The 144179-nt window shown below is 40.8% G+C and overlaps 1 protein-coding gene and 1 long non-coding RNA gene across 2 annotated transcripts; both read right to left on the reverse strand.

The window, feature by feature from the left end:
* Positions 1-14996: 14996 nt before the first annotated feature.
* LOC131480435 (cTAGE family member 6-like) lies at positions 14997-68217 on the reverse strand. Its single transcript, XM_058665266.1, has 8 exons — positions 68165-68217; positions 65945-66005; positions 65138-65173; positions 62992-63059; positions 35880-35981; positions 34924-34984; positions 17101-17136; positions 14997-15110 (listed from the first exon to the last, which is right to left on the reverse strand). Exons 1-8 carry the CDS (start codon positions 68215-68217, stop codon positions 14997-14999), a joined length of 531 nt encoding a protein of 176 aa, XP_058521249.1.
* A 3053-nt stretch (positions 68218-71270) lies between these two features.
* On the reverse strand, positions 71271-76302 carry LOC131480446 (uncharacterized). The gene is made up of 3 exons (XR_009245532.1): positions 76258-76302; positions 74479-74563; positions 71271-71403 (listed from the first exon to the last, which is right to left on the reverse strand). It is a non-coding gene; the product is annotated as an uncharacterized LOC131480446 (long non-coding RNA).
* Between the last annotated feature and the right edge of the window lie 67877 nt (positions 76303-144179).

The raw sequence follows: 144179 nt of genomic DNA on the forward strand, positions 1-144179 counted from the left end.
ACACCGTGCTAAGCCTACATCAATCTGGGGCTCACACATCACTTCACCTACACCTGAGCCACTTGGACAGCCAGAAGAGATGGAAAACTAAGAGCCCTCAAACTCCCCGCCCTGGGAAAACACACTCACTCACTCACTCACAACAGCCCACATCGATGACAACTGGAACCTGAACATTTCAACCTGATCATCTCCTTCAACATACTGCCAGCTTCGTAGTGCCTGGCCTTCCATCTGTTGACATGGAAGCAAGGTTCCTCCTCAACAACTGACAACATCCATCCTCCTGAAACGCACCTACACTCGCTATGTGGCCACTGAATGGTGAAGAGTGTGAGATGGCACATTTTGAATGCACAACGTGTCAGATGCTTCATAGCCATTAAGTACAGACTTCACCAACATACTAATGGCCACCATGGGGAGCACTGGCTGCTGCTCTCTTTTCTAATCCCGCTTCCTGCTTCCAAACCAGGAAAACCAGCAGAGCCGGGCCCAAGGCCATCGGACCCTGCAAACACATGGCAAACTCGGAACACACTCCTGGTTCCCACCATCACAACGGCCTCGATTTGGCTGTGGTTTGTGTGGAGTCGGGCAGAGAATGCAAGCTCTCTTGGCACTTCTTTTCTCTGTGTGACTCTGCTACCTCTCCCCTAAACAGCAGCTACTCTCTAAAACACAAACACACACAAGAATCAGAAACCCAACACGCAGCCCACACACCCCTGCCGCCTCTCCCCTGTAGCCCTGCTTTTCAGGGAAAGAAGAATGAGCCTTACCGAATCCCCGATTTCCTAAACAAATATGCCATGGCTTGTCCAACGATACAGTGTGTGAACGTGCCCACTGCGATGCCATCACCTCTTACGCCATGCCATCGCAGCCATGGCCACACTGATCCAAGGGTCCAAGATCACCTCTGACCCTCACACTCACTCTCATAATGCTTGTCCGTTAAATCGTACAACCGACAACAACACAACAGAAACCCAATATGGCCACCGGATCTCCGCATGCTTCCCACGCCAATAGACAGCCTTTCCCGAGGGAATCTCTTATCAATGTCTTCCTTGTCTTTCAAAAGTTCTTCCTCTTGTCCACTCACCACGGATACCCACATACCTAGATTGACCAACTTCAGACAGTGCCATGAGGCTGTTGAAGGAAATGAGTGACGGGAAAACAGTAGTTTGGCTCGGGACATCTTAGCCAAATGCAAGTAGGACTGGCTGAAAGGTGGGCAAACACTTGGCTGCATCCAAAAGTGTATCTGAAAAAATCCCCCAGCCCCTTCCACAAAACTCATTTTCCTTGGCCTTCCATTTCCAAAGCACGGGCAGAAATGACATCAGACAAGACAGTTCACGGGCCGTGGCCCAGCATTTGTCACACGACCGTTCATGCTCCAGTCACTTGGTTCTTTGTGAATGGTAGGTGAGAAGAGTCAAGCAATCAATTTCCCCCAGCGCCACCCACCCCACAGCTTTCTCTTTGTTTGTTGCTTATCTCAAGTTACCCACAAAAGCCAAAAGAGTCAGGAATAATGAGGCCAAACAGGATCGAAGCAGCCTTACACTCACTAGGTAGTAAATAGACTAGGACTGTACAGCAGCTGCTCACGAAAGACCATTTCACCGAGTCCTTTTGTGGACAAGGGAAATCAGGATCATCTTCAGTAGCAGCCAGCATAACTGGTTTCTATCAACTAATAGAGAGTGAAATAATGCCCGTGTTAGTGTAAGAGGGAAAAAGGAAGCAAGTGGTTTTCTCAAGTATTACAATCTGTATGCAACTGCCCCTCATTCAGGTGATTCACGTTAAGGCTGTCTATGGCTGGCTGGCTCCCTTCCCAATCTGAAAAGTCACGCTTCATTCCCATGGCATTAGAGCCAAAATCTTTGGCTCTTGCTTACCCTCTTGTGACTAGATGAGCCAGGGTCAGGTGAGCATCTCCTTCACGTACAAAACTAGTGTTTCAACTTCGGAGCTTTCAAGGAAGAGGGGGAGAAAAAGCCCTGACAAACCAAATCACATACCTCCTACACGCGGTGGTAGTGGCCCTATGTCAGGAGCACCCATAGGCAAAACTGTGGAAGCACGGGTGGCTGGCCACGTTCCTGCAGGGGGGTGAGCGTGAGGAGGCCCTACCCTCCGGAATGGATTCGCAGGACCGGTTGGCCCTTGGGGTGGATGAGCCGAAGTTGTTGCTGCTTGGCCAGCACCTGGTTCTTTCCCCTCGCAGGGAACTGCTGATGCACTTACGGTGCTGCTCTGTAACAAAATCACATAAATCTGACATCACTAACAAGAAAAAAATGCAAAATTCATACACAAATAGTTAGGGACAGAATGCAAAGAAATCCATGATATACAGAGAAAGTGCTCCAGAGAAACATCAGATGGGTTTTAGCGATCGCAACTGTGTGGTGAAAGAACAGAAAGCAGGTTTCATCAACACAGCAATATTCTGGCTAAGGAGAATGCACAGACACAGGCCAGGAGAACCCCGATGTAGACTACCTAGCACGCTTATCCCGAGAAGGCAAAGAACAAGTGGGCAGCTTACTCCAGATGTGGCTGAGGAACAAACTGAGAAACTCAGGAAAGTAGATTCTCAAAACATTACGCCCAATGATTCCAATGTACATCCGAAGGGGGGAACCAAATGCCCTGCTACACTGGTGTACTCCCTGAGAGGTGTTGACTCAGAAAAGAAACAGATTTCTAGAGAAAACAAATGACCCCCTGGTCATTTGTTCTGTCTGTTCTGCAAAAAAAGGAGGGATCACAAAGCTCCCGCACACACACGGGTAAAATTACACTGTCAGGACTTACCTCCAGTTTGTCTTGGTTAGCTGCTTGGTTGGAGTCTTGCTCGGAAAATAGGTTTGGACCTACACATTATTAAAAAGAAAGAAAGAGAAAAAGGAAACCATGAACATCGTGGGTCTTAGCATTTTGTTCTTGGGACGTTTCTGGATCGCAAGGGACACTGTGATATCTCCCACATCCAGGTCGGTGCATAAGCCAGCTTGACACCTGCCTCCTTATCCATGGCCACAAGAATACCCTGAGGCCGCTGGAACTCCTGCTATGCCAAATGCTCTACAGCCAAATGAAGTTGAGGTCTCTGCAGCTGGCACTTGGCAACCCACCTGCTGCAGCAGCACTGAGAAGCTGTCGAGAGAGTAGCACCTCTCTTCTTCCTGCCATTCTGCTCCTGCTTCCTGATTCTTCCTTCAATGAATACTGGCCAACACGAGACCCCACTGGGCAATACGTGTTCCTGGACTCTATGATCGGGAACTGCTCAGCGTCCGAGGACATCCATTCACACATCCCTCCTGGGAATACAACTCTTTGACCCTTCCCCTGCTTTCTCGGCTACTCACTCACACTGCAGCTCACTTGGTGCTCGCACCAAAGTGCTAGTTCTCCGACCTCTCAGCGTCCTCACTTGCTCAATCCTCTCCCGATTCACCAGACTCCACAATCCGTCAGTTCAGCCAGTTGCCAACAGCCTTGTCCTACAAGTCATGTTCATTTTGTACTTGACTGACACCGTGCTAAGCCTACATCAATCTGGGGCTCACACATCACTTTACCTACACCTGAGCCACTTGGACAGCCAGAAGAGATGGAAAACTAAGAGCCCTCAAACTCCCCGCCCTGGGAAAACACACTCACTCACTCACTCACAACAGCCCACATCGATGACAACTGGAACCTGAACATTTCAACCTGATCATCTCCTTCAACATACTGCCAGCTTCGTAGTGCCTGGCCTTCCATCTGTTGACATGGAAGCAAGGTTCCTCCTCAACAACTGACAACATCCATCCTCCTGAAACGCACCTACACTCGCTATGTGGCCACTGAATGGTGAAGAGTGTGAGATGGCACATTTTGAATGCACAACGTGTCAGATGCTTCATAGCCATTAAGTACAGACTTCACCAACATACTAATGGCCACCATGGGGAGCACTGGCTGCTGCTCTCTTTTCTAATCCCGCTTCCTGCTTCCAAACCAGGAAAACCAGCAGAGCCGGGCCCAAGGCCATCGGACCCTGCAAACACACGGCAAACTCGGAACACACTCCTGGTTCCCACCATCACAACGGCCTCGATTTGGCTGTGGTTTGTGTGGAGTCGGGCAGAGGATGCAAGCTCTCTTGGCACTTCTTTTCTCTGTGTGACTCTGCTACCTCTCCCCTAAACAGCAGCTACTCTCTAAAACACAAACACAAGTATCCAGAAACCCAACACGCAGCCCACACACCCCTGCCGCCTCTTCCCTGTAGCCCTGCTTTTCAGGGAAAGAAAAATGAGCCTTACTGAATCCCCGATTTCCTAAACAAATATGCCATGGCTTGTCCAACAATACAGAGAGTGAAGACGCCCTAGACATGGCAGCATCGCTCTTTTTGAAATTTCGTGTTTCATGTGGTGCAACTAACACCCCCTCCCTGTTCAAGCACTTGGAAATTAGTGGAAATTGGCTCAAGTCCACAAGCCCTGGATATTCCTGTGGAAAACACCAGATTCTCCTTGCTCCTGGCTTCATCCTTCCACACGCCATGGCATCGCAGCCATGAGCGGACTGACCTACGGGATCTAAGATCAATTCTGTCTCTCATGCTCACTCTAATACTGCCTTTCAGTTAAATCCAAAACCAACGACATATAATACAAAAGAAATATTGCCACCCGATATAACCATGCATCACTCACCAACATTTTCATTGACTTTTGAATGTTCTACCTGCTGTTGATACCCTGTGAATAAGTACAACCATAGATTGCCTAACTTCAGACAGTGGTAATATGTTTGTTGAAAGAATTGTGTGACATGAAAGCAGTAGGTTTTTTCAGAAAATCTTATTTTAATGCAGTTAGGACTGGGTCAATCATTAGTGGACACTGGGTATATTTTGATTTTTATATTTTAAGTACTGTTATTAATTTAATCAGTTCAACTATTTTCAATGTATCACTTGAGAAAATCCTTCAACTATCAGACTGTATTGCATTTGGAGTGGTTTTTTTCTCCTTATTTTCATCTTCGAATTTGTCTGGTTGTCCAGTAAAGCCTGGTCCTTTCCTTTTTATATACACCTCTTTGCTAAACTACGAGATGCTTCTTTCTCCTAACTTCACAGTGGATATGGCTGTTGCTGCTAATTTTAGGGAGAAACAATTTTTTTTCTGTTATATTACCTAGCTTTGTACAAAAGTTATAAATCTTTTCTTCAAAGGTAAAGTAAGAATTAATTACATATGAACACTTTAAACCTCATGTCACATCTTTATTTATTCCTGTTACATAAAAATGAATAAAATACTTTCTTTTTTCGTGATACTATCCCTGCTGGTAGTTTGATTAAATAATAAGGTACCTTTGTTGCATATGCATGTGTATATTCATCTGTGAAAATGTATTTAACTCTGAATTACATAAATACATTTGGATAATCAATATATATTCAATACTTACATTCGATGTCTACTCTCACAGGTTGGAAGCAATAAGTGCAAGTTACCGATTAATTCAGTAGCTAACAAGGATAGTAATAATAGCCTAAGTTGAACTTTTTGGTAATACTGCATACCTGGTTGAGCAATCTCCATTCTCTGTTCCTTTTCCAAACAATTTTTTTCTTGCTACATTTTTTTTTAAATTACATTGCACTATGTGACACAATTTCAAAGGCTCTGGAATTCCCCCAACACCTCCTCCCTGTACCCTCCCCCCAATGGTGGATTCCTCCACCTTGTTGCAGTATTACAGAACAATCCAGTCATGATTCTTTCATTGCAAGCATATACCAAGCATACAGTCCAGCATCTTACTGTCCAGATAAATGCAACAATTTCTTGGGGAGACCATCTCTCATCTGAAGGTAGAGCTGGCAGAATATCATCCCAACCAATTAAAAGCCACAACATAACATCAACAACAATTTACAACATTACTGAATTAATTGGCAATTAATATGTTAGAAAATGCAAGTTCTTAATCACATCCTGTGACTTCTTCATTGACATTTCTATTTTAGTTTATACACAACCGGCTGCCATACACCTTTAAATGGCTATAGGGTACTATTCAGCTGTCTCGTGTCTATTTTAGTATTTAGTAGTTTATAGTGTTGAAGCATAATTTTGCTGAATGTGGCAGATTTTAGGATAGTCTTAACTGGCTTATAATTCTAATAAGGCATATGTCAACAGTTGAGGCACAGAACCATTTTAGGAGGGGTGTGCAGAGAAATCTTCAATACCTTAGTTAGGAGTAACTAATCTTTGTGTCCTACCTAGTAAGGTATATGTGAATCCACGCTGTTTCCTGTCTGGTTCGAAGCTTTCCTTGTTGTTCTTTATCTATTCTAATTTTCTTGTATGTTTGTTTTGGGGGGCTCCAGAGTGAACCTGATGGTCATTGCAAGAGAGGGTGGGGATCCAAAGCTGTAATTAAGTAAGGACCAGAGAAAGCTCTTCTCCCTAGTCCCGAAGGAAGTTTACTGTTCTTCTGTTTCTGAGGTCTGCTCAGGGCTCCTGCCTGTTGTTCTGATGACTCTGGATCCTGTGAGGAAGGATCTGGGCATCTTCCATCCCATGTGTGAGAGACAAATGGGGGTGGATGACCTTAGAGTTCTTGGTCTCCAAAGGCACTCTAATTCCCCGTGGTCTCCTTGGCAGTTGCGATGTAGTCCTTGATGAGCATACTGATAACCCTTAGTGAGGATCCAGGAGTCTCCAGGGTTGGGATACAAGCCTCCTAATGTCTACCTGCTCCACTCTTGGGTCCACCCTGCTCTGTGCATATGACCGCCTGTTAAGAGGTTATCAGGATCGCTGCCAATTCTCCCTATATGTCTTTGTACACAAAAAACCACGAATAGCTAGAAACATCCTGAAGAATAAAAGTTAACAGGGGGAATCACAGTTCCGGACCTTTGGATATATTATAGGGTGGTGGTTATCAAAACAGCCTGGCACTAGCACAAATATATAGAGGAGGAACAATGTAACAGAATACAAGCAACAGAAGGGAACCCACACAGATACAGCCAAATAATCTTTGACAAAAAGACAACAATCCAGGCAAATGGGAAGTTTTCTTCAATAAATGCTGCTGGAACAACTGGTTAATAGTCTGCAGTAACAAGAAGATAGACCCACATCTCTCACCATACACTAAGACCAAATCTAAATGGATAAAAGACCTAAATCTACATTCAGAAACCTTCAAACTTTGGGAAGAAAATGTTGAAAACACCCTGCAAGATCTAGGTGTAGGCCCTGACATTCTAAAAAGGACACCAAAAACAATAGCAATCAAGACCAAAATAAACAAATGGGACTTCATCAAACTAACAAGCTTCTGTGCAGCAAGGGAAACAATCAACAAAGTAAAAAAGCAACCCACAAAACGGGAGAAGACCTTTGCACACTACATAGGTGATAGGGGGCTAATCTCCAGAATATCCAAAGAACTCCAGAACAACCAAAACACCAAAACAAACAAACTACTCAAGAAATAGGCACGGGAAATAGGCAGACATTTCACAAAGGAACAAACTCAGATGCCAACAATTTAACAGCAGTCAATATCAGAAAATTTTCTGTCAAAATTAGGGGATTTATCATAGTTTGATTCTCCTCTCTCAATTGAAATCATAGGGTCCAAAGTATGATCTCAGTTTCTTGAGCCTTAATAAAGGAAAAGACAATAATAGTGTGTGTATATATATATATATATATATATACATATATACATATATATATATAAACATATATGTATTTTTAAAAAATTTATGTGGAGAAAAAATATTTATAATTATGGGAATAATTTTGGCATTGTTTTTATGACCACAGAAAATATTGTATTTTAATTTCAATCACATATTCAAAAATAAAAGCAACATGATAAATCCATGCTTGAATAAGATATAAAGATTAATAATATATTTTCATTTAGACAAAATAATGTAGCTTATTTATCTATCAAATTGTATTATCCTGAATATCTTTGTCTCCTAAAATGAAAGCTTACTCTTCAAGAGTAGCTTAAGTTTTTTTTTTTTTACAATGGAAGCCTGACATTAAAATGTTCATCTATTTTAGCACCTTTTAAGAAATCAAAATTAATTTGACCATTTCTTTATTAACTTCTACAAAACAATGTAAGTGTTCTTTATGTAATTTATATTAATCTGTTTGAAACAATGTATGGTTCCTATTATAAAGTTAGGTCAATTGACTTGCATGTCAGACCAACTATTCCTCATGGATGTGCTGTATTAAATGGACCACATCATTTTTTATAAGCCATTCATTTTTCTAATTTGCTTATTAGAAGATGAAACCTGAGAAAGTAGAAAATGTGCAGAAATCTGGAGTGAGGCATAGTTCCAAATAAGGACAGATTCAAAGGATTTCTCCCTAATGTGTCTACTCAGAGGACTAAAGCTGCAAATCAACTAGCTACTAAGTAAAAATTACAACTTCAAAGATCCTGAAAGATTAAGTTTGTTATTCAGACCAAAAACCTTACACACAAAAGATTCATAGCTCCTTCCAAGCTGATCATTCATTGTGCTCCCAATGTGCAAGAGGACTGTAAAGTGGGAAGAATTAATAGGAGTAAACTGAAGATGGAGAAAGATGAAACAGGTAATAAGCAAAAAGATAAAAAATGTACTATAGTATAACCTCTAAGAAAAATGTATATATGTACAAATATGTGTACATATTTGATGTCATACAGCTCTTTTTCCAAAGGTAACTAACTCACAGTAAGTGTAAGGAATCTGTGGTTTCCAGATGTATATTTCAAATATTATTTTAAGAATGGGATGAAAAGACAAAGGAAAGTGTTCCAGCATGATGGCTCAATTGGCTCCAACCTCCCCTTTCATGTGCTGGGATTCCACAAAAGCACTAGTTCTTTCATAGCTTCATTTAGCTATACTACAAAGTTGGAATCCCATTTCCACAATTACCATTGAGTTATGCTATTGCCATTTTAAAGGTGAAGGTATGTTCTGACCATTAACTAACTTTATTTATGTTGCTACCAGACAGAACTGAATCAAACTTTGTTCAAAAAATAATTATTATACTTAAGTTAATATAGAGGTTAAGGAAAAATGTGCTGGATATAGTTCAGAGTGGTAGAAAGTTTTAGGGCACAGGCAGTTTGGTTTTGTTTAGTTTTTAATGACAGCATGCTTTTATATGTTTCAGTTGATAAAGGTTGCAAGACAGAAGCACACCTGCGCCATTTATGAAGTGCTTCTGATTTGCAAAATAGAAAACACAAAATATACTCTAAGGCAACAGAAACTACTTTTGACTCATCAGTGAATAGTCAATTTATACATACTAATTAAGTAATTTTTCTGTAAACAACCAAAAGGTCTACCATTTTGCAAACTACTCTAAAATAATGGTTATCCTTCCAAAGTAAAATTCAATGATAAAAATCAAAATTAAACACTACAAAAATAACAATTCTTAAGCATGCAATATTTCATTCAGTGTGACTGACATAAGTCCTTTACAACATATTGAAACATTATTTACCCTCCCCAGGACTTATTCATTAGCTTCAGATAAAAATTTATTCTATGTGGTTTCCCCTTTCCAATCTTGTTGCTGCTTCAAATTTGTAATAATTTGATATTTTTAAAATACAGAAAAAGACTAATTTTAATGACGCTTGACTCCCCAAAATGAATTTTGTAACTTTTTAAGGTTATTAAAATGTGATTCTATATAATTATAAATTTATTTTCAATGCCACAGAAATTGAGTTAAGCCCCATATTTTAATTACTTACTAAAATAGTTTTATTGCAGCCAGACTCAGATTAAGCTTTTCTACCTTTTAAATTAAAAGCCAACTATTTTAATTCTCATGTTTAGGATAATTACTTTATGAAAATTCAAGCATTTAATTCAATATGCATGAAAATTTAATATGCATCTAGTATATAAACAATCTAATGCTTTTCCACTTAAGGACTCTTTAACTCATATTCAAAAGCTAGTAATAACTAACATGTCAAGAATTTGGCTTTTAAAGGTCAAAGCACTGATCATTTATCATCCTCCGAAGCCCCACTGAGAAAGGAAGACAGAAATACTTTCCATTAGTGCTATGGAAATAAAACCTCAAACCTTGTAGTTCAAAGGAGAGCTTAGAACAGAGCTTTCATAGTTCCCGAATGTAAAATATTTCTAAATAATCAAACTAGTTTATAGTAACATAAATTAACAATCAGAAATATAAAGATTTAACATGTATTTTATATCAGGGGTTGAACAGATCTTTCATAGTTCCAGAATCTAAAATATTTCTAAACAACCATATTAATTTCCAGTAAGATAAATTAACTATCAGAATATATAAAGACTTAACATGTATTTTATAACAGGGGTTATAGTGTGCAGAGAAAAATACTGTACCTCTGTTAAAGGTTTTAGCTGGAATTTCAAGCACATAAGGGTCTTTTTGTAAAGTTTCCAACTCACTTTCAGATAAACTGCAAATAGGAAAAAGCAGCTCTAAGTTACTTTTCCAAGAGAAACCACCCATACTTCAAGAAAATTACCACTGCCATAAATTAGCTACTCTAAATAACACAGTATCTTTGTAAAAGCAGATCTTCTAGGATTATTCTGATCAAAACACTCTTTCATATCTCCCAGTATTTATCTTGGGAAAACCAGTATTTGTTACTGAAGGATAGTGTGTTCTACTGAAGCTTGGAATTGATTTTATTCCACTTCAAAATAAGACTACCATGAATACTGTGACACAGAGCTAAATTACTGAAATGGAAGAGCTTATCAAAGTCAGCCGATCCCACTCCATCATTTTGCAACTGAGCAAGTTGTTTAAATGAAGTATAAGAAATGACAAGTGCCAGGATTAAAACACAAACTTCATGGGTCTGAGAAACGTAAGCTTTTCATTGTAATGTGACCCATTGGATCACAATGGTAATTTATTTTTTAAATCAGCAATTCTGTAAAATCTTCCTACTACTTTATTACTTAAACATCTTATATTACAAATGTAACTTCTAAAAGAATCTTCTTAGTTCTTGATCATCAGAGCTGAAACAAACATTAAAAATTCAATTGCTGAGAGTAGAAAAACAAGCAAGAATGCTGAATACTCAGCACACTATGGTAAGAAATCAATTCTGGGAAAACAAAGGATTCTCACAGTACACTTATTTTCCCCCTTGTATTGTACATCACATGTTTATTCTCCCATCCAGCTTAATATTGCAAAACAATGTCAATTTATGCAGAAAAATGAGGACCTGAGATAATACGATTGCTCTTCACAAATTTATCAAAAGATGTTGATATTTGGAGCATAACTGTGTCGAGCTTCACCCTTTACGTTTCATCCTTCTGACTCCAGCATCTCTGGCTTGAAAACCTACTTTTTTTTTCTATACGTGTCTGTGCTGCATCTCCTGCAAGACAGTGTGAGTTTCTCTTCAACATGGGCTCCAGTGGGGGCTTGGAGGAGAGTGGTACGTGCAACTTCAAGTTCCATGTGCAGAGAGGCATCTCTACAAGCGAGTCACTTGACTGACAGGTGAACAGATCTAACCACATCCGTGGGGAAAAATGTGGTTTCCAAATCAGTAACCCAACACAAGCTGCTGATTCAGGACCACATCAATATGAAAATGTGAAAAACAAGATTTTATACAGATATATCACATAAGTTTAATCCAAGTAATAGTTCAGGAACCTAAGTATTTCAGCTGGAAAAACACTAGTAGATACTTCACAATCAAACATGCCAGATTCACTGGAAAACTTGCTGCATGTCCTTATGACAGAATTACCTAATTAATAAAATAACAAGCAATAAACTTTTTCAATGTTAATACTAAAATACTCACATTTGCATATCAGCGGTCATTTCTTTCTTTAGGTCACTGATGTTTCTTTTAGCAGTAAAAGCTTCCCACTTAAAGACAACAAAATATTATTAAAATATCTATGCAAAAAATAAGCAAATATCACAGAGCAGAAATGTATCAGCCAATGCACATATAATTTTAACCAATTCTAAGTAAAATACATTGTATTTAAGAAATTATTGAAAAAATAAATGAGTTTCAGGTAAGCAAATGACCTGCCAACAAATGGTGCTCTCTTATGTAAGATCAAGAATTGTTTGGCCAAGTAATAAGCTAAGGGCTATGTAAAAGGTTGCAAGCTACAAGCAAAGGAAAAAGACTTAGAGTCGTAGAGCTTGGAAAGTTTAGTCAGTTACCTCAAGGCAATCATCTCTAGAGAAAACAAACTGCAATTCTGTGAAACCATAAAGCTCTAAGACACTTTTACAGCTTGCTGGTAAAAAACACACCTTTTAATATAGCTGATCTGATCAATGTCTGTTGGACTTCAATGAAGCCCACAGAATTCTATACATCATATTACATTTGTATTGATAAAAAGCTAAAATTCAAAGTATGTTATTCTTAGAAAACTTAGATTACATGCATTTTCGTGGAAGGCAGCAATGTCCAAAAAAAAAAAAAAAAAAAAAAAGATTTACTAGCTTATTCATATAAATGTAAGTACTGTCACTTGGTCTATAATGTTTTAATCAATTTTAACCTAGTTTATTGGAAAAAATGAGGAAACAGAAATTCCTGCACCTGATATAGCAGGCAAGTGTCTCAGCAAAGGGCCGACAGTGCGGTCTGCATTCAGACTGCCCTTTTAATGGATGTGAGCATGAGTCCCTGCTTCTCCCCTGATTTCCTCGTGTGGGAAAGTGTTGGTGGGGGTTGGGGGAGGAGTTTCTGATGTGAAATTCTCCCAAGCAAATCCCTCTGGACAAAACTGTTGGTCTATAATTTTCTACAAGTTAAAAGAACACATAGTATGCAGCTTTTCACAAATAAAAAGAAATATAATATCAAAATATAATATCAAATTTATATTTGCCTAAAATTTAAGTACATGCTAAAAAGAGCAATGGCCAAAGAATAGGTCACATAAATATTTACAAAAATGATACCTTACTTCTTTGTAGGCCTTGCTTTCAAAAAATAGTGCATGTGTAAAATCTTTTCCAGTATGTAATGATGTCATCAATTTTTACTAAAAAATTATACCAAAACAGATTAAGAAAATACATAACATATTAAACTGTTAACAATGTGGAAACACATTGTTTCAAAATGCTTTTCTGTACTTTAACACATTTGCTTGTTAAGTAGAAGAAAAAATTGAATCACTGGTAATCTAGTAACATTAAGGCTATATATGAAAAAAAAATCTATACAAACTAATGGCAAATTCTTGAGACTGTTTATTTTATTATGAAAGACAAGGAATCAGATTTTTTTCCCATAAATTTATTCACTCCTCATTTGCCACACAGCCAGAGACAGGCCGGACTAAAGAAGAACCCAGGATTCAATCTGGGTCTCCCACATGGGTGTCAGGGACCAAGTTCTTCAACCATCAGCTGCTCTAGCCTAAGGTGCACATTAGCAGGAAGCTGGATAAGAAGCAGAGGAGCCTGGACTTAAATCAGGCAGCCCAACAGAGGACCAGGTATCATAAGCAGCATCTTTGCTGCCACATGAACTGAACACCTAGTTCTGAGTCTACAGCTTATTTTCAAAGGTTAAGACAGATTTCAGCCAATGACTATATTATACTCCAAATCACTGTGTTCAAACACTGAGCACTCACATCTACAAAGCCTTCTAAGAGGTTTGCTGACGAAAAAGTGACATTCACTCATTCATGGAACTTGAAACTATCTCAGGGTAAAGACACAAAGAATGATCACAGTAAGGGCTGTTGTTGGGCCTTGAAGGCAAGCTGCCACTAAAGATAGTCATGTCCCACTTTAGAGTACTTGGGTTCAATTTATGGCTCCATCTCCTTGTTCTGGATTCCTGATCATGCACTCTGAAGCAGTGGTAATGGATTAAGCATCTGGATTCCTGGCCATCTACATGAGAGATATGGACTGAGTTCCAAGCTCTCAGCTTCAGCTACAGCCCAGCCACAATCATTGTGGGTTCTCAGGACAAAAGCAGTTATGTGCAGGATTTTTGTCTCTTCCTCCTTTTTCTTCTCTCCCTGGCAATTCTTACACAAATAACGTTTTTTAAGATTCATTTATCTTTTTTAAAAAGATTTATTTATTTTTATTGTGGAGTTACATATACAAAGAGAAAGAGACAGAGAGGAAGATCTTCCATCCAATGATTCACTCGCTGAGAGACCACAATGGCTGGTGCTGTGCCAGTGTGAAGCCAGGAGCCAGGAACTTTCTCCAGGTTCCCACGTGGGTGCAGGAAGGCAAGGCTTTGGGTCATCCTAGACTTCCTTCCCAGGCCACAAGCAATGAGCTTCATGGGAAGCAGAACTGCAGGGATTAGAACTGGTGCACATATGGGATCCTGGCACGTTCAAAGCAATGACTTTAGCCACTAGGCCACTGTGCCAGACCCAAGATTAATTTATCTTTATTGGAAGGAGTGAATGAGTAGACAGAAGAGAGAAAGTTCTTCTGACCACTCATTCGGTCCCCAACTGTCCCCAATTGCCTAAGCTGAGCTCATCCAAAGTCAGGAGCCAGGAGTCTCCTTCAGCTCTCCCACATGGGTGTATAATCCTAAGGGTTTTGGATTTACTCCTTTGTTACCCCTGGCCACAGCAGGAAGCTAGATAGGAAGTATAACAAGCAGGTCATTAGCTGTTACAGTTATGGAATCCTGGTGCATGCAAGATGAGAATTTACTCAATGTTTATATCCCTGGGCCCTCAAATACTTTACAACATTTTCTTTCTCTCTCTCTCACATACACACATACACACACACACACACAGAGACATACACGTACACGAATTAAACATCTTTCACAACAAAATGCATGCAAATGCAGAACATTCAGTTTTAATAATGTTTCCAAAAGACATGTTTTCACTTTATGGGGTAACTAATCTCGGGGATGAGGTCACAGGGATCCTCTGCAGCAGAAACAATGGAGACAAACTGATAGTAGGGGATGTCGGTATATTTGAAAGAAGTCACACGCTTATAAAGAGTAGGAAAACGGGCAGGCAGAAAGGTGGTCCTGACAATACTTCCACCCAACCACGATACTGTGACAGGCTGCTAGATATGCCTGTCTCTTTGATCCCTCCAATAAAGTTGAAGGTCAGGAAGCACAGAAAGCTGGCTGTGTCTCAGGGCAAATTCCTTACCTGCTGAAAAGCAGGATGAATGTAACATTTGACTTCCTAGAGTTGTTTATAAAGGAAGTCCTAGCACAGTTCATTAAAGGGGCAGAGAAGAGAGACTGGGATGCAGCTCATCATTCTTGCTGCATGTCCAGTGAATAGGCCAGCTTGAGGTCTCCACCAAGGATATGGTGTGTCACGTACCTGTGGCCTCCAGCATGGCCTTAGCAGGCAGAGATCCAGGGGCAACATCCCACAAATATACATAATAACAAAAATAATAATATATTTTTGAACAAATACTTATTGCCTTTGTCTAAACTCCTCGTGAACAGCAATTTTTCTACTTAACATATATTCAAATATTTATTTAAGGAAAGGGAAATCTTGCACATTTAAAGAAAATGAAAAGATTGAAACAAAAATAAGAAAGGATGAACAATGCAGGAAAGGTAAAGGGGAACTTTATCATGTTCTTAAAACCATATATTTGAAAACTATGAAATACGTAAACAATGTGGAAGATAAAATTTTTAAAAACATTTTAAAAAGATCACAGCACTTCTGCCCACTCATTCAGTCCCCAACTGTCCACAATTGCCTAAGATGAGCTCATCCAAAAAATAAAAATAAATAAATCCTTAAAAAAAGGGTACCATCTGATGGAAGGTTAATTGTGTCTATCCCTCCCTCCACCTGTCAATTCAATACATAAACATTACAAAGTTTTCAAAAAGTGCATGTGCATGTATATATGTATGTATGCTCATGTGTTGCTATATGTGTGCATATATGTCTAAGAGTGCTAAAAAAAGTTTATCCAATGACAGTGATATTGAGGATGACTTTATGGCACCTTTCTGCATCATCTGAACACTGGTTGTTATCGTTATTTAGGTGAAGACATTAACAAATGAGCTCAAGACCTTTGCTTTATCTCCAAAATCTAACAACCGGTGTAGCTGAGTCAGGACAATGTAAATATATACCACTCTCATGCTATGCTCCACTCAGACTTGCCTAACATCTACAAGTCTTCAGGTAACAACAATGCTAACACGTATGCCTAATCATGTCAAGCACTTGACAAACATCCATATATTTCTTAATCGTCACAATAAGCCAAGAAATGAGTACTATTAGTATCTCTACTTTATAGGTAAGAAAAACAGGGAATTGTCATAAAGAGAGCATACAACCAAGACAGACTGATTTCAGATGCAACACATTTAACTACAGGGCATGATGCCCCTACCTCCCTGTGACAGGCACGCCCCAGCAGACAGCTACTGTCAACAGCTCTATCTCTGCTCTTCCTTCTAAATGCTCAAAGTTTACAGCCACTTCACTTCCTCATCATGCAGTTCCTCTGCAGCACAGACAACGAGTTCTCCAGATGATCCTTTTCTTAATTTGTACCAACACTCAGAATCACTTAATAGAACCCTCAGTTTTAGAACTAGAAAGGGCTTTAGCTAGCTCTTTTTCTAATCCCATTTGTTTTACAAATGAATAAAATGATCCACAGAGTTTTCTGGTTCTTCTAGATAACAAGGGGCAATCCAATGTTCCAAAATGTACATGCATAAACAGGAACATATACGCCAAGTTCCTCTAAACCCCTAGCAGAATACAAGTTCTTTCTGAAGTAGCATTGTGCTGAAAGTAGACTGAATGAATACCCATAATGTAACAATGCATTATTTATCAGAGGCACATAATTTTACTACCTTTTTTTTTTTTAACATAGCGCTTTTTCCACCAATTGCCATGCCTAGGTTCTTGACAGAAAACCAAAATTTAATTAAACACAGACAAAACATTTAAGGCAGTGTGAAACTTACCCAATTGATTTGTGCTTCTTTGTTATAAGAAAGTATCTAAAAAACAAAAAATTCAATGTTTTTTATAACATAAGAAGTACATTTATCATAAACACTGGAAATAACTGACAAATTGAAAAAAATACTTCAAGCAACTCCAAAGTCACAAACACCTCTAATGTAAACTTCAACGGCCATATTATCTATTGTGTTTTACATGTAAAGGTAATTAACGATTTTAAATGGTACACTTCTACTTTATGTTCTCCTGGAATAATTGTCCACAAAACAGATGTCTTTTTCACAGATAACTATCCTGCTTTAATATGAGACCCCACTGATGTTCTAAAATCTTTCCTTTGTTGAGTGCAATGTGTTTCATTTTCCAAGCAGATATAATTCTAAGATTTTTTTATCTCACATTATTTGAAATCCTGAAAATGTGAAAATATCTCTAAACACAAAAGAAATGCATACAACTGGTCAATGTATTCCATTTCTCTTTCAATCCATATAAACACACTGATATTAAAAAACTATATGAATGAATGAATGTACACACACACACACATACATACCAATCTTTGGGAATTACGAATGGTTCTATCCATTTCTTGTTCAAGATCTTCAACTCTTTTTCTATGAACAAAAAGTAATTATTCAACTATTAATATGAAATTACGGGAATATACTATTTCAAAATATTAATTGAAACACCAAGAGAACTGCCTGATAAAATTGACTTCATAAAAGCACACTATAAGAATTAAATGAGAGATCTGATTTTTTCTTCTTTCACTAATGTTAATATTGCTATCATTTAGGCAATCCTTTAAAAATAAAAATGAGTTTTAGACATGTTACAGCCACAAAACAAAAGGCATTTAATACCTATAGATCAAGATTTCTTTTTTTGTATAGTTGCAGACTTCATCCACAAGTGACACATCAGCCCTTTGAGCCATCAGGTACCTTAAAGCAAAAGTGAAAATTCATAATATATTCAAGGCATGTCATAAAAAAAGACTTATATGCTTTTACCTGTACCAAAACTGGAGCCTCCCAAAAAAATATCCATAATTATCACTGCAAACACAACATGAAACTAATATGCAAGCATTTCTGATATAGAAATAAATTACAAACTCAAATTTCAAAGCAACACCTCTTAAAATAATCTTGCTATCACGAAAGTCTCCAGAATTGTGTATGAATTTGGCACAGGAGTAAGATTTAAAAGGTTAAAAAAAAAGAAATTACACGTACACATAATATTTATCCAGACTCCTATATAAAGCAGCATTATATTTGTTACACTGGAGTAAGCCGCAATAAACTGTGTTCCAGTCATTTTAGATTGGTGGTTAATGATGTGGGAATCCCACATGCAGTGCCTCAGCCAGGCACAGCCCTGGCTGTTGTAGCTATCTGAAGAAATCAACCAGCAGGTATACAAGGTCTCTCTCTCTCTCTCTTTCTCTCCAATGCTTTCAAATAAGTAAATGAATAAATCATTTTCAAACCAGTTTTTAAAATCTTGACGAGGCTTCCAGGTCAGACCAGAAAGCAACAAAATTATATTACACCTAAAGTAAATTTTGCCTTACAAAATTATATTACACCCAAAGTATAATCAGTGCTGCCTATTTCTATTAGTGTGCATACTGCTTGCAGTGATAAGTACTTATGGAGCCCTTAGACTGCACCAGAAAATGTCTTAAAGCCTGATCTTAAGGACTGAACAGGAATACAGAGGGTTCTCAAATTCCTGTTGAATAAAAATGCAAATGAAACAGAGAAACGAAGTCAAGCCTTGTGTCACCGAAAAACAAGGACAAATTCTGAAAATATACTTGAACTAGTATACTTATCGCGTCACCAGGTAACACAAATGTTTGGGACCACCATCACATACACTGTCTGACCCAAACAACAGTATGCAATATGTGACTGTGATTTGATCCGGCTGCAGGGCTCACGGATAGTGGTTCTTTGATACTACACTATCCATCTTGATTGACATAATATTTGAAATCCCAAACAGATGACTCTGGACCTTTATGACCTCTAGTGAATTAACTATGGAACTCAGGGGCTCAGTAAATGTTTTATATTCCACATACTATATTAAATGTCACTTAGGAAGCATTTCACCATATCAGGTGTTGTGCAAGCATTAAGCGATGGTAGAAGTCACCACATTTGGAAGTACATGAAACTATGATGACCATGGATATGGGAGAGAAGAATGTTTTTAAAGGCAGCATAAGGTGCAGACAGTCAGAAATCCTTTGACACCTGTCCCTCTAGAGATGAGGCCTTTGTACACTCTCCTTGGTTTTGAAAGGGCCTACTAAAGTATCAATGCAAAAGAAACCCTGATGATATGACCAATACATGATTGTTTCTTACTTCAAATATTTAAAGCAGCACACCTGACTATTACGTTCTTTCATTTCATTTTCTCCAGTATTAAATTTGGAAATGTGTTACTAAAGCACCAAACTGGTAATGAGAAATAGATAGCCAGCATACAGAAAATCAATGAAGCTAAAATACACCATATGTTTTCAAGAATTTAAAATTAACATTTTACCTATACTATTGATTGTATTTGCACACTAAAGAATTACTAGCAGCAACATCCATTGAATCCCATTAGGAAACAGTTTATGGGCAAGAATGACACCATTAGTATTAGTATCAATTCACAACAATCCAATTTGGGGGGTGTGAAATCACTGAAGGAACACACATAGTCATGATCACCTTTTTAAAACAACAAAAAGTAACATTTCCTCGAGATTGCATAACACCAGGATTAAACTCAATAACTTACAAAATGCTTTTGTGTTCTCTTCCAATGATACATTCAGAAGAATGTAGTGGGGAAACAAGACTGAGGAATGGATTACGGATACATTATATGAGAGGGAGAATCATTAACCTGGGTGAGGCATAGACTTGGATCCCAGGAAATAGGAGAGGCCAGACCAATAGTACAAACACATCTGCAGACTTTTGGATATGGGAAAGCAGAGGAGAGATTGTGGAGCAGTGGTGCAGTGACCAAGTACCCTGGTGGCAGTTAGTGTTCAGCAATCACAGATTCACCAACAGCCTTGTTGGAAGGGAAGTTCACCTCAAGTTCAAGAGTTGAATCCAGGCATAGAACTGCCCATTCTGCTGATACGCTTGATTTCACCATGAGCAGAAGGTAGTGACAGAGCCCAATCAGTCAGGTGCAGAAAAAGAGTGGATTTGATGGCTCAGACCCCCACCATTGTCACATCAAGTGTCTTTTTGTGTATTTGAAGAAAGGATGTGGGACTGTGGTTGAAGATCAATGAGAGCTGTCTATGCACTGAGCCAGGAACAAGCTAATTTGTGGCTCTATGTATTGCGCTGGTTCCATAAAGAAAAGAGTACTGACTAGGCATTCTACATAATCCACCCAATATAGCTCTAGGTAGTCCCAGATCTATCAACTAGAAGGCCCAGACTCCAAGGAGTGCCACATGGGTTGCCATCTTGTGTACTGAGGATAAGGCTGAGCAGCTGAAAAACAACAGTGGCTTGCAGTCACTGAGCCAGAGAAGAATTCACTTCCAGGTCAATGCATTGTACTAGTTTCACAGGGAAAATAATAACAAAATGGTATATCATAGGTTCCGCCCAAAATAGATCTTGGTGGCCTTCAGATCTAATGGTCAGCAGGTTTCAGCAAGAGCAGTACTGCTGGCAACCCTGTAACTTAGGATAGCTGGTGACTCTTTACTCACAAGCACAGTTCTACCTGAGAGTGGGAAAAAAGGCTATAGAGGCAAAGGTGAAGCCATAGCACAGGATCATAGGGGGTAGAAAGTGGAGAACTGAGAGCTGGGGCTACAGAGACCATGGTGGAAGTCTAACACAAGAACTTGAGACTGAAATTCACTGGAGGAAGTAGCACAGGTGCCTGTGAAGAAAGAATCAGGTACTAAATGCAACAAGGAAAATTGACCTGTAGACCAGTGGGCAAACAGCTTAGAAGTGTCCCCTAAGGAGAGGTATCTGCTTGCCAGATGTGTGATGCTGAAAAGCAAAAGAAGAGACAGAGGCACAATGAATAGTACTGATGTGTCCCCTACAAAAAAACCTCAGAGTTAACTGAGGAAGAAATCTCAAAAATGGTGAAAAAAGAATTTTTAAAAACGGTATAAAGAAAAACAGCGAGAAGCAAAAACAGTATTCAAGAAACTTAAGGAATAAGTCTTACAGGCAATAGCAATGCTGAAACATAATCAAGACAAATAGTTTAAAATGAAGGACACAATAGAACAAATTAAAAATTCAGTGGAAAGCTTCAATAATAGAATGAGGCAGAAGAAAAGAATGTCAGAATTGAAAGACATTTTCTTTAACAATGGGGACAGAAATTAAAAAGCTGGAAGAGGAGCAGAGTCAAGCTAACAAAAATATTCAAGAATTAAGACACACTATTTTTAAAAGATTTATTCTTATTGCAAAGTCAGACACACAAAGAGGAGGAGAGACAGAGAGGAAGATCTTCTGTCTGATGGTTCACTCCCCAAATGACCACAATGGCTGGAGCTGAGCCAATCCGAAGCCACGAGCCAGGAGCTCTTCCGGGTCTCCCACGTGGCTTCAGCTCCCAAGGCTTTGGGCCATCCTCAACTGCTCTCCCAGGCCACAAGCAGGAAGCTGGATGGGAAGCAGGACTGCCAGGATTATAAGTGGTGACCATATGGGATCCTGGCGCATGCAAGGCGAGGACATTAACTACTACGCTATTGCACTGGGGCCAAGACACAGTATTAAAAGGCTATATAAGAGTTATGGGAACTCAAGAATGTGCAGAGACACTGGATTTAAAAATGTATTCAATGAAATAATAAATGAAAACTTCCCTAATATGGAGAAAGAATTGGAAACAAAATACAGGAGGGGCACAGAACTCTCAGAATCTTTGACCAAAAGTGATCTTGGCCAGGATAAAAGATAACCAAGTTCTATTCAGTAGAAAACAGAGTAAAGATCCTTTGATATGCAGGTGAAAAAAGCAATTAACATGCAGAGGCAACCCAATCAGCCTCACCACTGACATCTCATAGGAAACTCTACAGGCCAAAAGAGATGAGTGATATATTTCAGATTCTAAAAGGAAAAAAAAATGTAAGCCCAAAATGATGTACCCAGCAAAGCTTTCCTTTGTTTTTGAAAATAAAATTCTTCCACAATAAGAAAACCTGAGTTTGTCTCTTCCAGACCTGCCCAAAAACAATACTAAAAGTTGTTCTATTGACAGAGGAAACGAATAGCATCTGCCCAAACCAAAGGCAAACATGGAGAATATCCTAATAAAACAAAAGACTAAATTGAACAATGAACAATGCATTGTTAAAATGACAACACCAAATTACTACCTATTGGTATTAACCCTGAATATAAATGACTTAAATGGATCAACAGAGTGTCAGTGATTAACAGGCTGGATCAAAAAGCAAAACCCATCTATCTACTGCCTATGGCAGACATATCTCATCAACAAAAATAGATGCAAACTGACATGAATATTAAAGGAAATGAAGAAGGATACCACACAATGAGCAAGGAATCCATCCATCAAGAAGAGACCATCTTATTAGTTTATATTTGTTTGTCTCTAATTTTATTTTTTTCCTCTTTTGTTTACTTTGCTTATCTTGCTACAACACTGTGATCTTAATCATTTCTAGCTTCTTGATCACTTCTTATTTTTCTTTCTTTTTAAGATTTATTTATTATTATTACAAAGTTAGATATACAGAGAGGAGGAGAAATGGAGAGGAAGATCTTCCATCCTATGATTCATTCCCCAAGTGAGCACAATGGCCGGTGCTATGCCGATCTGAAGCCAGGAGCCAGGAATCTCTTCCAGGTCTCCCACATGGGTGCAGGGTCCCAAAGCACTGGGCCATCCTCCACTGCTTTCCCAGGGCACAAGCAGGGAGCCGGATGGAAAGCAAGCCTGTCAGGATTTGAACTGGCACCCATATGGGATCCCGGGGAGTTCAAGGCGAGGACTTTAGCCACTAGGCCACTCTACTGGCCCACTTTTTTATTTTTCAATAAGTCCTTGAAGATACGCTAGGTCATTTATTTGAGATATTTCTGTTTTTTTGGTAAGCCCAGATGTTATAAATTTCACTTTCAATACTCATTTTGCTGCATCTCATGGGTTTTAATATTTTTATTTTTATTTTCGTTTCTTTCAAACACCTTGTTCTTATTAATTTCTCAGTGACATGCAGGTCATACACTAGCAACATTTTCTTCAAGAAGTTTTTTGATTTGTTTTCATTTCTTCAGTGACATACGGGGCATTCAGTACTTTGTTTTGAGTTGCATTGTCAGAGGTGAAAAGTTCATTTATTTATTTTATTATTTTATGGCATAGTACCACAGGCTACAGGATTTCTCTATCCACTCTTCTAATCACATACCTGTAGAATATTTTTCATTTTAACCTAACAAGAATAGCTCAATGTTTTCTAACACTGCAGGTACACCACAAATCTGCCATTTTATCCACATTATTTTTCATGTCCTGAAAAATCCCAAAACTTCCATGATATTTTAAAGATTTATTTATTTTTACTACAAAGTCAGCTATACCAAAGCTGGAGTTGAAATGTTGCAACTATACAATAAATGAGCACTAATGTTTTCCACCACTGTCCAAATATACATGGTAGGCTTGTCATTATTTGCATTGGATTTATTATATAAAGTCAACACAAATCCTGAAATATGGATTGGGCATTGTGGTGTTGCAGGTAAAGATAACATCTGCAATGTTGATACCCACATGACTCCTGGCCCTTGTCTCAGATGTTGCCCTTGAGATCCTACTCCCTTTCAATTTCTGGGAAAAGCTGAAGGTAGTGGTCTTAATTGTTTGTACCCTAGCCATCCACATGGAAAAATCCACTTGAAGCTGCTGGATTCAACTTCTCACTTCCCTATTACATCTATCTGTGGAGCAAGTAATTGCACAGAAATTTCTGACTTGGGACAGTGCAGTGTGCTTGAAGTTATATGGCACAGGGAAAAGCAGTCTGTGAATCAACCAAATGGAAAATTTTTTGCACAATATACAGCAGATAGTGGAATAACATCCAAGATTTACAGAGAGCATCAGATACTCAAACAACAGCCAAACAAACAAATCCATTAAGAAATGGATGAAGGTCATGAGCAGGAATTTGTCAAAAGGAAAAATTCAGGTCCCAGTGGCGTGGCCTAATGGCTAAAGTCCTCGCCTTGAACACCCCGGGATCCCACATGGGCGCCGGTTCTAATCCTGGCAGCTCCACTTCCCATCCAGCTCCCTGCTTGTGGCCTGGGAAAGCAGTCGAGGACGGCCCTAAGATTTGGGACCCTGCACCCGCGTAAGAGACCCAGAAGAGGTTCCTGGTTCCTGGCTTCAGATCGGCACGCACCGGCCGTTGCAGCTCACTTAGGGAGTGAATCATCTGACGGAAGATCTTCCTCTCTGTCTCTCCTCCTCTCTGTATATCTGACTTTGTAATAAAATAAAAAAATCTTTAAAAAAAAAGGAAAAATTCAAATGGTTGGCAGACATATGAAAAGCGCTCAGGCTCCATAGCCATTAGAAAAAAGCAAATATAAACCGTACTGAGGTCCCACCTCACTCCAGTGAGAAAGACCTACACACAGAAATCTACTAATACCACCACTCATAAGAATGAGGGAGAAGGGCACACCTACTCCATTTTGGTGGGGAGAGTACCTTGTAAAGCTACTATGGAAATCAGTATGGAGAGTGCTTTGGCAAGTGGAAACTGATCTGCCATATGATTGAGGTATCCCACTTCTGGGAATATATCCACATGAATGGAAATCTGAATATGAGAAAGTGACCTGCATACCTATATTTACAGCAGCATAATCCATGACAGCAATCATATACTAATAATCTTATATCCATAGAAACTGCAATGGTTACAAAAAAGTGGTATATTTACTTCATCAAAACATATATACCCATAAAAAATAATGAAACTCTACCAATAGCAACAATCTACTATTTGTAATTGGAGAGGAGAGCACTATGCTTAGTGAAATAAACAGGTTCCAAAAGGAATACAATATGTTCTCTCTGAAATAAGGCAATGTTATGCAACTACACAAAACAAATACATATATTGGTAAACAGATAAGTGTATATATATATATATATGTGTGTGTGTGTCTTTTCTCATATATCAACTGCATAATGGAGACTAGAATACTGGGAGTGAATAAATATTCCTGTATACGTTTCTACTCCTGAATAAAAGATGGACTCCCACATGGGTAAATTCCCATTGTGCCAGGATATATATTTTAAGACAGAATGTTGGACTTGTGACTACTCCTGAAGCACTATAACATTGTGAACCTAGGGGAGAAATGGTTACGAGGAATGGGGAAAGAGGAATGGGAGAGGATGGGAGAATCCTTAAAGCTGAAAAAAAAATTCATCACAGAAAACAAAAAACCACTAAAATAGAGGAAAAAGGTTTATAAGAAAACTGCCAATATTCAGCAATAGAATAAATACAGAATTTACAATTTAGATCCTTAAATTCATGCCATTTATATTCCAATATTCAATGACTAACAATAGTGAATTGATGGTGGAGATTACATCTATTCATGGCAACTAGGCTGTGCATGAGCCTAATGAGAAATCCCAAGGCACTAACGGGTCACCATGGGGAGGTGCTTCTCAAGAGAGGCCAGGTAGGTTACAGAGGCAGAGTATGCTTCACATCGCTCTCTGCTTCCTTGTCTGCTGTGTAATGAATGGGCTCTCCACTGTTCTCCATCCTCACCAGTCCTGGACCCATGGAACCACTCAATTTTGGATAGCGTATCTAGAGCCTGTTGGCCAAAATAAATCTTCCTTCCTAAGATATTACTAGTCAGTACTTCAAATAGTCGTTAAAAGCTTACTAAAACACAATATAAAACCAGAAGTCAAGGATGGCTTGAGCAGTCACTCTGATCAACCAAGCAAATGAACCCGCTTTGATGAGTCAAGGAATACTTGGCAGTGTGAGAGGAGTTAGACTGGATAGTAGTAAGTTAGAGTATTCTGGGTCATCAAGCCATTTTTACTCAAATATAAAAGAGTATTTCCCCCCACCATTTCTTGGATTCACCAGAACTTGTCTCTTCCAAGGAACAAAGGTGCTTCAGCGTATCAATTCCTCAACCTGAAGTATCAGTCACTATCTCTGGCCATTGTGTGGGAGGGCCTCAGACTGGTCTCCTTATCATTGAAGGACTGGAGGAAGTAGCACTCATCGCTAGGAATGTCCAATGTCTGACACCTGTCTGGTCTTTTGCCCCAAAGCCAGATACCAGGGGGACCAGGAATTTCTTTTTTTCCTTGGAGAGCCCCTTTGAAGTAAACCTTTAAAAGATGCTTTCTCCACCATTAATATGGGTTTCTTTCTCCATTTTTCCTCCTGCCACTATGGCAGAAGACTAGGGTCTCTTTTTTTCTCCACTTCTCCTGCTAATATGGTAGGGGGTAAGGGTCCTTTCTATCCCAGAGCTTTCTCAACTTTTCTAATAAATCTTGCTTTAAAATTAAATTGTGTCTGCACGAACATTCTTCTTTCCTGCGAGACAAGAAATGAGGTTGCTGCTATACTTGGGGTCAAAAACTCAACAACAGCAGGAGCAATCTACCCAAGAAAGTTGAATCAGTGATGTGTGTGTAATCAGAGATGCAGGTAAGGAATAATGCAATCATGCATGTCCTCTTTATTTCCCTGACCTGCCCTTACAGTATCACTATATTTAAAGCAAAAATAAACTGAATATTCACATAATAGAAATAACACTACCTTAAAAGTATAAATATTACTTCAACAGTTCCCCCCCAAAATAGTTTAGGATCAAATAATATCCCAAGAGATGAATGAACAAATTCAATCAGAAACTGAGAATATCCAGTAATCACAAAAACTGAATGTGCAATATAGGACTAGAATTTCCAAGCTTTATTTCATTCTGTTTATTGGAGCTATCAACATATTTTTTGTTATTTGTGAATTTTTTTTCATTTTCTTGATACCACTTAGAGAATAATGGAAATATCTTTGAAATTTCACTTTCAAAATGCACAAATTTTAATTGCCTTTTCCACTTGGTTTGGATATTTTTGATGTGCCTTCAAAATAGTGACAATGAACTAGCTACCTAACTTCGTTCATATAAATATCAAAGATGGAAAACTTTAAAATTTTGTAGGAAAGCTTTGTTCTTTCAAGTAATATTCCAGTGACCCAAGAACTTAACAACAGCCACAAAATGAGTAAATACTTCAAAATGAAATATGCAAGATTCACCATACCCTTTCCTATTTATGCGTACAAAATAATTAATTATTTCATAAAGCAGAATAAAGTAGCCACAGTTTTCAAGTGTTATCACTGATATACTTACATTTTCCTTTTATTTTCTTGCTTCAAGTCATTCAGGCTTCTTTCAGCAATACAAGCTGCCAACTTAAAGATATGCAAAGTTTAGATTAAAATGAGCAACAGCATCTTAGTGAGAGTGTACAAATATCATAGTCAATGCACATATCATTTTTATTAAAAATCTTGTCTAAATAAAATATTTTCATTTTAAGGATTTATTGAAACAGGAATGAGTTAGAGTAAGAGAATAACGTGAACATAAAGCTGAAGCCTATTGTGCACTTGTAAATGAATGTTAAGCTCCCCATGTCAGATGAAGGATGTTTGATTAATCAAGAAATATTCCATGAGCTATGGCAATGGAAATAAGAGACCCAGAGTCATTATCAATGGCAGTTTTGCTTATTTTCCTCAAGGCAATCATTTTTATTTATTTATTTTTAAATATAAATTTTATTAATTACATTTCATTATGTGACAGTTTCATAGGCTCTGGGGATGCCCCAACCCCTCCCTGTACCCTCCCCCCATGGTGGATTGCTCCACCCCACTGCTGTATTACATTTTTGTGTTTTTTTTATTACACTGCATTATGTGTCATGGTTTTATAGGCCCTGTGATTCTCCCCACCACCACCACAGTGTATTCCTCCACCTTGCTGCATTACCACAGATCAAATTCAGTTGAGATTCTTTCATTGCGTGCATCTACTAGGCAAGAAGTGCCACATCTTATTGTCTAGAGAAGCTCATCAGTTTCTTGGGGAGGCCATCTCTGGTCCAAAGGTAGAGCCGGCAAAGTAGTTTTGATAGTTTCACAGAACTGTATTGCTGCCAGTCTCACTACTCCAGGAACGATGCAGTCATTGGAGAATCCACTGATTTACATAGTCCATCATATAGTCTCCAGTTGGGCCATTTTTTCATTGTCAATATATAGCTGAGGTGGTCGATTGACTTGTTCTGTCCTGTCATTTGATGTTTAGCATCCAGAGACTGAAAGCTCAATTGCGGGGATCCCAGAAGAAACTTTGTGAGATTCCTGTATGCACCAGCAAGCACAGGGCCCAGCACAGTCCATCACCCCTAACGGCTCGTGGTTGCAGTTGCTGGACTGGTTCCATATTCCATCCCTGTTTTCTACTTGACATTCCTAGTTGTTCACTGCTTTTGTCGTGTCCGGACCTGGCTTGACTCACACTCTGTTCTGGTACTTGGATTTGCCAGTGGATGACGTGAAGTGGCTCAGCCTGGTTTGCCCCAACCCATGCCAAATGTATGCCTGTGGGATTCTTTCCATGACCTCTAGGCTGTTTCCTTTCATGCTTCTTGCGCTTACCTGCAGGGTCTGTGTCCTGCAGGGGAGTTGCCTAGGCTCCTCCATCAGATCCCCTCCCAATACCAGATTTTGCGCATACCAGTGGGTCCATGAGCCAGCACTGCTCATTTCACTTCCTCTCCTAGTAGGATTAGTGGATTTTTCCCAACTGGTCTTCAATCCATTCTGTTTCTTGCTGTTGGATGTTTCAGCCCAGCCACGGCTCGTTCATACCCACATATCGGGCTCAGTCGGGGTTAAGACGTAGCCTAGTCCGTTCCACATCTAACCTGGTCCTTCACAGCATCAGAAAGTTTTGCAGTCTGGCCTGGCCCTGTGCTTCTTTTCCCAGTCCACACTTGTGCCAAGGGAGACAACTGTATCCTGACCAGACGCAGCCCCTTTCCAGCTCATGTGCCCCTTGGTGGGAACCTCCACCTAGTTACAGTGTTCCCTTAGCCCCTCAACTGCAGCCTGTTCCCAGCCAGTGATCTGCATACCGGTGGTTGCTCTGACTCAGCTTGGCATAGCCCTTCACCTGTCACAACCTTAGCCTTAGACACTGTGGATCAGCGTCCGTGGCTCACGCAGACCAGTTGGTATAAAAACTTAGCTGGGCATGTCCTGTGCTCCACCCTGGTTACCAATCTTAATTGTGGGCTAAGGTGGGCTCTGTATTGCCCAGCGCGCCCATTCCACTGCCATTTTAATACACTGACCAGCTGTTGATGCAGCTTTGCCCAGCCTTTCTGACCCCCCAGTTCACCAGTGGAAGATATAATTCGCCTGGGGAACCTCATGTTTCTCCCTTTTGAGCCCCTCCAGGATCCCGTTCTCCTACATGCCACTGCACTTTGGGCCAGTGCCGGTGCAATCCGGCCTTCCCCTTTGCCTTGCTTGAGCTGGTGAACGTTGTAGTCCGGCCCACCCCGCACCCCCTCAGGATGCACACTCGAGCGCTGCTGCCCCAACTAGTCCAGACTGCCGTGGGTTCTCCAATCTGTGGTCAAAGGCATGCTTCCCAGTCACACCTAGCTTAGTCCATCACCATTACATCTCTAGAAGTGACCTGTGGGGCTAGAATTTCCATACGGTTTGGCCCTCGCCTCCCCAACTGAATCTTCCCCCGATATGTTTCTCTAGCGTGTTGTTAATGTCATAGCCCTGCTTAAAGTGACAGGACTCCGCTGGGTCAGTTCTGTTTCCAGCTCTGTCATCCACCTGGACCAACGGGTATTGTGCTCTGCCTCAATCCTACCGACTTCACACTCAGTCCCCAGACAAATCAATGTGAGCTGTAGCCCGGTTGGGGCGACTCCGCACAACCTCCACCTGATCTACTACTCCCTTCCCTGCTTTCCATGCATGTGAGAGAGTTACCGCAGTCTTGTTCAGTCTGTCCCACCTTTCATTAAACTCTGGAACTTACTGATGCATTTTGAAGCCCAGCTCGACCCAACCAGCCGTCTACCCAGCCCAGATAAATACTGGCATGTGCGTTTCTGTTTAGCAATCCCACCCCTATCTTGATTTTGTGTTCATCAGAGGGGTAGTTACCTAAGAGGAAGGTGCCCACTATCTCCCTACTAGGCCACTCGAGCTTCTGGGTCTTGGTTTGGTTGGTGACCCAATCTGGTTCTAATAGTTCTTATGGGTACTCTCATTCAAACCTTCATATCTCAGTCCCACTCTTGCCCAAGTGTTTATGGTTACTATTGTGGAGAATCACCAGAAATTCATCTATGACCTACACAAAGGCTGGCCTTATTCAAGAGTGTCCCTAAGCAGCTTTTTCTGATCGTAAAAACTCCGTAGCTCGCCAACGGGCAGCCAGCAGGCAGAGCCTGGCACCATTTGGTGCACTGGCCGCCCAAAGCCAGGGAACCCCTCACTGCCTTGCGGCGCTGGTCTTGGCATGCTGAGTCCTCATTCTCGGATCCAGCCTGGCTGGGCCGCCCCCCCAGGGCCGCCCCGAGCCCTGGGGGGCTGCCAACTCAAGGCAATCATTTTTAGAAAAAACTCCCTATAATTCTGTGAAATCATAAAGGTTTAAAATAGTGTCACAGCCTGTGGCTAAAGGCTATTTTTTTAAAAGTTAATATAATCAGAGCATGCCACATTTCCATTAAGTACATACTATTGTGTAAATACTAACCCATTTATTTCACAAAAGATAAAATTTAGTATGTTACTGACAAAAAATTACACAACATCGTAAATATCAACCATATTCAATAACCACAAAAAATTAACATGGAAAAGTTAAATGCATTCTGAGGAATACGGAGGTTAGATGCAGTAATTACCTAGAAAATCTGACTAACCAAACTATCAAAATCCAGCAGTTCATCACATAAAGGTTGGTAAAATCACTTAGTACATACTTCTGTAATATACAACTGAAAATCACACAGCTCAAATTTTTACACATGTAAGGACACACAATAGCAAATTTATTATTTAACTTATGATTCATCAAATGGTAGAAAGGAACTTGGCCAAAGAATAGATCAAACATTCACAAATTATTTGTAGTACTTTCCATCCAAAAAGATTACATATAAAAATCCTTCCCCAACACAAAATGATGTCATCACTTTTTTTCTGAAAACTTTGTCACAATCATCCTGTTATTACAATCACCAAATATTTGAACTAATAAGAATGTGGAAACAAAATTATTTCTGAATGTTTTGTATAATACTGTAAGATAGCTACTTGTTAATTACAAGGCAGAAAACTATATAGGCAATAGACTAATATCAAAGACATGGTGCCAAAAATATATATATACAAAGTCACACCCAATAGTTAAGACTTCTCTTATTCTTTTATCTGAATGGCAATGGAAACTTTTTCCATACGCCTGTTTACTCCTCATCTGCCACACAGCCAGGCAGCCCAACAGAGGACCAGGTATCATAAGCAGCATCTTCACTGCCACATGAACTGAACACCTAGTTCTGAGTCTACAGCTTATTCTCAAAGGTTAAGACAAATTTCAGCCAATGACTATGTTATACTCCAAGACACTGTGTTCAAACACTGAGCACTCACATCTTCAAAGCCTTCTAAGAGGTCTGCTGAGGAAAAAGTGACATTCGCTCATTCATGGAACTTGAAACTCTCTCAGGGTAAAGACACAAAGAATGATCACAGTAAGGCTGTTGCTGGGCCTTGAAGGCAAGCTGCCACTAAAGACAGCCATGTCCCACTTTAGAGAACTTGGGTTCAGTTTATGGTTCCATCTACTGGTTCTGGCTTCTTGAACACACAAACACTGGAAAGCAGTGGCAATGGATTAAGCATCTGGATCCCTTGCCACCTGCATGAAAGACATGGACTGAATTCCAAGCTGAGCTTCAGTAGTCTCAGAAAATTGCACAAGTAGATTAGCTTTCAGAGAACTAAACCAAATAATGACTTCACTTTTGCATGCCTATTTCTCTCACCCTGCCTCTTTCTTTTTCCATTTCTTTCTCCTTGTCTTTCTCCACCGAATTATTTCTCAAGTCTTTAGGCTCATTTCATACACACATATAATGGAACAGCATTCACACATTAAACTTTGTCTTTCACAAAAATATTATGGAATTGGTGACCATTACGCATACTTGTTATTTCAGTCACCAAGAGACATTGATTATTTCCCTAATTTTGCATAAAAACATACAGAGTGCAACAAATATATAGATATTTTGTTATTTCACTATCATTTATAGCTGTGGTCAATTCTCCTGAAGAACATTAATTGTCTAATTATTATAGGTTGAATTATTCAATTAACGAAGGAAAGGTAAAGCTTACGATTGTAAAGAAAATGGAAAGTATATAATTTTTAAATCTAAAGCAAAAATAAGAAAGTAGGAAGGAGAGAGGGGACAAGAATAATGTAGAAAGCATATTTTAAAATCATGCATGTGAAATATATGAAATTTCTTAATTTTGTGTATGTGAATAATACATTTAAAATGACCTCAGTAAAGAAAACTGTATTCACCACAGCACATGAAACAGACTACTATGTAAGTTTAAAGGAAATAAAGTTAGTCCAACAGGATGGAAGAAAGAAGTGGTCAATGAAGAAAGTAACAGTTGAAATTATAAAGGTAAAAAAGTGGAAACAAAGCAAGCTTAATCAAATGTGTAGGTACTTTCAAAGTATCCACACATTATTTAATGTTCTAGGAAAGGCAGATTTACAGAGAGAAATGAACAGAGAACAAAAGATCTTCAATCCAGGGTTTTGCTCCCAAAGAGGTACAATGTCCAGAGCTGAGCTGATCTGAAGCTAGCAGCTAGGAGCTTCCTCACAGTCCCCCATGTAGGTGCAGAGTTCCAAGGCACTGGGACAACCTCCACTGCTTTTCTAGGCCAGAAGTAGGGAACACACTTTCTAAATGTTTTAACACAAAGTCACACGTACTAAATAAATATTAAATGCAAACTAATAGAAACTGTAAAAGAATCTAAATCATCATACGTCCATGGGCTGTTTTCTCATCTATAACATCTGTAATTATAAAATCCAATTACAGATATTAAATGGATTTCATAACTATATAGGCAAAATATTTTCAAGTACTTTGCCAAGTATAACAGGAATTTTAAAAAATTATCTTTAAAAATTAACATGTATAAGTATTTAGAAAGTGCTGAAAACTGGTGAAGAAAACTGAATCTATAATGATGCTAGCTCATTCACTAATGAATCTTCACTTGAACTCTGGAAACCAAAACAAACAGAATGTCAGAGAGGGGAGGGACCTGACAGTCAACACACCACTCTCTCAGTCTATGCTCCTCTCAGACTTGCAAGTCTTCACTATAATAACAATGGTAACACCAGTTAACATTGACTTAATGCTTATCAGTGTCAAGCACTTGACAAACATCCCTCAATGCTGTCTCCACCTCCCTGTGACAGGTACTCCCCAGTAGACAGCTACTGTCAACAGCTCTATCTCTGCTCTTCCTTCTAAATGCTCAAAGTCTACAGCCACTTCACTTCCTCATCATGCAGCACAACTAGTTCCCCAGATGACCCTTTTCTTAATTTGTACCAACACTCAGAATCACTTAAGAGAACCCTCAGTTTTAGAACTAGAAAGGGCTTTAGCTAGCTCTTTTTCTAATCCCATTTGTTTTACAAATGAGTAAAATGATCCAGAGACCTTTCAGGTTCTTCTAGATAAAAAGGAGCAATCCAATGTCCCAAAATGTAAATACATAAACATGAGCACATGCCCCAAGTTCCTCTACTTTGGAAGAAGAAAAATACTAAAACAAGACTGTGAAAACAACCAGGATACAACTTAGAATTTAAAGCTCTCAGTAAACATAATTCCATTATTGATGCAAATAAAATTGGCCAAATCTTTTACACACTAAGTTTCATAAACTTAACTCCCCAATGTTAACTCTCTGAATGAAATACACGATTTGAAGAAAAGATTAAAAAGGGCATTTGTAACTTACCCAATTATTGTGGGTTTCTTTCTGGACAGAAACAATCTAAAACAATGTGATTGAAACATTAGTTTTCTTAAAAAAAAAAAAAAAGCATATCTATTGATAACAAAGGAAGTAACTCACAAGCTAAGAAACACTCCAAGAACACTTTCTGTCAGTAAACACACTTTCACGGAAATTTCCATCATCTACTGTAAGTACACTTAAACACAGCTAAAATTTATATAATAAATTTTTACTTTATTCTCTCTGGTCACTAATCAGCCACAACAGGAACTATCAATTAACAGATAACTGACCTGGCTGAATGTGATACCTTATCAGTGATTTAAAATCTATTTTTATGTCTGCAATGTAATTCCACTTTTCCAAACAGCAGACATGATGACTCTTAAAATTTCTTATCTCATATTCTTTGAATCACTGAAATATGGAAGTGTCTGAAAACCACATGTAACACCTGAAGAAAGATATAAAACTAGTAAAGGAATCACTTTTCCCTTTCTATCCAACATAAATTCACAGGAACAAGTAAACGCATGTGTACACACACACACAGGCACACACCTACCTCTTCCTGGTAATAATGAAATGTCCTTTGAAGTTCTATTTCAAGATCATTGATTCTGTTTCTGTGAAGAACAAAGAATTACTCCAATATTTAAATGTAATCAAAATACTGAGTCTTTATGCCGATTTAAAAAATACTAACATTAATTCTGTTATTTATGCTAGTCTAAAACAAAGCTCAAGATTTATACTAAGTGTAGTATAGTGTATATTTGTATTAACATGAATAATGCTCACAGACTTACCCTTATATAGATATCTATAATCTTAATATAATCATAGGATATTAATGAAATCCCCCATAAAGTTCTGGTTACCTTAAAAATACTAGTAAGATAGAGCAGCACCATGAGACAATGGGCTGTACCTACTGCCTGTATCACAGTAATTCCATACTGGCAACTGTTCTAGTTCAGCTGCTCACATAAATACCAACACCCAGAAAATGTTTCTGGGAATGTGGAGGATGAGCCTGATGCTTGGCACCCTTGTACCATGTAGGAAACAAGTGAAAGCTACAGGCTCCAGAATTCAAGCTGGCTCAGCCACGACTGTTAAGGCCATTGAGAGAGTGAATCAGCAGATGGAAGCTTCACTGTCTGCCTTATTCTCTGTTATCTTATACCTTTTCTCACACTCTCTCTAATTCTGCATTTCAAGTAAATACATCATTTCAAGTTTTTTTTTGGGGGGGGGGTAAACATTAACCTTAATCTACCTAAATAAAAAGAAGTACCAAAACTCTCCATATACAGACAATTCTTGCCCTTTGTCTCTAAGCTTTCCAGTATCTCCTTAGTCAAACTGAAGAAGGATTCAAGGCAAAAACTAGATTTAATATGAAGAAACTTGAACTGACAGACAAAGGTGTCCCACTTGTTTCTAGATCCTTTAACATTATTTTCTGGAAATGAACTTTAGATATGCTTCATCCACAAGACTAAAGGCATTTAATACCTATACATCAAGATTTCTGTTGCTGTATAGTTCCAATCTTCATCCACAAGTGACACATCAGCCCTTTGATCTAGCTGGCAGTTTTCCTCGACCATCAGGTACCTTAAAGCAAAAGTGAAAATTCATAATATATTCAAGGCATGTCATAAAAAAAGACTTATATGCTTTTACCTGTACCAAAACTGGAGCCTCCCATAAAAATATCCATAATTATCACTGCAAACACAACATGAAACTAATATGCAGGCATTTCTGATATAGAATTAACATTACAAACTCAAATTTCAAAGCAAAACCTCTTAAAATATTCTTACATATAATACATAAAATATTCATCCAGACTCCTATATAAAGCAGCATTATATTTGTTACACTGGAGTAAGCCGCAATAAACTGGGTTCCAGTCATTTTAGATTGGTGGTTAATGATGTGGGAATCCCACATGCAGTGCCTCAGCCAGGCACAGCCCTGGCTGTTGTAGCTATCTGAAGAAATCAACCAGCGGGTATACAAGGTCTCTCTCTCTCCCTCTTTCTCTCCAATGCTTTCAAATAAGTAAATGAATAAATCATTTTCAAACCAGTTTTTAAAATCTTGACGAGGCTTCCAGGTCAGACCAGAAAGCAACAAAATTATATTACACCTAAAGTAAATTTTGCCTTACAAAATTATATTACACCCAAAGTATAATCAGTGCTGCCTATTTCTATTAGTGTGCATACTGCTTGCAGTGATAAGTACTTATGGAGCCCTTAAACTGTACCAGAAAATGTCTTAAAGCCTGATCTTAAGGACTGAACAGGAATACAGAGGGTTCTCAAATTCCTGTTGAATAAAAATGCAAATGAAACAGAGAAACGAAGTCAAGCCTTGTGTCACCGAAAAACAAGGACAAATTCTGAAAATATACTTGAACTAGTATACTTATCGCGTCACCAGGTAACACAAATGTTTGGGACCACCATCACATACACTGTCTGACCCAAACAACAGTATGCAATATGTGACTGTGATTTCATCCGGCTGCAGGGCTCACAGATAGTGGTTCTTTGATTCTACACTATCCATCTTGATTGACATAATATTTGAAATCCCAAACAGATGACTCTGGACCTTTATGACCTCTAGTGAATTAACTATGGAACTCAGGGGCTCAGTAAATGTTTTATATTCCACATACTATATTAAATGTCACTTAGGAAGCATTTCACCATATCAGGTGTTGTGCAAGCATTAAGCGATGGTAGAAGTCACCACATTTGGAAGTACATGAAACTATGATGACCATGGATATGGGAGAGAAGAATGTTTTTAAAGGCAGCATAAGGTGCAGACAGTCAGAAATCCTTTGACACCTGTCCCTCTAGAGATGAGGCCTTTGTACACTCTCCTTGGTTTTGAAAGGGCCTACTAAAGTATCAATGCAAAAGAAACCCTGATGATATGACCAATACATGATTGTTTCTTACTTCAAATATTTAAAGCAGCACACCTGACTATTACGTTCTTTCATTTCATTTTCTCCAGTATTAAATTTGGAAATGTGTTACTAAAGCACCAAACTGGTAATGAGAAATAGATAGCCAGCATATAGAAAATCAATGAAGCTAAAATACACCATATGTTTTCAAGAATTTAAAATTAACAGTTTACCTATACTATTGATTGTATTTGCACACTAAAGAATTACTAGCAGCAACATCCATTGAATCCCATTAGGAAACAGTTTATGGGCAGGAATGACACATTAGTATTAGTATCAATTCACAACAATCCAATTTGGGGGGTGTGAAATCACTGAAAGAACACACATAGTCAGGATCACCTTTTTAAAACAACAAAAAGCACCATTTCCTGTTTAGAATTTTAAATCAACACTGTTTAAAATTCATTAATCAACAACATTCTTTAATGTTTTCATGATAGAGTCAAAAAGTTCCTTCACCTTACTAATTTAACATTCAACTCACTTAATTTTCTCACATGAGCCTAATAAGAAGAACTTACTTTATGTTTTACTCTCTGAATCATGGCAGCCATACGTCAGCTGATGCATTTTGCCAATTTTAATCTTATTTGATATCCTGAAGAATTGCATATGTCCAGAAGTCCATGATGAATAGACATTTTAAAAAAATTTTTGAATTGAATCCAAAGCTAGAGTTGAGGTGTTATAACCGGAGGCTGAATGAGCCTAAACACTACCTAAACTCAACAGAACATTAATGTTCCCTATTAGGTTCTAAATACATTCAATACACTTATTATTTGTGCTGGTTCCATTGTATAAAGTCACCACAAATCATGAAAGAGGAATTCAGCAGTGTTGTGGCCTTCAAGGAGACACCTGCAACACCAGCACCCTCTATAGATGCTGAATCATGTCCCACATGCTTCACTTATGATAACCTCTCTTGAAATACACTGAGATAAGTAAAAATGATTGCCATATTTGTATGCCTGCCCCCTAGATGGGAGACCAAAACGAGGCTCCTGCAGCTGCAGCCATCTACTAGCAATGCTTGCTGCTGAGTATAAGGAGAAAAAAATAACCTGCCCCGTTGTTGGTAGAATCACAGAATAGTATACCCACTATGACAGTGTGAAGAGTGCTCAGACAACTGAATGTTGATCTACCATATGTCCAAGGTGTCCCATTCCTATGAATATATCCAAATGAAGTGATATCTGTACATGGCAAATCAACCTGCCTCCCTATATATAGCACCAGAATCTATGATAGCAAAGACATTGAAATAATAAAGACTCCACTGAAAGAGGGATGAGTAAGAAAACTGCTACATTTACCTCAGGGATACAATATAGCCATTAAGGAAGGGATTCTACCATTTGCAACATTCTATCATTTGCAAAAGTTGATCATCATACCCAGTGAATTAAGCCAGTCCCAAAATGGAAAATAACATGTCTTTTCTCTGATACAAAGCAACTTTCAGGCAAAACACTAAACAGATATACAGGTAAGCCCAGAGTGTGCGTGTGTGTACACTCATATGTGTGTTTATATACATATATACACACACATTAGATGTATGCATATACATACATATATGTGTGCTTATACATAGAGGAAGAATTATATAATGAAGATTAACATACAGAAGATTAGAAGATATGTTGCAGTATCTATCAATACAGTCAAACAAAAGGAGAACTTAGTCAATAAATTTATCTTGAGAATAGATACGGATGTCTATATTAAAAAGCAGAATGTTGACAAGTAATTGTTCCTGAAGGACTGTACTACTGTAATAATATGGGGGAAATTGATGGAAGGAAGATGTTGAGGGAGAAAGCAGAGGTAGAACAGGGAATCTCTCTGTGTCAAGAAAGATCATAACAATAAAAAGACACACACAAAAATGAGTAAAAGAAAGCTGCCAAAATTTAATTACAGAATGAATAAACAATGCTGTGATTTGGCTCGCTGATTTCATGAAATTATACGTGAAATTTGAAAGTTAATGATCGGAGTCTAGGAAGGTAGCCGAACGTAGAGGTTGGTGTAGCTAAGCACATACAGAAATAGAGACAAATATTGGCAGAGTAGAGAATAGGAAGAGCAGAATTTCTGGAAAAGTCATCTGAAACTCCCTGGAGTTGGCATGATCAAGGCAGGGGACGAGCAGACATTGAGGACTGAGAAAAAAAAAAAAAAAACCTCCCAAGACAGCAAATGACAACTTAAACTGGTGGAAGCAGGCACCATATAGGGTAAACACTGTTGCAGACAAAGAAAAAAATAAAAAGAGGAACTGGTGAGTCACTCTTTGAAGTCTCACGTGGCGGAATCTGAGCCTATCCCCTCCTGAAAGCTCTCTTAGATTGGGGCCACTCAGACAGACATCTAAATCACCCAAAACAGAGGATCCTAGGGGATAAAGGTCTCTCTCAGAGACTAAGGCTTCTCTTGGCAACCCAGAAATGGAGGGCAGATTCCAGGAGAAAACAAGACTGGTGATGCAGCAAATTGAACTGCCCGGCTGGTGGCAGTGGGTGCATGAGAACAAAAGCACAAAACCTGCCATCACTGGCCTATCACAATTGGGAGAAGAAGTAATGCCCTCGGAGTGTAGAAAGGCTAGTTTCTGATCACACACTGTGTGGGAGGAGCTGGACCACTCCCACTCAAGGCACCAGTTGGGCAGGCAGAGGCCGCAAAAGCACAAGGCAGTGGGGGACCTTTGCCAGCTAGAACACTCTGAATAGCCACTCCACTATCTAATCTATACCAGCCCCATATCTGCCCCACAGCAGGAAAGGTGAGTACCCAGGAAAGTGAAAGCACCTGTCACCCACAAGGTGGCAACAGCCAACAAACATCCTGACTACCTAACCAGCTGACAGAAAAATTAGTGTTGGATGACAGAGAACCATTAGGATGAAGCACAAGAGACAGATTACAGGGGAAAAAAGGGGGTCAGGCAGTTGGCAGGGGGTACCTGGAGACCCTCTTGACAAGGGGAAATGGCAACAATGCTGGAGCAGTGTTGTAGTGAACAGCAATCCCTACCAGTGGCTGGTGAACAGGTAATACATCTTAGAAATCTGCACTAAGGAGATGAATCTGCCAACCAGAAATGCAATGCCAAATGGCAAAAGAAGACACAGAGGTACTAGGATTGTTACTGAAGACTCTCCAGCAAAGGAGGAAAAGCCTTGACCACCCTCAGAGTTAACTGAGGAAGACCCTGAAAAAAATGGGAGACATAGAATTCAGAGAACTCATAAACTTTCTAAACAACTGAAAGCACAAGGTATTTAAGGAATATGTTAGAAAGTAAATAACAGCAATGAATCAAATGAAAGCAGATATATCAGAAATTAAGTACACAGTGGAGAAAATTAAAAGTACAGTGGAGACTCTCAAAAAATAGAATGAATGAAGCCGAAGAAAAAATTTCAGAATTGGAAGATATTTCCTGTCAACAGGGGCAAACAATCAAAAAGCTGGAAGCAGAGCAAGGTCAAACTAAAATAAAAGTATCCACGAATTAAAAGATACAATTAAAAGACCCAACCTAAGAGTTAATGGAAGTTCCAGAAGTTGCAGAAACAGAAGCTGGTATTAAAGATGTATTCAAAGAAATAATAAATGAAAAGTTCCCAAAGCTGGAAAAGAATCGGGAAACAATATACAGGAGGGTCATAACACTTCCAACAGAGTTAATCAAAAACAAACCTCACCACAACACATGTAATCAAGCTCTCTTCAGTTGGACATAACGAAAGACCCTTGAATGTGCACGTAAAAAATTGAATGACCTATAGAGGAACCCCACACTCAGTTGACTTCTCAGAGGAAACACTAAATGCCAGAAGAGAAAGGAATGACTTATTCCAGATTCAAAAAGGGAAACATTTTCAGCCCAGAGTAACGTATCCTGAAAAACTCTCCTTTGTCTTTGAAAATGAAATGAAATTATTCCATAGCAAAGATAAATGCAAGAAATTGCTTTCTAGACTTGCCTTACAAATGATATGAAAGATGTTCTCGTGAAAGCAAAAAGGAATAGCAACTACCAAAACCAAAGGCAAATTCGGAAAATATTCCACTAAAAGACTAGCAGAAGACTAAATCAAATAACAACCCATTGCTAAAAAAGACAAAAACAAGCTGCAACCTATTCATATTCACATTGAATGTAAATGGCTTAAACTTATCAATTAAACATTATAGATTAGAGGACTGGATCAAAAAACTCCATCTATCTGTTGCTTGCAGGAGACACATCTCACCAACAAAGATCAGAGGAAACTGAGAGTGAAAGGATGGAAAAGATATTCCAAGCAAATGGTAAAGAAAAATGTGTGGGTGAAGCCATTCTTATATCACATGATATAGATGTGATGTGAAAAACATCAAAAGAGATGAAGGAGGACACCACCTAATGATCAACTGATCCATTCAGCAAGAAGAGATCAATATAATAAATGCACATGCACCAAATGCTAAGGCATCTGGCTATGTGAAACAAATATTGATGGATTTAAAGGGAGAAATAGACTCCAATACATTCATAGTGGAGGACTTTAATACCTCATTAACATCAATGGACAGCTTGATGGGACTGAAACTCAGCAAAGAAATAACAGAATCATCCAAACTCTAGAACAAATGGGTTTACTTGATATCTACCAAAACTTTCATCCTACAGAGAATGCACTTTTTTTTTCATCACTACATGGAACCTTCTCCAGAACGGACCATGTTACAGGCCACAAAACAAGCTTCATTGAATTTTTAAAAAATTGAAATCATACCATTAATCTTCTCAGACCACCATGGAGTGGAGCTAGAGACCAAAAGTCAAAACACCCAAGAAGACTTGCAAATACATGGAGACTGAATAATATGTTACTAAATGATTGATGGATTAGAGAGGAAATCAAAGGGAAAATTTAAAAATTGCTTGAAACAAATGAAGGCATCAACACAACAAATCAAAACTTTTGGGACACAATCAAGACAGTGTTAAGAGGAAAGTTCATCTCAATCAATGCTTACGTTAAGAAACTGGAAAGGAACCAAATAAATGAGTTAACCCTACAATTGAAGGATACAAAACACAACAGCAAAGTAATCCCTAGATAAGTAAGAAAAACGAAATAATCAAAATAAGGCATGAAATTAACTAAACAGAGACCAAAAGAACTATATATGAGAACAATAAATTAAAGAGCTGGTTTTTTGAGAAAACCAACAAAATAGACTCCGCACTAGCCCAACTAATCAAAAAATGGAGTGAGAAGATGAGCATCTATAGCATCAGAGATGAGAAGAAAAATCTAACAACACATAGCTCAGACACACAGGAAAATATTAGGAACTATTACAAGCAATTATATGCAAACAAATCAGAAGACACAGAAAAGATGGACAGATTTTTGGACATACACATCCACCAAAACTAAATCAAGAGATAATTAACAACCTAAATAGACTTATACATTGAACTGAAATTGAATGCAAAATTAAAGCCCTTCTAACCAAGAAAAGTCCTAGACCAGATGGTTTCACTGCTGAGTTCTAAAAAAATATTCAAGAGGAATTTACTCCAATCCTCCACAAGCTTTTCCAAACAATAGAAATAGAGGCAATCCTTATAAGCTCTATGAAACCAATATCACCTTAATACCAAAGCCAGATAGAAAAGCAACAGAAAAAGTGAACTGTACACCAATATCCTTCATGAACAAAGATGCAAAGATCCTCAAGAAAATGCTAGTCAACAGGAACAGACAGTACATCCGGCAGATCATTCACCTGGACCAGGTGGGATTCAGCCCAGGCATGCAGGAAAGGTTCAACATTCGTAAATCAATAAACGTGATACCTCACATCAACAAATTGAAAAAATATGATCATCTCAATAGATGCAGAGAAAGCATTTGATAAGATCCACTACCACTAAATGATGAAAACCCTAAGCAAGATCAGTATAGAAGGAACATTCTACAGCACAATCAAAGCCAATGCCAGCATCATACTAAATGGAGTAAGACTGCAGCCTTTCCACCAAAATCTGGAACTAGACAGGGATGTCCACTGTCACCATTATTATCCAATATAGTATTGGATGTTCATAACAAAGCTATTAGGCAAGAAAACGGAATCAAAGGAATTCAAATTGGAAATGAGGAACTGAAAGTATCTCTATTTGCAGATGACATGATCCTCTACATAAGAGAATCAAAAAACTCAGTCAAGACACTACTGGAACTCATAAGAGACTTTGGCAGGGTAGCAGGATACAAATTAATGAACACAAATCAATGGCACTAGTGTACAAAAATAATTTCATGACTGAGAAGGAAATTGTAAGTACAGTCCTTAAAGCAGAGAGGAATCGTAAATATCTAGGAATTAAGCTAACCAAATATGTGGAAGACCTCTATGATGAAAACTATAAAACATTTTAAAAGGAAATAGAAGAAGACATTGAAAAGTGGAGAAATTTACCATATTCCTGGGTTGGCAGGATCAACACCATCAAAATGTCCATATTACCAAAAGTAATATACAGATTCAATGCAATCCCAATCAAAATTCCAACATCATTCTTCTCAGAAATACAAGATACAAAAATTCGTCTGGAAACACAAGAGACCACGAATAGCCAAAGCTATCCTGAAGAAGAAAAATCAAGCAGAGGGAATCACAATTTCAGACTTCAAGACATACTACAGTGCAATGGTCATCAACACTGTAGGAGGATATTAATGAAATAGAATAGAAACATCAGAAGGGAAACCACACATGTATTACCAACTACTCTTTCACAAGAAAACTGAAAATAATCCAGGAAAAAATTCTTGGCCATTCAACAAATGCTGTTGGGACAACAGGATAGCAGCCTGCAGAATCAAGAAACAAGACCTGCACTTGCCACATTATACAAAAAAAAATCAGCTCTAAATGGTTCAAGGACCTAAATATACACCGAGAAACCATCAAAGTATTAAAGAAAAATAGAGGAAGCTCTCTCCTAGGAATAGGAATGGAACTAGACTTCTTAGGAAAGACCCAAAATCATAGGTAGTCGAAGATAAAATAAACAAATGGGACTATATCAAACTAAAAATCTTCTCTGCAGCAAAGGAAATGATTAACAAAATGAAGAAGCAATTAACAGAATAGGAGAAAATTTTTGCACATTACACAGGTGATAGGGGACTAATATCCAGGATTTACAAAGAGCTTCAGAAAACCAGGGACAGAAAAATCAATCAAGCAAGGAAGCAAGCAAGCAACCCTGTGAAAAATGGGCAAAGGAAATGAACAGAGATTTTTTCAAAAGAAGAGATCCAAAGGCTAACAGACATATGAAAAGATACTAAGGCTCCCTAGCTGTCAGGAAGATACAAATTAAAACCATTCAGACTGGCCTACACTCAGAACTCAACTAACAACACCTGCTTGCAGGGGAGTGGGAAGAAGATATCCTCCTTCACTGCCTGTGGGAGTACAGGCTAGTACGGCAGTTGTGGAAGTCAATATGGATAGTGCTTAGAGAATTGCAAATGAACCTGCCACATGAACCAGGTATTCCACTCCTAGGAATATACCCAAAGGAAATGAATACTGCATATATGAGAGGCAGCTGTAATCCTACATTCACAACAACAAAATCTACAATAGAAAATACATGGAAACAATCAGGATGCCCATCCAAAGAGGAGTGGTTAAATAAAGAGCAGTACCTCTAGTTTATGGAGTATTACTCAGCCAATAAAAAGGAGGAAATCATATCATTTGCAACTAGATGGTCACACCTAGAGACCATCATCTTCAGTGAAACAAGTCAAACCCAAAAGGACAAATACCATATGTTCCATCTAATACAAGAAATTCATTATGAAAATTAGACTCTGTGTTTTCTTTCCATCACCTATGAATTGGTTATTCAATGGCATATTTTTTAACTCTATGGTACTGTATTTTTGCTTTGCTTTGTCTTTGCTTTAACATAATATCTGTTATCAAACTTATTTGTGGCTTCTCAATTAAGGCAATGTATAGTGATGGAGTAAGAGACTATTTGGCTGTGTAATGAATGGCTACTCTACTGTACACGTGCCAAACAGATCTTGAATCCAAAACATCAGACAATTTTTAATGATGTGTCTCCTGTGAGCCAAAATAAAACTACCCTCCTAAGAAACTCCTCTCAAGTGTTATAAAGAACATCATAAAAATCTTACTAATACACATAACAGAAGAAAAGCATGACTTTAGCAGTCAACTTGACAATAAGACAAACGACATTTTTTCATGAAGACAAGGAATAACCGGTCAGCAGCAAAATGCATAGGGAAAAGGGAAGTGGAACTATATATATATAATGGTTATATGATATATATAATATATAATACATGTTATATGTAAATATATAATATAAATATAAGCATATAAATATATGTAAATATATATGTGAATATATAATATATATATAAATGTCTGTTGCACATAAGGCAAATAAGCATTATGTAGGAAATTAAACACTCAGGTAACCTAAGTATTTAAAACAAAGGACAAAACGAGTAAATACAATGAAAAATGCTGGAATCACTGAAATTTCATTATTTAGCCTATAATATTATCTAATTAAGAAAGTAACAATAAAAGAGCTAAAAGTTGTTAAGTGTTACCATTAAGAAACTTACCTTTTCCTTTTACAAACGTATTCTTTCTTTAAGTCATCGAGTTCTCTCTCGGCAAACCGAGCTGCCCACTGAAAAATAACAAAAGATGGAGAAACATGCAGACAAATGTTAGGTGAAAATGAGCATGAACATCCTACAGCATACAAATATCGCTGTCAATGTATGCATCCCCTGAAACGAAATGCAGATAAAACATTTTGAGTTGAAGGATCTTCTGGAAAAGGAAATATTTCAGGTAAGCAGATGACATGGGCCTAAAACTGGAGATGACTTGTGCACTTGCCAACGAATGCTGCTCTCTGATGTGAGATGGAGGACTGTTTGATTAGTCAAGTAATATGCTAAGGGCAATGTGGGAGGATGCAAGCTTCGGGCAATGGCAACAGAGACTCAGAATCATTACACATGGCAGCTTTGTATATTTGCCTCAAGGCGCTCATCGCTACAGAAAATTCACTATGATTCTGTGAAACCATAAAGGTCTAAAACAGTTTTGCAGCATGTGGCTAAATTCTATTTTAAAAAATAGATGTAATTGTGTCACATAATACAATGTAATTACTGAAGTTAAACAATAAATAATTAAAAAAAAATAGATGAAATTATCAATGCATGTTGTACTTCCAGTAAGTTCATGGCGCTGCATAAATCATATCCCATTTTATTCAGTACGAGGTAAAGATAAAATCAAATGTTACAGAGAACAAAGATTGCACAACCAAGTGAATAAACAGCATGTAATAATCACAACCATTCAAGTGGAAGGTTAACCTCATTCTGAGAGATCTCCACATCATTTGCACAATTATGTGAGACTTTGGACTGGAGAAACTATTACGATCAATTAGCCTTAACATTTAAAGATAGGAGGGCTCGGCAGCGTGGCCTAGTGGCCAAGGTCCTCGCCTTGATCCCATATGGCTGCTGGTTCTAATCCCGGCAGCTCCACTTCCTCTCTATCTCTCCTCCTCTCAGTATATCTGACTTTGTAATAAAAATAAAATAAATCTTTTTAAAAAAAATTTAAAGATAGATACAGTCACTTAATTTACAATCATGGTAGAGGCATTTAGCTTAATCTGCAATTTCTACAAATAAAACGGAATCCAATAACAAAGTTTTACTTTAAAATTAATTCCAATGTAGAAACTTGACTCCCCAAATTACAGAAGCACACAAAGCATATCTCATTCATTAGTATCCTTCATATCAGAAAAGGTTACATGTATTAACCAACTCCAATATTTATGATGTCATCAACATTTGGTGAAAAACTATGCCAAAATCATTGTTATTGAAATCAACAAATTATTGAATGATTAATAATATGGAATCAAAATTGTTTGATCTTTTATTTTTATAAAGTTATATTTATTTTTATTTGAAAGTCAGATATACAGAGAGGACTATCTTTCATCCACTGAATCACTCCGCAAGCATCTACAATGGCCCAAGCTGAGCCTATTCAAAGCCAGGGGCCAGGAGCTTCTTTTGGGTCTCCACTGAAGGTGCAGTGGGCCATCAACAATATTCCCAGACCACAAGCAGGGAGCTAAATGGGAAGTGGGGTGGCTAGCACATAAACCTGTACCCAACTTGGATCCCTGCAAATGCAATGCCAGGACTTTAGCCTCTAGTGTATTTTACTAGGTCCATTTGTGAATCTTTTGTAAAATTAATAAAACACATCTGTCTTTATGCACTAGGCAGAGAAGCATCACAGATAATAAAGAACCAACATTAAAGACATATGGTCAAAAATACATACAAAGTCAGTACTAATAGTTAAGACCTCTCTTATTCTTTTATTTGAATAGTAACGAGACATTTTTTTCCAACACCAGCTCACTCCTCATTTGCCACACAGCCAGAGACAGGCCGGACTAAAGAAGAACCCAGGATTCAATCTGGGTCTCTCACACAGGTGTCAGGAACCAAATTCTTCAACCGTCAGCTGCTCTAGCCTAAGGTGCACATTAGCAGGAAGCTGGATAAGAAGCAGAGGAGCCTGGGCTTAAATCAGGCAGCCCAACAGAGGACCAGGTATCATAAGCAGCATCTTCACTGCCACATGAACTGAACACCTAGTTCTGAGTCTACAGCTTATTCTCAAAGGTTAAGACAAACTTCAGCCAATGACTATGTTATACTCCAAGACACTGTGTTCAAACACTGAGCACTCACATCTTCAAAGCCTTCTAAGAGGTCTGCTGACGAAAAAGTGACATTCGCTCACTAATGTAACTTGAAACTCTCTCAGGGTAAAGACACAAAGAATGATCACAGCAAGGGCTGTTGTTGGGCCTTGAAGGCAAGCTGCCACTAAAGACAGCCATGTCCCACTTTAGAGAACTTGGGTTCAATTCATGGCTCCATCTCCTTGTTCTGAATTCCGGATTAAACAAATCCTAGAAGACAATGATAACTGTTAAGTATCTGGATCCCTTGTCACTCAAATGGAGATGTAGACTGAGATCCAAGCTCTCAACTTCAACTATCTGGGCTCTGACTAGTTTATTTTCAGTGGACTGAAACAGCACTTTCACTCTTATTCATATTTATGTTCTTCCTCGCTCTTTCTCCTTCATTAATATCCTAATTATTTTCTCAAATAGTTTTTAGAAATATTTTCACTTCCACAGATAAAATGTTAATAGTACTCAGTTATATAAAAAAATGAAACCTTGTCTTTCCCAATACATATAGAAATGGAGACCATTACCCTTAAAAAAAAAAGTCCCACGAATATATGTTATGTGCTCAATTATTTGTAGATAATTGACAGCTGAAAAATATACATATATGTATGTATGTATGTATGTATGTTACATATCTATATCTAAAAGATACAGATAGGGCCCGGTGATGTGGCCTAGCAGCTAAAAGTCCTCGCCTTGAACGCCCCGGGATCCCATATGGGCGCCAGTTCTAATCCCGGCTACTCCACTTCCCATCCAGCTCCCTGCTTGTGGCCTGGGAAAGCAGTCGAGGACGGCCCAATGCATTGGGACCCTGCACCTGTGTGGGAGACCTGGAAGAGGTTCCAGGTTCCCGGCTTCAGATTGGCGTGCACCAGCTGTTGCAGCTCACTTGGGAAGTGATTCATCGGATGGAAGATCTTCCTCTCTCTCTTCCTCTATGTATATCTGACTTTGTAATAAAATCAATCTTTTTTAAAAAAAAAATATATATATATATGCACACACACACACATATATACATGATATTTTGAATTTTGGTCATTTTCATGGCCTTTGTACATCTGAGGAACACTACTTTTTCTATTTATTATTTTTGGAGTTTTTTATTTAGAGGAAGGTACAATTTATTATAAAGTTAAATGGAAGGTAAATCACTGTAAAAGCTAAAATAGAAAAATAAGAAAGGATGGAGGGAAAAATAATGTGGATAGTACCATGCTTTTAAAATATGCATTGGAATACATAAAATTTATTAATTTTAGGTATATTAACTTAAAACATTTTGTACAAATGACCTCAGTAATTTATCACCAGGCATACAAGACATATTCATCACCAGACATACAAGTAAGTAAGTTCAAAGGAAGAAGGCAATAATTCTAACTGGGCGGAGAAAGAAGGTCAAACAAGTAATAAACAGCTGAAATTATAAGGAAAAGAGAGTAGAAACAGAACAAAGTTCATCAAGTGTGAAAGCTGCCTTTTTGTAAAGAAAAATAAATTGTGAAATATTCTTTAGAAATTCTATAATATATTAAGAATTCGGGATGCAAATAATAAGATATAGCACAGCCCCTTTCTTGTTAAATTTTCATAAACTTCGTAGCTCAGCAGGTTCAGCCATCTCTATGTTTACCATCATCCCATATCAGAGTTCTTAATTCAAGTCACAGTTACTCTAAGCTTCACAAAGAACTTCCTGCCAATGTGCCTTACAGGGAGGGGAGGATGGATCACTGCCACACACCTAGGAGGCCTAAAGCTACTGGCTCCTGCATTCTGGAAGGTCCTACTCCTTGATTTGTGGTCTTTGGAGAGTAGAAAATACATAAATCATTGTTCTCTTTCTCTCTTTCTCATTTCATCCCTTTTCCCAGAATTCAAGTAAGTAAATAATCCTTGAAAATGGTTTTCAAAAAGTACACACAAACGCAGCACTCACACACAATTTGTTTCATCTGAATGATGATCGGTGTAGTCATTTATGTGAGGATAAGATCCATACAATGAGCACCCAGCTAATGTTTCACTCTGCATACTTAACAACAGTGAAACTGGCCCAGGGCAAAATACAAGTAAGGAAATTTCAGGAGCTGCAATCAGCAGTCGAACCAAGTTACCCCTGTCTGTGTTGCAAGCATCCTAATTGGCATTCTAAAACACCAAACCAAATGCCAGCACTGATTTGATTGTTTCAGTAAATCTATAGTACTTTTCTTAAATCTGGAAAATAGCATTTTGCTGGAATCTAGATGGTACACCTTCTATATGTACTAATGTTAAAGTCACACTTACCAAACAAGAATTCTACAAAAACTAATAGAATAAGACTGGACTCTAAAAGACTATGATTTCTATCTCTAGCCTTCACTATCTAATTATGTGATCTTGGGCCTTTTTCTCATCATAAAACCTGAAACAGTATAATCTAATTTATACTTATTAAATGGGTTTAGTAAGGAACATGTGCAAACTACTTTTAAGTATCTTGCCTAAAATAGCAAGAATTTAATAGACATCATCTACATTTTTTAAAAATAAGTTCTTGCCTTGCACGCATCAGGATTTCATCTGGGTACCAGATCGTGTTCCAGTTGCTCCACTTCCCATCCAGCTCCCTGTTTACGGCCTGGGAAAACCAGTAATGCATGGCCCAAAGCCTTGGGACCACCCAATCTCATGGAAGATTCTAAACAAGCTCCTGCCTCTTGGCTTCATAATGGCTCAGCTCCAGCCATTGCAACCACCTGGGAAGTCAACTGGCTGATGGAAGATCTTTCTCTCTGTATCCCTGCTCTCTGTAAATCTGTCTTTTCATATTGAATGACTAAATTTTGATAATAATATGCATATGTATTTAGAAAATGCTGAGAAATGGTGAAGAAAACAGAATCTATAATGATGTTAGCTAATTCACTAATGAATCTTCACTTGAACTCTGGAAACCAAAACAAACAGAATGTCAGAGAGGGGAGGGACCTGACAGTCAACACACCACTCTCTCAGTCTATGCTCCTCTCAGACTTGCAAGTCTTCACTATAATAACAATGGTAACACCAGTTAACATTGACTTAATGCTTGTCAGTGTCAAGCACTTGACAAACATCCCTCAATGCTGTCTCCACCTCCCTGTGACAGGCACTCCCCAGTAGACAGCTACTGGCTCTAGCTCTGCTCTTCCTTCTAACTGCTCAAAGTCTACAGCCACTTCACTTCCTCATCATGCAGCACAACTAGTTCCCCAGATGACCCTTTTCTTAATTTGTACCAACACTCAGAATCACTTAAGAGAACCCTCAATGTTACGACTAGAAAGGGCTTTAGCTAGCTCTTTTTTTAATTCCATCTGTTTGACAAATGAGTAAAATGATCCAGAGACCTTTCAGGCTCTTCTAGATAACAAGGGGCAATCCAATGTCCCAAACTGTAAATACATAAACATGAGCACATGCACGAAGTTCCTCTAACCCTCTCACCCTCTCCTAGGCTACTTTGGAAGAAGAAAATGCTAAAAGAAGACTGTTGGAATAACCACCATTTGATAATGTATTATTTTTCCAAATGGAATGTAATACCACTACTGATTTTTTAATATACCATCTTTTTTTATAAATTTAAATCCCTAGCATTATCTTCCAGAAGGAAAAGCAAAATTTATTCTAAGAAATAGAGAAATCTTTAAGGCAATTTTTAACTTACCCAATTATGGTGGGCTCTTTTCTTACAATGAATAACCTGAAAAATAGAATGCTTGAAAATTAGTTTTCTTAAACAAAAAGAATATCTGTCTTTAACATAGGAAGTAACTCATAAGAAATAATCCAAGCACATTTTGTGTCTGTAAACACAATTTTCTCCAAAATTTCATGAACACATCATCTATCGTGTGTAAGTACACTAAAGGCAGCTAAAATTTGTAATTCATAAAGCTTTTGGTTTATGTTCCCTTGTCAGTATTCAGCCACAAAAGGAACTTTCAGTTAACAGATAAATAGTCTAGTTGAATAGGAGACCCAACTGGTGATTTAAAATCTCTTTTTATTTCTGCAATGTGATTCCTTTTGCCAAAGACAGGAGACATGGTGACTTGAGATTTTTTTTATTACACATTCTTTGAATCACTAAAAAATGGAAATGACTGAATACCACATTTAGCACTTAAAGATATAAAACCAGTAAAGGAATCACTTCTCCCTTTCCATTCTACATAAAGGCACAGGATCTGATAAATACATACACACTCCTAAACATGCACAACACACACATTCAACAAACACAAACACACACTTACCCTTCCTTGGTAATAAACAGTGGTTTTTTCCACTCTTTCTTCAGTATCTTTGGCTTTTTTACTATTTAGAAGACATATATTTTCAATTATTCACATGTAATCACCATAATAAAATAATATACTCTACTTAAAAATATATACATCAAGAACAATCTATTTACTGGAACAAATAACAAAAACTGCACATGCTGAGAAATACCAAATAGAATTCTCATTTTTTTTTTTTGATCTAATACAAATTCTACTCATTAAGCTTTCCTAAAACAACAGTACATACCGTATTGTAGGTATATGATGAAGATTCATCCAGATATTTATAATCTTTAAATGACTAAAGGAAATGGATTATTTCCCTCACAAAACTATAGACCTTATCAGACTGCACATGAGGGCCTGGTGTTGTGGCACAGAGGGCAACCTACATCACCTGATGCCCATATGGATACCTGTTAAATCCTAGCTACTACTACACATACAATCCAGCACTGTGATAATGTGCCTGAAAAAGTAAAGGATGCTGACCTTTATGCTTCTGCCCTTGTATCAACGGGTGAGTTCCAAAGGAAGCTCTTGGCTCCTGGTTTCAGACTGACCTAGCCTTGGGTGCTGTGACAATTTGGAGAGTTAATCAGCACATGGAAGGGTCAGTCTCTCCCATTCTGTGTGACTGTGTATCTCTTTGTGTGTATCTCTTTGTGTGTGTGTGTGTGTGTGTGTGTGTGTGTGTGTGTGTAATTCTCTCCCCCTACCTCCAGGTTCTATCTTTGTTCTGTCTTTCAAGTGAATAAATCAAAAAAGAAGACAAATCAGCTACTTCCTTTGTTAAAATAAGACTGACCCATCACTACTCTTCCTGACATATAATGAAGTATCCCAAGTATGCAAATACAGCTGAATCTTACCCTTTGTGTTTAGGTTTTCCAGTGTCCCCTTTGTGAAGTAAGGAAAGCTTCAAGGTAAAAACTAAACTTACTCTCTTATAAACCTATACAAATATTAATTATGGCTCATACATTCCTTTATATGTATGAGCCATATGCCGAATCCCTTCATATCCTACACATTCTTCTCCATTGGAACTAGAGAGTAAAAACCTTGAATTAAATGTCTACCCATAAATTCCCTGATGTAATAGGTAAGACTGGTCCATACTCAAACATAAGATTAAAAAAAATCACACATGCTGAAAGGATATTGCTTTTCCTTTTAAGGTTTTCTATGAAATTTCATAACAGTAAGGACTTGAAATTAAAAAGTAGCAAAATATACTACTTATATTTGGCTGCTTAAATATTTTTCTGGCTATTCTCCAGGTCACAAAAGAAAAAGCATTAATACCAATATAAGTCAACTTCTCTTGTAGATTTGAAATTTGCATCAACAATCGAGATAGCTTTCTTCTCCGGCTGGGAGTTTTCCTCGATCATCACGTGCCTCAAAGGAAAAGTGAAAATTTATAATGTATTCAAAGCATGTCATAAAGACTTATATTGTTTTAACTGTATCAAAACTGGAGTCTCCCATAAAAATATCCATAATTATCACTGCAAACACAACATGAAAAACTAATATGCAAGCATTTCTGATGTAGAAATAACACTACACACTCAAATTTCAAAGCAACAACTCTCAAAATAATCTTGCTATCACAACAGTCTCCAGAGTTTTGTATATGAATCTGGAACAGAAACAAGATTTAAAAGGCAAAATAAATGAATATAACAGATAACTTATAGATAACATACTCGAATCAGCATTAGACATTAGCAAAATCATAAAGGAATATAGGAGGAATCAAGAGTGATCCTGACAACCTCGTAACAGGAGGTCACATGCACAGAGCAGCGGGGGACCCCAGAGTGGAGCAGGTGGACAGGAGGAGGCTTGTATCCCAACCCTGGAGACTCCTGGATCCTCACCAAGGACTATCAGTACAGGCACCAAGGGCTATATCCCAATTGCCAAGGCGACCACGGGGAATTGTAGGCCAAGAACCTTTAAGTCATCCACTCCTTTCGGATCTCCCACATGGGATGGAAGAAGCCCAAATCCTTCCTCACAGGATCTAATGTCATTGGAACAATAGCTGGGAGTCCTGAGCAGTCCGCAGAAACAGAACAGTAAATTCCCTTCGAAACTCAAGAGGGGAGCTTTCTCTGGTCCTTACTTATTTCCAACTTTGGATCCCCACCCTCTCTTGCAATGACCATCAGGGTCACTATGGAGCCATTCCCCCACAAAATTAGAATAGATAGGCATAGAACAACAAGGAAAACTTAGAACCAGACAGGAAATGGTCAGCTTGGACTCACATATAGCTTACTAGGTAGGACACAAAAATTAGTTACTCCTAACTAAGGTATTGAAGATGTCTCTGCACACCCCTCCTAAAACGGTTCTGTGCCTCAACTGTTGACATATGCCTTGTTAGAGTTATAAGCAAGTCTCAAACTATCCTAAAATCCACCAAGTTCAGTAAAAATTATGCTTCAACACTATAAACTACTAAATACTAAAATGAAAATAGACACGAGACAGCTGAATAGTACCCTATAGCCATTTAAAGGTGCATAGCAGCCGGTTGTGAATAATCTAAAATAGAAATGTCAATGAAGAAGTCACAGGATGTGGTTAAGAACCTGCATTTTCTAACATATTGGGTACTCAATACCATGCCAATTAATTCAGTAATGTTGTAAATTGTTGTTGATGTTATGTTGTGGCTTTTAATTGGTCAGGATGATATTTTGCCAGCTCTGCTTTCAGACCAGAGATGGTCTCCCCAAGAAACGGTTGAATTTTTATATTTTTTTATTTTTTACATTTTATTACTATTGCTATCATTTTATGATACAGCTCCACATTCACTTACTCCTCTTAATTCCCTTCTCCCCCACCTAGTTCCTCTATATCATTACTAACATATAGTTCTTCATGCTCAGTCATATGTCCATCATTGCAGGCATGGACAATGGCAGAGTCCAGAATCCTACTGTCAACATATAGTAAACAGTTTCATTGTAAGTCCACCTTTGTCTGGAAGCAGAAATGCATACCACACTACATCCTGACATCTGGATGTTAGTCTCCATTTCACAGCTACTGTACATCCCCTTAAATGAAAAGTCATGATACAAAATCAACAATAGAAAGAAAATTAGAAATTTACAATGCCATGAAGTTAAATGGCATGTTACCAGATATGACAGTCTCCATTACACAGCTACTATACATCCCCTTTAATGAAAAGACACAAAACAAAATCAACACCCAGGAGAAAAAAGAAATTAACAACACCAAGAAGTTAAATAACAAGCTATTAAATGACTAATGTGTAGCTGAAGAATGAAAATCAAGAACCTTCTTGAAGAAAATTATGCTACTGTATGATCTATGAGTCATTAAAGAATTTAATCAGAAGAAAGTGTTTGAAGAGGTGAAACTAACAGAAAATATCAAAATCCATGTGATATGGTTTCCGCTGATCTTTGTTGAAGAAACAGATGGGTTTTGTTTTTTAATCCAGTCTACTAATCTATAATGTTTGATTGAACTTAAGCCATTTACATTCAGAGTTTAATATACATGGGTGGTACTTTGGTCCTGTCATTTTAGGAATGGGTTGTTCATTGGTTTAGTCTTCTGTTGTCATTTGCCTCTGGTTTTGGTGGGTGCGATTCCTCTTCTCTGTCAAGAGAACATTTTGAAGTATCATTTGTAGGGCAGGTTTGGAAGAGGAAAATTCTTTCAACTTTTCTTTACTGCGGAAGAATTTTATTTCATTTTCACAGGCAAAAGAAAGTTTTGCTAGATATATTATCCTAGGCCGACAGTTTTTTTTCTTTTAGAATCACTCCATTCTCTTCTTGCCTGTAGAGTTTCCTGTGAGAGATCTCCTGTGAGCTTAACTGCCATTCCTTTATATGTCAATTGATTTTTTCATGTGCACATTTAAGGATCTTTTCCTTATGTTCAATTGAAGATAGCTTGATTATCATATGTCGTGGTGAAGATCGCTTTTAATCAAGCCTGTTGTGAGTTCTGTGCCCTTCCTGGATCTTGTTTCCCAATTCTTTCTCTAGATTAGGGAAATTTTCCATTAGTATTTCATTAAATACATTTGCAAACTCAGCTTGTCTTTCTGCACCTTCTGGAACTCCCATAACTCTTATATTTGGCCTGTTAATAGTGTCTTTCAATTCTTGAATACTTTTTTGGCCTGATCCAGCTCTGCTTCCAGCTTTTTGTTTGCTTCCCCGATGACTGGAAATATTTTCCAATTCTGAGATTCTTTCTTCTGCTTGCTTCATTCTATTCTGGAGACTCTCCACTGTACTTTAAATTTGCTCTACTATGTTCTTAATTTCTGATATACCAGCCTCGATTTACTTTGTTGCTTCCTTAAATTCTTTGAACTCTTGCATGAGCTTCTCATTTTTGATCAGAAGCTTTAAAATGAGTCTTATGGATTTTGTGTCCCCCATTTTCTCGATGTCTTCCTTAGTGAACTCTGAGGTTGGCATAGCGTTTTGCTCCTTTGCAGGGGAGTTTTCGGTAATATTCATTCTGCCTTTGTCCCTTCTTTTGCTCTTGATCATTGCACTTCTGGTTAGCAGAGTCTTCTCCTTGGGGCACGTTTCTAAGCTGTGTCACCCACAGGTCTACAATGCGATTTTACTTATTGCGGTTGATACACAACTTTTTGCTTGCAGCCACTTGTGCCACAACCTCCAGCGAGTTCCAGGTCTGGGTTCTTATGTTAGATTTCCACCGTGGTTTCCATAGCTCCGGCTCCTGGCTCACCACTTTCCTCCTCTTGTGATAGAGTGCTGAGGCTGCACCGTTGTCTCTGAAACCTTTATCCAACTTTCGGTTGGAGCAGGTACCAGGATTAGCAAGACACCAGGCATCCTATAGAGTTAGGTTGTTGGTGGCACTAATCTTGTCGGAACCTGTTGGACATTAGGTCTGGGTGCCACACGGACCTATTTTGGCCGATACCATGCCACAGTCGGTATTATTTTCCTGCGGGACCAGTGCAATCCACTGAACTCAGCAACTTCTCGCGAGCTCAGCACATGCACAGTTCACTGTTGTCCCCTGCAGTCCCAAAGCTATTACCACAGTGTGCAAAATGGCACCTGATGTATCACTACTAGAGTTCTTCATCTGCTGGCTGTCAGATCCAAGGGCTACCCACAACTACCCTGGGTGGAACCCATAGAATGGCACATCACTGCAGTTCACTGAGACAGAAATGAGTTCACTCCCAGCTCAGACCATGCTCCATCCTGTCCCCTGCCCTTTCTCCCTTATGCAAAATGGCACCCAATTCGGATCTAGGGATCTGACCAGGCTGTGAAATCCACCCTGTTCTCAACACTGTCTGTCTGGGATCTGCTGCTCTGTCTCTGCTCCTGGTCAAAGAGACCAGCAGAACGGACAGGTCTTTGTCTGGGTTCACCTCCCGAGCTCCCAGTGAAAGTCCCTTCCTACCGGGTTGCTGGTGGAGCTCTGACTGCTGGTGGAGTTCGGATTGCCAAGCTGGAGTATCAGTCACTGCAACACCACACTGCTGTACCAAGTGCTTTCCTGTGTCTGTCAGTCTCCAGGTACCCCTCTGTTGTTCTGTCCTTTCCTATTTCCTGAAATATGTCCTCTCTGCTTCATCCTGATTAAATGTTTTTCCGTCCATTTAAATGTGTCCATACCCTATTCCACCATTTTGATTCTCAAAACTGTTGAATTTATATGGACAATAAGATGCTGGACTCTACGCATGGTACATGCTTGCAATGAAGGAATCATGACTGGATTTTTCTATAATACTGCAACAAGGTGGACGAATCCACCATGGGGGAGGGTATGGGGAGGGGTTGGGGGAACCCCAAAGTCTTTGAAATTGTGTCATAAAATGAAATGCAATTTAAAAAGGTAAAAGAAATGAAATAACATATACAAATACTATTTTTCCACTCCTATATAAAGCAGCATTATATTTGATACGCAGGAGTAAGCCACAATAAACTGGGTTCCAGTTGTTTTAGATTGGTGGTAAATGATGTGGGAATCCCACATGTAGCTCCTCAGCCAGGCACAGTGCTGGCTGCTGCAGGTATGTGAAGTATCAACCAGCAGATGCAAGGTTTCTCTCTCTCTCACTCTCTCTCTCATGCTGATTTTCAAATAAGTAAATGAATAAATCATTTTATATCAGTTTTAAATCCTGAGTTTGCTTCTGGTTCAAATCAGAAAGAAGCAAAATTATACAACACCCAAAGTAAATTCTGCTAGTAGTATAATAAGTGCTGCCTATTTTTATTAGTGTGCATACTATTTGCAATAATAAGTACTTATAGAGCCCTTAGATTTTAACATAAGCTGCCCATATGCCTTGCAGACACTCATCTTAATGACTAAAGCAGCTCCTGTAGAAGGGTAGCTGATATCTGAGATGCCTAGTACCCAAATGGGAGACCAGGTTGAAGCTTGTGTGCTCTGCCCCAGCCCTGACTATTTCAGGTATCCTAGGAGGGGAAACAGTAGATAGATCTCTGTTCCGGGAGAAGTTCTGTAGCCTTGCAGATTTTTGCGGAATGAACCAGCAGCAAGTTCATCTTCCTTGCTCTCTTTTGATAAATTTCTTTCTCTCTCTCAGTAATTCTGTGTTCCCTGGTATCTAACTTTAGACCATAAAAGGAATTAAGAAAATACTTTATCAGTGATAAAATCCTGAAGTGTTAAATGGTGTATCAGTACTTCTAAGGATAACACAAGGCAACATTCACGCTAGATTATAACAAACACTTTCATCAGCCAACCAATACTTACTATGTTACAGGTTTGCTTTAGTTGTGATTCATTTAATATAGTATTATTGACTTATTAACATTGGGCTCAGAGTCAATAGCCCTGTAATTAATGCCAAAACAAAATTTATCTGACACAAATACATCCTATTTAAAAAACATAGTATCATTCTTACACTTAGGAACAGTGGAAGACATTTCTGTACTATGCTTGGGGATTACAGTAAGTAGCTAATTAACTAACAACCACCGAAATGTGGCACAATACATACTGTGTATTAGACACTTGTTTATACAATGAGAACTGAAACTTATTTTGCCTTGCTCAATCTCAGCTGGAAATACATGCTTAATAAATTACTAGTTAGCACTGATGTTATATTACAAATGTTAGCAAGCAGGAAATTTTTTAAAACAGAAACTAAAAATTAGCCTGGAACACCCTTCATTAATTTACTAATTAATTTACTAATGAAGTATCAAATTGTTGTATTTTATTGCCCTTTATGATGAAAACCATGAGCTACAGAAATATTTCATAATTGAAATCTCTGAGGCTGGCACTGTGGTATAGTATCTTAAGCCTCTGCCTGTGACACCAGCATTCCATATGGGTGCTTGTTTGAGACCTGGCTATTTCCAGGTCTCCAATAAATCTCCCTGCTAATGCAGCCTGGAAAACAGCACAAGAGTGTTTGGGTAGCTGGGTCTCTGTACCCAACTGGAGCTCTGAAAGAAGCTCTTGGTTTCTGGCTTCAGTCTCACATGTATTCAGGCTTGCATAGCTTTAGACACAGACAAAACTGGAGAACACCATTCTTTCATAAAGTTTACCTTAAAAGTGAAAGCGCTTTTAACAAACATTCACAGGACAATAAGGACGACAAACAAAACTAATAAGGGCTATGAAAAATATAAAGGATAGAATAGGGAAAGGGGTTTCACATAATGTTTTAATTATGTAGCCAGGGAATGATTCTTTGAAGACAACAATGAAAACAGGAAGATCTCATGAAGCTATTGGAATGACTCAGGTATAAGTGGTAATGGATTACACCAGAATAATAGTAGGCAGCTTGGAGAAAAACAGTCTGTAAATCAACCAAATGGAAAAAAAAAAATCTTTGCACAATATACAACAGATAGTGGAATAACATCCAAGATTTACAGAGAGCATCAGATACTCAAACAACAGCCAAACAAACAACTCCATTAAGAAATGGATGAAGGACATGAGCAGGAATTTGTCAAAAGGAGAAATTCAAATGGCCGGCAGACATATGAAAAAGCGCTCAGGCTCCATAGCCATTAGAGAAAAGCAAATACAAACCGTACTGAGGTCCCACCTCACTCCAGTGAGAAAGACCTACACACAGAAATCTACTAATACCACCACTCATAAGAATGAGGGAGAAGGGCACACCTGCTCCATTTTGGTGGGGAGAGTACCTTGTAAAGCCACTATGGAAATCAGTATGGAGAGTGCTTTGGCAAGTGGAAACTGACCTGCCATATTATTGAGGTATCCCACTTCTGGGAATATATCCACATGAATTGAAATCTGAATATGAAAGTGACCTGCATACCTATATTTACAGCAGCACAATCCATGATAGCAAAGAAATGGAAACAATCCAGATATCCTTTGAAAGTGGAATTGGTTATACAAAACAAAAACAATGTGGTGCATCTACTTTTTGGATGTAGTTTCCCCCAAAATAAATAATATATTGGACAATAAGATGCTGGACTCTATGTTTGGTATACGCATGCAATGGGGGAATCTCAACTGAACTTGAACTGTGGTTATGCAACAAGGTGGAGGAATCCACCATGGTGGGAGGGTTTGGGGAGGGGTGGGGAGAACCCAAGTACCTATGAAACTGTGTCACATAATACAATGTAATTAATGAATTAAAAATAATAAATAATTTAAAAAAAAACACAAAAAGAATAGAAATATGGGTAAAAAGTATAGACATATATTCCAATAGATGAATTTGAAAATGGAGAATGGCACACCAGTAATGTAAGATATGTTTTGGTTTGCATCTCTACTCCCAACTGAAAGGAGGACTCCAAGTAAGGCTGTCAAGTACACCGTGACAGTCTGATACTAGATTCTATATCATTAGTTATACCTACAACCCCATTATACACTTCAACAACAAATGATGCACTCACGGCTGTTGCTAAAGAGTAATACTATTGTAACAATATAGGAGAAAATGGTTTGGGGGAGAATGAGGAGAGAGGAAGGAGAGCGGCACTGGGAATCTCCAAATAAACACATAAAAAGAGGGCAGAGACCATAAAAATGGTCAAAATACATTTGTAAAATGAGTAAAAATGTTATTATTTGCCTCCCTGAATTCAATCTTCTATTTTCAAAGTAGAAAGGCTAATGATTAATGATAGCTCATTGATGGTGGAGGCAGGATCAAATCATATCATCTAGAAGCTAGTTGCACCTAAAGAAAGGTTGTAGGTCCCTGAATGGTTGCCAAGAGAAGGCAGATCTCTAGAGAGAGAAAGTTATAGAAGCAGAGTATGTTTCCAGTCTCTCTCTGATTCCTGACCCACTCCATGATAAATGGTCTCTACACTGTTCTCCACCCTCACCAAGCCAGAACCCATGAGGCCACTCAATTTTGAATAGTGTACTTCCATCCCATTAGGCAAAAGAAATCTTCCTTAATAAGAAGTTCCTCTCTACCATTTAAAATGTCATAAAGAGCTTATTAATATAGGATAGAAAAACTGAAGTCAAGTATAGCTTGAGGAGTCACCCTGACAAACTAGACAAATGAATATTTAACTAAGACATAGAATACCTGAGCAGGAGCAATTAGCACAAAGGAGAGGTGTCAGCTTTATACATATTAGAGATGGATGCGTGCAAAATTAAATGGAACTGAATCCCCTGACCCAGTCAGATAGCTTCAACTGTGATCTAATTTAAGGTGATCGGACAGTAAGTATTCACATGAAAATGATTACACAAGCCTTTGTGTAATAGATTAAAATGTCAAATATTACTTTCAATACTTTCTTGAGGAAAGTGTTTAAGATCAAATAATATTTTATAAATGAATCATGAATTGTGAATGTCTAGTAATCACAGAAACAGAATATGAAATATACACTTAGGCTTTGGAGTCTAGTTTTCTTGCCATCCAGTGCAGCTTGTCCTATACTCTTTGTCACTGCTGACATTTTGTTTCACTTTCTTTATACATTTCAGTTATTATTTAAGTTTTTCCTGAAGCTTCTGAATTTTTGCCTTTTTCACTGCAAAGATACTTGTTCAGTGTGGAGATTTAAGCATGTTTCTCAATTAGTAATCCTAGAATAAATGGCTAGCTTAGTCCATATTAAATACTGAAAAACATAAAAGTATACATAAAAATCAATGAAGTTTCTTTCAACTTATGTCAGGTAATCTAGTTTCTTTCAACTTCTATGTCAGGTAATCTAAGCATTTAAAAAAATTGTAAATACTTTACAATGAAAAAATGCTGGAATCACTGAAATTTCATTATTTAGCCTATAATATTATCTAATTAAGAAAGTAACAATAAAAGAGCTAAAAGTTGTTAAGTGTTATCATTAAGAAACTTACCTTTTCCTTTTATAAACGTATTCTTTCTTTAAGTCATGGAGTTCTCTCTCGGCAAACCGAGCTGCCCACTGAAAAATAACAAAAGATGGAGAAACATGCAGACAAATGTTAGATGAAAATGAGCATGAACATCCTACATGTAATGATATAACAAATTTTTACTAAGAAATTATGCCAAAGATAATTACTAAAATAAACTGCTGAACTATTGATATGTGGAACCAAAATTATTTGAAATTACAAAGAATGAAAAACAAACAGATTAATTGAACATGACTTTTTAAAATAAATTATGAAATATTTGTTTAAAAAATACCTGTAACACATTAAGAAATAAGGCTATAAAGTTGGGCTCCTTGCCATGGTCCATGCCTACAATGATGGACATATGGCTGTTTATGTATTACGTGTTATAGTAATAATATAGGGGAACTCAGCAGGAGAAGGGAACTTGGGAAAGGGGTAAGGGAAATCTCAGGGCCTATGGAATTGTAGCATAAAATGAAATAAAAACGGTTTTAGAAAGGCAAAAATACACCTTTCCAGGAGCACAATTCACCACTAACTCTTGTGATTATATGGTTTGTACCAATAAACATTTCATTCTCAAAAAAAAAAAAAAAAGAAAGAAGGCTACAAAGAGAGGATATAATGTACTCCACTTTTTGTGAAATGCTCATATGAGCTTTCAGTAATCCTCATGGCACCACAGGACTAGAGACAACATCCATATCAGAGAACTTGGTTCAAGTCAGCGCTACTCTGAGTTTCATTCAGAGCTTCCTGCCAATGTGATCTAGAGGCAAGGAATGATGGCTCATTGCAACCACATAGGAGATTGCATGGGGAGTCCCTAGATCCTGGATACAATCAGATCTAGACACATTTTGTGGCCATTTTGGACAGTTAACCAGCCAAGCCGATGGAAGAATGCTCAGTGTCTTTCTCTGCATCCCCCTCTATCATTCAAATAAGTAAACAAATCTTAGAAATATTTTCAAAATGTGTGTAAATGCATGCTTTGTACATCATCTGAATTTGGGTTGCCATATTTATTTATGTGAGGAGGCAGATCGATGGAATAAACTCCTTATACTCTGCTTCACTTCCCAAATCCAACATGAGCTGGAACTGGGCCAGGGCAAAGATGGAAGTAAGGAAATTGAAGGAACAGTTCAAGAGAAATACCCTGTATGTGATGCAGGCATTCTAACTGGCATCCAAACTGCTAGGTCAAATAACTGCCCTGATCTGAACTTTCAGTAAGTATATGCTATTTGTAGTGGATGTGACAAATACTGCTTCATTGAAATCTAGATGGCACACTTTCTGTATCTTTTAACTTAAAGTCAAACTTACTAAACAATAAATTCAATGCAAAGTGACAGAAAATGCACAAGACTTAGGCTCTGAAAGATCAGTATTGCAACCTCTACTTTTCACTTCCTAGTCATGTGACCTTGGGCTGTTGTCTCATCTATAAAATCTGTAATAATAAAATCTACTTCACAGTTATTAAGTGGACTTAATGGACGTTATTTCACACTATTTTCAAGTACAGTGCCTAGAACATCAAAAGGTGCAAAAGTAGCCTCCTCCACCTCTCTGTGTCAGGGACTCCCCGAAAGACACCTCATAACCTCATGCAGTTCCTCTGCAGCACAGACCAGTGTTCACAATCATCCACTTCTTAATATGCAGTGAGTAACTCAATACATATTTAAAGAACTCTGAATTTTAGAACTAGAAGGGGCTTAATTAGCACTTTATCCACCCCATTGTTAACAAACGATTAAAATGATTCAGAGAACTCTGTTTCTTCATAAATAACAAGGGGTAATCCAATGCCCCCAAAATGTGAATCTGTGACCATGATCTTTGTATATGCACATCACATCCTTCTGACCCTTGCGGACAGTATAGGTTCCTTTCGAAATAGCAACGTGCTAAAACTAGACTGTATGGATTGGTCAATGTGTTAATTCTCACAAGAAGGGTAATTCCACTTTTGGTGCAATTAGAATAAAGTGATTGTTTTACATAGTAATTTATTTTCTTCAATTTAGTTGCTCAGTATTATCTTCTAGAAGTAAAATCATAACTTGATTTATAAAGGTAAAAAGTTTTATGGGAATTTGATACTTACCCAATTGTCATTTGCATTTTTCTTCAAATAAATAATCTGAAAAACAGAATATTTTAAATGTATACTTTTCTTGTATAAAAACATACCTATCATTTGCTTAGGAAATAACTCAAGTCAAAACTATTCCAAATATCACTAACATCAGTAACAACAATACTGATGCAAATTTTCATGTACACATCACGTATTATAGGTATATGTGAAGACAATTAAAATTTAATTAGTACACTTCCACTTTAGGTTCTTTGGTCAATAATTTTCATTTGTGAAATCTAATGTACTTTTACAACAGAACAGGAGACATGATACCTAAGAATTCTTGTGTCAAGCTCTTTGAAATCCCGAAACTGTTGAAATGTCTTAGCCACATGTGACATTCTAAACAAAAGTGTACAACTGATGGAGCAATTCATTTTCTCTTTTGATTCAACACTCAGGTGTAAGGACCTACATATATGCATGTGCTTGCACACACGTACACAATACCTAAACATGATTATAATGAATGACACATGCACACACATGTGCACACACACATACACATACTCCTGTACCTGATAATAAAGAGTGGTACATGCATGCATGTATGCACACACATATGTATACCTGGTAATAATGAATGGTACACAGAAACACACACACACCTGCAGCTGGTAATAAAGAATGATACACACATGCACGTGTGCACAAACACACACACACTGTACCTGGTAATAAAGAATGGTACACACATCCATGTACGCACACACACACCTGTACCTGGTAATAATGAATGGTACACACATGTGCATGCACACACACATATACCTGAAATTGAAAATAATCAATTGTTCTTTCCAATTCTTGTTCAAGAACTTTGACTCTCCATCTATGAAGAAAAATTATTTTTACATTAATGTATAAGCACAATACCCAGGGCACTCATAAAACATTATTTACATCAAGAATTTTCTATTCTTCGCAAAAAAACTCCCAAAACTATGTATATTGAGAAATAAACACGTTCTCCAAAAAAACATGATCTGATGTTAATATTCTAGTATTTAATATTCTGATGTTAATATTCTGAAACAAAGGTCATCCCAAGATTTAGACTGTGTGTATATCTGCTTTAAGTCTGATCAAGGGAGGCTTATTTGGACATCTGAAATCTTCATGTGATCATAGAAAATCAATGTCCTCTATTTGACAAATGTTATTCATTACCTTTGCAAGATTAAAATGATGGGGACAGCACTGTGACAAGGTGGTCAAAGGCTGCTATGCTACTGCATCACCCACATCTCGCATGGGCACTCATTTGAGTTCCAGCTGCCCCACATTATCAAGCTCCCTGCTAACGTGCCTGAGAGCGTAGAGAAAGATGGTTTATGTGTTTGGGCCATTGTAGGAGACCCTCAGGAAGCTTCTGGCTCCTTGTTTCAGACTGTCCCACCCACAGCTGTGGTCATTGAGAATGAGTCAGCAGGTAAAAGACTCATTCATTCATCCTTTCTCTAATTGTTCCTTGCTCCATGTTTCTCCTCATTTCTGTTCACTGCCTTTCAAATACATGAATCAATTAAAAAAGACTATCAAGCTAAATCTTTCAGATAAAATCCAACTTTGCTTTTTGTGTGATGCACAACTATTCACATACAGCTGAATCTTGCCTTTTGTCTATAGCTTTTACATTATTTCCTTGGGTCAACTGAAGAAGGATCCAAGGTTAAAGTTGGATTTAAAATCTTGTAAACAAAGCTGACTCCGTGGCATAATGGGATAAGTCTCCCTCTGAGGCACCATAATCTCATAATCTCACATAGGCCACTCATTCAGATTACAGGAGCTCTATTTCTGGTCATGTGGCCAAGCCAATCTAACTTTTATTTGTCTTTCTGTACCTCTAACTTTCAAATAAAATAAATAAATGAAAAGAGACTTTTAAACAGCCTAGTGTGATGGCTAAATCTTCACCTTGCATATCATAGGGATCCTATTTGGGCAACAGTTCCTATCTCAGCTGCTCCACTTCCCATCCAGCTCTCTACCTGTGGCCTGGAAAAGAAGGGTGGCTCAAAGCCTTGGGACCCTACAACCATGTGGAAGACTCAGAAAGCTCCTGGTTTTGGATCAGCTCAGCTCCGGCTATTGCAGCTACTTGAGTGAACCAGCCGATGAAAGATCTTTACTCCTTGTATCTCCTCTCTGTAAATCTGCCTTTCCAAGAAAATTGAATAAATTTTTAAAAATTTCATATACCTATCCAAATAATGTTAATTGTGCATTTTCTCTGATTTTTCTGGTAGTGAGCTTTTAGCTACTCTCCAATTCACAAAAGAAAAAGCATTTAATACCGGTAACTGTTGACTGCTGCTGTCTCACAGTTAAGATTATCAGCCACTTTGAAAATATGATCTTCTTTCTTTAGTTGGCAATTTTCTTCTACCAGCAATTTCCTTAAGCAAAATATTACACATTTCCCTTAATACACATCATAAAATAATTTTATTGAATTTTATTGCTTAACTATATCAAAATTGGTGATTCCCAAAAGTATTTCCATACTTATCATTACAAACACGGCATAAAACTGCTATATAAACATAGCATTTAACATTATAAACTCAAATTTTAATGCAAACCATCTAAAATACCACTATCACAACAGATGCCAAAGTTTTGTGTAGGAATTTCACATAGAAATTAATTTAAAAGGTGCAAAAATGAAATTATGAGAATACATAACATTTATCCAGACTTCCCATATAAAGCAACATTATATTTGTTACACAGGAGTAAGTCACAATAAACCATGTTTAAGTCATTTTAGATTGGTGGTTAATGATGTGGGAATCCCTCATGCAGCTCCTCAGCCAGGCACAGCGCTGGCTGCTGCAGGTATGTGAAGTATCAACCAGCAGATGCAAGGTCCCTCGCCCTCTCTCTCATGCTGATTTTCAAATAAGAAAATGAATCATTTTATATCAGTTTTAAATCTTGAGTTGGCTTCTGGGTCTGATCAGAAAGTAACAAAATCATACTTACCCAAAGTTAATTATGTTAGTAGTATCATCAGTAATATTTTTATTAGTGTGCATACTTCTTGCAATGATAAGTGGCTTTTGAAGCCCTGAGATTGTACCAGAATCTATCCTTAGGCCTGACATGGAATGATCTTGCTTAAAGACTGAAACAGCACTACAAAAATGCACAGTCGATTAGGGTGGGAAGCGTCCTGGATTAGGGGAAAGTAGATGAGACCATCGTTTCAAATTTTTTCTACTTTCTGTGTCTTGGAAAACAGGGAATGGGAGGGGAGCAACACCCAGATTCTCAACTGCTTCAGTACCTGGGGATAGGGAATGGCCCTCCAATGCCATCCTAGGGTCCCCAGTGTGGCACAGGCTCCAAGGGTTCTGCTCCCTATTTATTCAGGAAATGCCAATAAAAACCACATTACCATTCCAGCAAATACCAGTGAGAATGGTCTATATTTGTCAATCTATTCACAACAGGTGCTGGCATGGATGTGGGAAGAATGGTACCCTGTTTCACCGTTGGTGGCAATGCAACTTGGTGCCACCACTTTGTCAGTCAGTATGCAGAGTACTAGGACAACTGAAAGTGAATCTACCATATTGTCCAGCTAGTCCAATACTGAAAAAAATCCAAATAATGTGAAATCTGCATATGAAAAAGTGACCTGCAACCCTATATTTATAGCAGCATGATCCATACAAGTGAAGGCATGGAAACAACCCAGATGCCTTTCAAAAGATGGATAAAGAAACTGTAGCAGATCTACTACATGGAATAATAGACACCGAAATGAAATCAAATTCTACCATTTGCTGCAAAATGGTCCCAGCTAGAGACCATTATTCTCAGTGAAATAAGCCAATCCCCAAAGGACAAACATCACATATTCATTCTGATATGTCAACCTTCACGCAAAATACCAGATCAATATCTAAGCTAACATATACATACATATATTTATCATTGAAGATACTTTCCAATATGCACCTCTTCTCCCTAATAAAAGAACTCACAATGAAACTGTTAAATATACTTTGACAATAGCATATGAGATTTTCTAGCATTGTCTATACCTACAAAGCCAAGATAAACTTAAATAGAAGAATCATAGACTTGTGATTGTTGCTATAGGATACTATTGTTATAATACAGTAGTTCAGAATGAGGTATGAAGCGGGAATTTCTGTGCCTATAGAACAGTGAAAATACACTAAATTGGACATAGGTATCATGTCACCAGGTAATTTAAACTTTAGGGACCACCCACATATATACTGTCTGACCCAAACAACAGTGTGCAATGCATGACTGTGATTTGATCCACAGGCAGGGCTCACAGGTAGTGATTCTTTGATACTACACTATCCATCTGGATTGAATTTTAGTGACTTAACTATGGAAGAAATCCTGTGGGAGATTCACAAATGTATTACATCCTACACACTAAAGCAAATACTGGTTAGAAAGAGATACTATATATGAGGCATCATGCGAGTATAAAAAAATGAAATCACCTCATTAGGAAACAACTCATAATGAATATGGATATGGGAGAAAAGAGTGTTTTTGAAGACTCCATAGCCTGCAGATGGTCATTAATTGACACCTGTTCCAATGAGACAACAGATCTATGTACCCTCTTCTTGATTTTGAGAGGGCCTATTAGAGTATCAATGCAAAAGAAACCCTGATGATATGACCAATACATGGTCGTATCTTACTTCAAATATTTAAAGCAGCACACTTATCTATCAGGTTCTAGCCTTTCAGTCTCTCCAACAATAAATTTGGAAAAGTGCTAGTAATTTACTAGTAATATTTCCAATACAGTAGTAAGAAATATCAATCCACTTAATTTGGACGCTATACCCACAGCATATTAGCCAAAAATAATTCTTCCTTCCTAAGAAGTTCCTTTCCAGTATTTTAAATAAAGCCATAAAATACCTATCAATACAGGATATAACAAAACAGAAGCCAGCAATGGCTTAGGAAGTCACCCTGATCAATTAGGCAAATTAACTCCTCTTAGTTAATAAGACAAGGAATACTTCCATAGGAACAATTCGCACAGGGTACAGGAATCAGTTTACCATATATTGGAGTTGTGTATAAGGGATTTAAAATTTAACTGACACTTAAAATTTTCTAAATGAGATACTCCATACATTGGAGATGTGTATAAAGAATACTGAAACCAGACATGCTCAGATTCCCTGACGTAGTCTCAAATATTATTTTAATTTAAGGCAATCACATACTGAATAGCCAATTCCTGGAAATTACACAAGATTTTATGAACTATTTCAAAACTTCCAATAGTACTTTCAACACTTTCTGTTATCTGCCCCAGTTTCTCTCTTAAAGAAACTATCTTAAGGTCAAATAATATTTTTAAATTTTATTATATATATATATATGTGTGTTGTGTGTGTGTGTGTGTATACACACACACAAACATACGTGTGTTTTATTTTTATGGTTCCATAGGCACATGCTTTCCACCCTCCCACTACCCAGTCCCCCTCCCCACCATTTTCCCCCATGTTATTACAACAGTATGGCCCTTCAGCAACAATCACACATCCAACATTCTGCAATTTAAATGTATCACACATTGTAGGTATAGACAATGGTAGAAAGTCCAGCATCCTATTATCACGGTATATTTAACTACTTTCATTGAGAGTTCTTTTATTCGAGTAGAGACACATTGTGCAGTGGATCTTCACTTCCCACTATGCTACTCTCCATTCCACAGTTCATCAGAGGGAATGTATGTATATACATGTTTACCTATATATCTATTTAACTTCTATGTTGCATGAAAGTTTCTTTATATCAGAGAAAAGACATGTTCCCCTTGGTACTGGCTTTTTTTCAGTGAGTATAATGGTAGATGGTTTGGGACCACTTTGTTGCAGATGGTAGAATATCAGACTTTCCAATGGGTGAACAGTATTCCACCCTAAAAAATGAATGAGCAAATCTAATCATAAATTAAGAATATTCAGTAATCACAGAAATTTGAACATACAATATATGACTCTGCTTTCAAAGGCTATTTTATTTGTCATCCAATGGAGTTGGCAATGATTTTTATTACCTGCATGGCATCATGTCATTTCCTTGATACACTTCAGTCATCATTGGGACTTCCTGCGGATGTGTCCCAATTTCACCTCCAAATTGTGTCCCTTCTGACTTCAAAGGTATTTGTTCAGTCTGATGATTTTCAGTATGTTCTAAAGAAAATTTTAGGTCATAACAGAAGGAATATTTTAAGTTACACACTAACATCTGAGGGCAAAAGTTACCAAATTAATGAGTTAATGACAAAATTAACAAAATTAAAATGGCTCCAACAATAGAACATCTAATGCTTTTCAACAGTTTAAAGATCTAGATCTACTATTTTAAATATTGTTTCATATTTTCGTATAAAATCCTCAAAAACCCCCATTGAATTTAGCATCTATTATTCAACCTAGAAGCTAAAATGCATAAAAAAAGGCTTTTAAAAGCATTTTTTTCAATAGTTCCTTAAACTATTTCCATAACAATTAGCAATATCCATTTTATCTAGTAAAGAATTTGCCTCTCAATAGTATTATATTTCTATTCAGCAACAACTTTTAGGCTTAACATAATATGTGTTATAAATCATACAAGGAATTTAGACCTTTTGGCTAATAAATACTCCGATGTCCTCTAGACTTAAACCAAACTATGCCTGAGAGAAAAGTATAAACTTTAACCTACCTTCAACTGCTAATTCACCTACAGTAATCTATAAAAATGAAAACTAACAATTCTAAACAATCTGAGTGCTTCAAAATCAGTGTATTATTTGATGATAGAATGAAGGAAAGATATATTTTCCAAAATGTGGCATGAATCACTACCACAAACTAAATCACTGTCACAAACTTAATGAAAAGAAAAATACAAAATCGTATTAATAAGTCAAAAATTTTAGTAATTACATGTATTGAGTATATAACTATCCTAAAATACTCACTACTTATTTAAATGAAAATGCAAGGAATTTTTAAGTAAATATCTTAAAAATAAATGATTGAACACACACAAAACTATGTATATCTGTACTTTTAAAAAACTTTTGCAACCCATTTTAAAAGTTAAGCTACTTATTCCACTGCTAAAAACAATTATTTATTAAATTGATGTTGAGTATTTTCTTTTTTTAATATTTATTTATTTTTATTGCAAAGCCAGATATACAGAGAGGAGGAGAGACAGAGAGGAAGATCTTCTGTCCAATGATTTACTCCCCAAGTGACCACAATGGCCAGAGCTGAGCCAATATGAACCCAGAAGCCAGGAAGTTCCTCCAGGTCTCCCACACGGGTGCAGGATCCCAAAGCTTTAGACCAACCTCGGCTGTTTTCCCAGGCCACAAGTTGGGAGCTGGAGGGGAAGTGGAGCTGCCAAGATTAGAACCAGAGCCCATACGGGATGCAGGTGCGTTCAAGGTGAGGACTAGGCCACCGCACCAGGCCCCCGCACCTGGCCCGAGAATTATTTATAAAACAGTGTTTCATTATTAGAGATAATGCTCATTTAGTGTAGAATTTTGAAAATACAGATTAGATTATAAACTGCCCATGCTTCTCTATTCAAAAATGATCATTATTGACATTCAAATATTTCCTTCAATACTTTACTAATATAAATTCTGTGATTTAAAATTTTTAAATGAGATGCTTTTTAAAGCCCAACTTAAAACTTAAAACTTACAACTGACTATAAAAGAAATGTTATAAATATCGCTTTATATTTAGTTTTTTTGTTAACCTCTTAATTTGTCTCACCCATAAATTCGGTTTTTTTATAAGTTGTATACTTACAGGAAAAAAAGGACATAATAAATGTGAGATTCAGACCAAGTCAGTTTCAAGCCTAAAATCATGCAATATTCCCCTTACTAAATAAGCCTACTATGAGAAGCAATTTTCTCTTGCCATAATATCGCTGTATCACACACACACACACACACACACACCATTTTAAGTACACCTTCCACTTCCAGTCCAGTTTCCTATTAATGTACCAGGGGTCAACAGATCAAAGTTCAAATTCTTGGGTTCTGGCCAACCACTTAGGAGACCTGGATCAATTCCTGGTCTTCCGTCTGGTCCAACCCCAGCTGATACGGGCATTTGGGGACTGAATCAGCAATAAAAGATCTCTCAAAACTCATCTCTTGTCTGTCATTGTTCATTTTCAGTAAATGAATACATAAATACTTCACAATTTAAAAATCACATCTTTCTTCATGAATGTATTTATTACTTGTGCTGTAGTTCAGGGGGGAAAAAGCATAACATTTGGAAGAACCATCAAGGAAGGAAACTTGTTGTAAGGAACATGAGATCTGTCTATATTACTTTTAAATTTCCTGTAAATCTCTAACAATTTCAAAATAAAATATTTTCTAAGATGTATTTCTTTGAATGGCCGAGTTATAGAGAGTGAGGGGGAGTAAAGGAGAACCAGAGACAGAGACCAAACTTTCTTCTGCTGCTTCACATCCCTAACACATCAACAGTCAGGGCTGGGACAAACAGCATCCAGGAACGCAGAGCTCTTTCCAGGTCTCCCTTGTGGGCAGAGGGACACAGGTGCTTCCATCTTCCATTTCCCACTGTCTTTCTAGCTACTTTAGCAGGAAGCTGGAAAGGAAGTATGGCAGGCTGGACTCAAACAAGTATTCATATTGATGCCAGCATTGCAGGTGGCACCTTAAAACACTGTGCCACAATGCCAGCCCCTAGATGTCACTTAAAGAAAAAACCAAAGTCATCAGAACTGGTTTGAAAACACAGTGAATGGCTTCAGCTAACCCAATATTTGGCAGGTCGACTGCAATGGGTAATGGTAAAAATTATCCAAAGTAGTGTAACAATTTACTTAATAAAAATCTTGAGCTATGAATTAGTGCTTTATGTAGCACTCATATTTTGAGCATGTCACCTACCCATTTGTTTAGCCTACAACAGGGAGAAAAACAAGCACTGAAATGATTATGGTATTAATTTTTTAAAACTGCTGTAAGGAATACATGTATCAGCTGTGAGGAGAACAGTAGGGAAGGAGACTACAAGTCTCTCTAAGGAGTTGAAGGGATTGGTTGAAGGTGTTCCAGCTGAAGGTAAATGTAAAGGGAGACAATGACACTGTGTTGCAGACATGCCAAAGCACAGTGTATCAAAAACAAGGACTGCAGGCGAACAACCCAAAGAAGCAGCCATCATTTTATCAAAAGATGAATCCTGACTTAATACCTAAGGGAGTACCATTTTCTGAGTCACTCTTCATGTCTTGTTCCACACTGCCCTCATCGGTAATCTCTTCTCCAAGCATGGCAGAGCAATTTTCCGTCTTTAGAAAGTGTTCAGAGATTTAAAAAAAAAAAAAGACAGAAGGTAATAACTTACACTAGTGCATTTATTATTTCTTTTCTCTTAAGATTGATTTACTTCTTTATTTCAAAGTCAACAGAGAGGAGAAGACAAACACTCTTCCATTTATGGGTTTGCTACTCAAATTATCACAACATTCTGAAGCCAGGAGCCAGGACCTTCATCTGGGTCTCCCACATGGGTGGCAGAGGTCCAAGTAATTGGGCCATCTTTCTGTTGCCTTTCCAAGTACACTACACCAAGGAGCTATGAGATGCTCATGTATGTGGTAGCTTCACCTACAGTACCACAATACCAGCCCAAATGTATTTCTTGTGGATGTACAATTATACTTTTTAAATAAATCTACCTAGAGTAGGTATTTGGCACAATAGTTAAGAAGCCCATTGAGATGCCCATATTCTCATCTGAATGCCTGGGTTCCCATCCTCACTACATCTCCCGATTCCAACTTCTTCTTAGTTCTCCTCCATGACCATATTCACCCCTAAACGCCGCACCAACAGGTGGTGCAAGTAGAAGCATCCCTGCCACCTGGATTGGACATTCAGATGGAGTTCCTGGCTGCTGGCTACAACAAGGTCCAGGCAAGGCTGTTGTGGCTATTAAGCTCTATAAGATAAAACCAAAACTAGTGATTCTTAATGAAACATCTTACAATAGTTCATTCTTGCTAAATCCATATTTTAAAATGGCAAAATGTTGTATGAGATGATTATCTGCTACAAATAAAAGTGATCATTAACATAAAGTATATATTTTATATAATGACCAATCTGTGATATAAAGATTACAAATTTTAATGTATTAAAAAGAAAACATAAGTGAGGAGTTCAACTGAGATAAAATACATTCTTAAGAAGTATTCAAATTAGAACATGAGACGTTTCCCAGCATTGGGTTGTTATTTCTTGGATTGCAGAAAAATTTTCTAGCACTGTAACAAAAATATCACATGACTGTGTCGTATATTTCTCTGGAAAGCCCCACTTAAATCTATTCTGCTCTACAATTTCCATCCTTCAGTTGCCTCACACTTTTAAGAGTTTGAGGCACCAAACGAAAAGGTCTACAGCTTTGCACACAGTGCTAGGATTGTTCTGTTTAACATGTTTTTCAAGGTCTGTCAATCTTTGAGCTTAGAGAAAAAGTTAAACAATACATTTCTCACATGGCATCCACAAAAGGAAGGGTTCAAGGACAAGCCTTCTAACTCACATATGCAAAAATCCACATATGTTCAAGTCTCTTATGCACAATAGTGCATTATTCACAAACAGCCCATAAATACCTACATTTTAACTCAGTTCTATTCTGCTAATGATACTTAGTAACTCTGTTATGGAAACAGTGATAGCATTATATATTTAGAGAATAAGCACAAGAAGAATCTGTCAGACACAATACATTTTTTTTTCAAATAGATCTGATGCACAGTTTGTTGAATCTATAGCTGTGGAAATTGTGGGTGCAGAGGGCAAGCTATATGATAGTAAGAATATTGTCAAGATTCCAGCCTAGCAATTTAATTCATAATTTGCCATTGCAATGATTTGCTTCAGTTTATTTTGTTTGGAAAACAAAGTTTTTAACTTTCTAAGTTAAGACACAATTCTACCCAACTCAGTCACACACATCAGTAGAGTCATTTACCTCAATTTGATTTTCATTGTCATTGATAGGTTGGTCTGTCAGTATTGTAGTGCAAATAAATGTCATTTTCTCTTTAAGTCCATTCAGCTCTTGTTTCGGTATTTTAGCTTCTCCAATAAGCTGAAATCGCAACAAAAAATGCAATTCATCATACATGTTTGTAAACAGATGCATTTACAAGGCTGGTATGTCAATAACAGGCATCAAAAAGACAGGAAAGATGACTCCTATTGCAAAGAATTTTCAAATTGGGGTAGTATAAAATAATAGGCTTAAGTATTCTTTAACTCATTTACATATGTATATAAAATCAAAAGTTTTCTGAGACAAAAACACAGATACTTTATAAAGTTCATGTAAAATGACTAGGGATAAGTTTGTCACTAAAAATTCTTTAAAATCCATGCAAATTTTTAATGGTATGAATTTTTTTCTATAAAATGGTTGGAAACACATCTTTCTCCATTTCCCTCTATCCCTCTGCCATTCTGTTACTTTGCCTGTCCTAGAAAGAAAATCCTTTATTTAAAAGTAACAAACTTAGGCTGAAAAAAGAGACTATGTAGATAAGTAAAAAAAGGTATAAATTCATGAAAGAAATTTTCCATACACATATGAAACATCTACTTACACTTCATAACTTTACCATCAAACAATAAATTTCTCTGTCAAACTGGCCCTTCATTGGAGAATATCCTACACAATCACACCCCCAAAAATCCTTTTCTGTAAAATTACAAAAGAATCAGATGATGGCTAACAGGCAAAATAAAATGAATACTGGGGCCCGTGCTGTGGCACAGCCAGTCAGGCCTCCGCTTGAAAGACCTGCATCCTCTGGGGGTATCCAATCAAGTACTGGTGGCTCCACTTCTGATCCAGCTCCCTGCTTATATCCTGGGAAAGCAGTCTGGGATGGCTTAAATTCTTGGGCCCTTGAATCCATACAGGAGACCCAGAAGAAGCTTCAGCTATTGCAGCCATTTGGGAAATCAACCAGAGAGGAGAAGGTCTCTCTTTCTCTATGACACTACATGTCTCTCTTGTAAACATGCCTTTCAAATAAAAGTAAGCCCTAAAAAACTGAAATTAAATGGCATGGTGTGATATCCTAGTAGTTAAAGTCCTTGTTTTGAATGTGCCTGGGATCCCATACGGGCGCTGGTTCTAATCCTGGCAGCTCCACTTCCCATCCAGCTCCCTGCTTGTGGCCTGGAAAAGTAGTCAAGGATGGCCCAAAGCCTTGGGACCCTGCACCTGTGTGGGAGACCTAGAAGAGGCTCCTGGCTCCTGGCTCCTGGCTTCAGATCAGCTCAGCTCCAGCTATTGTGGCCACTTGGGGAGTGAATCAATGGATGGAGGATCTTCCTGTCTCCCTTCCTCTCAAAGTATCTGACTTTGCAATAAAAATAATAAAAAGTTGAAACCAAGGAAAAATCATCAAATTTAGTGACTAGATGCTATCTAATACACTGCTAAAAAGTGATGTAAACATGCAGTAATAAAAGGTTAGTGAATGATCATTATTACAATAATTTGTTTCAGGAACACTGATAATTAAAACTACATAAAAGTAGTTGTAACAAGTAATGCCATCTAAGTCATTTTTTTAATATAAAAGTGTACTTTTGATTCTATCAGAAGCTTAACACTGGGTTGACCATCACTTGCTCTTGACATTAAGATGACAAAAGATTGCTGCTTTTTGTTATTTTAGAGGCATAGTGTTTAATAGGTAAAATAGGAAATGCATCAAAGATGACTGTAAAAACAAAACGTGGAAAGTGACAGAAAAATAGTAATAAACTCAGTAGACCTCAGAAGCTGACATAAAAATGGGAAGGCCTAAAGGCAGACTAATTTGGTAACACTCCGCAAAAATTAAATAGTCTGAAGGCAAAAAAAAAAAAAGCCAGCAAGAGCATCACAGAAAAAAAAAAAAAGAAGGAAGAAGGAGGAGGAAGGAGGGGGAGGGAGGAGGAGGAGGGGAGGGGGAGGAAGGAGGGAGGAGGAGGGGGAGGAGGGAGGAGGGAGGAGGAGGGGGAGGAGGGAGGAGGGAGGAGGGAGGAGGAGGAGAAGAAGAAGAAGAATTGGATTGAGCCTCTCATGTAACAAGGCGCCACTCGACATCCACATCCAGTATCTCTGATAATGAAGCGGCTCAAGTCTCAGTCCACCCAATTTCCTCTTTCCAATAAATAGGACCCTGAAGAGTCAGTAGGTGATGGTTTGTGTAGCTGGATCCCTGCTGCCTACATGGCAGACAAAGAGTGAGCTCCCAGTTCTGAGTGTTGGCCTGGCTCAGCCCTAAAATTACAATTATCTGGGGAGTAACCCAGACGATAAGAACTTTCTCTATCTCCACCTCTCAAATAAACACATTTTATAAGATTTACATCTCTTGAAAACAGTGTATTGATGAATTACAGGAAACAAAATAATTATGATAAAGAAAATGTTGGGTGAGACAGAAAATGTAATCCTATTACAAGACCCAGATATAGCACTTACAGAATTATGATAATGCAATTATTGATCATATGTAAAGTTTCCCACTGAAAAACTATCAAGTTACTGGGAAAAGAAATACAAGTGAATGAGTGTATCTTACCTATATAAATGGGGAAGAAAAGGATAAATATAAAGTCCTCATTTTATCTACCTCCAGAATCACGTGTGCCATTAAACCTCAGATAAGGTTTGGATGTAACTGCTATCTGCTGTGATTGCCAAGGTATAAAACATGCTGGTTTACTTTCACTCCCAGGAAAGAGTAGCAGAAGAATATACACTTGTGTACCCCTCCCTAAAATATACACTTGCAAGTGGGTAAAGAAAGTGTCCTACTCTGATAATAACAAGAAAAAAATATCTACTCTAGGTCTTAATATGTTGTTGGTCACAAGTATGCCCAAAGTGCTTCTAATGACATAGCTGAAAGCTAGAGTCTCTATAGAGTACAAACCTGATTCAACCTTTCGTGAAGCTGCAAATTTTCAATCAATACCTTAAATAAATCCAAACGTGTTTGAAAGCTCTTGGTGGTTCTTTTAGCCTAAGTATAAAACATATTAAGTCAGTAACAATTAACATAACACAATAGATCATCTTCATGGACTCCCTAGAATATCCATGTGGACAACAGCTAAAGCATGGAAACAACATGCCAACAGAGGCAGCCCAGCATAGCAGGAAGAAAGAACCTAGAATCAGAGTATAGTTCTGCCACCAATTTGCCATGTAACCTTGGACAAATGACATAACCTGTTATCAATGTCCATGCATTGCATAGCAAATTTTGTGAACCATGTATTCTGTATCTCATCCACTAAAAGCTAACTTTATGAGAGTTTTCCTGCCTTAATACATTAAACACCAAGCATCTTCAACAGGTCTCAGTATATAGCAACAGCTTTTCAAATATGTGTATACTGTTACAATAAACTTTCATCAAGTGCCTTGTGTGTGTGTGTTTGTAAACTGAAGATCATCTACCTCTGAAACCCTAACATCAAATAGTATTCCTGAATAATAAAAGCAACAACCAAATTTAATTTATTTGCAAAAGCAACAGACCTACAAGTGTCAGACAAATTCAACTTACTGCAGCAATTTGTGATTGGAGGAGTTTTCTTTCATCATCCAGGGTCTGGATGCTTTGTTTTGCCTGGAAAGAAAGTATCAGTTAGTAGAGAAGTATTTACTAAACCCCTTCGATTTTCAAGATGCCACATCTCAACTTTGATACTTCACAACACTTAAGGTACATAATGTACATTACACCTTACACACATCATGATTTTAACTGCTCATATTTACAATGTCCTAACCAAAATTTTTAATGAATAAAAACTATACAGTGTGTATGTGATCATTCAACATAAATGATTTATATGGCCTACATCAGTAGTGAATGTAGAAAGTTCTGTAAGAAAATATGCAAAAAAAACCTCTACTTCACATATGGCATCTAAGGAAGGGAAAAGAGAGGATCTTGGAAAATGGTGCTCTCCATTTTTTGACCTCTATATTCCTTACCTTTTTGTATAGTACATGTTATACTTTGGCCAATAACATTACATTTTAAAACCCCATTAGCATTTTATAATATTTTCATTAAATACAAAAAGTCTTACCAATGCATTTTGTTCAAAATGTTCAGATTTCTCTTTTTCTAATTGTTTTTCTAAAAAGAAAACGTCATCCTGTACGTTGAATTTGCAACTCTCCAGCTTTTCATGTGTTTCCTAAAAGAAAAGTCAACTTTGTAAGACATATGTGGGAATTTGTAGTTAGGGAAATCAGGTGACTACATCCAAACACATGGAGTGTAAGTTAAGTCTAGTTCATAGATCCTTAATGATTTTCAGAACAAAGTGCCAACAAGCAGGTGCCAACAAGCTTCTTCACAGAGAATAAACAGTTCAGGCTTGCAGGCCACACAATCTCTATCACAGTTATTCACACATACTATGTTAATTAGAAACAAAGATAATTCTAACTGAATGAGCAGCATTGTGCCGTAGAACTTTTTTTTTTTTTTTTTTAACAAAAAACAGGTGGGGTGAGAGGGGAAATCCTTGAGCCTACAGAACTATATCATGAAAAATCAAACAGAAAAAAGAAACTGGTGGAGAATCCACTGTGTAGAGTTTGCCAACCTTTGCTTTAAAGCATTATAAAACAAAAAAGGTGAAATAACCTAAATCATTATAATGTAATAACATCAAAATTAAATAAAATCAAGATTTCTTCATATTTGATATTGAATTAAAATAATTGTACAATTAAAAATTTTAAATAATTATTCCTACTGAATTTTAAAAAATGTAATAAATATGCCTCTGCCATTTGTGAGCCTTCAACAAAGTTGAAAAAACAAAATCAAAAGTTGAAAAAACAAAATCAAAAGTTTCAAATGTAAAGCAAGCAAAAATAAATTTTTTTAAAAAAAGCTCTATTGTGCTGCTGAAAAAAAAGTTATTTTTCCTATCTCTCTAAATTTGACTATTTTTATAGCAATTCTCTGACCTGAATCAGAAATACTCTACCTGCTCTACTGGTTTAATTTTTTTTCTAGATTCAACTAATAAATTTGTGAAAATTCTCACACAGTTTGTATTCAATTATGACTACTACCCCTGAAAATAAATGCTATGTCTTCTTAATTAGTAATACAAGAAAAAAACATTCCAAAATATCCAATTAGCTAATTTTTCTGGTATGTTACATAACTGAAATGCCTTCACAACAGGCTGGGATATTCCATTATTTCAGTTTGTCTACACATATTCTCCAGGTTGAGTAAATGTGTTTGCTATTGAGTTTTTCCTGTTCTGTTAGCAAGCCAAATGCCTTCTAAAATTCTTCTGTCAAACTATTAGTCAATTACTACTAGAATGGTGTTTTAAAGGGTCAGCAAGTATAAGAGGTTATCAATATGCTTTTGATATTATTAGGTAACACAGGAAGAAAGCATTGATAGATATATCATATTTGCAATACAATTTATACCATCCTTTGCACTGCACAAGGAAATTAATGACAAATAGATGTTCTGATGATGAAAGACATCAGTGATTGAAACTGCCACATGGAATTGAACTCCTACACCAAATTAAAGTGACTACCACCTTCTAACTTCACATCGGTGGAAGCAGACCTCTTCTGTACTGCGTTATTACTCCCTGCTTTTCACATCCCGATCTTTAAGAGGTAGTGGCATATTCTAATCACTTAACTTAATCCATCTTAATTCAACTAAAGTGTAGCATATTTTCCTTACAAGGAGTTGAATCACACCAGGCTCAGGAAAGCTGAATCATGAGAATACTCCTCATTCAGTAACCTCAGGTTGGTAACTTGAGACCAGCCATGGGGGAACATTCTTTTTTCCTCAGAACTCAGCAAATGATTTTTGGACAGCCAGTTCTGAAACACTTAGCAGCATATCAGTATTTACAATGCAAATCCCTGATCTGATTCTGAATAATTCCCAGTGTTCTGAGGATTACAGAAAGGTAAATACCATTACACAGTTTAGGTAATTTATTGCTGACAACTATTCCTGAAATTGTTTGAATGAATCCTTCGTCTCTTTGTGGAGTAAACTGGGTCCAAAAAAGCAAACGTCACTTCAGGAATTTTCCAGGAAGGAAGAACAAACAGCTTCTACTGAGCTCTACCGTGAACTGAATATGCCTCACTCAAAACATGCTACCTAGCAATGACCTATTTCTAATATTTAACCATTTTTAAGTTATAAAAGCTAAATTATTCTTTCACACCTCTTTGTAACTTACTTTACTGACAATATATTATCTATAAAGTCTACGTTAGTCATCAGCAACAATATTTGCCCCAGCTTTGAAAAGGAGGCCATTTGGTTTCTTTACCTTCAAAGCTTGCGCTTTATCAGACTCCTCAACGCTGGAATGTTTCAAAGATGGCTCTAAATTCTCATTCTGAAACAAACCAACACCGTGAGCACAAACAATAAATTATTCTAGTAAACATTTACTTCTTTGTTTGGAAGGCAGGGCTTCACACAGAGAGAACTTATGAAAACACCTGTTTGCAAGAGCCAGATTAGAAAACCATAATTGAAATACACATAATGAAAAAAGGACTCACTTATAAAATGTACAAAAATTATTCAAAGGAAAATATGAATATGCTTTTTTAAATGTGAAAACGCAAGTCCATAAAAAGCAAATTCAAGTGGTTCAAAGATATATAAAGAAACTCATTAGGACAACACAGGGTAAAACCAGAATGAGACAATGTCACTCCTAACACAATGGCTAAAATTAGTAAGAACTGTTCAATGTTGAAGTGAAGAACAGCATAATGCTGTATTACACTCCAAATAAACTATTTACACAAAACTATGAACATAATAATTAGTTTTCTGGCTCTTATTTTTTATTTTCAAAACTGTCTTACCTCTTTATCCGCAAAGCTATGTTTGTCAAGTAGTTCACGTTTTTCTTGTATTGTTCCAGAAACTTCTACAGCAAGCTTTTTGTTTTTCACTAAAAACATATAGAAAACTGTAAGTTTTCAATTATACACAAAAATTATGAGATCTAAAATAGAACAATAAAAAAAAGCTTACCTGTAAAGCCACAATTCTTAACCTGAAACAAATTTTGAAAAGATGTTAAAGCAAATATACATTTAGGTAAATCCAAGTTAACTTCTGCCAATGTAAATGTTACAAATAATTTCTGCATGACAAATGCTCTATTTCCAATGAGAAAATCTACATGTGAAAGTCTTCCTTTCAAATTCTTAAATTAAGTAGTATATAAACAGCTCTGAAATAGTTTTTTGTAAAGATTCCTGTTTCATTTCACTGATTTATTTTCCCAAAACAAATCTGGCACTAAAAGAAATATTTTCAGAAAACTATTATCACATTCCCTAATGCTAACATTCAAAATAAATATGATAAATATCATCAATTGGACACATCTGAACTGATTGTAAAGAAAACAGTAAAGCAAACCTTACTTTTCTTTGATCTTTATCAAATAATAAAGTTAAAAAAATCCATTTTCAACAGCCCCATTAGGGATGAGGAAGAAAACTTAATTCAGCTGTAAAATATGGATACAAATAAAATTAAACAAGGAAAAATAGGGTATAATAGAATGCTACAATGGTAAATTAGTGAATCAAAACATTATTTTGAGAAACTCCCTCAAGCTTAAAGGAAACAAATCAGCCCAACTGCTTAATCCTCTGCCTGCCAGCACTCAGTATCCCATAAGGGTGCCAGATCTCATCATGGATGCTCAACTTCCCATCCAGCTCTATGTTTGTGGCCTGGGAAAGAACTGAAGGATGGTCCAAAGGCTTGGCACCTGTACCCATGTGGGAAACCTAGAAGAAGAGCTTGGATTCTGGCTTCTGATCAACTCCATTCCCACCATGGGTACACTTTGAGGAGTGAACTAGCAGATGGAAGATCGCCCTCTTCTCTCCTTGTCTCTGTAAATCTGCCTTTCCAATAAAAATAAATAAATCTTCAAAATTAAAAAAAAAAAAGAAAAAGAAAAACAATACCTGAAAAACATTAGTTCAAAAAGAGAAAATAATTTTTAAAATGAAGAAAAAAATTTCTCCACGTTTACAAAAAGACAATCCTAACTTTGAGTCTGCAGAAGTCTAAAAGAGAAAAGGAATTTTATGGATAGACGCATTATATTCAAAGCAGAATAACAAGTTAAAAGACCCTTAAAGAGCCCTTATGATGCCATAGTATGTTATGCTATCATCTGTGATAGCAGCATCTCATATGGACACTGGTTGCTCTATTTCAAATCCAGCTCCTTGTGAATGCACCCAGAAAAGCAGTAAGAGGTGGCCCATGTTATTGGGCCCATGCACTCACTTAGGACACTGGAAAAAGCTCCTGGCTCCTGTCATCTTTTGGCCTGGCTCAGCCTCACTGGTTGTAGCCAAAATTTTGGGAGTGAACCAGAAGATGAAAAAATAACTCCCCTCCCTCAGTCTTCATCTCCCCCTCCAACTATGCCTTTCAAATAAATCTTTCTTTCACCATACCTTTTAAAACAATTTTCTGTAATGTTTATGTAGATGATGAAGAAATCACAGACACATTCGGGGATAGATGTGCAGCATGAGGAAAGTGAGAGAAAGAGAAGCTTGTGTTTTTATCTATGTTCATCAGGAGAGAGTGCACTCCTTCCTGCTGCACGGCTCTCTTGACCCAAGAACGGGAGTGGCTGCATGATGTCACCCTCAAGTTCCACAGGAAAGGAGCATATCTTGGAAACGGGATCAGTTTCTCCAAGAGATCAGCAGCTCCATTTACAGTCCAATTCCATTACTGACTTGGGAAGCAGCAAATGGTTGCTCAAGAATTTGAATTCCTGGCACGTATGGGGGAAGACACAGATGCAATTTCTGGGCTGCATTCTGACCCAGGCTTTAGTTATTACAGCCACTTGAAGAATGAACCAGTCATTACAAGATTAATTGCTTGTTCCCTCTATTTCTCTTGCTACATTTCAAATAAATGTGTTTTTTGTTTGTTTGTTTTTGGTAAGTAGAAGTTAATAAACTAAGCTTGAAGAAACTAAGTACATCAATTATCAGTAACCATAATGAACTTCTGAACTTGACCTACTGATGGAAAACAGTCTGGTAAGATGGTCACAATCCAAAGGAGAGGGCTTGAGTTCAATCTCCAGCTCTACCTCCTGCCTCCATGGTCCTGCAAATACAAACCAACCACAGGAGGCACCAGCAATAGCTCACGTATTCGGGCCATGCTACTCATGCAGGAGGCTCTGATTGGGTTCTCAACTCACAACCACAGCTGGCCCATCCCTAGCTGTTGGAGGCATCTGAGCAGTGAAATAGCAGATTGGACATTTCTTTTGATCTGTATGTCTCTCTGTGTTTCTTTCTCTATCTCGCTATCAAAGTTTTAAAAATAGAGAAAAAAAGAAATGAAAGAATTTTGGTATTTTAATACTACAGAAAATTTCTACAGGAAATTCAAAATTTTGTACTTACAAAATTGTTCTGAATGCCTTTGGTTTTTATATTAGACATAGAACATAAGTGATTGTCTTTCCTAAAAGCAATACACATTTCTTACATTAGCTGTTCAGCTAAGAGGATGAACTTTTTTTAGTATAGCATTTACTTACACATTGAAAAATTCTCCACAAAAACATGAAAATTAGAAAACATGCAACAACAGTTACATAGATCTTCCAGTCCCATGGAAAACCACGAGAATCTTGGCTTTGTCCAATAGTATCAGGTAGCGTAATCAAAACCTTAAAGACAAAGGAAATTAAGTTCTTAAAATGCAGTTTAGGTAATAAGTACTGATTACAAGCACAGTTACAACTCTATATAGTCAATTCCCTCATTTTCTTTTGAGGAAATAAAATCACCACACAGAAGGCACCACAGGATATTTTTCTGCAAACTTCTACCTACTATCACTCTACAATAAAGAAGTGCAATAGAGGGAAAGGCAATGATTTCTTAAACTGGAAGCAAACAGATGTGTTCCCATAGCTTCGAAAGGAAAGAACAGAGACAAAGAAGGCCAAAAAAAGAAGCTGAGTGACCTAAGTTCTGTTACTTTTTAACACCAATGGGGTTTTATATATAAATTATACACAAAACATATTCCTACTGGAAAGAAAACATTTATCTGAAGCTTGCAAATAGATGTTGGGGAGTGGATATTTTTGTTTAATGATTAAGATACTCACATTCCACAGAATTACCTTGCTCAATTCCCAGTTCCAGGTACTGACTCCAGCTTGCTGCTAATGCAGACTACGGGAGGCAGCAGTGATGGCTCAAGTAACTGAGTTCCTGACCCCACATGGGAAACCTAAGTTGTATACGTGACTCCCAGCTTCAGCCCCAGACACAGCAGACACTCAGGGAGTAGACAAGCAAGTGAAAGCACTCTCATTCTGACTCGATCTCCACAACTCTCAAACAAATATCTCAATTAAAAAGTTTACAAACCAATGACAAGTTGGGCCCGGCGGCGTGGCCTAGCGACTAAAGTCCTCGCCTTGAACGCACTGGGATCCCATATGGGCGCTGGTTCTAATCCCGGAAGCTCCACTTCCCATCCAGCTCCCTGCTTGTGGCCTGGGAAAGCAGACGAGGACGGCCCAAAGCATTGGGACCCTGCACCCATGTGGGAGACCCAGAAGAGGTTCCTGGTTCCCGGCATCGGATTGGCGCACACCGGCCCGTTGCGGCTCACTTGGGGAGTGAAACATCGGACGGAGGATCTTCCTCTCTGTCTCTCCTCCTCTCTGTATATCTGACTTTGTAATAAAATAAATAAATCTTTAAAAAAAAAAAACAATGACAAGCTTGGGTTTAAAGTTCTGTTTTAAAGAATTCATTTTATTTACTTCAGAAGCAGAGTGAAACAGACAGAGATAACTCTTCTATCCACTTCCCCCAAGCACAAAAGCAGAAGAAGCTAGGAATGACCAAATCAAATGTCTACAACAACATCTGGGTCTCCCACATGGGCCTCAGCAGTCCAAACACATGGGCCAGCTTCTGCTTCTTCCCCATGTACATCAGAGTAAGTACATCAGAAGTGGAACAGCCAGTATTTCAGCACAGAATGGCAATGTCATGATTCTGGTCCCTGTGTTTAGATTCTGAACCCCTGCATCCAAACTCTATAGGTTTCTCTGATTACCTATGATGGGAATGAAACATTTGGAACACTCAGGTAATTCAGAGGGTGAACGTTCCCCACCCTCATTCACGGTAGTCATGCCATAACTGTGACCTTGTAAATCATTTCTTCCCCCCTCCCCCACCATAGGTCTTGAGCACAACACAGCTCAAGACTTCCAACATAGTTTCTGTGCTTCAACTTTCTCTGGGTCAGCTGATCACCCATCATCACTCAGTAAGATTTTTCTGTTGTTTCTTTGCCAAGCCCCAGATGCTACTCTACCAAAAACAAAGGAGGCAGGTAGGAGAAAGAAGGAGAATAAAAACACATTTTAAAGAGTCTTCTGAAGTACAAGGTTAGTTCTTTCCAGGTTTCAATCCAAAATCTCTACAGCAACTGTTCACTTGCTAGGAACTTTCTGCCTAAAAAAATACCCTTTAAGAAGTACTCTCCCCTCCAAAATCATTTTTCTAACTCTAATCCCCACACCCAGGTTGCTGTCTATAGTTCATTAACCTATACCAAATAAATAAACCCGATAATAGCTTTTTTATGGGGGGGAGACAGAAAAAGAACACCAACAAAAAAAGAAAGAAAAACCAAACTAGTTCTCACTAGTTTTTCACTCTCCAAATGCCTGCACTTGGATGCCTAGAGTGCCACAGCCAGAAAGCTGGCAGTTATTCCAGATCCTTTTTCTCCCTCATCCCTAATTAAAGCAATATCCATTTTACTTTCCAATGCTTAAATATGTCTTCATTCATTGTCCCCTATCACTGCAGCTCTATCTTCAGTTTTGCTTCTCTGACATCTAACCTACATCCTTACCTAGGCTCAGGAAGGCCCAGGTCTAACTCCTGAAAAGGCTTCAAACAGCTCCCCAATGCCAGCAAGCATGCCAACATATCAGTTCCTGAGCCCACTCGCCACTAACACAGCTGCTTTTTACCTTAAAGCACTATTGTGCTTCATGCCTGCACTGCTTAAAACATTTCCTCAGCCTACAGACTTCCATATTCAGGAGAATGTCAGCTGCCCAGCCTATAAGTTTCCCTAGCAGGTGTGTGTATGCTTCAGTAAGCATTTGATTTTTTAATACTAGTGATCTGTTCTAACTGTTGTCTTCTTCTCCTTGACACCTTGATACTGGTGGCCAAAACTTTGTTACTTCACTCAGAATACACACACACACACACACACACACACACCCCTCCCTCACGCTATAGTGCAACAAATGAAAGAACAGCATAATTACATCTGCCTCGATGTTTAGTCTTTTAAAAATATTAGTGTTTTTTTCAAACTTGGAAATATGCAACAAAGACAACTATACACGCTGAAAGGGAGGAGGTCTCTGTTACCTAATAATGAACCAAAAAAAAAAAAAAAGTAACTCTGGGAATTGACAATCACTAAGCTTTAACAATCTCCTTTCTGTTAACAAGACAAGGATGAAACAGGGTGAAGAATCTCACTGAGAAGCACCTCAGGGGCACTCTTCATTGAAGATAATGAGATATAATCCCAAACTTTCAACTGAGTTCAAGTGACCTTTCAATACAAGAGGTTTCATCACTAAATTGATTTGGGGAGATTTGTCCTCAAAATTGTCACAGTTGGAAAAATCATGTGTCATGAATCCCTGCCCAAAATTTAAAACAAACATAACAAAAAGGCCACTTCATTTGACACTCTGAAACCATTCCCTTACTTTGTGATATCCAATAAACCAATAAACCAATGAAGCTCCCTCTTCATGTTCCTGATACCCAGGTCCTGCTCTACCATAGGAATAAACCACCCAATACACCTGGCCATAGGTGAGGGCTGGCCTCAGACCCTGTGGCAACAGTGGCTCAGATCACAAAACCCTCATGGCGCCCAGACTCACATCGTGTAGCTCATCCAGGAACCACCCCACATATGAATGAGGGGTGGCCCCTGGCGGCTCCATGAAGCAAGGCAGCTTCAGTGGTCACCACCACATCCACGGCCTCGCAGCAAAGAACACTGATTTTTTTTCTGAAATCTAAACCTGGCAACTGGAGCGTACCACTGCAGAGCCAGCTATGGGGGACCAGGGAAGAGCCAGGGAAAATGGATCCCACAGGCCTGTGGTGTCACACCACACAACTGCTAGGGTGTCATGGTCCCTCTATTAAACTTTCTATTTCAGGATAATGCAGCTCTGAATCCATCCCACTAGAGCCTGTGGCATACCCCCTTCCCACCATTCCACCCCCCCCCATGTAAATGGAATCATCCAACTGCCACTGTGAGGTCAGAGGCACATGCTGGCCCCTCCATCTTGGTGGGAGGCTCTCTTAAGTGAGCAGATGCTATTCCTGGGTATTCCCCCCTCAAATCCAGGAAGATAAAGTATTTGGGCCTGGAGAATCTAATTGGGCCTCAGGTCCTGAGCTGTAGTGTATGCTACACAGCCAGAAAGATTGGGGCTGTGGCTCAGAAACTCAGGCCTTGGGAAGCTGTGGTGGTGGCTGCCAAGCTACTTCCAAGGGTCTCACGATGCAGCTCCATGGGGTGATTACAGTGTACCCACCTTGAACCAGCAGCCCAAGACAGCCCAGGCCTGAGCCTCAGCAGCTGGTCAACAGTAACAAAGCACAACACAGGGACAGCCTGTAAATGTCCAAGTGCTATCAGGAAGCTGGTCAATCATGGCACTCAGGGGGTGGGAGGAATCTGTGAGCTCCATTCTACATGTGGCCATTCTGGGAAAGGGGCTGGCAGGGACCCATTAAGAGGCATCTTCTTGCCATCTGAGGATGTGTTGCCACTGTACTTCCAGCTCTGAGCCCTGAGCCAGATCTAGGACCATGCCAGAGCACAGAAATGGGAAGCCTGACTTCTGTTGAAAGTCTCGGGCTCTCTAGTCCTGAGTCCTCAAACACTCGCCTGCCCACTTGCCTGACCATGCGCACAGATCAGGACACAGAAGTCTCCCTGCTGATCAAGTAGCTGAGGGGGGTGTGGCATGCGACACCTGTTTGCTGGGCTCCCTGCAGAAAAAATGTGGTGAGTTAGAGATGCTTTTGTCCATGGTGCCCCCCTCTTCCAGATGTTCCCTGAGCCACTTCTTCCATCCAAGCTGGACATTCCACTTGGCATCAGCATGATCACCTGCTCTGGGCGTTGCCTGGGGGGCTTTCTGGCACCAGGGGAGGAAGCAATGCAGGAGAGATGAGGGTATCCAGTGCCCTACAGAACCACAGGGAAGACCCAGGACCCAACCAATGATCACAGATATGGTCCAGCATACCAACAAACACTTGTGTTGAGAACTCTCAATGGATCTCAGGAAGGGATTTGAGATCCACAGCAAGGTCATCTACCAGTTCAGTATCAGGTCCCTACAATGATGGGCAAGAGGACAGCCCCTCTCCAAGCCCTCCCCATTTTCTAGGATGAAGAGCTCTCAGCATGAGAACCAGGTGCTCACAAAGTCTTTTTATTTATCAAATCAATTTCCTTTTCCAAAAAAAGGTTTTTTAAACGCTTGAGATAGGTATATCAATTTCACCATTCAAAAATAACAGGCTGGTTGTAGGCCACAGAGTAAAGAGAATATAAATGTAAAAATGGAAAGCCTTGGAACTGGTATTGTGACACAGCAGGTAGGGCTGCAGCCTGTGGTGCCTGCATCCCATGCAGATGCTGGTTCAAACCTTGGATGCTCCACTTTCAATCTAGCTGGCATGGTGTTTGGGTCCCTGCTCCCAATAAGAGAGGCACAGATGCAGCGCTTAGCTCCAGCTTTCGCCTGGCCCAGCCCTGGTCATTACAACAAACTGGGGCATGAATCGGAGCAGACAGAATAATCTCTCTCTGCATCTGTCTTTCTCTAATTTGGACTTTTTAGATAAATTAAACAATAAAGATCAGAAGCCTTTGTTGTGCTGCAGTGTGTTAGGTTGCTGTGTGGGACGCCCTCATCCCATGTTGGAATACATGTGAACTGATCTAGTTCTGTCTCCTCTGCAATGTCGCTCTAACTTAGCTTCCTGCTAATGCACAGGAATAAGAGGAGCATGTGACGGGCCAAACACTGGCTCCTGGAGTCAGCAAGGTCCAGCTGCAGCTGTTGTCATCCATTGGGGAGAGAAGTAGCAGATGGATGGTGTGTGTGTGTGTGTGTGTGTGTGTGCGCGCGCGCAGGTTCACACGCAGCTTTTCCTCTAATTTTTAAGGAAGCAAATAAAAATGCAGCTTTTCAGAAATGGGAAGAGTTTAAACTAGTTAAAATACTTGCTGTTTTAAGTGAGCAATACAGAGTGGACAGAGAGCAGATGTGCATGGCCAGTGTAACTCCATTTAACCAGCTCTGTGAGTGGTCATTTCTATGAGATCTTTTTCCCTCCAGATGGCTCATAGCAGTTAGTTCAGGACACTCCATTTCTAATCACCTTCCAAACTGGATCTCTTGACTCCTTCTGCAGTGTCAGGGCTGATTACAACCACTGGCTGGATTCTGGGAAGCATTAGGGCTTCAGAACGGACTTGCCATTCCATCAGTGTAGTAAGTGCTCATCTCTCTTCCTGCCTCTGACACTGATTGATACACTATTAGGACCAAATGTAAGACAGGTTGAACCTTTGAATGAACTTGCATCCTCACCAGAGGGAGGCACCTTGCTTTTTCCTTTCCATGTAGTGGATGACGATTTCTGGATCCTGTTACTAATTGGCCCTGGTATCCAACTTGGGAAACAGGATCCTTGGTAGTGTAAGTACAATCACCTACTTCATCCTCCAAAAGGAGAACAACCTTACGAATGTAATGAGTGTGGAAAAACTTTTTGCCATATGTCATCCTTTATAAGACATTGGCAAACACCCACCAGGGAGAAACCTTATGAATTCCACCACTGGAAAAGCCTTTATCTAGAAATCACAATTTAGAATACATCACGGAACAAACATAGGGGAGAGACCTTATGAATACATGGCTCTGGAAAAAGATTTCTGTATAAACCATGTCTTATGGACGTCTGTGAAGTCAGACAAGGGGGACAGACATGAGAGTAGTGACTTCAAAATGCCTTTTTATGAAAATCTGTTCTCATGAAATAGGAAATTCACCAGGGATAGAAACTTTATGAATGTTCAGAATGGGACAGTCCTTTGCCAAAATCAAATGTCAGGACAGAGTATTCACCAAGGACAAAATCTTATGATTGTAACGCACAGGGAATAGTCTTTTTTTTTTCCAGCTGTAGTGCCTCAGTAAATCAGAGAATTAAACAGAGCTGCTGCAAAGGCGAAGGCTGCTGGGAGTGCACACTGCTTCTCTCCTGCACCGACAAGTGCCACTGTACCTTTTGGACAAGGTCTGTGCCAATAGCCAACTCACAGCATGTGCCAGCGGACAGAGCCCTGCAGGTTGTTGCTTTTCACAAGGAAGACAAAGGGAAAGGGTTTCAAAGAGAATGTGGAGGAACAACTCACTAAAATAAGGTGGGAAATTGATCTTGCCACTGAGACTATCTCATCTTTAGAGTTGGTGACATCTTCATTTATGGAGAAAGGGCTTCTGCTGGAATTACATCTCAGATGGGAGACTGAAGCTTCCTGGAACTTCCTGTGCCCTTTTGCACAGGAACTTTCCTGGACCCTCACCATCCTGTTTTCTAGGCAGATCTGGCAAACACAATGAGAGAGGGGTTTTGCAAATCCATCCTTAATCACAAGCCCAATTTGCACAAGGACATTTTGCAAAAGCAGGCCTCTGTTGCATGAAACCATCCCTGCTGCAATGACCAATGTGGTGCGAGGCTGTCCTGCATCCAATGGTCCCTATCACATGGGGTGATCCCAGGACAGAAAGGCCTCTGGTTCATGAGGCCACCATGCATCCACAGGCCTATGACTCATGAGGTAGTACTTTTTCCACAAATCCTGGTAGCATAAGGCCATTTCTATACGCAAAGTCAAATGTCACATGAAGCTAACCTATGCCTACAGTTCTGCTACATGATGCCATTGCTGTATCCAAAGGCCCCTGTCACTCATGGAAATTCTGCACCCATGGATTCTTCATGTATGAGGCAATCTCTGCAATATATACAGGCCCTCCCACACAAGGTCACCCTGAACCCAAAGCCCAATGTCACACAAGGCTGTCCATCCACACAAGCCTCTGCTGAATGAAGTCTTCCCAATGCTAATGGCCAAAGTAACACAAGGTCGTCTGGAACACACATGTCCTGTTGCACAAGTACATCCCTGCACTTAAAGAATCCCACCCATGAGGTCATGTCTGCACTCAAGGGTCCTGTCATGAGACTGTCCATAAACCCACAGACTCTTGTCTTCTAGACAGTTCAGCAAACAGCCCTGTAAGACCAACCACTCTCACAGGTTGGTGCTGCATGAAGCCATCCCTGTAGCAACAGCCAATGTGACACAAGGCTGTCCTACATGCAAACATCCTTGACACATGAAGTCCATCCTGCACACATAGGCCTCTGTCATATGAGGTCATCCCTGCACATAAGGAACCCTTTTTGGTTGAGGTCATTCCTGCAAACAAAAATCAATGTCACATGAAGTCATTCTGCACTACAGGCCACTATCACCAGAGGCCTTCCCTGTATCTAAATCTCAGGGGTTTCTGACTAGCAGCCCCCCATGACCACCAAGGAGATGAGGTGACAGTGTTCCTCAGCAAGAATCACCAGATACAGTCTGGTTGAGCATGTCTATTTATCATAAAGCAAGTACAACTTACATAGAAAAAGAAAAAGGGAAGGCAGAAGGGCATCCCCCGACAATCCTTTCACCCACCAATGGCATGTAATTGGTGAGAAGCCAGCTCTACCTCTCTAGATCCTCCAATCCTGATGCAGGTCACATAAACCACATGTGCCTGGCAGGTAACGAGGGACCACACCAACTTGTCAGTTGCTTATCAAGGAAGACCCAGCACAGCTCATCCAAGGACAGAGAAGGAAGGCTGGGGTGCAGCCCACTGTTCTCGCCTGTATGGCCAGTGATCAGGTCAAGCTGAAGTCTCAGGCTGCCAATATCATTGACAGGGGCTCCCCTGGGGACTCAGTATGCCATGTCCGTATGAACTCCCATATAGGTCAAACAGGAAGAGATCCGGGGGCAATCTCCCATACCCAAAGACCACTGGTGCTGGAGGCCATGCCGTACCCATAGATACCTGCCAGATGAGGGCATCCTGCACACAGGTCTCTCTCACATGAGGCCATCCCTGCACCCAAAGTCCCCTGTCAGGGGGGGACTTTTCCTGCACACAAAGACAAATGTCAATGAGGCCATTCTGCAGCACACACATGCTTCTTTCTCACAAGGCCATCCCTGCAAGAAGAGCCTATGTCACAGGAGTCTGTCCTGCACCAACAAGTCTCTTCCACACAAAGCCATCCTAGCACCTACAGCTATCCTGCAGCCACAGATATGTCTCACATGACGCCATCCCAGAGCAGAAAGGCTACTATCTTGTGAGCCATCCGTGCATCCAGAGGACTTGGACACCTGAGGTCATCCTGTACCAACAGATCCCTGTAACATGAGGCCACCCCTGTGCCCACAAGCTCCGATTACACAAGGTCATCTCCGGAAGCAAAGGCCAGTGTTACGTGAAGTCATCTTAGACCCACAGTTCTGTCACACAAGCTCATCAGTGCACTCACAGACCTCACCTGCATCTACAGATCCCACACTCATGAGGTCATCTCTGCATGCAAAGGACCTGTCACATAAGGCAATCACTGTGTCCAATGGCCACTCTCATTGTGCGGCCATCCCTGCACACAAAGGCCACCATCACGTGAGGCCACATCTGCACACGAGGCAAATGTCACATGAGACCCTCCCTGCACACAAAGGCATTGTGACATAAGTTTGTCCTAATCCAACGACCTCTGTCAACTGAGATCATAACTGTACACAAAGGCCCCTGTCACATAAACCCATCCCTGCATTTCATGTAGGACCAAGCCTATACCCAAGGCAACTGTCACTCCAAACTGTACCTGAATGCACATACTCTGATAAAACACAAGGGTCAGTTCTTGATGCCATGCTGGACCACAGGACCAAGTCACAGGAGCCCACCAGGCACACATACACAGGCTCTATCAAAGAAGGCCATTACTACAACCAATGGCCAATGTAGTAAAAGGCCATGCTGCACCTACAGGTCTGTCACATGACACCATCATGGCATACAAAAGCAACTGTCACAAGAGGCCATCACTACCTCAAGCCCCTGTCCATACAAGGCCATCCATGCATCTATAGACCATGGATGTACAAGGCCATTCCAGCATGAACAGGCCCCAGACATGTGAGGCACTCACATGCAGATTATGCCAGGGTATCCCTAAACCAACAGGACCCTTTGGAGAGAGACCAGCCCTATATCTCCTATAATCCCTGTTATATAAGCCCATCTGTGACCTCAGGGACCCTGGGCCTACGAGGCCATCCTTTCACCCACAGGACCTCTCATGCCTTAACATTCCTGCAACCACAGGCCCCAGATGTGCAAAAATATCATTACATCCACAGCCCCTTGATGTGTAAGGCCAACCCCATAACAGAGGTCCCAGACATGTGTCGTAACTTCTATACCCAAAGGCCACTGTTACACGAGGCATTCTGGCCACCCAGACACCCTGGATACACATGGTCATCCCCCCCCATACAAACATAGGCACCATTTGCTTGAGGCCATCCCTGATCATAAAAATGATGGGTGAGGCCATCCCTTCTCCTATTTGTCCTGGAGCCATGAGGCCATCCCCATACACAGACCCTGTTCATGTGACTCCATCCCTGCACCCACAGGCCCCTGTCATGCTTTGCCATCACTGCAGCCAGTCACAGATGTGTGTGAGGTCTTTGTTGCACCCAGAGGCTCTGGACATGAAAGACCATCCCAGAGCCAAAGGCCCCAGTCACCTGAGGCCTTCCCTGTCCCCACAGGGCCCAGATGCACGAGGCCATCTATGTACCCACAGGCCTTTGTCATTGAGGCAGACCCTGCATCTACACACCCTTGTCATTGAGGCAGACCCTGCACCTACACACCCTTGTCATTGAGGCAGACCCTGTATCCACTGACCTTTGTCATTGAGGTAGATCCTGCACCCACAGATCCATATTGTGAGAGGCTCTCCTGCACCTAAAGGACCAAGATAGCTTAGGCTGTCATGAACAGTGGTCCTGGGCATGTAAGCTGTGAACACATGCACAAGCCAAGGTCTTCCCAGACCCACAAGCCTTTGGAAGGCAAGGCTGTCCCTACACCCAAAAGCCCTTTACCCTGTAGTCCACAGGGGTCCATCATGCAAGAGTGGCCTGCACAAACAGGTCACAGACACTGAGGCTGTACTCGCATCTAAGAGCCCAACACATGAGGCCTTCCTTGTAGCTACAAGCCTCTGTGGCACGAGATGTCATCCTGCACCCATTGATGCCTTTTGTACAATGATGCTCCTCCCAGGCCCTTAACACATGAGGCCAGCCTGAACCCAAAGATCCCTGTTGTGTAAGGCCATCTCTACACCCACAGGCCTCTGTCATCCAAGGCCATCTCTGAACCCACAGGAATCAGATGGTGGGGCAGTCCACAACACAGGCCACAATCACACCTGCCCTGCCCCTTATCCACGGGCCCTGGCCTGCAAGGCCAAACCACATCCAAAGGAAATTGACAACAAACTCCACAACATGCCACATGGTGGGATGTCATCCTACACCCATTGTCCCCTGTCACACAAGACCACCCCTGCATGCACTGATCTCTATTCTGCAATACCTTATCTGTACCTACAGGCCCCAGATGGGTGAGGTCATGACTTTACCCATGGAATCCTGTCGCATGAGGCCATCTCTGCCCCCACTGACCCTTGTCCAGCAAAGCTATCCCTGAGGTTGTCCCTAAACCCACAGGCCCATGAGGAGCCAAGGTCGTCACTGCAGAAATCGGCCCCTGTAGCATAAGGCTGTCCCCAGCATTCTGCCTCTGGCTTTGTGCTGATGGGGTCATTCATCTGCTCAGCCCACAAAAACACCCTTGACCTCTGACATCTCCTTGCCCATGTAGTTGGCATGCCATGATGGCAACCTGTCCAACAGGGCTGGTAAATTAATCTCAACCACAAAAGAACACCTTCATCCTACTTTGCTCTCAGAGAGGCCAGGGCCAAGTCTTCATCAGGGTAATCTCCAATGTCACCAGGATCCTGCATGGCTATTTCTCACAGCAACTCCACTGTGACTTTAAAGTCTGCACTGGACATGGCTCAGCCAGTAACTCCATGCCAGACGAGAACACGGCAAAGTCCTTCATTTACACAAGTAAAACACCTAATTCTTTCCCAGTTTTCAGATATCTAAGCATCATCTGCTGAGCAGCAGAGCCAGCAAAAAAGAGAAAGGGAGAGGTCATGCCAGGTTCTTCAGAAAGTAGCCCACTTCTGCCTGGCACCCATCCTCACAAGCATAACTCTGGTCACTCATAGTCTCTCTGGTCACTCACAGTTACTTTGCTGCTGTTCATCTAGGGTGAGCCTGGGCAGAATGAACTATACACCTCCCAACTCCAATGCCTGCTGAGAACGCAGGGAGACTCACTTCTGTTGACAATCCTCAACTTCTGGGAGCTCTCCAGGACTTCCTGATTGAGGATCCTAGGCAGAAAGTTCCAGATTTGCATCACCTCCACCATCAAGTACTTGAAGTTCTTCTTTCTGACTGCGAAAACTCTTCCTTCATACTCGGGCTACAAGAAAAAGCACATCTTCTGATCACTGCCATTGCTCCCACAGGGGGGTGATCCCTTCACTGCCCACCCAAACCCCTGACTCACCATCCAACAAGGATAAGTCAGCAGGTGGAAGGAGGCGCAGCTGGCCTGCTTGAGACAGAAGTCCAGGAATCTCAGCATCCTGAAGAGCAGCCTCACGAGATGAGGTAACTCAACTTGCGCACAGCTCTGGGCCCAGGACCAGGTGCATGGCCCCCAGACAGAGGCGTAGACTCTCACAGCTGAGCCCTCACCATGGACCCGAGTTCTGTGCCTCTGTCCACTCCATCGCGGCTTCCTGCTGCAGGTCTGCCAGATGCACACAGCACAACTGCCTGTCTCCACTGTCCCAACCACAAGGGCCATGGATATCGCTGACCCTGGAGATCCACGCTGGTGCCTCTCAGAACAGGAGCTTGCACCCCACCGACACCTCAGCTCTGGGCTTCATCCCCGCATTAGAGACCTGTGCTTTGCCTTGCCACTAACCCGCACGTCTGCCAACCATGACCCACGCATTTCTCCTGCTGATGGAGACACTCACACTTCATGCTGCCTCCCTGCCCAGCTCCACAAGCACCCAGACAGCCCCTACCTCTGCCCCGCTGAGATAGAATACACCCGCACTTCTCCCCAAACTTTGCCTCTATCTCAGAAGCTTCACTGCTGCCTCGTCGGAACCCTCCACCTAAGGAGCAGATCTGGGCTTCCTGCAGCAGCCTCCTGGGTGACCCGAGTTCACCACCTTGGACGCAGGACCAGCCACCACCACCACCCCTGCTCAGGGGTCTCCAACCCCAACAGTCCCGTTTCACCTCAGCCTTGCAGACTCTGCTGTGGGCAGACCCCACCTTACACCCCAGCTTCCTGCGTGGCTCCATGCAGAACCCCCCCACACACCCCAGATTCCCGCCTGGCTCCATGCAGACCACCCCTCACACCCCAGCTTCCTGCCCCACTCAGTGCAGACTCCCTTATACCCAAGCTTTCCCCTGCTCCACGCAGACCCCTCTTAGACCCCAGCTTCCCGCTGCTCCACGCAGACCCACCCCAGACCCCAGTTTCCCCCGCTGCGCACAGACCCCCCTCTCACCCCAGCTTCCAGTCCTGCTGCAGGCAGCCCTGCACTGCCCTGCTGACCCGATACAGACCATGCTTCGCTCTCAGCCCCCAGCAAGGCCTGGACGTCCGTGCCCACAGTGCCCACTGACCCGCTGCTGTCTCCCACGCAGACCCGCGCTTCCTCACCGCCCTCCAGCTGACCTGTGCTGCACCAGCACCAAGCACCAAACCCGAGCTCCACCACCAGGCCGCCCTGTCCCTGTCACAGACTCCACTTCCCGCCCACCACACTCCCACATGCCCCGGCCAGTATTCAAGGCCCACACACCCGCCTCCACTTCCCGCTTCCCCTTGGCGGCCCTCAAAGAGCTCAGCGCCTCAGCTCGGCTTCCTGGGGAGTCTCCGCAGGCCGCCGCACACGGGGGCTCAGCACCAACCCCATCACCCCGGCTCCTGCACGGACCTCGCTGCTCCGTCCCGGCACCGCCTGAGGAAGTTTCCTCCTGGTGAAGGACAGTTCTTCAGGCCTCAACCCAGGCCTCTCTCCGTGGCTGCAGAAAACTGCTTTCCGATACATCACGCGGCCCAGCGCTACAGGCACCCACCGCCACGTGCCCCACGCTGACCCCACGCAGACACACGCACCCTGCACTGACCCCACGCAGACGCACGCAGTCCCGCCCTCACGCAGACACACGCTGCCCCTCCCTCACGCAGACACACGCTGCCCCTCCCTCACGCAGACACACGCTGCCCCGTCCTCACGCAGACACACGCGCCATGCCCCACCCTCCTTCACGAGGCCCCGCTCAGGCAGACCCACGCTGCCCCGCCCTCACGCAGACACACGCGCCATGCCCCACCCTCACGCAAACCCACGCTGCCCCACCCTCACGCATACACACGCGCCATGCCCCGCCCTAACGCACACAGACCCGCCCTCACGCAGACCCACGCAGCCCCGCCCTCACGCAACACACGTTGCCCCGCCCTCACGCACACACGCGGCCACGCCCTCCTTCACAAGTCCCCGCCCTCACGCAGACACACGCGGTCCCGCCCCACCCTCACGCACACGAGGCCCCGCCCACACAGACTTCCACGCGGTCCCGCCCTCATTCCGAGGCCCCGCCCACTCACACACCTGCACCACCCAGCCAACTTCACCTCTGTGGCTGCACACTGGCCTCCAGTGCAGCTGCGGGCGGTGTGGCCGTTGGCAGTCCGTGCAGTGCTGACTGCCCTCATCTGCAAAGTCCCCAGCAAAACCCGGGAGATGCCCTGGGCCCCTGCAGCTGTAGTGGGTGTCGAAAGTTCAACCTGACTCCCCGCTCATGCTCTCCCTAGACCTGCTGTCCTTTTGGGGTCTCTTGCAGGCAGAGCCCTGGGAGTGGGTCTCCCAGGAAGAGGTGCTTTCGCCCTAGTCCTAGAGGCAGTCATGTAGATCAGCGTCCTCCAGTCTCCCCAGCCGCTGGTCAGGGACGCTGGGGGTGCTGGGCCTGTGGTCACGGCTTGGCGGCCTCCTCCACTGAGGCTGTTGATGGGCACATGGGGGTGCTGGGCCTGGGCGGCAGCTTCCAGAAAGACTGTGGGGACAGGCACACTGGGGTGCTGGACCTGTGGTCACAGCTGGGCGGTCGCCTCTTACCAAGACTGCGTGGACATGCATGAGGTGGGTGTTGGGTTTGGGCAGCCTCTTTCAGTGAGGTTGTGGGGACGGGCATGAGGAGGGTGCTGGGCCTGTGGCCATGGCTGGGCACTTGCCTCCAGTGAGACTGCAGGGGCAGGGGCATGGGCTGCAGTTCCCACTAGGAACTATCTTCCTTGCACCCAACTTCCTCCCTTCCATGCCTGCATTTTCGTTGGACAACCCAGGAGCTCTGTGCCTGGGAAGCCAGGCATGCAGCTGTGGGGTCCCTCGTGGGGTCATGGTGGGCTTCCCTCACAGAGGGACCTGCAGGCCACCCCTACCCAGGGAAGAGGGACGCAGATACTCAGGGGAGCTCTGTTCTGCACACAGGGGGCATAGCCTTCACCTTTCCTAGGTGTGGATCCGGAGCCCAGTGGGATAGGAAGGGCGGCAAACAGCCAGGCCAGTTGGACTCCTACACCAAGAGACCTGGAAGTGCTTGGCTCTGGATCAGCTGGCTCTGTCTGACCTTTGCAGCCACTTGGGGAATGAACCAGCTGACAGAAGATCTTTCTCCCCGTGTCTCCTTCTTCCTGTAAATCTACCTATACAATAAAGAATAAATCTTTTAAGATGTCCTGAGAATGTATCTAGTCTCCTTATTTATATTAAAAGAGAAACTGAAAGAAATACACTTACAATGAATACTATCATCCATTGTTTCTTAAATCACAGAAATCTCATTAACATTTTAAGACAGATCTTTCCTTTTCCATCGTCTCACACTGATGGTTTACCAAATCATTTTCAGTCTACCACGATTTTGCTGTATTATTACAGATCTATTTTATTTTAAACTGAAAACTAATAGCTGCATATGGTCCCCAGTCCTACAGGAAGCACAGCCCCCAGTGACTACTGTGTGCCCGTCCCCAGCCCTGAAGTGAACACGATCCCCAGAAATTCCTCTTTGCCTCTGTCCCCAGCCCTGCAGGGAGCATGGTCCCCAGTCCTGCAAGGAGCATGGTCCCCAGTCCTATAGGGAACACATCCCCCAGTAACTACTGTGTGCCCCTGTCCCCAGCCCTGCAGGGAGCATGGTCCCCAGTCCTACATGGAGCACCCAGTAACTACTGCGTGGCCCTGTCCCCAGCACTGCAGGGAACACAGTCCCCAGTCCTACAGAGAGCACAGCCCCAAGTAACTACTGCGTGCCCCGGTCCGCGGCCCTGCAGAGAACATAGTCCCCAGTCCTACAGGGAGCACAGCCCCCAGTGACTACTGCGTGCCCCTGTCCCCAGCCATGCAGGGAACATAGTCCCCAGTCCTACAGGGAGCACATCCCCCAGTAACTACTGCGTGGCCCTGTCCCCAGCCATGCAGGGAGCATGGTCCCCAGTCCTACAGGGAGCACAGCCCCCAGTAACTACTGCGTGCCCCTGTCCCAGGCCCTGCAGAGAACATAGTCCCCAGTCCTACAGGGAGCACAGCCCCCAGTAACTACTGTGTGCCCCGGTCCCCAGCCCTGCAGGGAGCATAGTCCCCAGTCCTACAGGGAGCACAGCCCCCTGTAACTACTGCGTGCCCCTGTCCCCAGCCCTGCAGGGAGCATAGTCCCCAGTTCTACAGGGAGCACAGCCCCCAGTAACTACTGCGTGGCCCTGTTCCCAGCCCTGCAGGGAACACAGTCCCCAGTCCTACAGCGAGCACAGCCCCCAATAACTACTGCGTGGCCCTGTTCCCAGCCCTGCAGGGAGCATGGTCCCCAGTCCTAAAGGGAGCATAGCCCCAGTGACTACTGCGTGGCCCTGTCCCCAGCCCTGCAGGGAGCATGGTCCCCAGTCCTACAGGGAGCACAGCCCCCAGTAACTACTGCGTGGCCCCTGTCCCCAGCCATGCAGGGAGCATGGTTCCCAGTCCTACAGGGAGCACAGCCCCCAGTAACTACTGCGTGCCCCTGTCCCCGGCCCTGCAGGGAGCATGGTCCCCAGTCCTACAGGGAGCACAGCCCCCAGTGACTACTGCGTGGCCCTCTCCCCAGCCCTGCAGGGAGCATGGTCCCCAGTCCTACAGGGAGCACAGCCCCCAGTGACTACTGCGTGGCCCTGTCCCCAGCCCTGCAGGGAGCATGGTCCCCAGTCCTACAGGGAGCACAGCCCCCAGTAACTACTGTGTGCCCCTGTCCCCAGCCCTGCAGGGAGCATAGTCCCCAGTCCTACAGGGAGCACAGCCCCCAGTAACTACTGCGTGGCCCTGTCCCCAGCCCTGCAGGGAACAGAGTCCCCAGTCCTACAGCGAGCACAGCCCCCAGTAACTACTGCGTGGCCCTGTTCCCAGCCCTGCAGGGAGCATGGTCCCCAGTCCTACAGGGAGCATAGCCCCCAGTGACTACTGCGTGGCCCTGTCCCCAGCCCTGCAGGGAGCATGGTCCCCAGTCCTACAGGGAGCACAGCCCCCAGTAACTACTGCGTGCCCCTGTCCCCAGCCCTGCAGGGAGCATGGTTCCCAGTCCTACAGGGAGCACAGCCCCCAGTAACTACTGCGTGCCCCTGTCCCCGGCCCTGCAGGGAGCATGGTCCCCAGTCCTACAGGGAGCACAGCCCCCAGTGACTACTGCGTGGCCCTGTCCCCAGCCCTGCAGGGAGCATGGTCCCCAGTCCTACAGGGAGCACAGCCCCCAGTGACTACTGTGTGCCCCTGTCCCCAGCCCTGCAGGGAGCATGGTCCCCAGTCCTACAGGGAGCACAGCCCCCAGTGACTACTATGTGGCCCTGTCCCCAGCCCTGCAGGGAGCATGGTCCCCAGTCCTACAGGGAGCACAGCCCCCAGTGACTACTTCTTGTCCCGGTCTCAGGCCCTGCAAGAAGGGTGACTGCATCAGGCCACTGACTTTGCAGAGCTCCCATAGCCCTCCTCCTTCCACCTCATGCCTGTGCCCACCCATAGTCCTGAGGGCTCTAGGGCAGGGATGTTTTCACACCCCTTGGTAATCCAGCTCCCCTTATGTGTTACTCTCCCAGATTCAAGGCCCTCCATTGACTTTCCCAGCCAGCAGCAAGCTGATCTCAGGCTGGGATTCTGCTGGGTTTTCATTGGCATCCAACACATCAGCCTCCAAAGCTGGGCTGACCTTTTGCTGTGTTCTCCTTTGTTACTGGAGAATAATACCAGAAGCTGTGGCTGTGGTGTGGGGGAATTGGGAAGGGGTGCTGGCATGTGCATAAGGCTGTGTATGCACCAAGCGGTGTGTGTTTCTTTAGACATTCCAACAACAATGCATCCAGCTGCCTCTGAAGACCCCATCTCTCTCAGAGGGTACCTAGACAGCACAGAGGTACCTTCAGGGTCTCAGAAGCCCCTAGGCAACAAAACTGGGAGGAGAGGAGCTCAGACTCACCCAGTGCTCCCACATGACCCCCTGCCCTCTCTGGAGTACTGGTACTCCTGTAATAACCTCAACATGGGGGAGGTTGCACCATTACCCTGACTGCATCCCACTCACAGTCCCAGGCCCACCCTATCAGGGTCCAAACTGGGTTCTGGCGCATTGAAGGCTCAGGCTGGTTTCAAGGGCTTTCAAGGGCTGGGAGGCCCCTGCCTCTCTGGCTTACCCCTCATTCCCACCACACAAAGAGCCACAGGTCCTCCCTGCCCTGCCTGAGTCCTGTTTACAAGCTCTACAGCTGCCCCAGGGCTTGGCACTTCTCTTTTCTGGGAGCATGGGGCCCTCCACATGCTAGGTAAGCAGAAAAACCCTTTTCCTGTCAAGGACCGTGTCTCAAAGGAAGCCCCTTCTCATCACAGCTGAAGGCCTCTCCCAACTGTGACTTCTCCCTTTGCCTTAGGCCTCTCTATATCCTGGTATCTACTGTAATAACAAGGAAGTGTGATTCCAACAGTCCATATGTAGCAGCGCCCACCCTCCCCCCCACACACACCTGGTTAAGATCCTGTTCTGGAGTTGGTTCCTTGGTGGTGGTGTCCAGGATGTTAGTGTCAGGAAGGGACCACAGTTTTGCACCCCAGCCCCCCTGGGTTCAGATCCCCCAGACTGACCTCTAAGCAGGACTAGAACCAGATCAGGGCTCTGCTACAACCACTGCCGCTGTTGGCTGCGTTGGGATCCTCTGCCCGCTCTAGGAAGTGGGCTGTTCACAGATGTTTGTCTCCTTTAATGTCACTGTTGACGAAACAAAAAATAACAGCAAACATGAATAATGCCATAAGCATGGAGATGTAGAAAACTACAAGCAAAAGAGCAGAGTAAGAAAGAAAAAAAGCATTTTTTCCATGCAGTTCTGTGAAGGGACTGTGTGTGTGTGTCTCACTTTGGGCCGGCTGGGTCATCACTGACCACCCCACCCCATCAGTGCTTCCCAGCAACTCCTCTGAGTTGGCCTGGGGGGTCTGGGAAGTCCCCTGGGCAAAGAGGCGGGACAAGAAAGCTACAGGATTTCCCACCAGGCCTGCAGAGCAGATTCCCCCAAGGCTGCCAGATACAACCTGAGTCCACGCTGTGGTCAGACAGTCCTGGCAGCTGGCTTCAGCATGCCAGTCTGACTGTGTGCCGGGGCAGGGTCCGAGTGTTAGCCCAGATCCACAGCCCCAGATTCTCACATAGCCTCCCTCACCCTCGGTGTCTGTAAATATTCTGACATCCTTTGTCTCCATACACATTTTTAAAATGACTTACTTACCTTTATATGGCTGTGTGTGCACCTGGGAAACTGCAAGCTTGGCCTTAACAGTCTTCACTTACATTGCTTTTGTTGCTGTGATTTAATCCTTTCCTTTTTGTGAAAGGCATATTTAGGTATCTGTTTCAGAAAGCATTAAAACAATGGCAATCAATTTGTATTGTTTTGTTTTTAATATAAAATATGAAGGTATATGCCATGGGTACATCCAGACACATGTAGGATTATCCACACATACAGTTTTATATTCCATATTTTATTGTGACCCAGAGATGTGAAACAATTCAAGGACCTACTGACAGATGATTAGGTAACTACACAAGCATGTATCGTCACAGTGGAATATTCTCCAGCAGTAAACAGAACAGAGCAGGATGAGGAGGAAAGGAGGAAGGGAAGAGGAGGAAAGAAAGAGAAAGAAGAAAATAGGAGGAAAACGCAATGAGAACAATTTCTGCATACTTCTTTGGAGATATTACCAGTGTGTGTGCGTGTGTGTGGCACTGTGGTGCCAGGTTGTGTGTGGGGACGGGCAGGCATTTTGTGTGCCACGGTATTTGTGTGTGTCTCTGTGTAGCAGGCATTGTTGAAGCAGGGTGTGTGTGTGTGTGTGTGTGTTCAAGGCATTCTGGTGCCATGGTGTGTGTGTGTGTGTGTCTGAGTGTGTGTGTGAGGTTTTGTGTTGCCAGTGTGGGGGGGCATCATTGTGGTGTTGGGGTGTGTGTGCTTGGGCAGAGGTAGGCAGAGTGATGCCAATGTGTGTGGAGGTGCAGTCATTGTGTGTGTGTGTGTGAGGCATTGTGGTACCAGGATGTGGGGGGGGGCAGACATTGTGGTGCCTTGGTGTGTGAGTCTGTAGCAGGAATTTTGGTGTCACAGTGTGTATGTCTGTGGCATTGTGGTGCCTGGATGTAAAGGGGGAGGCACTGCATAGCCAGAGTGTGTGTCGGGGGCAATCATTGTGGTGCGAGGATGTGTGTTTCTAAGTGTTTATGTGGCACTGTGCTGCCTGGGTGTGTGTGTGTGTGAAGCACTGTGGTGCCAGGGTGTGTGTATGTGTCTGTGTATGTGTGTGTATGTGCAACTGGCATTGTCATGCCAGTGTGCTTGTGTGTTTGTGTGTGTGTCTATGTTTGCATGTGCATGTGTATGTGTGTAGAACACATTGTGGTACCAGGGTGTGTGTGTGCGTCTGTGTATGTGTGTGCAAGTGTGTGGCATTGTGGTGCCAGGGTGTTTGTGTGTCTTTGTGTAGCAGGCATTTTTGAACCAGGGTGTGTGTGTGTGTTCAAGGCACTGTGGTGCCATTGTGTGTGTGTGTGTGTGTGTGTGTGTGTGTTCAAGGCATTGTGGTGCCAGTGTGCTTAGGGGTAAGGCATTGTGGTGCCAGGATGTGTGTGTGTCTATGCTTGAGTGTGCACGTGTGTGTAGAACTCACTGTGGTGCCAGGTTGTGTGTGTGTTTGTGTGGCAGGCATTGTGATGCCAGGGTGAATGTGTGTGTGTGTCTGTATGTGTGCAACACGCACTGTGGTACCAGAATGTGTGTGTCTTACTGTGTGTGTGTGTGTGTGTGTGTGTGTGGCATTGTGGTGCCATGGTGTGTATGTGTGTGTGGTATTGTGTTGCCAGGGTGTATGGGGGGAGGGTTGGCATTGCAATGCCAGGGTGTTTGTGTGTGTGTCTTTGTGTAGCAGGCATTTTTGAACCAGGGTGTGTATGTGTGTTCAAGGCATTGTGGTGCCATTGTGTGTGTGCATGTGTTTGTGTATGTGTGTTTGAGGCATTGTGGTGCCAGTGTGTGTTTGTGTGTGTGTGCAGCAGGCATTGTCAAACCAGGGTGTATGCATGTGTGTGTGGCACTGTGGTTCCAGGTTGTGTGCGTGAGTGCTCGAGGCATGTGGTGCCAGTGTGTGTTGGGAGGCAGGCATTGTGGTCCTAGGATGTTTGTTGTGAGGAGCAAGCATTTTTGTGCCAAGGTGTGTGTGTGTCTGTGTGTAGCAGGCATGTCAAACCAGGGTGTGTATGTGAGTATCCATCTGGGGGGAGCATTGTGGCACCAGAGTGTGTGTGTGTGTGAGAGAGTGAGTGAGTTTGGGGCATTGTTGTGCCAGAGTGTGTGTGTGTGTGTGTGATATTGTGGTGCCAGGGTGTGTATATGTGTGTGGCATTGTGGTTCCAGGGTGTGTGGGGAGGAGCAGGCATTGTGGTTCCAGGGTGTTTGTGTGAGTCTGTGTGACAGGCATTGTCGAACCAGGGTATGTATGTGTGTATGCATGTGTGGTGGGAGCATTGTGGTACCAGGGTGTGTGTGTGTGTTGTGTGTGTGTTCAAGGCATTGTGGTGCCAGGGTGTGTGTGTGTGTTGTGTGTGTGTTCAAGGCATTGTGGTACCAGGGTATGTGTGTGCGTGTGTGTGTGTTCAAGGCATTGTGGTGCCAGGGTGTGTGTGTGAGGCTTTGTGGTTCCAGGGTGTGTGAGGGGTGCAAGCACTGTGGTGCCAGGGTTTCTGTGTGTCTCTTTGTTTCTGTATGTGTGTTCAAGGCATTGTGGTGACAGAGTGTGTGTTGTGTGTGTAGCAGGCTGTGGTGACAGGGTGTGTGAGTGTGTTTACAGGCACTGTGGTGGCATGGTGTGTGAGTGTGTGTGTGTCCTTGTGGTGCCAGTGTGTGTGTGTTCAAGAGATTGTGGTCCTAGGGTGTGTGTTAGGATGAGCAGGCATTTTTGTGCCAGGGTGTGTATGTGTGTCTGTGTGTAGCAGGCAGTGACAAACCAAGGTGTGTATGTGTGTGTGGGACGTTGTGGTACCAGGGTGTGTGTGTGTGTGTACGTGTGTGAGAGAGTTTGGGGCATTGTTGTGCCCGGGTATGTGTGTGTTTCACTGTGTGTTTGTGTATGTGTGTATGTGTGTTTGAGGCATTCTGGTGCCAGGGTATGTGTGTGTTTGTAGCAGTCATTGTGGGGCCAGGTTGTGTGTGTGTGTGAAAGAGAGAGAGAGACAGAGACAGAGACAGAGACAGAAAAAGATTGTGAGTTGGGGATGCTGTTGTGGTGCCAGGGCATGTGTATGTCTGTGTATTTGTGTATGTGTGTTCAAGGCATTGTGATGCCAGGGAGTGTGTTCACATCTGTGTGTCTTACTGTGTGTGTGTGTGAGGCATTGTGGTGCCACGGTGTGTATGTGTGTGTGTGGCATTGTGGTTCCAGGGTGTTTGTGTGAGTCTGTGTGTAGTAGGCATTGTCGCACCAGGGTCTGTATGTGTGTATGTATGTGTGGTGGGGGCATTGTGGTGCCAGGGTGTGTGTGTGTGTGTGTGTGTGTCCAAGGCATTGTGGTGCCAGGAGGTGTATTTGTGAGGCTTTGTGATGCCAGGGTGTATGTGTGTGTGTGGCTGGCATTGCGGGGCCAGTGTGTGTGTATGTGTGTGTGTGGCATTGTGTTGCCATTGTGTGTGGGGGGGCACAGGTATCTTGGTGCCAGGGTGTGTGGGTGGCAGGCATTATGTTGCCAGGATGTGTGTGTGTTTGCAACAGCCTTGTGGTGCCAGGGTTTGTGTATGGCATTGTGTTGTCGGTGTGTGTGTGGCATTGTGGTGCCAGGATTTTCTTGTGTGTGTGTCGGTGTGTGAATGTGACAGACATTGTGGTGCCTGTGAGTGTGTGTGTGAGTGGGAGTTTGCCAGGAATTGTGGTGCCAGGACTAAGCCACCAACTGTGATCCCCATATCCCATGCTGGCATGCCTGGGATGCAGTCCAGCTCTGCCTCTGAACCTGCTTTTTGCTACTGCACACAGTGGGAGGTAGCAGGTGATGGCTAGGTCCTGTGGTCCCTGCCACCCACATGGGGCACCAGAATGGAGTTCCAGGCTCCTGGCTCTGGCCTGGTCCAGATCTGGCTTTTCATTTGAGGAATGAAAAGGCTGTATATGCTTCTCTTGCTTTGTCTTTCAAATAAATAAACAAAAACAAATTTTAAAAAGGCAAGTTTCCAAAGAAAAACATATAGTACATCTTAAACTTTGAATGTTTGTGTGCCTTCTGAAACTGATGTTGAAACTTAATAGTTAATGTGATAGAGCATAAGGATTTTTACCCACCTGGTGAGAGTAATACTCTGTCTAATAAAAGAGCGTTCATGTGGTTGGTATCATGGCTCAACCGGCGAATCTTCCACCTTCAATTGCTTACACCCCATTTGGGCATTTATTGGTGTTCTGGCTGTTCACTTCTTCTACATCTCCTTGTTCAAGGCCTGAGAAAGCAACAGAGGAATGCGTAAGTCCTTGGGACCCTGAGCCCATGTGAGAAACCTGGAAGAAACTCCTAGCTCCTAGCTTCACATCAGCCTATCTCCAGTTTTGAGCCATTGGGGAGTGAACCAGAGGCTTAAGGATCTGTCCCTCTATATCTCTGAAAATCTAGCTTTCTAATAAAAACAAGCAAATTTTTACCAAAAGAGGGTACATTTATTGAGCATTTGCACCTTTTGCCCTTCCCCCCTCCCAATCGTGGGAGCATGGTGGATGGGCTCTCACCAGCTGAAACCTTCATCCTGGATTTCTAGCCTTATGAACTGAGGACAAAAGAACTTGTTGTTTATACATTCCCAGTACCACGTATTGTGTTATAGAAGGTTGAATGACTGCAGCAGAATGCTACCTTTTGTCATATGAAAGGAACGAAACAAGAATATTAACTTGTATTGCTTGTACTTACATAAATGAGCAATGGAGGAAACATAAAAAAATGATGAAAATGTTTTTAGAAACGGGATCCGCTAATTAAGAAGATAGAAAAAAGCTAAAGCTACACTTGACAAAGCATGATTTCTTAGATGTTAAAAAGCACAGCACAAAAAATGTATTTACTAAAACAAAATAATTAATAAAACATATATAGTATGAACAGTTTTGGAAGAATCCAGAGGTTCAAGTCTGGAAGAAGATAGAGTAAAAGATTAATGGCACTCATTTCTCTGATTTTTGTCTCTCTTTACTTCTTCATAATTTTCATTCTCATTGCTTACCTGCATGTATTTTCTCTGCTTCGTACAATAAATTTACATTATCTGTGCAGTTGCCAACATTTGAAACAACCTGTCATGACATTTCCCCAAATTACTGGGAAATATTTTATGCAACTGCATAAGTATTTCAGCCACTTCAGGAGCACTGTGAGTCCCTGAACTCCCGGGGAAATTTTCTTTTCCTGTAACCTACTGAAGCATACCATCAGAGTCAAACTGTCAGTATTTACAGTTAAAAGGCAAACTGCCCAAACTACAAAAGGCATTGCTTAAGTCAATGACAATCCATGCTTTTTAAGTCAAATTTGCTACTAATATCTAGTGAATGAACAAAACGATACACCAAACACCACTCACATATTTTTTGTGTCAAGAGATCCCCCTAAATATCTAGTTTTCACTGACTGACTTCCCCAAAATGACATTTATGGGTAACCTCATCTTTTCTGTTTCAACACCTTTGGATTCTCTTCTAATGCATGCCCATACATAAACAAGTGTGAAACTATTCTATCAGAAATATTGATTCAAAATTTAAAACAGTTGAGAATAAAGCGATTGTATGAGAAAAGTCAGAAGGGAAACAGTGAAGCCGGGGGGTCTGTGTAAAGGACCACCACTAAATCATGCCAGTCCATTAACAATCTCATGAGACGATACTGTAATGATCAAGTATAATTCATGTCTCTGAACCTCAGCTGAGGAGAAGAAAGAATTGCATGGCACAGGACTGCCATATTTGATGTCGTCAACAACTTTAATTCATGGCACACACATAATACCTTCTTCTTCCTCGTCAACTTAATATACTGACAAATAAGCATTTGACCAGAATAAAATTAAAAAAAAAACTCTGCAATATCATCCACGAAGACAAAAGGAACTTTTGATCAAGTCCAATAAGTAAGGATCCAACCAGTCAACAGCTGTCAGCAAACACTGCCCTTGCCCCCAAAAGCCCTGTTAGTCTGTAGGCAGAAAAGCATCTCCCATGGAGGATTCAAAGGAATCCTGATTAGGAATGGATCTAAGCTCTCTCACTCCCACAATCTTCAGTAAAGAAATAAGCTCTGTATTCAAAAGACTGCCCCAGAGTTCATGCAGCAGCACAAGCTCATTGCCAGGAAACACAGCTCAGATTGCACAGGTTGTTTCAGAGGAATTTCAGATTTTTTTAGTTTCATGTTGCTTATTAATAGAGAAGGAATGTATCCTTAAAAGAACACTTGAAAGATCAACACAATCTCTTGTTAAGAAAGAAAATTTTTAAGAAAGAGACAAAGAATCAGGATGTTTAATATTTGAAAAATAGAGAATATAAACATCATGTGAAAATTCAAGGTATTAATAACTCAATTAGATTAAAATTTATTTCTAGGCAGTTATGACACCATTTCATAGAGGTAAAATAATTTCCAAGCAGATTTTCTGAAAGTCAATAGGAAAAAAACTAAATATTTCACATTCTAAATTTTGTCTTCATTTCTGAGTGCTGATCCTTGTTTTAATTTCTTAAACAGGAGACAGGAAGATGGCAGAGAGCAGAAGGTTGGTGTAGCTACGTGTGTGGAGAGATAGAGACAGAATTTGGTAGAACAGAGAACAGGAGGAACATAATTGCGGGGAAATGTGTCCAAGGCTCATTGGAGTCGGCAGTACTGAAGTGGGTGCCACGCAGACAACAGAGGACCACGGAAAACTCTCAAGATGGCAATCTGCAGCCTGAGGGGGGGAAGGCAGATACCATCTGGGGCAAACAGGGACTCAGATAAAACTTGGTGGGTTGGGAATCGACACAGGAAAGATGCTGGTGGAAGTCTTAGCCTCCCCATAAGAGACAGAGGGAGGCAGAAGGACAGCTAGATCAAAACATTTGTGGCAGAAAAACGACCCGAGGAGGAAACCACAGGCACAGACCCAGGCACCCTCTGCTGTAGGAGGGATTGCCATTGGGGAAGTGAAGCATGTGTGTCAGACACACAGGACAAGATCTCAGCCCATCCCCACCCAAGGGCTCTCAGACCTAGGCCACCAGAGGGACACCAGAATCACATGAAATGCAGATGCAGGGTCCCTCAGGGTCAGAGGTTTTTCTCAGTGACCCGGCAAAGTAAGGGCTGATTCTGAAGGTGCATGGGAGAATGACAGCACTGAACGACTGCCAGGCAGAGTGCAAGGGAATTCAGCAGTGGAGGTTCGAATTCCAGGACAAAACAAATTCATATAACTCCCCACCGTCGCTTGCCTGTTAGAGGTGAGGGAAGGCATGGTGTCCCTGGAGCGTGTTGAGTTTAGATACTGATTGCACACTGGACAGCAGTGGCTAGGTCTCTCCTGCTCTAGGCAACAGCCCAGTGGGCAGAAGCCATGAAGGTGCTGGGCAGCAGGGGGCTTGCACACAGAACTGGAATGTGCAGGCCTGGAGATGCAACGCTGTGGTCAGAGGTCACAGAAATCCCCCGGCTGCCTATCTACCTGAGGCTGGGAAATGCGAGGGCCAAAGACAGTGAAGATACCAGTCGTCCACAAGGTGGCAGCAGCTGACAAACACCCTGATTGTCTGGCCATCCTAAGGGTCTCACAACCCCCAGATCTGCGAACAGACACAGCTGTTCCAGAAACCCAAAAGGTACATCAGAGATTGAAATCTCAAAATGAAAAGAAAGCCCACAGACATGGGAAGAGGCACCAGGAAAAAAATTATTCAGATTAAGGAGCCAGCACTCTCCCCAAAAATGATCAAAAAATATCCTCAAGCTCAGAACTGCTCAGACATCGGGGAACTAGCAGATAAGGAATAAAAAAAAATCATCATGAATCTCTTCAGAGACAATGAGAAACACTGGGAAGAAACCAAGGAATTCAAGAAGAGCATTATCACAGAAAATAAGCTGGCCCAAAATGAAATATTATGACTGAAAAACAATGCAGAAAGCCTGACCAGCAGAATGATTGCTGCATAACAAAGAATATCAGACATAGAAGATAACCAAAATGAATACACACAATTAATAAAATATCTGGAAGAAAATATGAGCAAACCCAAGAAATCTATACAAGAAAGGAACAATACCATCAAACAGTCAAATATCAGAATTATAAGCGTTCCGGAAGACACATAAAAGGAAACAAAATTAAACATAGATACCAAACACACACACACACACACACACACACACACACAAACACGGCTATATCACAACCTCTCAATACTAACTCTGAACACAAATGGCCTGAACTCATCAGTCAAAAGACATAGATTAACAGAACGGATTAAAAAACAGGACCCAACCATCCGCTGCCTACAAGAGACACACCTAATCAACAAAGCTGCAAAGAAGCTGAAAGTGAGAGGATGGAAAAGAACATTTCACACCACTGGAAAGGAAACAGAGCAAATGCAGCTTTTCTTAATTTCAGACGCTATGGATTTCACCATGGAAGACATTGAACCAGATAAGAATTGACACTACGTAATGATAAAGGGAGCCATCAACCAAAAGGAAATAACAATAATAAACGTTTTCATGCCAATCACAAGAGCACCTAGCTATATGAATCAATTGTTGACTGGCTTAACCAGAGACATTGATGTTAATACAATAAACGAGGGAGACATTAACAGCAATAGATAGATCAAGGAAACAAAAACTAAGCAAAGAAACAATAAATGGCCACAGAATAACACATTCTTTCCAGCAGCACATGGTACCACCTCCAGGACTGACCACATGATAGGGCACAAATCAAAACTTACCAACTTCAAAATAATAGAAATCACACCATGTATCTTCTCACACTATCAGAGTGAAGCTGGAAATCAATAAATTCAAACACCCTAGGAAATTGGTAAACTCTTGGAGGAAGAACAACACGATTTAAATGAACAATGCATCAGAGAAGAAATTAAAGAAGAAATAAAAAATTGCTTGAAACCAATGAAGACTCACACACAACACATTAAAACATCTCAGATACCACCAAGGCAGTATTAGAGGTAAATTCTTCAAAACAATAGAAGGGGAGGCAACTCTTCCAAACTCGTTCTTAATAACAAACATCATCCTAACACCAAAGCCAGTTAGAGATTCACCAGAAAAAGAAAACTACACACTGATATTCCTGAAGAATATTGAAGCTAAGATCATCAACAAAATACTAGTTGACAGAATGCAAAAACACATTAGATGGATTATTTATCCAGACCAAGTGGAATTCATCCTGGGCATGCAAAGATGGTTCAATGTCTGCAAATCTATAAATGCGATACATCACATCAAAAACTGAAGAGCAAAAATCATATAATAGTTTCAATAGATGCAGAAAAACCTTTTTACAAGAAATTGCAAATTAAGACAGACATGGAAGGAAAAATCCACAACATAATCAAGGCAATATATGAAAAACGCAAGGCAGCATCCTATTGAATGAGGAAAGATTAGAAGATCATCACCAGACAAGGATGTCCACCATCACCACTGCTATTTAACAGAGTACTCAAAGTACTCACAAATGCCATCAGACAAGAAAAAGAAATCAAAGGAATTCAAATTAGAAATGAGGAAGTTGTCTCTGTTTGCAGATGATATGATACATAGGAGAACCAAGAGACTCAATGAAGACCCTGTTAGAACTTATACAAGTGTTTGGCAAACTTGCAGGGTACAAAATGATGAAAAGAAATTAAAAGCTATAGTGTATGCAAAAAAACCCAACCATGAAGAACTAGCTAACATGGTACTATGAAGAAGCTCTGGGCTCCTGGCTTTGGATTGGCTCAGCTTCAGCTACTGAGGCCACTTGGCGTGTGAATCACTAGGGAGGATTGAGGATTTTCCTCTCTGTCTCTCCTCGTCTCTCTCTATGTATCTGACTTTGCAACAAAAATAGTATTTTAAAAGCATAGAAAAGTCTTCTCTGGGCCAAGTTCATTGCTCATAGACAGTTTAAACCTTTACAACTGAAACCAAAGGACAGAGTTCAGCAGCAGCACAGCCCTTGGAGAGGACCAGGGGAAGACAGAGACGCCACAGAGGCCAATATCATGGCTGCGACATAAACACAGCTGCTGTGCCCAGCCTCCCAATGCACTGAAACTGTGAAGTTTTAACTCACTAAATTAGTTGTGACTTGCACAACTAGAAAATTCCATAAAATACAATTTTATACACAAAAAAAATCATAATGCTTTTTTCCTGAATTTATGTTACCTAGACATTAATCACTCAGGCAAATATACCATTTAACTGCATCATTCATGGAAATACTTTCAGCAAAAGAAACAAGTATTTTAGAGTTACTTATATATCTCTTTCATTACATACCATACCATAAAAAAAGAGTGACTTTGTAGTTTACTATTTCTGAAGAACTTTGACTTGTTTGTTGTATGATTCTATACATAGGAGAACCAAGAGACTCAATAAAGACACTGTTAGAACTTACACGAGCGTTTGGCAAACTTGCAGGGTACAAAACGATGAAAAGAAATTAAAAGCTATAGTGTATGCAAAAAATCCCAACCCTGAAGAAGAACTAGCATGGTACCCTTCAAAATAACAGAGAAGAAAATGAAATACCTGGGAATAAACTTAACAAATGATGTGGGAAGTCTCTGTGATGAAAATTACAAAACATTAAGACAAAAAATAGAAGACTTCAAACAGTGGAGAAACATACCATGTTCCTGGATGGGCAGAGTCAGCATCTTCAAAATGTCCATATCAACAAAAGCAATATATCCATTCAATGTGATTTCAATCAACATACCAAGAGCATTCTTTACAGAGCTGGAGAAATGATCCACAGGTTCATCTAGCAACAAACAAACAGAAAAAAACACATGAATAGCCAGAACTATCCTGAATAAGAACTTAGCAGGAGGGATCACAATTCCAGTTCTTCGGACATATTATAGGATGGCAGTTATCAAAACAACCTGGTACTGACACAGAAACAGAGAGGAAGACCAATGGAATAGAATAGAAATACCAGAAGGGAACCCACACATGCACAACCATCCAAGCTTGACAAGAAAGCAGAAACCAATCCAGGAAAAATGAAGGTCTCTTCAACAAATGTTGTTGGGACAACTTGGCTAATGCCCTGCAAAAATAAGAAGAATGACTCACACATTTCACCATACACAAAGATCAAATCTAAATGGATGAAAGATCTAAGCCTACACCCAGAAACCATCAAACTTTTGGAAGAAAACATTGGAAACATTCTGCAAAATATAGATGTAGGCTCTGACTTCTTAGAAAAATCATCAAAAGCCAAAGCAATAAAGATCAAAACAAACAAATGGGACTACATCAAACTAAGACATTTCTGCACAGCAAAGGAAACAATCATCAAAGTAAAAAAAAGCAACCAACAAAATGGGAGAATATCTTTGCACACTACACAGGAGACAGGAGGTTAATCTCCAGAATATACAAACTCCAGAACAACCAAAACAACAAAGTAAACAAACCAGTCATGAAATGGGCACAGAAAATGCCCAGTCAATTTTACAAAGGAACAAATCCAAATGGCTAACAGGCTTATGAAAAAATTGCTCAAGCTCCCTGGTAATAACGGAAATCCAAATTAAAACATCACTCAAGTACCACCTAACTCCTACATTTCCTATCACCAGTTACAACAGCCAAGAAACATATTAAGCAACACATTAAGGAAGTAACACATTAAGGAAGTAACACATTAAGGAAGAACTGTTGTCATTTTCTAAAACATGTCTGGAATTAAGGTTATATTATTGAGTGAAATAATCCAAGCATAGAAAAGACAAATAACACATAATCCCATTCAAATGTAAGATCTGTAAACTTGATCTTATAGATGTTCACAGTGTAAGGCAAGTCCCTTAATATTCCCCAGTGCTGGCACGTGGGTTCCTGGTGCTCTATTCCCCATTGTTAAGTCCACACAGCAGGATCTGGGAAAGATCTTAAACATACCACACAGTGAGGCTGCTGGTGCCACAAGCCCCTGCACCATGAGGGGAGAGCCACCTCTGTGCCCAGAATCATGTCATGGGCACAAAAACCCTAGTGTGACTGATGACCAGCTCCCTAAGGACTAAAGATGCTCAGTACCCACAATTGGGCAAGTTTTTCCTTTGTCATGAAGTTTTCTTTCATCCTGTCCTAGGGGGAAATAAGGCTATGTGACTGTATGGGGAACTGGCATTGGTCAATGGGTCTCTTAGGCAGACCGGCTGAGCCATTCTGTTGGTGCCAGCCTCAGTAATGCATGGGCTCCATAATCACAAGTCTCCATGAGTTTCTACAGGTGTATATCAGCCTGTGTGGCAACACTGGTATTACATGTCAGGCAAATCTGCCCCATCAGAATATGGGCTTATTTCCAGTGTTAGCCAAATCCAGAAGTTCCATCCATGAGTACAATCCCAGGAGTAGAGACTTTTGGTTTACAGCTACTGGGCCACATCATGGTGCACAAGGTTCTGACCTCAAACCTAAGTCCCTCTTCCCGTCTACTGTGGAGTAGAAGGAATTTTGCCCTGATTTCTGCTGGGCGTTGTTGGTGGGGCAGTGGCTACATAGAGTTCAAGTACTCATTCTGCATATAGTTCCTGAGGAGCAGTGGCCATGACTCTGTCTTAACCTGAATGCTATCACATTAGATCTGGCTTTGGGAATAAATCTATGGACTTAACGCCCCCACCTGCTTAAAGAATAGTTGTCTATAAGTTCCTATCCTTGTTGGAGGAGGGGTGGCACAGGCAACTCTTTATGACATTCTTTAACAACACATATTATGCTAAAGTAAGACAAAAAGACACTCATCTCTTACCCAGCTTCCATAGGTCTTCTGAAAGTGAACTGGTGCTTGAATTGCTGCTCAAATTGGTATCTCTGTGGTGAGGTGTGTGCTGGAGTGTCTGAGTCAGCTCTGGTCTTATTGTAATCTCCTGAGAGGTTTGTTTAGCTCACAGTTATGACGATTCCAGGGAACACACCTGGTGAAGGCCTTGGCCTTACAGGTAATCATATGGCGGGAGACTGGGAGAACATGCATTTCTTTGTTTTAGCTCTCTTCATATAAAGTCACTGGTATCGAATCAGGGCATCTGATGATCTTATCTAATATCTCAATCACCTCTGAAAGATCACATCACACCAGTGTCGCATGAAGTTCCCATCCTCTTGGGCAATAAATGCCAACATAAGCTTTGGAGTGACAGTCATGTTCCATGGCTGGAAGGGCAGTCACATTGGTGTATCCTTAGAGCACACTGGAGTTATCTCTGACATTCTCTTTAGCAGATTCCTTTGAGCATCTACTTCACTTATAGTGATCTCTGTCAGGCTGAATGCCTCATTTTGTAGAACTCCTAGGGTTCCAGCTGTCATAGCTGGGTCCTCAGGTTGGCATTTCTGGTGTCTTTAAAGAGGTGGGCTTAGGGGGAGGTTCTTATGTCACTGGAGGGTGAAATGGGTGCATTTTAATTACAAGATAGACATGGGCCCTTTTTAAATAAAGTGAACATATTTCCTGTATTTCACAATATAGATTTAGCAGCCGAGTTTCTATCCCTATCCTCCCTTTTGTCTGCATCAGAAGCTTAACACTCAATCAGAACTGGTAACCATCAAATAACTATTATATTCTTCTTTACAACATTTATCAATAAGCATTCATGGAATTTCAAATTAAAAACAAATATTCTAAGCCAAGAAATATGAGGTAAGTAGGTTTTACTGTAAATGCTTCTACCAAGACATTAAGATATACCAATAAATTGAAAAGTCCAGAAGAATAAAATTCTCTATACAATTTATTAAACGTGAACCATCAGGACATTGGAGACCAAAATAGACCAATAACTAGGACAGAGATTGAATAAGTAATAAAGATTCTTCCAACAAATAAGTCTGGGACCAGATGGCTTCACTGTTCAATTCTACTGAACGTTTCAAGAAGTAACTCCAATTTTTCAAAAATTATTCAAAAACAGTAGAAAGTGAGATAATTCTTCCAAGTTTCTTCTACGAGGCCAACATCATCTTAATTCCTATACCAAAAAAATAGATACAACAGAGAGAGAGAAAATAGACCAATATCCCTGACAAATGCAAATGCAAAAATCCTTAACAAACTATTAGCCAACACAATCCAACAACACATGACAAAGAGCATCTTCCCAGACCAGGTGGGACTTTCCCTGTTTTTCAGGGATGATATGCAAGGCAATAAATGGGATACATCACATCAATAAACTGAAGAGGAAAAACCAGATGAGAGAGAAATTGGAGAAATTCAACTTCCTTTATGTTAAAAACTTTAAGCAAATCAGGCCTGAAGGAATTTCCACCAATATTAGGAACTAAACAAGGATGCCCACTCTCTCCACTGCTATTCAATAGTACTAGAAGTACTAGCCATAGCAATTGTGCAAGACAAAGAAATAAAAGGAATGTAAACTGGAAAGGAGAAAATTAAATTAGTCCTTTGTTCAGATGGCATGATTCTTGCAGAGGAAACAAAAGACTCAACTAGGGGCCGCCTGGAACTCATTAGAGAGCTTGGCAAAGCCACAGGATACAAACACCACACACATAAATCAATGGTCTTAGTATACACAATTCCATGGGTGTGAGAGAACTTGTAAAATCAGTCCTGTTCACAACAGTGGCAAAAAACAAACAAAAAACCTTAAATACTTTAGCATATACCAAATGAAGGATGTAATGGAGCTCTATGATGAAAAGTACAAAATATTGAAGAAAGAAATACAAGATGACATCAAATTACGGAAAACTGTGTCATGTTCTTGGATTGGTAGAATTAATATCATCAAAGTGCCCAAACTGTCAAAAGTAATCTATGGAGTCAATCTGATTCCATCCAAAGTTGAATGGCATTCTTCTAAGATAGAAAGAAGTGCTGAAATTCACATACAAATGCAAGTGATGTTGAATAGCTAATCTAATCTTAAACAGTTAAAACAAAGAGGTATCACAAAAGCAGATGTACTGCAGAACAATGATAATCCGAACATCGCTGTAACTGGTAACAGACCTGAAGGGCATTGACATATTTTGGATACATACCAGTATAAGATGGCCAGATCATACAGTAGTTGCTTTTTTAAATTTACACAAAAAAACCCAATTCATGTTTTTCCAATGGGTGCACTAATTTATATTCTGATCAGTGCCTTTCCACTTGCCTGTTCCTTACAAGATTACATGCGCTGGCTGTGTGTCTAGCTAAGAGCAGCAGCAGCACTGGTGGCATGGTGCTCTCTGTTCCTTCTGGGCTGCTTTTCAAAGTCTGTGATGGCCAGTGTCCTCAGGACACAAGATTCTGATTTCACACTGCTTCTGTAAGTATGTCAACTGTCCCATCACAGTGTCTAAGCTATTAATTACTCTAGTTCACATTTACATGAAGAGCTATTTTTTCTTCCTTTTTTTAAAAAAAAATTATTTTTATTGGAAAGTCAGATATACAGAGAGGAGAGACAGAAAGGAAGATCTTCTGTCTGTCGATTCACTCACCAAACTGCCACAATGGGCAGAGCATTGCCTATCTGAAGCCAGGAGGCTAGAGCTTCACCCAAGTCTCCCACACAGGTGTAGGGTCCCAAGCCTTTGGGCTCTCCTTGACTGCTTTCTCAGGCCACAAGCAGGAAGGAAGCTGAATGAAGATCAGGGCCTCTGGAACTAGAACCGACAATTATATGAAATCCCAAAGCACAAGTAGGACAATGACTTTAGCCACTAGGCTATCGCGCTGGGCCATTTTTTCCTGTTTTAAAGATGTTCTTTTCAACCTGTTTGCTGTGAGATGGGACAACGTTCTCCATGACTCCATGAGATGCCACGACCACAACAACATCAAACAATGCCCAAACACAGAGGCAGCCCACTCAAGGACAAAGGAAGGGGACAGGGACAACAGAACTGAACCCTCCTCAGGGGACACAGCTGTGTCACCACCTCTCCCAGTGGACCTGGCTGCACCTGTGTCACGCTCTCAAGCAGTTATTCATTTTCACAACGTGATCCTACATTTCAGAGGAGGTCCCTCTGGACAAAGCACCCAGGAGCAGTGTCCAGGACAGGTCAGCCTGTTAGGCCAGTGTTACCAATTAGGAAGCCAGCTGATGGTCTCTGGGGATCTGGCCTGTTCACCAAAACTGCCTAGTGGACAGTGGTTCTGCAATGTCAGAAGAACTTCCTGAAATCACAGACACAGGAAGACTGGGAGCACCAGGAGGCTCCACAGGGAACGCTAGAAGCATAGCCAGTGCCATATGTACCTGCAAGAGCCCACAGGGCCCTGAGCCTGCAACTCTGTTGAGACAACAAAGTGGTCACAGAGACAGATAGCAGACAAGAGGGAGAAGGTAGGAGGAGGGACAGGAGGAGATGTGGAGCAGTGTTATGTGCAGGAGCCAACTCATTACCAGCTAACCAAGCCATCCAGGAGGTGGAAAAGCAGAGTCGGGGTGGAACAGAAGTGTGTTCACTTGCTCATCAGAAAAGCATGGGTGGAGCAACACAGCATAACAACTCATGGTGAGTTTACACTGGAAATGGACAGCTGAGAGACACAGTACCTCAAGTCTATCTTACAAAGTACACATTCAAAAAATAATAATAACAGAGGAAAAGAGAAGTGATACCAGTGTCACTGGGGGCAATGTCCATGCAGGAAGTCTGCACTATACACCAGTCCAAACATCAGGGATGGGCCCGTCACAAACCCTGGAGTGAAAGAGAAACATAGCCACTCCACACAAATAAAGGCGTGCTTGGTGGCTTATAATGTGATCATTCCTGGAGAAGATTCCTGTGTGATGAAAAAACAAAGGATATTCTGTGTCTAAAAAAATGAAAGGTTCTGTCGATATAAAATCAATTGATTTGTTCTGTCTGGATGAGCCCTGTTGTTTCCTCACTGAGTTTCTATCTCATTGATTTTTCCATTGAAATTAATGGGGTACTAAGGCACCTACTTAACTGTTAGCAGGAGTGTCAACTAGTACAGCCACTAAGGAGGACTCTATATATCTCTAAATATGAAAAGTGCTCAGAGGGGCCCGGCAGCGTGGCCTAGCGGCTAAAGTCCTCGCCTTGAACGCCTCGGGATCCCATATGGGCGCCGGTTCTAATCCCAGCAGCTCCACTTCCCATCCAGCTCCCTGCTTGTGGCCTGGGAAAGGAGTCGAGGATGGCCCAGAGCACTGGGACCCTACATCCACATTGGAGACCCGGAAAGAAGTTCCTGGTTCCCGGCTTCGGATCAGCACAGCACTGGCCATCGCGGCTCACTTGGGGAGTGAATCATCAGACGGAAGATCTTCCTCTCTGTCTCTCCTCCTCTCTGTACATGACTCTGTAAAAAAAATCAATAAAGGGCCCGGCGGCGTGGCCTAGCGGCTAAAGTCCTTGCCTTGAAAGCCCCGGGATCCCATATGGGCACCGGTTATAATCCCGGCTGCTCCACTTCCCATCCAGCTCCCTGCTTGTGGCCTGGGAAAGCAGCTGAGGACGGCCCAGTGCATTGGGACCCTGCAACCACGTGGGAGACCCGGAAGAGGTTCCAGGTTCCCGGCATAGGATCGGCGTGCACCGGCCTGTTGCGGCTCACTTGGGGAGTGAATCATTGGATGGAAGATCTTCCTCTCTGTCTCTCCTCCTCTGTGTATATCTGACTTTGTAATAAAATGAATAAATCTTTTAAAAAAATCAATAAATTAAAAAAAAGTGCTCAGAGAACTGAAAAATGATCTACCATACAATAGAGCTATAACAATCCCAGAAATATATCCAAAGGAAGTGAAATCTGTATATGAAAAGTGACTTACAACTCTGTCTATATAGAATAATCCAAAACAGAGAAGACATGGAAACAGCCCAGATGTCCATTAAAAAAAGAATGAAGAAACTGCGAAACATCAACTCCATGGATTATTACTCAGCCATCAAACAGAATTAAGTTCTACCATTTGCAACAAAATGGTCCCAACTGGAAATCACAATACTTACGGAAATAAAAGCTGGACTCAAAAGGAGAACTATGATATATTCTCTCTGATATAGAACAGCCTTTATGCAAAGTGCAAAAGAAATAGATGTATTCTTGAACAAGCATATACATATATTCTCGTAGATAAACAGTATAATGGAGACTAGCATATTAAGAAATGAAGATAAATACACCACTGAATAAAAAGTGGACTCCCAAAGGAACAGTTACATCTACCTTAACAACAATATCATACTAGACTTTCTGCTTTGGTCTATATCTACACTGCAATAATGGACTTGAGTAGTAGAAATTCAGACTTGTAACTGTTGCTAAGGGTCTACACTACCATTGTAATATTGGAAAAAATTGTGAGAGAGGAAAATGATGAGAGAGAAAGGAGAGGGAAAGAGGTTTTTATACCTACAAAAATGTATCATGGAAAATAATCAAAACAATTTTTAAATATTTTTTTCAAGTCTAAACAATAGCTTCCCAGCAAACCCAGACTGCCTTTTGCTAAGACAACATGGCTTAGTCAAGTTGACACATAAGAAGTTTCCATGACTAATGTTTAATCTTCCAGTGAAGACCACAAGTAATTCTTTTTGGATTCTGGGTGAAAATGTTTTATGGGGAAGGGATAAAGCCATTCTGTAATATTCTTAGTGGCGAATTTCTTCGTAAAATGTTATCAAGCTCTACAAGCACACATACACAGCCAGACCACATAAAAAGTTATGGAGCCTTACAGATTTTATTCTTCCTAGAGTATCAAAGTAAATTGATGTTTTTATTTTCATTCATTCAGAAAAGAAGGATTTTTTCTAATTAATTTCCTCGCTGACTCATAGGTCACACCATAGCATTGTTTGCTTCAGGAAGGTGTTTGATATCACCTTTTTTGATTTCTTTAGTGGCACATTGGTCATTTAGTAGCATGTTATCTAACTTCATGTTGTTATGGATTTTCTATTTTTCTCTCTGTTGTTGATTTTGTTTTATGGCTTTCCATTGAAGGGAACACATAGTGACTGTGCAGTAGAGTATCACACAGAGATGTGAAGATACGATGCAGTGTGCGTCTCTACTTTTCAAAGATGGACTCCCAGTGAAACTGCTGAATGTCTCTTGACAACACGATGCAGGACTCTTTGCCAATGTACATACCTACAATATCAGGATACACTTAAATAGCATAATCTTTTACATATGACTGATTGTGATGGACTACGCTATTGTAATGACATGGTGGAATTTAGTGGAGGAGCAGGGATCTGGGGAGGGAATAAGGAGAATCCCAGAGCCTACAGAACTGTATCATGAAACAATAAAACAAGTAATTAAAAAAAAAACCCAGAACTGACTTTAGCAACAATAGAAATCCTTATAAAATACTGGGCTTGGATACAGCTGTATTATTCTTATGTAAGAAAGTTTCCATTTCAGTGTCGTTTTTCAACTTTGCAGTGGCCAGTATAAAATGATTGGGTCCATCATAAAGAAAAAAATGTATATGAAGCACAAATGCTTTTTAGATGAGTTAAATACAGCTGCTGGAAATACTTTTATGTCATAACAAGTGACCAGCTCCCTACACAATGGGGCAAGTCTAGCATAGATATCAGAAAGTCTGCACAGACCCCCCAAGTATTCGGAGATACAAATCAAGGTTGTGCAAGAATGGACTTCTGGGAAATGGACTGTCTAAAATCTTTGAAGCAAAACACATGCACTTTGAACAAATGATGAAAAGAATATAAGGACAAACGTTAACCTAAAGAGGGGACAATGAGCTTGATAAAGGAAACAACCTTGTGTACAAAGTAAATGGGTGATATCCACAGTGGACCTAAAAGCAGCTTCCAAATGAGAAACACTTCAGATGCAAGAATAACTTTAACCTTATCCCAATCGTCACAATGAATTCCTGCACACTGCCCTGGGTCAATCTATCGCTAGGGGAAAAAATAATGTTAACAGAAGTATCAAGAATTTTATTTCCATTTTACACAGCCACCTCAGGATGGATGCTCACTGAGAACAAGTTAAAACAACCGAATAATTAGGATTAAAAAATGGTTAAACTAACACAGGTACACAGTTCAGGGAAAAGGTCCTAACGTAAGAAGTCATCAACAAACACGAGCCTTTCTGTTCCTGAGAACATCATCTCCAGCATACACAGCATTAGAGGCTCTGCCCTCTCAATGTCTTGATGCTCCACCATAGCATTAACTCTTTGCTCTTGACATATAGCTTTAATTTCTTCCCGGACGTTACAATCATAACAGCTCAAAGATTCTCCTTCGCACCTGGAGTTCAAAAAGTCGGTATACCTTCCAACATTACCATCTCCAAATCTCAAGTTGAAATGAACTACAGAAGAGTCTATCTCCAGAAACAACACCCCTTCTCATCCCCATGGAAGTTTATTCAAACATTAACACTTTTACCTGTATTTTATCTACTCCAGTACATATTTAGTATTATTAATTAACATTCTACATAAGAGGCTAAAGATTCTTTGAATTTTGCCTTCAGTTTTCATGTCTGAAGTTAGTTTGCTCAGAGCCTCAAATCTGAATTTTAAAAATTTGCTTCTGAAAATCTCTTCCTCCAATGAATTCCAAGGTTTACAAACTTTTCCCAGTGGGAAAAAAGTGAAAGATATCAGTATCCCGACCTGCAGGACACTATGCTCAAACCCTGAGGGTGGACTGGGAATGCCGGGCTGCTGACCCCGGGCTGCTGGCCCAAGAAACACACGGACACTAGTACTTGGTGGAAAAAAGTGCCTCTCTCTTTATTTTTACTCCTCATATATATACCTTCTTCTCTAGGGGAGGGGGAGAAAAGGAGGGGTTTCCTGGGAGTAATTATCTTCATTGAAGCAGGGAAGGAACTAATCAGCTATATTGAAACAGGGGAGGAACTAATTATTTGAACAGGAACAAGGGTGGAGGTTCTATTCTGCTTGCTCTACAGAGGATGTTTTGGACTAATATCCTGCTGGCTGTAGCCCTGCTTGCAGGCTTTTGCAATGCAACAGGCTGTCAGGTAGGCCAAGTCTAAGGCCCGTAAGTCTGTGGCTCCTAACATATCAGAAAATAATGAAAGGCTACATTTCGGTGTTTGTGTATACCCAGACTCAAAGTTTCTGGCTCTTCCTGCCTGCCTTGCACTACCAAGTGACTAGATATAAAGATGTAAAGGAGGGAAAAATACGTAAGCTTGTGTCTCACACATAATGACATATTCATTTGGGAAGCACACCCATGGTGTAGTGATGAGTTGCTATAACTTTTTGCAGATTATATATAATATGTGTGTATATATAAACACACATACATATTAAATCTAAATGTTAATGCATACAATTACATTTACAATGCTAACTAGGGCTTTCTCATTTTCTAAATGAAAAATAACTTATTCTTAAAATACACAAAATGTCTTTTTGCCTGTACAGCTCTGGCAGATTTTGAAGAATATTTTATGACCTGAATGAATCCCCAGCATTCTTACTTCTCATGTTCTATTTCTATTATCATTGTCTACTACATGATTTGCTTCCTGGGGTTGTACACACATTTCATAATTTATTAGAAAACAAATAATTAAATCCATACTTTTAGAACATGCAATCAACATATTGTGAATACCTCAAAGGCTTAATGATGCCAGATTCTGGCAGAAAATTTCTTGAAACACAAAAGCGGTTGTAAATGCACCTATGTATGTAAAATGTCCCTAAAGGTCATTTTAAAGATATAGGTATTAGCATTATGATACCTAAGATATTAAGTATTACTAATATTTGAGTTTTGATACCCAAGCAGTATTATGATAACCATAATTATTAAAGTGTGAAATATTACTAAATATTACCAAGTAACATTAAGATATTAAGTATTTCAAAATGTGACAACAGAGAGTAAGGGCGTATTTCATCTGCTGGGAAAAAATTGACAAATTTGCAAAGTTAAACTTGTAATTGTAAAGGGCTATACTACTGTATAGGATTTTTAAAAATTAAAAGTTTTCACATTAAGATTGCACACAGCAAACTTGAGTCAGTGCCATGATAATTTAATCACTTCTGTAAGGATCAAATTAGGCCAAGAGAAGAAACAGGAACCAGAAAACAATACAAGATGGGTATGTCCCACCTCCCATCAGAATAAATTCTATTGTCATCAAAGAATAAAATGTCCAACATGAAACAAAGCAACAATAACAACTAGAGGACACTAGTGTGGTTGGGGTTTGACTGATGATGATGATGCCACCTAGCATTGCAAAGCAAAAAAGTCCATATTTAACAAAACAACGGCCAGAAACCACTATAAATTTGATTGTATAAAATAACATCGCTGCAGGGCCAATGCCATTATAAGAATGTCATAGACAACTAATTCAGAAACACTCTTATTCACATCAAAATGACTAATTTCTCTAACTGAAGAGAAACTGAATAGGATAACAATCAACAGCTGAAGTAAAAAATGGAGAGGAAAAGCCGTTCACACAAATGAAACTGCAGGGCAGGAAGGTCAAAAGTTCCATTTGCCAACAAACTTGGTGAAATGTCTCTAATAACATAAAATAAAATGAAAACACTTAAGCAGTACCCAAATTCTTAGGAAGACACAACAACCCATGGAACATATACTTAATAAACCTAGAAAAATATGCCTTTCAACATTCTGAAAATACAACCTGTATTACCAAGAAATCAACTCAACTCAAGTAACTGCAGCATCACTGACACTTCTGTCAACTATTGTTTCTTAAAAAACAAAGAAAAAAAATGAAGTGTCTAATAAAAAGAAGCATCCTCTATGACTTTACAAAACAACCTGCTGCCTTACTAAAGACCAAATACCAAGCAATCTGAATCTATTTGTAAGTTCTGGAGTGTAACAGAACTTGAAGCCTCCATGCTCCTGTATATTTGATGATTTCTGACATTATGCCTTAATAAAATAGAGGAACAAAGATTTGCCACAGTGTCAGAATCCAAACATCTGCACGTCTGCCTCTGAAGATGGATACGAAGGGGAAAAGCAGCAGATGGAAGTCACACATATGGCCCCTCAGGTGCACCCCACGGGTGGACCAGGGCCCCAGGGGTAGGCCGTCTCAAGTTCCACAACGCAGCTACAGGTGCTCTGAGGCTCCTCTGGCTGACTTATTCTGCCCATACCACCAAAATGCACTGAAATCCAACAAGCTCCAGCCAAGGCAGTGGTCAAGCTGACAACAAGTCCCTCAGCTAATGACTCTGACTCCAAATATCATGACCATGTGGGGCCAGGCTCCACGTGGGGTCAGGAGGCTCACACACCAAGCACATGAGGGCAGACCCTGTTCTGCGGGCACGGAGCGAAGGGCACTGGTCAGGGACCCCAAGAGGAAATCAGAGGGAAGGACCCCAGGGACTCTGCCAGGAACAGGGCAGGAGAACTGGAAGCAGCACACTCACTGTGCTCTGGATGGCGACCTCCCTCACAGGTTGATCCGGATCTTCTTCGTCCTGAACAGCTCCAGGATCTTCAGGGTCGCTGCGTCCCCAGCTCTGTGGTCATCTGCACCGGCAAGCACCTCAGAACTGAAGGTGCCAGGCAAGAAGCAGAATGTGGCAAAGGGCTTCCATCCCGCAGCAAATTGGTTGAAACTGCCTGACCAATTAGGACCACAGAGGAGGCGGGACTAACCTTTCCTGCTCACAGTGGTCCACCTGTCAAAGGAGCACACACCAAAGGAGGTTATGAGCCATACAGACTAACTGCGCTGGAACCACGGATATGTACCAGGTCTCCCCAAGGCCAACCTGTGTGGTCTCCTACATCTACCTACCCAGGGGTCTTCCCAAAGCCCATTCTGCACTTCTGATCTTGCCACCTTTGATATACACTCTCTCTTGAGTGCCCCTTGCTCTAACTGCTCTGTGAAGATGACTACCTTTTGCTATCACCCATGAAATCAAAGATTGTTCTAACTTTCGTACCCATTTTATTACTTACTCACTTACATATTATTACTTAATTTACTATTTTGTCTTAATTTAAATAATTACTAATTTAGCTTTGGTTGTGTCTTTAGTTCATTCTTGAATACGTGTCTTCCAATCAAATTTCTCAGTTGTTCGGGATCACTCTCCATAGAAACAAATGTTACTTTAGTTCTAAATGTAATTTGAACATTTGAATTTGAGGGTGTCACATGTGTTAGCACATGTTACCTCACTTGGTCCGCCTATTTTTAAATGATGAAGAACTATAGTGATTATTAAAATTTTATTATTAAAATTATTAAAATTCTAAACATTAGAATCTAAATGTCTGCTAGTAATCATGAGACACAATGAACTAAAAATTACAGCTGCTTAGTGATTTGACTAAGACACACATATAGTTAATAAGAAAACTACTGCAGGGGCCAGGACCGTAGCCTACTGGCTAAATTACTTGCCTCAAATGTGCTGGAATCCCATATGGGTGCAGGTTCACTTCATGATCTGTGTGCAGCTCTGACTCCTGGCGTCAGCTAACTGAGACCCAGTCTTTGCAGGACGGCTGGAGGGTGAATCATCAGATGGACGCTTCCTATTACAATCTCTCTTCCCCTCTCTTTCTCTCAGGTTTTTCCAGTATCTTTTCCTTCATCTCTCCACATCATTCTGCCTTTCAAGCAAATACATTTTTAAGACACATCAATCAACATATTACATAATATCCATAGGACAAAGTACTTCACCGCCCAAAATATATAACAAGAATCAACAGCCAAATTATTCAGTAAGTTAAAAAGCACTCTCTAGCAAATTAGTGAGAGCAAACTAGTAAATTCATGTACAAACACCCCAGAAAATGAACAGCAAGATAAGTGCTGCACGTCACCACTAAGGTTTATAAGAACAGGATTTTTGTTTTCATTACTTCTACTTTAACATGCAACAAATATTCTATCCTAGGAACCTGGCAACATAAAGAAATAAAAAGTATTCACGTTGGGCCCGGCGGCATGGCCTAGCAGCTAAAGTCCGCACCATGAACGACCCGGGATCCCATATGGGCACCGGTTCTAATCCTGGCAGCTCCACTTCCCATCCAGCTCCCTGCCTGTGGCCTGGGAAGGCAGTAGAGGACGGCCCAATGCTTTGGGACCCTGCACCCGCGTGGGAGACCTGGAAGAGGTTCCTGGTTCCCGGCTTTGGATCGGCGTGCACCGGCCCATTGCGGCTCACTTGGGAAGTGAATGATCGGATGGAAGATCTTCCTCTCTGTCTCTCCTTCTCTCTGTATATCTGACTGTAGTGAAATAAATAAATCTTAAAAAAAAATAATTGTAAGATACCCTAAAGTCATTGGTTGTTAGACTTATTGCTTTTAGAGTAAGAAGTACTTTTTAATTTCCAAGGACATCAGTGTATAGAGCCTTAATCCCTTGCAGATATGCACAGTGGGGCTGCCTACCAGAGGATCTCGACATAGCCTTTCTGTGGTTTGCACTTCTTAAAAGTTGCAACTAGATTCTCAGATGGAGAGAGAGAGTTCCCAGAGCCTACAGAGAAATCCAGACAGGAACCAAAAAGAAACCTTTCCACCTACTATAGTGATGGAATGAATTTTTACAAGCTAGCCAGACTCGCAGGATGCACAGAGATTGCTTTCCTAATTTGAACGACTATCAGATTATTGCAGTTGATTTCTATCAATCTCAGTATGTTGTCACAATGACCATAAAACAACCAAAGCAAGCAAAACAGAAAATAAGAACTACAGTGTATGGACACAGTGAGTCTCAAGAAATGAAAGCTTAAAATGAATGAAAACACAAGTAATCCTAACTTGAAAAAGGGATTGTAGATTGAAACAAACTCAACATGCAAATGTTACAAAACTGAAACTGTAAGATACACTTAAATAGAAGGATGATGCACTTGTGATTGCATAGCAGGCTGAGCCTCTGCTTGTGGCACCAGCATCCCGACTGTAGGAAGACACGGCTGGTGTTCCAGCCCTAGCCACTGCAGGCATTTTGGACCGAATGATTAGATGGGGTCTCTTTATCTCTCCAATCTATCTCTCTCCCTCTTCTGTTGTCTTTCATCTCAAACTAATCAATCAAGTACACACAAAGAAATGAGTAAGGAACAAAACATAGTTCAAATTAAAAAAAAATGGGGCCCGGCAGTGTGGCCACTGGCTTTTGTCCTCGCCTTAAATGCGCCAGGATCCCATATGGGTGCCAGTTCTGATCCCGGCAGCTCTACTTCCCATCCAGCTCCCTGCTTGTGGCCTGGGAAAGCAGTCGAGGACGGCCCAAAGCCTTGGGACCCTGCATCCGTGTGGGAGACCTGGAGGAACTTTCTGGCTCCTGGCTCCGGATCAGCACAGCGCCAGCCGTTGCACTCACTTGGGGAGTGAATCATCGGACGGAAGATCTTCCTCTCTGTCTCTCCTCCTCTCTGTGTATCTGACTTTGTAATAAAAATAAATAAATCTTTTTAAAAATTCAAACAAATGAAACACAGCGAAGAGTAATGGAAGAAATGAGAGAAAAGTGCCTCTAAACATAAAAGAACAAATACTTAGAAAGTATGCACATAAGTCTTCCCTTAATGGTAACTGTTCCAAATAGAAACAAAATACAAAAACGGGAAGAATATGTTCCTCGCAGGAATGCGCCAGGATCCCATATGGGCACTGGGTCTAATCCCAACAGCCCAGCTTCCCATCCAGCTCCCTGTCTTTGGCCTGGGAAAGCAGCTGAGGATGGCCCAAGGCCTTGAGATCCTGCACCTATGTGGGAGACCCTAAAGAGGATCTGGGCTCCTGGCTTCAGATCGGAGCAGCACCAGCCATTGTGGTCACTTGGGGTATGAATCATTGGATGGAAGATCTTCCTCTCTGTCTCTCTTCCTCTCTGTGTATACCTCACTTTGCAATAAAAATAATTATTTAAAATGAAGTTATTTCAGGTCCTGCAACAATTTACAGAAATTATTTTATCTTTTTTCTTAACACAAATAGGGAGTATATTTTAAATTCCTCCCCTAAGTGCCTGTTTGACAAGCACTAACAGTCTATGGAATCAGAAACCCCGGCAGTGGAGCTAGCAATGATCTAATCCTCTAGGTGACTGTTTCCATGCTCAAACTTCCAGGATCACTAGGTGAAATTATCAAAAAAGAACAGATCTAAGCGAATGGGTTTGAGACCCTGCACAAAATAAGTAATAAAATCAGACTCCATGAATGAAGCAAAATGCTTTCATTTATCTACAGGTTTGTAAAGCAAATGTCCACTGGGTTAACATCATTCATTCTACCACGAAGTGAGACTCCAAAGTTATCCAAACCTCCTCCTTACTGTCTTTGAACCTGATGGAAAAAGTATAAATCAATTCATACACTTTTTGTACCCTAGAGGGCAGCAGCTTTCTCAATGACTATCTCTTACATTCTATAGTATAAAAATTTAGTGCATCTAGGTTTCCAGAAAGCGCATTTTGTTGTCATTAATTCAGGGAAATTCTCAGTTCTTATTGTGTCAAATATTTCTTCTTTCCCTTATGGTCTTTATTCTCCAGTATGCTTTCCTTTTTACTATGCATATATTACAATATTTGTAACTTTCCAGAGATTTGGGATGTTCTCTAATTTTGGTATATTTTTAAATCCTTTCTGTGTTGGAGATTTTGATAAATCTATCCTCAACTCAAGATTTTTTCCTTACTGGTGTCTAGGCTCATTAAAGGCTTTTTCATTTCAAAGTATTCTTTCTTTTTTTAACCTCCAGGATGTTTTAGACCTGCTTCTTACAATTTCAACTCTTACATTTCGCACACTGATTCAAAACTTAGTACACTGATCACATTGTTAGCCTGATAACTCCAATAATCCTATCACACGTGAGTTTAATTCAGATGCTTGATATTCTTTCATATTACATTATCACATGTTAGTCTTACTCTTAATTTATCCTCATAGATATGTGTTTCTTTTAAACTACCCTGCTTTGAAGTTTAATTTATTAGATTTTACCAATCCCGAGTGGCTCCATTTGGGTCCATTCTATTTGTACAGCAAGCATTGAATATGTAGCTAATGTTGCTGACAGGATATCATAGTCAAGTTTTAAAACTATATACATGACAGATTAACAGAATACATACGTTTTGTTCCTGTTTAACGGCTGATTCCAGCTGCGCTGCCAAATGTAATCAACACATCAAGAATGATTTCATATTTTCTCCAACCTTAAAAAAAGAACAGAAAAACATCAATCTACATTCATTTCAGAAGACACAGTCATACCGGTTTATTTTTAACTTATTTACCTTTAAAAACTATTCATTATTGGTACAATTTAGGTCCTTTCAATTAAAAAGTAAGTAAAAGTTGTGATTCAATTTCTATAGTAGGAAATTCTCCCAAAGAAAATAGCAGGAAGTCAGTATATTCCGGAGCGTGGCCTACTAATGGCCTATACCCAGTGACAGTTCTGCTTGCCTACCCTCTTATGTAGCTGGAGCTGATCAAGCATTACAGCCCCAACATCCTGCAATCCCTGAGTGTCACACAGTGTGTATACATTCCAAATATCTCTACTAGAATCTGTGAACTTTGGTTCTAAGTATACTTGCCAAGAGCTGGATAAAGCCATTCAAACTTGTCTTCTAACAGGAAATATAGAATGTCATGGGGAAAAAAACGATTAAAAGTTTCATGATTTTCTTCTACTAGGACAGTGATTTATACACAAACAACTGGATGTTGAAGATGGCTGAAAAACTTGCTGATTCAGAGCAGGGACAGATGACAGAAGCAAGGCAAAGAAAGTAATAACCAGGGACAGTGAAGGAGAAGTTTGCAGGGGAAATCTGACAGAAGAAAGAGAGGGAATGCCAAGCCAACCACACAGCAACAAACAGGCACACAACTCCTGAAGCCAAGCTGGAAGTGACTCCAATTCCGGATACCCAATGAAGCAGCCAGCACCCCACTAAGGCATAGAAGCATGGCTTAAAGTTTAAAACCATGTTCCCACTCTTCGGAATTTACCCAGATGAAATGAAATCAGCATACAACAGAGTTATTTGTACACTCATGTTCACGCAGCTCAATTCACAACAGCTAAAATACAGAATTACCCAAATAGCCATCAATGGAAGACCAGATTAAAAAATGTGCTGTCGGGCCCGGCGGCGTGGCCTAGCGGCTTTTATCCTTACCTTGAACGCCCCGGGATCCCATATGGGCGCCAGTTCTAATCCCGGCTGCTCCACTTCTCATCCAGCTCCCTGCTTGTGGCCTAGGAAAGCAGTCGAGGACAGCCCAAGGCTTTGGGACCCTGCACCTGTGTGGGAGACCTGGAAGAGGTTCCTGGTTCCAGGCTTTGGATCGGCACAGCACTAGCCATTGAGCTCACTTGGGGAGTGAATCATTGGATGGAAGATCTTCCTCTCTGTCTCTCCTCCTCTCTGTATATCTGACTTTGTAATAAAAATAAGTAAATCTTTTTTAAAAATGTGCTGTCTATACATGATTGAATTTTACTCAGCCAAAAGAGTGAAATCCTCTTTCAAAACAAAATGATGCAATTGGGGACCACTAGGCTTAATGAAACAAGCCAGTTCCAAAAAGACAAATTCTCCATGATATGTGGAACTAACACAGAGTACAAAAATGTAAAAGGGAGTTGCCCAGAACAGCGACTCAATTGGTTAATCATCTGCCTTGCAAGCAGCAGGATCCCATATAAGCGCTGGTTTGTGTCCCAGCTGCTCCTTTTCCATCCAGCTCCCTGTCTGTCACCCAGGAAAGCAGTGGAGGATGGCCCAAGGCCTTAGGGCCCTGCACCCACATGCGAGATAGGAGGAAGTTCCTGGATCGTGGCTTTGGAACAGCTCCGCTTCAATCACTGAGGCTACTTGCAGAGTGAATCCGTTGGGTCTGGAATTTATCCCACCGCCTTGAACAGAAGAGTTCCACACAAGATAATGCAAAAGCAAAGGAACCTTATTGCTAGTGCCCTTGGGTCCAAGTCTCATCAAACACAGTGGAGTATTGACAAGGTCCCCGACCATATATTTTCATGTAGTTCATCTAGGGTTTTGGCCGCAATTCCAGGAATGGGCCACTGAGTCTACGAACAGGCCTTGGCAAGATTGTACTTGGTCATTTTCTATGACCCATGACCACTGTGATGGTCAGTCTCTCTTATCCATGCTCACCCCAGTGGTCAGCCTCTATCATCACCATGACCACCTGATGACTAGGGACCTTTCAAGTTTCCTCTGATTTGTCGATTCTATCTAGGGGGGGTGGTGGCCCACTTTGGGGAAGCAGGTGCCTCAATCCTAGGGAATGAAACTTAGGCCTAGCCTGTCCAAGGCCTGTCTGAGGCCTATCATGGCTTTACTTGGTTTCCCTTGTAGCAAGCAAAGCTCTCATTACAGAAGCCAAACTTAGCAATCAGCTTAACAATTGCTCAATCAGCATCATTCTAAAATAATATATCAACTGTTCTAATTACCATTACTTATCCAACCATCCATTAATTGTTATCTCTTTTAACTCCTACATATTTTTGCCATTAATTTAACTTTATTTTCTATTTTCCACAGCCTCACATATCAGCAGATAGAAGATCTTTCTGTCTCTCCTTCTCTCTGTAAATCTACTTTTCCAACAAAAGCAAATAAATCTTTTTAAAAATAGAGAAGTGAGATGGACATTGAAAAGTCAGCCTTTATCTATACTCCTAAAGGACATTAGGTTCTTATTTTGGTTTTGTTTCCTATTTTCTAGTTATTGAGAGCATTATACCTGATTGAGAAGTGAACTCAAAGTATGCCATTCTAAAAATCTGTGAAAGAAAACAGTTGGGAGAGAGGAAGGAGAACACAGCAGGAGGGTCATGGGGAAAGCATCATGACGCTTCTGAAACTGTGCTGTGACATCTGCAGCATTTGTTCTGTTTATATGAATGAAATCATTTTTAAAAACCAGAAATGGAGAAAAACAACTCTTTCCACAAATGCCTACAAATGTAGAAAGACAGGAAAGAAAGAGACAACGTAACTCCTCAAAAGGAACATGTCAATATTAGAATGTGAAAATTTAGAGACTGATGAAATGCCTAAAAATAACTTTAAAAAAAACTGAAAACAATCCAGGGAAAAATCCAGGTCCATTCAACAAATGCTCTTAGTACAACTGGATAGCAGCTTGCAGAATTAAGAAGCAAGACCCGCACTGTCACACTGTACAAAAATCAGCTCTAAATGGATCACAAACTGAAATCTGCACTCAGAAACCAGCAAACGGTTAAAGGAAAATATAGGAAGCACTCTTCAAGAAATAGGAATGGGGAAAGACTTCTTACAAAAGACAGCAAGGGCCTGGCATGATAGCTTAGTAGCTCAAGTCCTCGCCTTGCACACACCTGAATTCCATATGGACACTGGATCCAATCTGACAGCTCTGCTTCCCATCCAGCTCCCTGCTTATGGCTTGGGAAAGCAGTGGAGGACAGACCAAGGTCTTAGGACCCTGTATCCACGTGAGAGACCAAGAAGAGTCTTCTGACTCCTGGCTTTTGATTGGCTTAACTCCGGTCTTTGGCCACTTGGGGAGTGAATCAATACATGGAAGATTTTTTCTATCTCTTCTCTTCTCTGTAGATCTGACTTTCAAATACAATAAAATAAAATAAACCTTAAAGAAACAGAAAAGATGCCAAAAGCACACACAGTCAAGGCCAAAATGAAAAAATCAGACTACATCAAACTAAAAAGCATCTGTAAAGCAAAGGAAACAATTTAAAAAGTGAAGAAGCAACCAACAGAATGGGAGAAATTTTTTGCACACTACACAAGTGATAGTGGACTAATATCCAGAATTTATAAAGAGCTTCAGAAATCCAGGGGGAAAAAAAACTTAAAAATTGGGCAAAGGGGGCCCGGCGGTGTGGCCTAGTGGCTAAAGTCCTCGCCTTGAAAGCCCCGGGATCCCATATGGGCGCTGGTTCTTGTCCCAGCGGCTCCACTTCCCATCCAGCTCCCTGCTTGTGGCCTGGGAAAGCAGTCAAGGACGAGCCAATGCTTTGGGATCCTGCACCCGTGTGGGAGACCTAGAGGAGGTTCCTAGCTCCTGGCTTCGGATGGGCACAAAACCGGCCGTTGCGCTCACTTAGGGAGTGAATCATCAGATGGAAGATCTTCCTCTCTATCTCTCTTCCTCTCTGTATATCTGATTTTGTAATAAAAACAAATAAATCAAAAAAAGTGCATTTAAAAAATGGGCAAAGGAAATGAACAGCCAGTCTTCAAAAGAATATATTCAAATGACTCACAGACATGTGGAAGGTCAGTTGTTGACCTTATTTCGTGGCTTCTCATTTAAGGCAATGTATAGTGATGGAGTAATATAGGCTACCATACCCAGATGTGGAGACACAATGCAATATGCATCCTTGCTTCCCAATCAAAGATGGACTCCCAATGAAATTGCTGGAAATGTGTGAACAATGGGATGTTAGACTGTCTGACATTGTCTGTACTAGCAATGTCAGGGAACACTTCAATAACAGACCGATGGAATGATGACTCCTTGTGAAGGTCTATACTATGGAGGCAACATGAGGAAAATAAGTTGGGGAGTGGGATTTGGGGGGAAGGGGACTCCCAGTCTCTATGAAATTGTACCATTAAATTCAAAAGTTTAAAACAAAAATTCAGCAAAAAGTCTTTAAAAAATGTATGCTGACAATAGGATGCTGGACCATCTGGCATTATCTATTTCTATAATATCCAGGTAAATATAAATAGCAGAATGTTGGAGTTATGACTTTTTGAACAACTACACTAAAACAATATAGGAAAATTCAATTAGGGGAGGGAATTTGTGGAGAGAGGAAACTAAAGGCCACAGCTTATGGAACTGTATTAGCAAATAGATTAAAAAAGAGTTCTACTAAAAAGAAGTTAAATGGAGGGTATCCTCCTAGATCAGCATTCAAAACCAAATCAAAAAAGTCAGAGATAGAGAGAGAAAAGAAAGGGAAGTAGACAACAATATGTGTTCTGAACACAGATGCAAAGTACAAAGATCCTCAACAATATACTAGCTAATAAAATCCACCTTCGTGAGCTGGCACAGTAGCCTAGCGGCTAAAGTCCTTGCCTTGCACACATCAGGATCCCATATGGGTGCCAGTTCTAATCCTGGCAGCCCCGCTTCCCATCCAGCTCCCTGCTTGTGGCCTGGGAAAACAGTGGAGAATGGTCCAAAGGCTTGAGACTCTGCACCCCCATGAGGGACTAGGAAGAGGCTCCAGGCTCCTGGCTTCAGATTGGCTCAGCTTAGGCACTGGGGCTGCATGGGAGGTGAATCAACGGGTGGAAGATCTTTCTTTCTATTTCTCTTCCTCTTTGAATATCTGACTTTCTAATAAAATGATACAAACCTCTAAACAGTAAATAATAAATAAAATCTAACATCATACCAGAAAGATCATTCCCCTGGACCAAGAGATGGTTCAACATAGCAAATTAATAAATGTTACACACAGCATTGACAAATGGAAGAATAAACACCATATGATTATCTCATCAGATGCAGAGATAGCACAATTTAAAACACAACGTACTTTCATTATAAAAACTTCATGTAAACTAGGTATGAAAAGAACACTCCTCCACACAAGACAATATACAAATCTCCAAAGCCATTACCATACTGAATGGGAAACTACTGGAAGCAACTCTGCTTAGATCTGGCACCAACCAAGGATGCCTACTTTCACACCATTGCTATGCACAAGTTCTGGAGGTTGTGGAGAGAGCCAGAAGGCAAGAAAAATACACAAGAATGTTCATGCTTTTCCTTGCCATCTGAAAGAACACAAGAAAGACATATACATTGAACTCCACAGAACAATCACGTCACAGATGTACTGAGAGTGCCATTTCCACACCTTAAATGGGAACGCTGGAAGGTGGGAGGGCTTCCAGTGCCATAAAATGATAAAGGATGAAGAAAACCAAGTGACCCTCTAACAGCTAGGTAGCCCTGCATATGGACTGAAATGTGGACAGTTTCCAAAGCAAAAGTCATAACTCAATCCACACATTTTTGTCTCCAACCACATCCTTCCCCATCGGAATGTTGCCAAGAATGGTGTATAAAAATAGGTGTAGTCGCTAGATTGACACAAATTTAAAAGACTGTGAAACAGCAATCTCTGATAATAATGAAAAGCCACTGGAATTCTCATTCATACTCTGTGGGGATATAAAACTGTAAGGCTATGTGGTGAAATAGTTTGGCAGTTAAACATATTTAAAATGCATGCCACTACCTCTGTTCTATTATCCAAGATGAATGAACAAACATGTCCTCACACAGACTTGGACACTCTGCTAGAAAGCTGAGTCATCGCATTCTGTAAGTTTGTGTGGTGAACTGAATCAAAATGTCGACATGATTTGAAAATAAATAATTATATCTGCAAGATCAAAGACATAGAACCTAGTGCTTAAGTAAGTGGTTAGAATTCTGCATCCCAGTAGGAACGTCTAGGTTTGCACTCTGCTTTGGCTCCTGACTTTGGCTTCCTATTGATGATAACCTTAGAGGAAATAAACAAGGACTCATATAATCAAATCTCTACCAAACACATGGATGACCTGGATTGAGATCTCAGTTCCCCAGTTTGGCATGGCCCAGACCTGGACATTTTGGGCACTTGGGGTGGGAATCAACATTAGGGAGTGCTTACTCTCTCTTGCTTTCTCCTACTATTTTTTAAGCAATGCAAAATCCCAGATCCAGACACTGATGCTGGAATTCTCTTTTTAATGCTAGATCACAAAAACCATGCGAGAAGTCAACCTAATGAAAGGTTTATATTGAACATGCTCCAGCTTAATTCAATTCTTTTTTTAATGTTTTTTTTTTAAGATTTGTTTTATTTTGATTACAAAGTCAGATATACTGAGAGGAGGAGAGATAGAGAGGAAGTGGAGCGGCCAGGATTAGAACCAGCGGCCATATGGGATCAAGGCAAGGACCTTAGCCACTAGGCCACGCTGCCAAGCCCAGCTTAATTCAATTCTAAGAGATGAGACATTCACCAGATAAAGAACAGGCTTATTATTTTTTTTAAATAAAACAGCACAACACCTTAATAGCTTCCATATTCACTGTTTGCAATGTACTAAAAATACACCCTTGGAGACAGCAAGCAATGGCTCAATACTTGGGAGCCTGACAATCACGTGGTAGACCTATTTGGGTTGTACACTACTCGACCAACACTGAGCATTCCAAGAACTAAAGGCAGTAAATCACAGAAGAGGCTCTCTCTTCCTCTCTCTCACATGCGCTCTCGAAATCGATCTCATTCTCTCTCCTTTCCCTCCCTCTACACACACAGACACACACACACACGTCCCAAACACACTAAAAAAAGAAATAAAAATTTCAAAAATTTAGAAACTATATGAAGACCTATGAATCATGCTCAAAAGACAGAAGGGTAGAAGTGGATATGTGGCACAGCAGCAAAGGTGTTAGCTCTGATGTTCACATCCCATATCAGACTGCCTGAATTCAAACTCCTGTATTGCTTTCAGTGCTAACATCCTAGTAACATGCACGTGGGGAAGAAGCAGGCAATGTCTTAAGAACTTGTGTACTGACACTCACATGGGAGAGCTGCACTAAGTTCCTGGCTCCCAGACTGTGCCTGACCCTGCCTTAAAAGATACAGAACAGATGAACAGAATAATAGTAGTAACAAAAATAATAAAAGACCCAGCTCTTTCTATGCACAAATAATACACCTTACCAACAAACATGCTACAGATGGAAAGTGAAACGAGGGGAAATAAGATATTTCACGCTTAACTGATAGTGAAAACAAAACAATGTAGCCATAAAACAAAGTGCAACACTCACTGTGCTTAGGGCAGGAACCTCCCTTGTAAGCTGGTCCGGATCTTCTTCATCCTGCGCAGCTCCAAGATCTGCAGGGCTATTGCCTCCCAGCTCCGTGGCCGTCTGCACCGGCCAGCACTTCAGAGCTGAACGGCCAGGCAGACGGCAGCGCGCGCTGGTCCGGAGAGTCTTCGTCCTGCGCAGCTCCGCGGCCGTCTGCACCGGCCAGCAACTCCAAACTGAAGGCGCCAAACAGGAAGCAGCATGGGGGTGAGGAGCTTCCGGTCTGACTGACCAATCAGGACCATGGAGAAGGCGGGACTAACCTTTCTACCTAGAGTCTTCCCGGTGCCCATTCTTACCTCTGGCCTAGCCTCGCCTGGCCAGCTTTAGTGTGTGTTCCTGTGATAGGTGGACCACTGTGAGCGGGAAAGGTTAGTCCCGCCTCCTCTGTGGCCCTGATTGGTCAGGCAGTTTTAACCAGTTGGCTGCTGACGGAAGCTCCTCATCTACGCTGCTTCCTGCCTGGCGCCTTCAGTCCCGAGGTGCTGCTGGCCGGTGCAGACGGCCACGGAGCTGGGGAAGAAGATCCAGACTCTCCGGACCAGCGCACGCTGCCATCTGCCTGGCTCCTTCAGTCCTTTGGTGCTGGCCTGTGCAGACGACCATGGAGCTGGGGAGGCAATGGCCCTGAGGATTCTGGAATTGTGCGGGAGGAAGAAGATCCAGACCAGCGTATGCTGCCGTCTGCCTGGCTCCTTCAGTCCTGAGGTGCTGGCCAGTGCAGACGGCCACGGAGCTGGAGAAGAAGATCCAGACTCTCCGGACCAGCGCACGCTGCCATCTGCCTGGCACCTTCAGTCCCGAGGTGCTGGCCTGTGCAGACGGCCACGGAGCTGGGGAGGCAACGACCCTGAGGATTCTGGAGCTGTGCGGGAGAAGAAGATCCCGACCAGCGTATGCTGCCGTCTGCCTGGCGTCTTCAGTCCTGAGGTGCTGGCCTGTGCAGACGGCCATGGAGCTGGGGAGGCAACAGCCCTGAGGATCATGCTGGAGTCCCACAGGAGGAGGTGATCCGGACCAGCCTGCGAGGGAAGTCCCTGCCCTAAGCACAGTAAGTGCCCTGCTTGTGGTTTTTCTGCCCTGTTCCAAGCTGAGTCCCTGGGGGTCCTTCCCTCTGATGTGCTTTTTGGGGTCCCTGACCAGTCCTCCTCACTCCGTGCCCACAGAACAGGGTCTACCCTCGTGTGCTTGGTGTGTGAGCGTCCTGACCCTGCGTGGAATCTGGCCCACACGTGGTCATGGTATTTGGAGTCAGAGTCACTAGCTGAGGGACATGGTGTACTGTTAAGCATTGCTTTAGCTGCAGCTTGTTGGCTTGCAGTGGGTTTGGCGTCACTGGTAGAATAAAGCAGCCAGAGGGGCCTCAGGGCAACTGTAGCTGTTTTGTGGAGCTTGAAAAGGCCTCTCCCCCTGGGGCCCTTTGGTCCACCCGTGGAGGTGCACCTGAGGGACATATGTGTGACTTGTATCTGCTACTTTTCTCCTTCGTATCCATCTTCAGAGGCAGATGTGCAGCTGTTTGGTTTCGATGTGTTTTTTTGCCTGTTGCACTGTCTAGCAGGTTCCCCTATGCTCTTCTGCAGTGGTGCTGAAAGTTAGTTAGTTGATCCATTTTGGGTTAGTTTCAAAGGTGTAAAGTAGAGGGTCGTGTTTAGCTTCAATGTTTCTAGGACCAGCTGTTAAAGAGTTAGTCATTTCTCCCAGTATTGATTTTGACTCCCTTGTAAGAGATTAGCTTAATGTAGATGGGTGGATTCGTTTGTGGACTACCTGATCCATTGATCTACATGTTTTTGTGCCATTAGAGTTATTTTTTTTTCACACCTTTTTTTCTATATGTTTAACACTTCATTATGTGATAGTATCCACAGATGCCAATTAGAAAGAATAAATTGTATCAAATGATGGAGAAAAAATAAGCAGACCAAAATTTGTAAAAAAAAAAAAAAATTCTTGTTTTCCTTAGGTGTGTAAGTAAAGGCTGTACACATTATTCAGATCACTGAGTTCCTCTCTCGTATATATGGATTGCTTTTTATGTTAACTCTGTGAATTAATTTCCACAGATTATGGCAGATATATAGTGTCGTTTGGAGACTATCTTTTCTCACAAGGCATAATGGTTCCCAATTACTTCCACTGAGTTGTAAGAGACCAGATTTCATCCCTTGATTAATTTATTTTTAATGCTGAGTAGTCTTCCACAGTGTTTATGCACAACATTTTCTTTTACCAGTCATCTCTTGGTGGATCTCTGTGTTGATCCCATGGCTTAGCTGTTTAACGAGTCATCTGTTGGTGGATATCTGTTTCGGTTCCATGGCTTAGCTGTTGTGGGTTGAACTGCTTTAAACTTGGTGTCACAGATATGCTGATTTCATTTAGTTTGGATAAATGCCCTGGAGTGGGATGTCTGGATCATAGGCTAGATCTGTTTTCAGCTCTGGCCATTGCTGCCACTTGGG

Source organism: Ochotona princeps, chromosome 6, assembly GCF_030435755.1.
Source record: "Ochotona princeps isolate mOchPri1 chromosome 6, mOchPri1.hap1, whole genome shotgun sequence".
NCBI classification, from domain to species: domain Eukaryota; kingdom Metazoa; phylum Chordata; class Mammalia; order Lagomorpha; family Ochotonidae; genus Ochotona; species Ochotona princeps.

Bases quoted from the DNA above. Each gene is read 5' to 3' on its own strand.
- LOC131480435 (XM_058665266.1), bottom strand. From the start codon at position 68,217: ATGCACACTAATAAAAATATTACTGATGATACTACTAACATAATTAAC. The intron at 65,174-65,944 runs GTATATGTGTGT...TCTGTTTTTCAG, and splicing joins TTGATTATTTTCAATTTCAG to ATTATTTATTTGAAGAAAAA. The intron at 34,985-35,879 runs GTATTAAATGCC...TGTTCTTCACAG, and splicing joins ACAGAAATCTTGATGTATAG to AAACAGAATCAATGATCTTG.